The 141262-nt window shown below is 46.8% G+C and overlaps 4 protein-coding genes and 3 long non-coding RNA genes across 8 annotated transcripts; 4 read left to right on the top strand and 3 right to left on the bottom strand.

The window, feature by feature from the left end:
* The first annotated feature begins 12197 nt into the window (after nt 1–12197).
* Nucleotides 12198–13006, top strand: LOC149912385 (rho GTPase-activating protein 33-like). The gene is made up of 3 exons (XM_090130725.1): nt 12198–12296; nt 12462–12544; nt 12682–13006. The coding sequence occupies exons 1-3, from the start codon at nt 12237–12239 to the stop codon at nt 12791–12793; spliced, it is 255 nt and encodes an 84-aa protein (XP_089986851.1). The 5' UTR covers nt 12198–12236; the 3' UTR covers nt 12794–13006.
* An 11392-nt stretch (nt 13007–24398) lies between these two features.
* Nucleotides 24399–55852, top strand: LOC149912386 (uncharacterized). Of its 2 annotated transcripts, XR_016461871.1 has the most exons (6): nt 24399–27792; nt 28659–30532; nt 43306–43411; nt 45157–45393; nt 47052–47235; nt 55790–55852. It is a non-coding gene; the product is annotated as an uncharacterized LOC149912386 (long non-coding RNA). The 2 variants fall into 2 exon arrangements; XR_016461870.1 differs by lacking the exon at nt 55790–55852 and having other exon boundaries at nt 47052–48047.
* A 14314-nt stretch (nt 55853–70166) lies between these two features.
* On the bottom strand, nt 70167–72723 carry LOC149912387 (maestro heat-like repeat-containing protein family member 2B). The gene is made up of 7 exons (XM_090131211.1): nt 72652–72723; nt 72444–72536; nt 71964–72059; nt 71667–71790; nt 71357–71466; nt 70743–70895; nt 70167–70484 (listed from the first exon to the last, which is right to left on the bottom strand). Exons 1-7 carry the CDS (start codon nt 72697–72699, stop codon nt 70167–70169), a joined length of 942 nt encoding a protein of 313 aa, XP_089987337.1. The 5' UTR covers nt 72700–72723.
* Nucleotides 72724–79164: 6441 nt separating this feature from the next.
* Nucleotides 79165–80257, bottom strand: LOC149912388 (uncharacterized). Its single transcript, XM_090130798.1, has 4 exons — nt 80078–80257; nt 79797–79919; nt 79497–79662; nt 79165–79361 (listed from the first exon to the last, which is right to left on the bottom strand). Exons 1-4 carry the CDS (start codon nt 80255–80257, stop codon nt 79165–79167), a joined length of 666 nt encoding a protein of 221 aa, XP_089986924.1.
* Nucleotides 80258–103988: 23731 nt separating this feature from the next.
* On the top strand, nt 103989–104630 carry LOC149912389 (uncharacterized). The gene is made up of 2 exons (XR_016462245.1): nt 103989–104225; nt 104345–104630. It is a non-coding gene; the product is annotated as an uncharacterized LOC149912389 (long non-coding RNA).
* A 7206-nt stretch (nt 104631–111836) lies between these two features.
* On the top strand, nt 111837–112465 carry LOC149912390 (uncharacterized). Its single transcript, XR_016462253.1, has 2 exons — nt 111837–112060; nt 112180–112465. It is a non-coding gene; the product is annotated as an uncharacterized LOC149912390 (long non-coding RNA).
* Nucleotides 112466–114538: 2073 nt separating this feature from the next.
* LOC149912391 (rho GTPase-activating protein 32-like) lies at nt 114539–120347 on the bottom strand. Its single transcript, XM_090130799.1, has 5 exons — nt 120245–120347; nt 119738–119883; nt 119046–119250; nt 118593–118870; nt 114539–114552 (listed from the first exon to the last, which is right to left on the bottom strand). Exons 1-5 carry the CDS (start codon nt 120334–120336, stop codon nt 114539–114541), a joined length of 735 nt encoding a protein of 244 aa, XP_089986925.1. The 5' UTR covers nt 120337–120347.
* Nucleotides 120348–141262: the final 20915 nt, after the last annotated feature.

Genomic DNA, 141262 nt, shown 5'->3' on the forward strand with positions numbered 1-141262 from the left:
GCAATGCAGATGCCAGCAGCTGATGCCCACAAGGACAGCCAGCCTGGACTTATTTTCATTACATATCTTTGTCCTGATGTCCTTCTAGAAGCTTGGACATTTCTCCCTCTGAGCAGCCGAGGGCAGGAGAGTTCCAAGGTGAGGGCACACTCTCCTCTATTTACCTAGCACTGAAAGATTTAGAGAACAAGAAAATAGATGTTTTTCCCAGCCCATGGCAAACACCAGCCTTTCCATCCTTACAGTCCTTCCTGACATCAGCAGAAATGGAAAGAACATTTCACTCAAGTTAGCCATGTCTGGCAGAGGTTGCAGCTCTTTCTACTGCATCCCTCTAGCTTTCAAGTCAAGAGCTCCTGTGTCACACAAGGACAAGCAATCTTTTACCTGCTGTGCCATGCTCATGGCAGCAGCAATGCAGATGCCAGCAGCTGATGCCCACAAGGACAGCCAGCCTGGACTTATTTCCATTACATATCTTTGTCCTGATGTCCTTCAACAAGCTGGAACATTTCTCCATCTCAGCAGAAGAGGGCAGGATGGGTCCAAGGTGAGGGCACACTCTCCCCTGTTTATCTGGCACTCAAAGAGAAAGAGAAAATGAAAACCAGATGTGTTTCCCTGCCCATGGCAAACACCAGCCTTTCCATCCTTACAGTCCTTCCTGCCATCAGCACTAAGTGAAACAACATCCCACTCACCTTTGCCTAATCTGGCAGGGAGGTGATGCTCTTTCTAATATACCCCTCTGGCTTTGAATTCACCAGTGCTTTTGTCACACAAGGAAATGCAACATTCCAGCTGTTCTGCCATTCCCATAGCAACAACTATGCAGATGTCAGCAGCTGATGCCCACAAGGACATCCAACCTGGACTAATTTTCATTACATATCTTTGTCCTGAAGTCCTTCTAGAAGGTTGAACACTTCTCCATCTCTGCTGCAATGGTCAAAAAGGGTCCAAGTTTAGGGCACACTCTCCTCATGGCCTCTTGCACTCAAACACAAAGGGATCATGAAAACAGAAGTGTTTCTTTGCCCATGGAGACACTAGCCTTTCCATCCTGACAGTCCTTCCTACAATCACCTGGAATTGAAACAACATCCCCCACATCTCTTTTTTGAACTTATTCATGCATGAATAATAATAATGAGAATTTTTCTGTAAATCTTATTTCTGTATGGCAATGATCAGATAACTGGAGCTTTTTTCTCTAGAACTATCCAGGAAATTTGCACTGCTTATCTATGTACGCAAAATGTTTTTGCCATTCATCTCAAATATCAATACATCTGGCCAAATAATATAGAAAATATTATTTACAGACATTTTTGGACATTGATTACTTCTGGTCAAGTGGGAAAGAATCCCTAAGCTGCAATCATGAAATTCTTTTATCACTTTCTCTGATTTAGCCAGTGTTACTAAAAGGGAAATAAGACACAGGCTTTTGATAGCAGCTGCCAATTTAAGAACGATAATAACTTGTATTATTCTTGGCTAAGATCAAAGTCCTGCATTTCAGGATTATCTCCAGCTCATCAAGTATAATTAACAGTTTTGGATAGCCACATTATTGTATAGCAATATTGTCTTCCTGCAAGAATTGTTTTGACACGTGCCACAGGTTGTTAATTGATTGCCTGATTACCATTTATTTTTTTTATTGGCTTATGATGACTACAGAAAATTATACAGCAGCACCATAAAAACTTTAAATCCTATCCCATGTATCTGCACTCATACGAAAATCATATTGGAAAGCATTGCTGAAACTAAGATTACAAAATAAAGCAGAGGACAATTTCAGTGAAAGCCTGCAGGTTTCACAGCTCTGCCCATTTCAAACCCCTGAAGACATCCACGGGTTTCCTGCTGTGGGACACAGGCACTCACCTGCAGCTCAGCACTGCCTGCTCATGCCTGCGCACACCTTCAGGCTGGAACCAAGGAAATCCTCAGCAAAGACATCAGTACACTTTTGTTAGGATGACTTTCCTAAAGAAGCATCAAATATTTCTTCACGAGAAATACTGCAAGTCCCTTTGACACTAGCCCTTATTTTAAATGTTTAGATTTGTGCTTCATTCAGGCGTGCTGTCACTCACAAAAAGATTTTTATTCCTTTTCATTCTGAGGAACACAGTGATTTCTGCCTTGTTTACTGACTGTAGGCACAGCAATACTCCTGCACCTTCAGGGAAACAGCAAATCCATCTCCTTCACACCCTGATTCTATCAAGCTCATTCACCTTACAAGGTATTTATTGCAAGCAGCTCTTCCAAAAATGGAGATTAACAGAACCTGCAACCCAGGACACCTCAGTAAGCCAGTACTTTTCATCTCCTGAAGGTGTAGGTAGACACAGAGCTGGAACATCTTTTCCAGAGCTGTGTGATGCTGTCTCATCTATGTTCCTTTACTGTTGACTCAGTGTCACTTCTTATCTAACCTGGTTGCATCCCAGGATTTCTGGTGCCAAAAATAAACTGAAAGCTTTCATCACTAGTTAAAAGGAAACTGCAATAGGAAAAGCAATTTTTCTGATTTCTCTGCTGATCAAAGATGCTTCATGCAAGCCTGATGCAGAAGAAACAATATCAGCTTTAGAATGACAGTCATGACAGCAGCATTTTCCAGAGTACTTCAGAAAGAACTGAGCACTGCCCCAAGAGCTTCAGAGCGGCAGGCTGTCACAGTGTGCCAACCAGCTCAGCTGTGAGTTGGCACTGAAGCTGCACCACAGGGAGAACAAAGCCCCCTGTGCACCCTTGGAGAGCCAAGGGTTGGAGATTCATGAACCTTGAGCTCCTTTCCAACCCGGGCCATGCTGTGATTCTGGGATTCTCACCTTTGCCTCATCTGGCAGAGGGAGGCAGCTCTTTCTCTTGTCTCCCTATGGCTGTCAGGTCACCAGGGCCAGTGTCACACAGGGAACTGCAAACACTGTGTGTGCTGTGCCCTGCCCATGGCAGCACAGAGGCAGCTGCCAGCAGCTGATGCCCACAAGGACAGCCAGCCTGGACTTCCTTTGATTCCTTCCCTTTGGATCAGCGTCCTTCAGGAAGGCGGAACATCTCTCCAGCTGAGCAGCAGAGGACAGCAGGGCTTCGTTGTCTGGGCATGTTCTCTTCTGGCCCTCTGGCCCTCACAGACACAGGAGGAGGACACAGAGGCTGCTGTCACACAGCCAGCCCTGCCTCTCAGGTCAGCTCTCAGGCCATCCTCTCTCCCCTCAGCAGCAGCTCACTGTTCTGCACTCCTCTGGCCTGGGCTGGCAGAGGTGTGCAGCAGTTCTGCTGATCTCCCAGTGCTGGCCATGTCTGCAGTGCCTGTGTGAAAGACACAGGAAGCTGCCAGCATTGCACTGCTCTGCTGTGCCCCTGCCATCACCGAGTTTGCTGTCAGCAGCTGCTGCTACACGTCCATTCAGGCACAGGCCTTTCCTTCCTGGCCCTCTTTCCCCCCCTCTCTCCTCTGCTCTCTCTCGTGCTCCCCTTTGGCCTGGGCTGGCTGAGCAGTGCAGGCCTTGTTGTTGCTCCCTGGGCCAACTACGTCACGGTTCCCCGTGACTCTGCCAGCTGCTCTGACACAGCGACTGCGTCCTCAGTGTGGATTCCAGAATGCGACAGACGTCCAGAGAAGACTTCCAGGGCTGATTGGAACATGCTGCCATCAAGAACTGCCATGGCTCAGGCCCCCTGGGAATCTGCTCACAGCGAAAGCTGCTGTCACTCTGTGTGGGCACAGCCTTGTCTGTGTAGGCCTGCTCACACTGCAGCCCCTGTCTGCACCAGAACCGTGCCGATCCACCTTCTCTTGGCCTCCTTGCCTGCATGGAAAAGGGCAGCTTGGGCTGAAGTCCCTCAACTTTCAGATGGCCGAGTGAAGTCTCTGAGCCCTGGTGACCCACTCAGCTCTTCAGCCTGCTGACCTGGTCTGCTGGGGCTGTCTTAAAAGGCAGAGGGCACGTTATCCTCATGTCCCCACATCCATCCCTCTTAGCATACTGTAGGCCAGTTCCTAAAAGGACACCTGCACAATCTCTCTGAATGTTAATCAACATGTAGTTGGTCTGTGCACTGCAGAAATTGCACCTAGGTTTTCAGTGGTGATTAGCTATGTGTTTAGTCAGAGGTGCAATGGTTCTAATGGTGAGAGAAAGACATTCCCAGTTGTCACCAGGTGGAACACACTTCAGACTGGAATCCTCAAGCAGACTGCAGTCAAGCTTTCTTAATTACTCGTTGTTGTTATCAATTCAGACGCATCTCTCAATTCCTGCTTGAATGAACATTCTGTAATAATCTGCTGAGACAGTGCAAGGCTTGACAAGGAGACTATAGTTTATGAAAGCAGCACTTTTTACTTCCTTTACAAGTTCTTATCTGAATGCTAAATGCAACATCAATTCACTTCTCACTGGGTTGAACGTTTTAAATATTTGGTAAACATAATGGTTCTAATTCTGACATTTAATATGAAAATATTAAAATTCCTTGTAACTACTTTTTTGTTAGAATGCCAGATGCTAAAGGGATGAAGTGGCACAAGAAAGCAAAATGTCTCTGCTGATGGCAGGAAGGACTGTAAGGATGGAAAGGCTGGTGTTTGCCATGGGCAGGGAAACACTGCTGGTTTTCTTGTTCCCTTTGTCTTTGAGTGCCAGAAAAACAGAGGAGAGCGTGCCCTCACCTTGGACCCCTCCTGCCCTCTGCTGCTGAGATGGAGAAATGTCCCACCTCCTACAAGGACATCAGGACAAAGATAAGTAATCAAAATATTTCCAGGCTGGCTGTACTTGTGGGCATCTGTTGCTGGAAAATTTAATGTCAGTAAACTGCCTAGATAATGACAGAATGAGGGTGACAATAGAATGGTACGTAATCACAGTGCAATGAAAAAAGTATGCAGGGTGCAGGAAGGGAGGTGTGGACATTCTGAGTTGCAACTCTTTATTTGCTCCAGAAAGCTCTATCAGAATGGAAGACTGAAGGAAATACTTTGAGTGTTTTCTAATGTGACTGGATGAAAGATCCATGTGGCAAATTGAATAACTGAGTGGTAAAGGGACATAGATACCTCACTGTTTCATGGAACCTCTCAGTTAAGCACCTGAGCACTGTGTACAGGACTTGGGAATATAAGTATTAGAGGATCATGGAATATCTGTATTTGGAAGGGACCTCGAGGATCATGTATTCCACCTCCTGGTTCCACACCGGACCTCCTATGGGTCAAGCCCTGTGTCTGAGAGCATTGTGCAAATGCTCTTTGGCCTTTGTCAGCTCAGTGCCAAACCACTGCCCTGGGGAGCCAGTGCCAAATTCCATGTATCTAGTTCATCCTCCAGAATGATGCCAAGAACAGTTATAGAGATCGACTTACAAACAAAATTCTTGTCTTGAATTAATGGTACACTCACCATTAAAAAAAAAAAAAAATGAAAGCCACATTCTTACGCTGGCATTTTACAGTATTGTCAGATTTTTGTAATTCTGTTTTGTCATATAAGATTCTCTCATCGTGAAATAATGACCAAATTCTCATTTCATATCTAAACATACAAATGCTGAAGGCAGCAGTGCTGTTCAAGAGTACATTACCAGCTCAAACACTGCTTTGGCTATAAAACTGAAGGTAGTAAGGAATTTTATCAAGGAGTTAGAAGAAAACATGTAAGTGTAGATTTAAAAGCAACCTGTATTGTTACTTAGAGTTTGATATAGTGTAATCCAATGCACAGTACTTGTAACGTGTGTTTTACAAAATGCTTTGCAATGTAGGCATCTATTAAGATAAATGCTGCAAGTTCTAATATGTCCATGACCTTTTCAAACTGTTCCTTACTCCTACACATCACTACGAGTAGTTCTTCTGTCAGGAAGGATCACCTGAGTAATTAACCTGTGACCTTAAGTTTGGAATTAAATGCATACAGTGGAAGTAAGAGCTGTGGGTTATTTTGCTCTTTCAGTGTTGAACAGCCGAGGTGTTTTGTTTTGGAGGGTGGATAGTGATGGGACAAGTGGGGAATGGCTTTAAACTGAGACGGGGGCTGTTGAGGTTTAGGTTGGATGTGAGGAGGAAGTTTTTCAGCCAGAGGGTGGTGAGGCACTGGAACAGGTTGCCCAGGGAGGCTGTGGATGCCCCATCCCTGCAGGCATCCAAGGCCAGGCTGGATGTGGCTCTGGGCAGCCTGGGCTGCTGGTGGGCAGGTTAGAAAGCCCACAGGACTTTATTGCAGCCCTGGGTGCAGGGGGATCACTGCTCCTAGCATGCACACAGAAGAGCTGGAGCACACAGGTGATGTACATTCCACTTGTGAGCATTCCTGCAATTGCAGAGAGCGTGCGCCTGTTCCAATCACTGCTGCACAGATTAAAAACTGATTGCAGATGAGCTGTTTTGGTATGGGGTTCTTGCCAACGGTCTGCAGTGGCTGTGTGATTCCTCGGGGAGTTGCTCTCCAGCCCAAAGGTCATGTCCTAAGTCGACCAGATCCCGTTTGTGTCCAGAAATGGCTGACAACAGATCAGCTGCTGGTCAAGTTTCTAACATCACACTGGCCTTGCTCCAGTGTCTGTGTCATCAGCCCCAGCACATACGGTGCACCTCTTCAAGGCTTTGGAACACTGAGACTCTGCACTTGGGCTCCAGACATCCTGCTGCACCAAGAGGTTATTCTAGCTTTGGTATCTTGCAACTTTGTATATAACTACATCACTGTAATCATAAATGTCTAGGAGCATGGAGGTGGAGAAATTAATCTCCCTGTAATTCTCTGTACTGCAGCCCCGTGGTTGTCAACACCTAATGCAATATTGAAATTTCAGTTGAGAAATTGAAAGCTGCCCTTAACAAAAAAGCATCTGGATTTGTTACTGAAATCACACTGAGGATCAATAAATCCAAATGCTTCTAGCATAACCACGATTATAGGCAGTGTTTAGACAAGCTCTTACAGGAAAACCATGAACACAAGGCTAAAGAGAGACTAAGTGATGCACTCTGCAGGAATACTCATGGAAGTCTTCACAGTGCAGGAGTCTGATCTGATTACAGATGCTGTGCTTTAAGTACCCCTTATCATATCTTTTTTTTCACTGTTGTGCAGGGGTTGGACTCAGTGATCTCTGGAGGCTGGAGATGCTGTTTGCTAATGGAAGATGGAGATAGGAAAAGCAAGTGAAAGGCATGCTGTGCATAGCCACCACATGGCATCTGCACCATTTCCCCCTGCACCAAGGAGGAGCAGCTCACAAGCTTGGCCTGGGCCAGGGAAGGGAGCAGACAAACATCTGGACCGACCCCAAACGAGCTGGTTCTGCAGGTTGGGTGTCTTCTGCTGCTTGTCTCACATCCTGCTGCTCAGCGGTAGATTTGTTCCTGCTCAGTGCTAACAGGAAACTCACACAGCATTTCTGTTTCAGCTGTGCCAACGCTTTGATCCCTTGCTGCTTGGATGGGGCGTTTGAAGAAGGATGCCTGTGCTGATGTCCAGCCAGGCTTTGGGGATGAGTCTCCACACCAGGGTACGACTGACAGGACTGAGGGTTGGGGATCCAGCCAGGTCGAGTCCAGTGTGCTTTGCTCTTGTTCTTAGTGCTTGTTTTTGCTCAGGAGGGCAGGAGGTGAACCTCGTGAACCAATGCCTGCAGACGGGGTTTGCAGAGAAAGAGGTCCTGCAGGCCTTGTGTGACAGCCACGGAGCTGCAGCGAGGCTGCATCAGTGTAAAACACCAGAGATCCACGGAGGTGTGAAGGGGAGCTGTGGGCTGCAGTCACGCAGGAAGGGATGTGCATGCTCGGGGTTTGGTTGTTGTGTGTGTGTTAAGTGACTGTGATACCACTGCTGGGTCAGTGTGAGTGTACGGAACAAGTGTGACAGCCTTTTTGATGGAGTCCTGTGAAAGGATTCCTATGGATTTGAGATCCAACTATCAGCCCGTGGGCATCATCCAGGAGTTGGGGTAGGGGATGAGGCAAGGGAAGGTGGTGTAAGAAGGTGATAAAGCAGTCTGGCAGTAGTTCTGTGTTTCTCCCATCTCCTGCTTTATTTCCTTCCAGGTGAAATAGATGGGTGCTGCAACATGCCCTTGAATGTAACAAAACCCACTCTAGTGTGGATTTGACATGGGCCCAGCACTGCAAGGTACGCTGCTGGGAGGAAGCGTCCATCTGGCTGAGGGCAGGAAGGCCCTCCAGAGGGATGCACTGAGGCCAGTTGTGCGAGGCTCAACAAGAGCAAGCGCCAGGTCCTGCGCTTTGGTCATGACGACCCCGTGCCAGCTTCTCCAGGATTTGGCTGGGGTAGAATTCCAAGCAGCCCCTGATTCCAGAACGTTGGGCTGGGCTGTTGGAATCTTCTGCCCTTGTGACTGGTCTTGCCTCCCCACCCTGTCCGTCGTGGTGGAGCAGCCTGGTGGCCCTCAGTGATGTCATAAGGGCTAGAATGAGGGGAGGAGCAGTGCGTGCTGCGTCCCTTCATTGGAGCGCTGGAGCTCTGACTGAGCAGCTCGCTTGTTGCACTTGTGCACCGACTGCGTCCCTTTGTCTTCACACCGTCCTGTGCAGCACCTTGTAGGTAAGCTGAGACAGTGTGGGAGAGACGGGGGGACAGTGAGTGCTGAGAACTGCTGGCTGGCGGAGCTCATAGGATCACATTATCTCCATCAGCAGAGGGGTGGCCATGAGGGACAGGGAGGTGATCGTCCCCCCCTGCTCTGCTCTTGTGAGGCCCCAGCTGCAGTACAGTGTCCAGAAAGACAGGGAGCTGTTGGAGAGGGTCCAGAGGCGAGCCACAGAGATGATCAGGGGACAGGAGCACCTCCCCTGCAGAGACAGGCTGGGGGAGCTGGGCTTGTTCAGCCTGGAGAAATGAAGGCTGTGTGGTGACCTCATGGCAGCCTTCAGTACCTAAAGGGAGCCTAAAAAGAGGAGGGGAATCACCTCTTCGAAAGGGTAGATAACAGCAGGACAAGGGGAAATGGTTTTAAGTTGAAAACTTAAGTTTTTAAGTTGAGGGAGGGCAGATTTTGGATTTTCCCTCGTAGTCTTTGCTAAACCGTGGAAGCAAACTGACCTGCTCTTTCTCTCTCCTCTCTCCACCCTCTGCCTGCTTCCCTGCTGCAGCTTTTGCTCGTGGAAGATCAGAGCAAAGTGACAAGGACCGGCTGCGGATTCGTGAGATTTCTCTCCCTCGTTCTGATCTCTTGCCAGGTACCTGCCATGGTTTGTCCCCCCACATGCTTTAGCAGCCCGTGACGCCCCGTGTTTAGTAACACAGCCTCATCCAGCTTTGATGGGACACTGGTCACGTGTGGGTTTTCTCCACGTGCTCTGCAGCTCAGCCCTCAGAAGGATGCTGTCTGTGGTGCTGTGACCAGCTGGTTTTATGGAAAGCAATCCCTTAGGCAAAGAGTCCCAGCCCCAGCTTGTGCAGAGCTGCACAGCATCACCAGGGACACCAGCAGGCGTGCTTGGGCTGTGTGAGTGTGCCCGACAGCTGTAGGGAGCACAGCAGAGATGTGAACAGAGAAAATAAAAGTGTGTTTCTTTTCAGTTCCAGCTTGTCACACCTACGCTGATGGCTGTGGCGTGCAGCGAGATCAGCTGTGGGCCTGACCTGGCATGGACAGAGGTAGAGTATGAAGCTCTGATTGGTCTTTGTTCCCTGACTGCAGCCAGCAGAGTGAGCCGCAGATGTGCTCTCCTGCTTTCCAAGAGAGCTCCTCTGTGGCAAGACAGTAGTGCAAGCGTGGCAAGTTTATAAAAGTACCAGAGCCATCTCGGCTGTTGTGTTTGTCCTCTACTGAATTTTCCCTTGAAATGGCTGCAGAAACAACAATCATTCTCTGCTCTGTTTGGCCTCGCTGTTGGTTGGACTGCTCAAGAGAGCTGCTTGGTGCTTGCAATGGCACTGTTTGCACCTTGTAACTGCAGCCGTAGCTTTGGTTTCCCTCTTCACAGTCTCCTAGCATCTTAAACAGCCAGCCTTCCTGCACAAAGAGCGCAGGAAAGGAGGGGGCAAAATGGACAAGGCCACCTGTCTGCGTCAATGCCATTGCTGATTAGTCTGGGTGGGGAGAGATGCATCTTTGCTGGCGTGTGCCTGCTGCACACCAGGGAGAGAAACAGCCGTTATTAGACTTGCAGTTCCTTCTGAAGTGCCCATGATAAGGACCGAGTGCATTTCCTGCAGCTTTCTCTGCAGATGTGCTCCTCACCTTGAAATCCGCCTTGTTGGTTCCCAGCTCCTCACCGTGGCCTGTGCTCTCTGTTTCAGACTGAGAACAAGGGGAAGCCCCTGCTAGACCATGAGGTGGCACCTGTGAATGTTCCAGCTATTGCTGCTGCCCATGCTATTAAGAGATACGTTGCCCAGGCAGCGGATGAACTCTCCTTTGAGGTAAGCAGTTCAAGGCGTTCCTTGTTGCTCAATTTTACAATGGCAAATGCCTTCAGAGCTGCACTGGTGCAAGTGCTCTCAAGCTCGGCGATGTTTGGCAGTGCAGAAGAATGCAGTCATTTGAGCTGTGCTTTCCTCCCAGCCGTGCTGAAGCTGGGATTGACGTTGCAATCTCTTGCAGGTGGGAGACATCATCTGTGTCATCGACATGCCACCAAAGGAGCTGACCCCCTGGTGGAGAGGCAAGCTTGGCTTCCAGGTAGGCACAAGCTTCAGACTGGAGAGTGCAACTTCAGTAAAGGCAGGAATCTCAGCTTAGAGCTGCTCTGCCTGCACAGGATGCCTAGTGGACATAAACAGTTTCCCTGTGTCGGTGTCAGAGGACCTTGCCTTTGGCTGCAAATGCTGAAAACTTATTACCTTTATGCTGTGAACTATGGCCATTTTCTGCTGGATAGTCTTAGAAAGTGTCAGGCAAGCACGTTCCGAGGGAAATGTTATGTGGCTTTTGGTTTAACAGTTCAGATCTGAGAAGTGCTGCATGCAATATTTGGCTTCTCTTCTTGTTACAGGTTGGATTTTTCCCAGGGGAGTGTGTGGAACTCATTAATAAGAACATTCCTGAGGCACTCATCAACTCTGTGCCAAAGCCAGGTACGGATGTTACATTTCATGGTGTGGGGAAGCAAAAGGGAGTCTTTTTTGGGGTGTGTTCCATGTTTAGTACCTCATTTATCCATCCCACATTGTCCTCTGGGTTGATGATTCTTCATGCACACCATGGGGCAGAGATTTGGCCCAATCCTCCTGTGTTTATGATTGGACTTAGCGAAACTATAGAATCTTCATAGAATGGCTTGGGATGGAAGGGACCTCAGGGATCATCATGCTCCAACCCTCCTGCCTCAGGATGGTCTCCCAGCCCCCACAGTTAATGTGAGACTAGATCAGTCTGCCCAGGGCCCCATCCAACCTGGCCTTGGGCTCCTCCAGAGATGGGGAAAACCCCTTTTTGTATGTACTGGTTGGTAATGTTCTTCCCGTTCTGACGTGCTCTGTAGAATGTGCTGTGCTCGGCCTCGTCCAACGGAGCCAGACCTGAAATGACCTGGTTTCTTCCTTTTGTTGTGCAGTGCCCAAGAAACGCAGCAAGATCCTCACCTTCCTTCGTTCCTTGGTGAAGGCCCGCCCAAAGAAACCGACCGAGCGGGAGGTAGAGAAGGAAAGGGTGTTTGGCGGTGACCTGGGAGAGCATCTTCTCCACTCCGGTCGTGATGGTAAGGAGCTGCCCATTCCTGAGATCTTCCTCTGCTGGGCATCTAAAGAAGATGAAAGGGAGCTCATATCTAGCAGGGGGCAGGCTGATAGCAGTGGAGACACGTGTAAAGGGAGTTGATGGCTGAAGGATAAAGTGAGGCGGATGTTCCTAAGAGACAAGCACATCTGTATTTGCTTCAGCCAAGCCTGGCTGGGCTTAGTGGATGGGATGTGAAGCACAGCCTGCAGCACGATTGAATCAGGAGCTCCACTGACGGCTGGCACGTGTTCTTCAGTCCCCCAGGTCCTCCAGAGCTGCGCTGAGTTCATTGAGCAGCACGGCGTGGTGCAGGGGATATACCGCCTGTCCGGCGTCGCGTCCAACATCCAGAGGCTGCGGTAAGAGTGCTGCGACTGACACAGCCTGAGTGCATCTGGTGTGGCTTTGGGCTTGCCTTCCTCTCGCTCAACCGGGTTTGCGTCCCTCTCTCCAGGCAGGAATTTGAGTCGGAGCAGATTCCTGAGCTCACCGTCCGGGACATTCACAGCGTGAGCTCCCTCTGCAAGATGTACTTCAGGGAGCTCCCGAACCCTCTGCTCACCCACCAGCTGTACGGCAAGTTCTCGGTAAGCACAAGGCCACATCTTTCATTTCCCTCTTCCTGGGCCTCTTGGCAGATGGCTGCAGCAGTGCCCCAGCTCGGAGGCCCTTTTGCTGTCAGCCCCACGAGGTTTACTCGCAGTGGTGTACTAGCCTGATTGGTGTCTCGCTCCCTTTCTGCACTACTCCAGGATGCTGTTGGTGCCGCTACAGAGGAGGAGCGGCTGCTCAGAATGCAGGACGTCATCCAGCAGCTGCCCGCTCCTCACTACAGGTCAGTGCTGCCCTCAGCCTGCTGAGCTCAGCCCTGCTGCATTGCAGGGGGCAACGATGTGGTTCCAGACTTTGTCTTTCTGAATTGCAGCACGGCATGCTTGTTGGTGCTGAACGTTTGCCTCTCTTGTTTTCCAGGACACTGGAGTTCCTGATGAGACACTTGGCGTGTCTGGCTGGGAGCTCCACCATCACAAACATGCATGCCAAGAACCTAGCCATTGTGTGGGCTCCAAACCTCTTAAGGTAAACTTCTGCTTCTGTTTCAACACAACACTGACATCTGTTCTCCAGTAAAAAAAAAAAAACAGTCCTCTCTTTTTCTCCATCAAATGTGCTCTTCTCCTGTAAAATCTGTGGCTGACAGAAGAGCGGGATCCTGGGCTGTTCTCCAACCCCACGGGCACAATGTCCAGGTGACAATTTCTGCAGTCTTGTTGAGATGGGACTGACGTGTCCTTGATCATCCAGGGGAATTTCTGCAGTGGCATCACTGATTGCCCACTGCGGAAGTCTCCAGAGCCTCAGCTGACAGCTTTTGGCTGCAACAATTCAGACTCGGGGAAACGGTCTTGGAGAAATGACTTCTAAAATCTGCCTTTTCTACAGATCACAGCAGAACGAGTCTGCCTGCGCCAGCGGAAGAGCTGCCTGCATGGAGCTGCAGACGCAGTCGGATGTGGTGGAATTTCTCATCAACCACACAGACGTCCTCTTCTGCTCCAAATCCAGAGCAGACATCGCAGATGCAGCAGGTGAGTGTCTTCTTCCATTAGCTTGATCTTGACCTGACACCTTGATCAAATGCAGGCCTTCTCCAGGACCTTTGAGATTCTCTTTTACCTTCAAGGGGACAGCAGACCTCTGGGCTTCCATTAGGGTGTGGCATCCTGTTGCTGGATGCTTAGAATGTCCAAGCCCAAATTTCACAAGGAGGAAACTGTCATTATTATGTTTGCACGCAGGAAAAGCTTGATGCAAGTGTGGCAGCGAAGCTTTCTCAGTTCCCTGCCCCTTTTATCTAGGGGTGAGCTCTCTTAATGATGACCATGTCCTTTGCCATAAACAGACTTCTGCCCACATGGTTATTTTGAGCTCCTCTTCTTCCAGTGGCTGGGATAAGCAAGCCTGAGAAAAATACAGCACCTCCCCCAGAACTGTGGTGGCTGTGCTGCTGCTTTCTGATCCTCGCTCTTACCTGTGGTTTTCCCTGACAGGGCACAATTCTCTCCCAGGGCCCAAGTCTGTGGGGGTCTCTTCTGCTGCCACAAAGCTGCTCAGCCTGGAGGAGGCACAGGCACAGAGGCGAGGCCACAGCAGCTCTCCCCCTGTGACAGAGAGCAGCCACGACATTGAAGTGGAAGAAAGCCCTGCAGCTGGGCAGGGCAAATTCCACACAATCATCGACTTTCCATCTGACAGGTAAAGAGGACTTTCTTTTCCAGCACCTAGCATCATTGTTTGGGTGGGTTTTTGTGTTTTCCTGCAGAAACCAGGCAGTGCTAGGAACAAGCAACTGCTGCCAAGAGCTCAGTGCTGCTCTTCCCTCACCCTGCACCACGCACGACTCACAGCATTGGCTGTTTTCTCTCTCCAGACAAAATCCACCCAGCAAGAGTGAGGAATCACCAGCTAGCAGTTGGTGTTGCTGCTTCAGCCTCAGGAAGCCATCCTCTGGCAGCAAACGCCAACTGCAGCGCAATGCCAGGCAGCCCTCAGAAACAGCAGTGGTAGTCCTGGCAGGTAAGGGTGCAAATGCAGCTTCCAAATCCCTGCTTTTCAGGAACATACAATTCAAGCTTGCTCTGCACTTGTATCTCCTTCTGGCATTCCAGCCCCTGCCTAGCATTTTCAGTTCACCCCTGATCAAGAACCACTGTCGTAATTCAGCTTCTGAAAGTTTGACACTAACCCCTGTGTATCCTTTCTAGGTGAATCGAGCCCTTGCCAAGCCATAAGATCCAGGGCAAGCAGCGAGGATGCTCTGTGTGCTTCCATCAGTGGAGAGCTCATAGGAAGCACAGATTGCTGCAGTTCCAACAGCAGCCTTCCATCTAACAACATGAATGGAGAGAAGGAGCTCATCGAAGTTCAAGCTCTCATTACACCTGGCTCTGCTGAAGTTGGTGACCTGAGCCTCCCAGACACCACAGTCACAAGTGTGGTCTGTCACCCAGAGTCTCTGCAGTGCAGCCCATCCCAAGAGCAGTGTGAGTGCCCCGACAGCAGCACCTCCATGCAGGAGCAGTTCAGTGTCAGTGAGGAGGAGCAGAGCCTCTTGCAGGGGGACTTTCAATCAGGCCTCCAGTCCCAGGCACCGGACAGCAGCACTGAGAGCTCTGAGCCACTCTCTCCATGACAAGACAGGATGAGTCCCATCTTCACCATCGACCTCTCACTCTCCTGTCTTTTATACAATAATAAAAGCACACTCGTGCTCAATCAACGCCTTGACTGCCTCCAGAGTCTTCATTCACACGGACTGGGATGAATGCAGCACACAGCAAGGCACCCCAGCTTGCAATGCTGTGGCTGTGGGGTGTGTGCAGCACAGCTTCGGGTTTGTTCCTGTTTTGTCTGGCTTTGGGATGTCTGCAGGGGGAGCTCTGCTACCATTTGGCATGGTAGCAAATAATCTCTCGCATCCTGGATGCTGCTCATGATACTCCCAAGCTTCCTGGCTGTGGCTTTGTGATGCTTTTCAGGGCTTTCTGATGCATTTTGATGCCTTGGCTGTTGCTTAACACCTCCCTCCTCCCATCATGTCCTTTCCTGGCTCCCATCTACGAGCTGGCCGTGCAGATCATCTCCAGACCTGTCATCAGCACACTGCGGCAGGAGAAGCTCCCCCTGGCCAACGTCAGGCAGTACTGCTTGGTCTGCAGCTCAGTGGCCATTTCCCTTTTAGGCGGCTCCTGCAGAAGAATCAAGCAGCAGAACCTTTTGCTCACCCTGCAGCACACAAATGCTACGAAAGCAGAAACAACCTGGGAACCTCTGGGTCTGCAAGACTTCACAGACACTCACCGGCTGTGTCTGATGGCTCCCTCCCATCCTTGATTTCCTTCTCCCCTTCTCCTTGTCTGATCCCACTGCTGAGCCATGATCAAGCTGCCCAGTGTGGGAGAGCATCGTGCAGAGCCGTGCTGGCACCTCCTCCCCTTCCTCTCCTGCAGCTCAGCGTGCAACCTGAGCAAGTTTTTTTCTGAGAAAGTGACCAGCTCTTTTCCATCCCTTTGCCCCTACAAACAGTTGTCCAGAGGATCTCGTCCAAGAATTCCCGGAACAGCCTGCAGCTGGCTCTCCTGAAGTTCAGGCTCCTGCCTTTGCTTCCTGCCAGGCCCGCATTCCTTGAGATCACCAACTCAAGGAGGGCATGGTCACTGCAGCCCTGACCGCCTCCTGTCGTAACCCCTGGTGTGCACCATGTCCAGCAATGCTTCCCTTCTGCTTGCTGTGCCCAATGCCTGCACCACAGAGTGATTCTCACTGCACTCCAGGAGTCTGTCAGATTGCTTGCAGCCAGCCATGCTGATTTCCCAGACTGACTGGAATCCCCCATCAGGATGAGAGTCAGTGAGTGCGATGCTTCTGCTGGCTGCAGTAAGCAGCTCCCACCAACAGGCTCTCTTTCCAGGCGGCTGTAGCAGACCCTCACCTCCAGAAGCCCTGCACTGCTGCAGTTCCTGATTTTACCCACAAGTTCACAACCTGCTCATGGCTCTTCTGAGTTCTTTGCACTCAACTTCTCATCATAGAGGGCAAATCCCTTGCCTTCCAGAATTCCATGGTATCAATTGTGTCTGCTTTATGTCGGGATTTTTTTTCTTTCTTTTCTTTTCCTATTTTCTAGGTAGGAAAATGAATTTCTGAGCCAGGAGAAGCAGAAGTGAAACAGTCTTCCTGGCACTGCTCAGGTTGCAGGAGTTGCCAAGTGCTCCTCAGGTAATGTGTGCTGAAGAGCTGACCTTGGTGGCAGGGGCTGTGGCTGCATTTTGTGCCTATTCAGAGCAGGAGCTGCAGAGCGAGATAAACATCACGAGAAGGTAAGGCTGAGAAGCAAGGCCACCTCCAGAAAGAAGAGAAAAACTGAGTCAAGTGAGCTGCGTGACGGCCGTGTGATGCTGACCATGATTGGAGGAAGAGCGCATGGCTGGGAATGACTGATGGCTCTGGTTGGATGGGTGCCTGTGTGCACAGAGTTAAGGAGTGTTTGTGGGATGTTTTGCTGGCATCTAACGGCTGTAAGGGGAAGTCAAGAGAGAAAACTTGTGAATGCATAGAAGGGATGTTAAAATCTGGAACAGACTGTTTGGATCAGTCACAGCTGAGTCCATGCCAGATTGCCACACTGTCAGAACCTGGGGCCTAGGATTTTCCTTTAAGAGTGCCAACTGCTCATTTTAAATGATAAAAAGTAACATTGAAAAAAGCTTCCCTCCTTGCATTAGAATTACGTATTGATATTTGATGTTTCTGTCTTTCCATTCCTTTAGCAGCCTGGGTGTTGATGCAGCTGCATGCATCTGCTGCCCTCCCCTTCTGTTTTGTGTAAAAGAACAGTAAAATATGCAATCAGTGTGAGATCTTTCTGAAGTATTTTACTTTATTTGCCCCTAGGCTGCAATGGCTGGGAAATGGCAGTGTCACCCAGGAGCCCACACGGCGACCTGATGTCTCATTGTTGGGGTCTATTGGAAACCACCACGATGACAAAAGAATGCCTGGGATTCCTCCGGCCCAAATGCCAAACCTTGCACTTGGCTGTGCTGAACCTCATGAGGTTCACCCAGGCCCACCTCTCAAGCCTGCTGAGCTCAAACAGATGTCATTTTTCTCGTGTCCTTCCATTCCGAGTCCATCTGTTCCCCAAAGCAAAAGAATTTGGAGGGAACCACCGACAGTTATGTGAGCGATTTCAGCGTCTACTTCTGATCATGGCAACAGCTTCAGAGGTCACACTTAATTTACGGTGCCCGTTGTAATTCTGACCAAGGCTGCAGTTGCAGCTGACTTCCCAAGGCTGCAAGACGTGGTGGTGACACAGCCTTGTGCTTCTGCATTGGTGCTCATCCCACGTTTCCTTTCTCTGTCTCGCAGGTCAGCTCCTGCTGGAAGCAGATGGTATCCCAGTGTGAATGAAGGTCAGTGCAGGAGCAGCTGCTGATGGGAGGAAGGAAGTCCATGCTGAAGAGCTCTGAAGCATCTGCAGGTATGGTTCTGGAGGAGGCAGCAGTGATGTCGGAGGGCTCCCCAGCAGGAAGCTGTCTCATCCAAATGCTTGCTGAGTGGTTGGATGGGAGCTTTCTGCATGACAGCAGCACCAGCTGCTTGCTTCAAATGCTGCAAAGACAAGGATTAGCACGAGTTCCAGTATCTACAGTATCATCACGAATCACGATAGGATTACAATGTGTCCTCATACAAACGCAGCCATTTCTCTCTGAGTCCAAAGGCTGTCCGGAAAGCATCTTTGAGGTCTCTCACACCAAACCACTGCTGTCCGTGTGGGATCTGACTCATTAGGGTATAGGGGTTAGGAACCACAGGCTGTCTTTTGAGAACGGGTTCAGTCATTTCCTTACATCTTGCACCAGCCGATACGTGCCGTCTGCCTTCCGTGCCGACAGGATTGGGGTGTTATAAGGCCACAGACAAGGTTCCAGAAGACCATCCTTAAGCACTGTCTGTGTTACAGCTTTTAGACCCACTCTCCCTTCTAAGGCTATGGGATATTGTTGCTGTTTCACAGCTCCACTCCCTCCTTGGGCAGTTCTTTGTAAGGGAAAATTGTGAGTCCACCCCGATTTCCTTCCCCTGCCCACACCTTTGGATTCATTTCTTCTTCATCACAGGTGTTAACGCATTGATACCTGATATCTGTTTCACAGACTTTCAGCTGTAATCCTCATTTACCTGTTAAATCTCTCCCCCCTAAATCGGTCCCTGCTTCAGGCACAGAGAACAATTGCCCTGCAACTATTTTATCTTTCCATTTTAGTTCTGTGGTCTCCAAGAGTGGAGCTGTCATTTCTGATCCCTCAGCCCCCCTCCCAAGCCTGCTCATGGCTGTAACACTCCAGCAGGGACAGCCTCGGGACCCTGAGGATGCATTTTCTGCCATTCCTGCATGGCAGCTTGTCGAATCATTCCTCTTTCCTCCCTGTTAATCAACATACTCAGGATGGACATGATCTCGTCCCATGGGTAAAAATCTGGCCCCAAGAATTGATCACACTGCCCTGCTAATCCAAGAGGATCTTCCACTGAAGATTTCATTTCCCTTTTAACGTCTCTCCCCTCTCCACTATGAGTGGGGCATTGACATGCCCTATTCCTGTTAACCCTGGAATGGCACTGACAGCTTAGAGCAAAGAGATGCTCTTTCTGCGGTGTCCTGCTTGCCTGCTCCTCCCTGGAGGACCAAATGCCACAGATGTGCACCGTGCCATGGAAGTAGCAGGAAAAGAGCACGAGAAGGCACTCCTCACCGTGCCATGGGGGAAGGAACAGTGCTTTGTCGTGTGTGTGTCCTTTTCTGCATGTGTGCAGCAGTAGAACACCACGTTTCCTGCAGTGCTCTGGAACACAACTTTCCTTTCACCTGGCTGCTGCTGGGTGTCCAGGAAGTTATGCACAACAGCCACATACATCCAGATACACGTCTGGTACCTCTGAACTAGCTAATGCTGTAGGATGGAATGTTGTTTCTGCACTGGCTATCAAATGTGGGACTGGTCAGAAGCAGTACAGCACAATGTGTTTTGTAATTTGCCCTTAGAAACAGTTTGAAACAGTTTGAAAAAGTAGAAAGACTTTATTAGTATTAGAAAAAAGAAGTTATTTCATAACATATTTTAGAAATACAGTTGTTCAATCATGTGATCAATTCTCACTTACAGAACTGTAATAGTTACAAATTGCATGGGTATAGCATTGAGGACCAGAAAGCATGTTGTAAGGCCATTCTGTTTGGATAGGAGAAGCTCAGCAAAAGAAAAACAGACTCCAAAGAAGCCAGGGCCTCCACACAAGGCCGTATTGACTCACTCTGTGGGCAGGTTGGGATGCAACAGGCAGGCATCAAGAGACTCCCCTCTGTCCTCCTTCCAAACTTCTCTCTCTTCAGGGATGAGCAGGTGTCCAGAAATAGTGGCCAAGTGTTGATAAGCAGCTGTCAGACGTTCAATAATTAGCAGTATACCTGCTGAGCTAGCAACAATTGGTGTTTAGCCAGTCACACACACACACACAGAATGGCCCGGGTTGGAAGGGACCTCAAGGATCAGGAATCTCCAACTCCCTGCCACAGGCAGGGCCACCAACCTCTGTACCACTGCACATATGCACATTGCTGGATAGAAACAGCAGTGTGGGAAAAAACTGTATGCTGTGGATGCAAAGGGTGAATCAGAATGGCTTAACAGCTCAAATTATGAATGTATTTTCACCTTCACATTACCCATACAATGTCTGAGAAGGAGCTGTCAGATTTTTTTGTAGCCAAAACTTACTCTGCTAGTTGAAAAGATGTGGCAAGAAAATGAGATCAAAAGGGGAGGCAAGAGCAGCAAAGGCAGCAGCCAGATGTTGGAAAAAACACCCAAGAAGACTGAAACAAAGCAGACATCATCTCTCCAGAGCGACTGTTGCCAAAGATCAAGCTGTGGCACGTAGCTCACAACAGGTCAAAAGGCTGCAGACCTTCTAACGATGGCTCTCTCTGTCTCTCAGCTTTCTGCATTTGGGCCTTATGCTCCCTTTCTTTCACCAGCCTTCATGTGAAGTGCCTAGCTGATGGCAGCCCTGCTCAGCCTCAGAGAAAGGTGACCCCAGCCAGCATTTCTGTGCTTTGTGTCCTGTGTCAGCAATAACTCTGAGTAACTAATGCATTCAGGAAAATCAGGGTCTGTTCGTGGACCATTTGCAAACATAAAGAGATGCCAAAACCGAATGGATAACTGACCTGTTATGAATGATTATCCCCACCTCTTCTGTTTGCAGCTCAGAGACTGTGGGCAGCCAGTCGAGCTAATGCACACCCCAGAAACATCAGACAAGGCACTTCTGACCTCGTTCTTCCTGTGACCTTACAGCACTGCCCTGCAGAATGAATGTGTGCCTGCAGAGATCTCTCTTGGCATGACTTCAAGAGCAGCTCAGTCAGTAGTTCACAACTTCACACCCATCTGGCTGTTAGATCTACGAGGGAACTGTTAATGTCAGAGCTAGAACATTGCCAAGCTGCAACAAAAGCTGCATGGCAACGCAGTGTTGATGATCTCCACATCTTTCCAGCAGTGAAATTTATTTTTAATTCTCTGCAGGAAAAGGTTTGTGCCAAATGACAAAGGAAAGAACCCTTCCTGCAAAACGTCTGTTAGAAAGCAGCACGTTGTCAGCTGGAATCATGAGTTATTTCAGCCCTCACTGGGCTGATCTGGAGAAGGGCTGTGCCAAGGTATTTACAGATGTCTTCTGATGGGTTTGAAGCATTTCTGGCTTGCGGGGTAGGCATAATTCTGCAAAGCTGGTGGATTGCTTGATCAATCTGAAATACAAGAAAGATCAATAAATGACCAAAAAAAAAAAAAAAAAAAAGCACCCAGATATATTGATAGCTGCATTACGTACTACATGATTCCTTTCAGCTGTATGTTTTTTTTTAAATAAGAAAGTGTAGAGCTGCCAATTCCCTTATCCATCCTTTCAAGCTCCAGGCTAAGTAAGAAATGTTATTCCTCTCAACTGGAAAATGTATTCTGGGAAGAATGGTCTTCAAACTATTTGCGTTTCTTTAAGACATTCAGTTATGGGAAAATAAAACAAACCAAAACAAAACAACAAAAAAACCCACCAACAACCTCTATATTCTGAAAATGAAAAAAAACCCTTTTGACTTTCTCTTGACTGACTGAAAAGTATAACACATCACATACGAATGTTTAAGGAACAAAGAGCTGTCACGGAAAAGGAGGGAGCTGCACTTTTACCTATCAAACCTTCCACATCTTTGAGTGTCTGCCAACAACCAGAATGTGTGGAGGCACCTTCAGTAAACGGAGGGCAATGATGGCACTACACTTACATTAATCCTTGATGAAATAGTACAGCACTGATAGAAACTTCCCAACAGTCTGTGCTGATCTGAAATGCTCTGGCAACTCTTTGCAAAAGGCACTTCATGCTGAGTATTTTTATGTCATTGCTTGCTTGCTGGTATCACCTGTGCTGAGCTAGCTGGACAAACCCAGATTGGCAGCTCCTCAGATGTGTTACCAGCTAATTTCTCACTGATCATTAGAAACAGAAAGTTAATTCTGCTGGGAATTTTGACTCAGCACGAAAAGGAGAGCAAAAGGAAGGGCAAAATGAATGAAATAGCAACACAAGTTACCCAGCTGTCATGTTGAGAAGACCATTTTTAAGCCAAAAGAACTTTTTTAAGCAGAAAGAAGGAATGGATGGATTTCCTGGAGCATCTAGTTCTCCAGATGCCTACAAGAGACTGCCTTTCTGCATGTGGGACACAGAGCAGATCCCCTCTGATGTTTGGCACAGGGATGGATGGTGCTAAAAGCAGGTTTGTGTTTACCTGCAGGGCCCATTTGTTGCTTTGTTTCCATGTACAGAGAGCCCATAGGAGGTATCAAAACCATCTCACAGTTTGTGCTTGTAGGTTCAGTGTTTGGGAGCACTGACCTTCTGAACAGCTGAAACCAAAATCTGCAATTCAAAACCTGTAAGTAATATTCACATAATAATTAATTAAGAAATGCAATAGATAAACCTTTCACACCTGGAGCTCAGCTGCCATCACAGACCATTGCAGTGACTGCCCATGCATTCATTCTGTGTTGATAGTATCACTGGTGTCTCTCTTCTAGAGATGGATCCAAGCTGAAATGTGACTGCTGGTCGAGTTTCCACCTTAGCAGCTCCTCTACTGCTGCTGTCACGACTGCATTGTCCACCTGAACTGCGGGGTTGGATGTGACCTTGTGAGCAGCAGCCTGCTGGCAGACTTGTGAGTATTTTCCAGTATGTAGTTATCCCTGGTCAGTAGAAGGAGGAGAGAATTAATGCATATATGCATATATTACAAATACATTAATTATATAATTGTATAAATTACACTTAATTACATAAATTATATGTAATTATATATTATAAATCCATGAAATAGACGTGAATATATACAATTAAAAATCCATAAATATTTTTGTGCATATTTAAATACAGGAATGCATTCTATCAGAGGCATTGATAAGCAGGCATTTAAGCACACCTTGCTTTGCTGTTTAAGCAGGTCTGCACCAGAATCCTGACTGTAAGTGACATCTGTGAATGTCTTGAAAAGGACAGCTCAAATCTCAGGTCATGCACGAGCATGGAGAAGCTGATTTCCTCTTGGTTAAGTCTTGATTGTTCAGTGCATAGTGGTCAGATGGAAGACAAAACGTAGTCCAAATGTACTGATTTGAGAAAACAGCTGCTCTGGGTACTAGGAAACGGAGAGAAAATGAAGAAACAGACACTGCCAGAACTCTGCTGTGAGCACTTGTCTCATGAAGGATGTATCATAACAAGCCCAAAACTAATGGAGGAAGAAATAGGCTTTCCAGCTGTGTATTCATCCTTGGCATAACTAATTCTGTCTTTAGACATGTTTTTGAAACACTCACATGTTTTACCAACAGATAAGTAGATAAGAGACCAAAATGCTGAATGGGAATGAAAAAAAAAGCCATGTCAAAACAACAACAACAACAAAAATAGAAGAATTAAAAGTGTTCCAAAAGGTTAAAGATGTGGACTGAAAAAGTCTCAGCCAAAAATATTTCTGAGGAATTTTAAAATTTATTTCTGTATTTCTTCTACTTGCCAAGAAAGCACGATCTTACTTCTCCAGCAAAATTGGTGTGCCCTTATCTTACTAGAGAAAGGGCCTCTCACCATGGCACAAAGCTGCTAGAGTTTCCCAGGACACAGGAACAAGATTTTCTCCACTTTTCCACTCCTCCACTGTAGCATTTTGCAGTCAATGCTTTGGGGTTTTGGCAGAACTCACGGGTTACCCTAGTGTAGGATACTGGCTTCTACATTGCCAAGATATCTCACGGTAATTTTGGTCGCCCAGATTTCAGCTCTGTTGGGGATGAAAAAAGAGGCTGAATTTCCCACCGTCAGTCCCACAGATTCCTTCTCTCCCATTGGAAACGTCTGGGACATTACTGAGAAAAACACTGCAGTCTTTTGTTCAGGGGTTGGCAAAGGCAATGCTCCCTGCATTCCTTGCAGGGGGCTTTTTCCATGACTTTTTCACTGCTGTACACAAGTGCATACGGATACTTGGACACTCCGATGTAGGTCGCTCCAAAAGTAATGCCTGCTGTTGATTTCGATGGCAACTGCAGCTCTGCTGCCATCTGCTGGCACGACAACAAAACGTAATGGAGCATTTGTAGGAAGGTTCAGCCTCTGCTGCCGTACCACCAACAGTCACCTCTGATATCACGGGCATTCATCATTATCTGTCATCACAACACCTGAACGTACGGCCACTGACACAGATTGCTGACAAGGCCTACGATTAACCTGCAGCAATGAGGAAACCCATGAAGTCTACGTGGAAATGATAAAAGCTGACCAGGATAACTGCCAGCCAAGTTTCATGTTACAGATCGGTGCATCATTTCTGTATTTGGCAGGGTTGAGCAGTCGGCAGTTGGAAAACAAAGCACTGGATTTTGCAGTGTTAGTGACAGAGTGAGATGTGAACAAATGAACCACTTGTCACGTACTGCCTTCTTCTGTAGCGACATTAAACTCTGCATAAATACATTTTTCCTGTGTTTGCCTGCATTTGTGAGGAACCGGGGCAGAAAGAGAGCAGCGTCGGGCAGAGGGGATGAAAGATGGAACCCTGCTTTCTCGGGCTCTCCTGCTTGCAGGAGGCCGCCACCGCAACCGCGAAGAACGTCTGCTTTATCCGAGACGCCGTCCCAGAGCGTTATGTGGAGACTTCCCACACTGCGGCACGTCCTCCGGCATCACCGCGAAGTGCGGACGCCTCGACCGCCGAGGTTCGCCGCTTCGGAGCCGTTCCCGCCAGAAGCGCAGCGACGGCCCGCGAGGCGCGGCGCGGTTCCGGCCGCTTCCCTCACTCACGGCTCCCCGAGGCGACGGAGCGGCCGCGCGGCTCTCGGCCGGGCGGCTCTCGCGAGAGCGGCCGACGCGGCGGGGACGTCGCCGGGGCTCGCCTGGAAAAAGCCTCGGGGGCGGAGCGGAGGCGGCGGGGCGCGAGGATCGCCCGGGCCGCTTTAACGAGGAGAAGCCGCGAGCCGCTCGGACGCGGGACCGCGCGGCGAGGGCGGCCGTCGGCGCCGCCGGGCGAGCGGTGAGTGCGCGGCTCCCGTTGACGGCCCGGCGGCCGCAGCTCCGGAGGCGCCGAGTGGCCGCGGCCGCGCCCGGCGGAAGGCTGACGCCGCAGCTGCGGAGCCCCGGGTGCTGCTGGGCTGATGTTCTTTTGTGTCCGTGAGATTGGCAGTGGGGCTGAGTGTTCCCTCAGCAGGTCTGTAGATGACACCGAGCTGTGGGCTGTGGTCAGCACACCGGAGGGATGGGGTGCCACCAAATGGACCTGGACGGGCTTGAGCACTCGGCCTGGGAGAGCCTCAGCAAATTCAAGTGCAAGGTCTTGCACCTGGGCTGAGGCAGCACCCATTAGCAGTACAGACTGGGGGATGAAAGGATTGAGCGCAGCCCTGCTGAAAAAGACCCGGGAGTGCTGGTGGATGGGAAGCTGGACATGAGTCAGCCCGGAAAGCCAACCGTGTGCTGGGCTGCACCCAAAGCAGTGTGGCCAGCAGGGTGAAGGAGGGGATCCTTCCTCTCTACTTTGTGCTGGTGAGACCTTACCTGGAGTCCTGTGTCCATATGTGGAGTCCTCAGTACAGGAGAGACGTAGACCTGTTGGATTGTATTGAGTGGAGGGCCATAAGAATTATCCAAGGGGTGAAGCACTTCTCCTATGAGGACAGGCTGAAAGAGCTGGGGCTGCTCAGCCTGGAGAAGAGAAGGCTCTGAGGTGATTGTGGCATTTCAGTATCTCAATGGGAGCTACAGGAACAAAGGTGATAGACTCTCTATCAGGGTCTGTTGTGATAGGACCAGGGGAAATGGTTTCAAGCTTAAAAAGGATGGATTTAGGTTAGATATAAGGAAAAAGTTTTTTTACAGTGAAGGTGGTAAGGCAGTGGAACAGATTGCCCAGAGATGTGGTGGATGCTGTGTCCCTAGTGACTTTCAAGGCAGTGTGCTGGATTAAACCATGGGGAACCTGATGTAGATGTAAATGTCCCTGTTCATTGCAGAGGAGTTGGACTAGATGACTTCTAAAGGTCTGTTCCAACCCTAAGGATTTTATGATAAAAGACACTATACACACTCTCTTGGTGTTGATTTCTGTCTCTTGCCACTTACTCTTCCTTTCCTCCTGTCACTAATACAAACATCTCATTTGCTTTTCTCTATTTTGTTTCCATGTAATCTTCTAGTGTCTTCAGATGCCTTTCTTGCACTCAGTTTCTTTGTTTCCTACACAAAGGAAACCCACCTGTGACCCCTCCCTCCCCCCACTCCTCTAACTTCTTTCCAGGCATTCCATTCCTAAACTTATAGGTATTCTGAACTCTCCTCTGATTTCATCATGGCAACAATCCATCCTCCATCCTTGACATCTCTCTAGAATTTCTCTCACTAAAGCCTTTGATGACTGCAGCTGAATCTCAGATCCACATCAGTATGCTTATCTTTTTCAAATGATCAGACACCTGCCTCACATTTAACCAGGCTTTTCTTACTGAATTCCTGCCCTTCCTCAGGGACTGTATCCTCTCTGAGCTTCTCTCATTATTCTCCAATTTTTTTTTTTTCCAGTTTCATTTTGGGGGGAGAGGGGTAGGAACCAGACAATTCTTTAACTTCCTATGGGTTTTGGATAAATTTTTTGTCTCTATCCACACTGTCTGTGGATAATTTTGTCAGAAAACAAAGTAATTTCCAAATTCTGAGACAGAGAAGCAGATTAAAACTTGGTTTTCTCTCTTCGGTGCTCTCTTCCAAACATTCAGCAATCCACTCTATTTAGCTGTGACTAGAGGAAAACTCATTTTCTCTAGGCCACCTGGCAGCTTTGTGTCCTGTTTGTTCAGTCCTTAGTCACTGAGGTTATGGCCTGTGACTAGAGTGCTGCAGCAGTGTGACAACCAGAATAACAAATAGCCACAGAGTTGAATTAGGTAGAAACAAGTCAGTTTTGAAACGAGTGTCACAGTACCTTGAAGAACACCTACATGAAGATTTACTGTCATTAAGAACTAAGTATTTGACTCGGTTGTTCAGCATTTGCGTGCGTGCTGCATGGCCTGAATTCAGTGCTCTACAAAAGTTTCTGTTGTTTGGCATAAAAGAGGTCTGGGTCCTGTACTTTGCTACCCTAGTATCTCTGGTTCTGCTGGTACATCTCTTGTGCCTGGAGCTGGCTCTGCATCTAACTGAGGCATCATCTTTAACACTTAAAAAAACAAGCTCAAGGAAAAAAGGTTTCGGTGATGTGACATGAAAATAGACAGCACAAATACAGACCTGCAGTAACAGAAGATATACGTGCTAGGTGTTGAATATAATTTGGAAACCAAGCCACAGATGAGAGGTCTTACTTGATTTGGTTTATTTTTGCTAATCAGAAAGTCAGTAGATGTAAACTACAGATGCATCATAGGGATATTCAGTCAGGTGATGCAACATGTATCTAATTGTTTTTTTGTAATTACAATGATTAATAGATATTAGCATGATGATGACTCTCTTCCTAGCTTAAAATATGTTATCACTAAATTTGAAAATGGCACACTAATAAATAGGGCTTCTAAAAGAGATGTGTTGGTAAAACCTTGTTTTATCTACTTGTTTTTCACTGTAATATCAATATATTGAAACCATTTGCACAGGGCCAAGTAATTGTGAGGGAATAAAACAGCATATGAGGTTATAATTACTATGTTAGGTAAAACAGAGCATTATCAGTCTTCATTGTTGTTGTTTTTTTTTTTCCCTTCCAATTACTTGATAGTCCAGGAAACTTTTCACAGCTGAGCCATTGTGTTTTCTTCAGAAGTTAGAAAGAAGATTGGCAGCCATGCAGCAAAGTGCTCGAAGAACTGCACTATTTCATCCTACTCTTCTGTGAGTTTCTATTATTTACCACGTAAGAACAACTTCTTTGTAATGTCTCCCTTGTAGAAAAGTGACATGTATTTATCTTCAGTGCCAGCCCTTGATTTCCAGTGCATGTTCAAAATAGTTAATAGGTAAAGGAATGCTGGCTGGTTTTATGCTAAGAAAAAAAGCCTCCACAAGTTCACAGTTAGTAAAGTACACTTTTTTTTTTTTTTTTGCCAGATGGTCTGCTGGTTTCTCAAGTCTTCTTATGTAACACGAGGGAACATTTTGTTGTTTGAATTGTTATAACTGCCTATTTTCTGTGTTCAAAGGAATAGATTCCCTTACATGTGGGGTATTTTTAACTGGATAATGTAACTCAGAGTGATAATATATAAAAACAGACTTCTGTGTTGGTTGTTGGAAAGAAAGTTGCTTGTTCATTAGAAATAGTAGAAATGTAATAGTCCCATTTAGTAGTTAGTTTTTCATCTGAATATTAAGTTCTGAGTAGAAAAGAAAATAGCACCAAGTTTAATTGCATGCTTTGAACAAGGTTTAATAACCTATAAACTTTCTTAAATATCCCTCAGTAGTGTATGCTATTATTGTCCTTAGAACCTCTGGATGTCCTTGTTTTAATGGTTCAAAGCATGTGAAAAATCTTTGTCTGGAAGAATATAACAACTGGGATTTTTTATTTGTACATGATAACACACTAAATTATATCACCTTTAATTAATTTGATTAATTATAATTTAATAATTTAATAATTTAACTCTATATAAAAATATATAGCCATAATTCACTGCTGCAGATCTGAATACAAAGATTGCTGGGGCAATGCTTTCAGGGCCAAAACTTCAGCTAGACTGTTGTGTCTTTTGAAGGAATTATGCAGATCCTTCCTATTTGAGGGTCTAGCTTTTGGCTGTCACCTTATGAAGTCACTGCTTTCCATGGACTTCCTGGCATTCGCCTTAATCAAGAGTTGGTGAGGGATAAAAGCCCCTGGCTGATCTCATATCTGCACTTCTTGCATAACCATTGTAGTAAGTATCATCCTTAATCTAACATTGTGAAATGGTTTAATTTATAGTGATTAAAAAGGTGCAAAAACATGTCAACCTTCACATACCTTTGGAAGATCATAGAATCATATAATGGCTTAGATTGGAAAGGACCTTACAGGCCCCCCCAGCCCCAACCCCTGCCATGTGCAGGGCTGCCCCCCACCAGCTCAGCTGCCCAGGGCCCCATCCAGCCTGGCCTCGAGCGCCTCCAGGGATGGGGCACCACAGCTTCTCTGGGCAGCTGTGCCAGCGCCTCACCAACCTCTGGGTACAGCATTTCCTCCTAACATCTAACTTAAATTGCCCCCTTTTTAATTTAAAATCATTTCCCCCTGTCCTATTACTAGCAGACTGTGTAAAAACTTGTAAGCTCCCTTCAAGTACTGGGAGGCTGCAATCAGGCCTGCCCAGAGCCTTCTCTTCTCCAAGCTACACAAGCCCAGCTCCCTCAGCCTTTCTTCACAGGAAATGTTCTCCAGCCCTCTCATCATCTCCAAGGCCACCTCTGGACCTGCTTCAGCAGCTCCACATCCTTACTGTACTGGGATGCAGTACTCCAGATGGGGCCTCACAAGGCCAGAGTAGAGGGGAGCAATAGCTCAGGTTGGGTAAAACCCAGCATCCAGGCCGAGAAGCAAGGATGTGTAAGCAGTGTGCTTACATGTGTTTCTGAAGCTGTAGTTTGATTTTTATGGTGTATATATGTATGGGAAGAATGGCCTGAACCTCTGATTGATCACCTGAGGCGAGCAATGAGTCAGCCCTGGGAGCACAGGTGAAGGCAATTCAGCTGTGCTGCTGGGAGGAGTGGAGGCTGGCTGCACCTCTCCTAGTCCCATTTAAGAGCTGACTACCAGTGGGGAAGGATCTTTTTCTGGAGATCCCTTCTTTGGAGTTTTACAGCAAGCCCAGGTAAGCGTAAGCAAGAAAGATCTATTCTTTCTTTGGTGTATGTAATAATCTGCTTAGCCAAACTCTCTTGTGTTTCGTAATTATAATGTCTGCGTATTCATTGGTTATACAGTATAACTAAGGTTTTCTAGCATGTGTTCACTGCAGTTGGGAATTATCTAGGGCAAACACGAAAACCTGGCAAACTGTAGTATTGTGGAGTAAAGAGAAATCCTGCAGTAGAACAATTTGCAAGCAGAGGCATCTAAGCAGAGAACTAATCGCTTAATAGTATTGTTTTATCGTTTGTTTTCTTGGAAGCAAGAAGGCAAAATGGAAGTCAAGAAGTAAGAATGGACATCATGAAAACATCAGTAAGAATTTCTGTTCTAAAAGTAAGCTGGAGAAGGAGTCTGTAAATACTTAAAATGCCACATTAATCATAAATTATTTTTCTTGAGTTCCTATATTCAAGTTTATTTAAATAAGAGGTTGACATAATCTCTGTTTATGCTTGTGTGTGCATAGCAGTATATTTGGAGATGCTCAGGTAGTAGAAAATGGTGGGCCAGTAACTCAGTCACTCTGTTATAGCAAGAAAGAATTTAAAACATCCCTATAATATTATAGAAATAGTTGCTAGTCAAAAATGGATTTTTTTGGTTCCCAGTCCTTACCAATACATTTCTCTGGTCTTGAGTCAACAGGTGAGTTGTTCATTACAAGATGAAGAAAATCCAGCAAAACTGTGTGGAGCACTGAGGGCATAGCAAAATAATGGATCGTCAGTACCAGATGATGTATGTATTTCTTAAAATTCCCATGTTTCTATGTAGCAATATAGATGGCTCTACTTATCTTGTCCTTAGTACACTTCAAATACTTTGATTCCAGCCTGTTCTGACTTCCTTGTCAGTACCAACTGGGGTACAAATCATCTCACTTGACATCAAACCTGTAACCGTTGGGTGTGAAGTTAAGCTGGCTGAAGATCAGATTTGGCTGCTATGGATGTTCTAAGTGCATCTACAGAGGAAGCTTAATCTTTCCCATCCCAGATGGCTGTCTTGAAAGGGTATGGATTGCTATCCTTAATCACTCCTTTCTCTTTGCTGAATATATAGAGACTGTAAATACTAACTTAAGATAATATGTCTTAATTTTTGGATGGCTGATTCTAGAGAACAGAAATTCTATTTTAAGGAGGCAGACAAATCCTTCCATGCAGTACTGTTCTTTCTGGGATGTGGTGTTTTATGTACTTTGAGGAAGATAACAATTTAACTGCTCTGTCCTGTACTCCTGGTGTATTTGTTTGGTGCTGGGGGAGTACTGGTCCATTAGGATCCTGGTATGAAAGGCACTCAGAGTCTGTAAGAGACCATTTGACCTGCTGTTTATTAGATCGAATGCTATAAGGACAGAATAATAAATAACTGATGTCCCTTTAGATGCTAAGAACCCCAAGTTATGCAGCACCGAAGAAGCATCTGATCCCTGCACAACACTATGCACACCCCTTATTTGAAGGGATACTCCCCTTTGGATAATTTCCCAATATGCCAGCTTTTTGCTGTACTTCTAGACAAAGGCAGGATAACCCAGGTGGCATAATCACTGGTACTAAATGGGAGCTGGAGTTCTTGTGAAGGAAACTTAAAACTTGATTGCAGTACTGAATCAACAGGTGAAAATGATGCCTAGAGCAGAGATCCACGGCACTTCTAGCCATTCGGTCCTGTTCACTTGTAGCCTTTAATGTCAGGAAAGGAGTTGAGCACTGAGCTGTGTATGCTCTGTGTTGCTGAGAGTTGCAGCGTGACTTATTGAGTCAAACTGCCATCTCTTCCTGGAAGGCAGGTTCCATTTAAGACACTTTTGTGGCTCACACACTCCAGATTATGCAGATGCACGTTTAAAGGTTGTGAATGACTGGCTCTGGGTCTTCTGAAATGCTCCTTTCCTACCTATCTACTTCAACAAGTAAATAGTTTTGTGTCAAGTTAAAGATCAGAGGGCATTATTCTACCTGATCGTATTTGTGGCTTGGAGACAATCATTATGGCAGATTTCCTGCTTTGAAGAGTACTGCTATGGCATTTAGCTAAGAAACAGAAATTCTATTGAAAAGACAGACCTCTTCTGTTACTGAGGCTTACTGTCTAGAAGTACTTTTTTTGGGAGAGCAATTTGAAGGAAATTGTCCTGGGAGCTTGAGACATGTCTAACTGTAGACAGAGCTGTTCAGATCTGTTTCCAACCACCACAGAGCTGACAAGAAAGCTGCCCCAGCTCCTCTGAAGAGGTCTTATGTGACTGATGATGGGGCAAGGCCAGGGCCTCCTTCTGTCACCTATCCTCCTGTCAAGGAAGAAGCATTGCTGCACTTGTGTTTTCCAGAAGAGGTGACAGGCCTTGGCAGTGTGATGTCTGTGATGCTAGCAAGGAAGTCAAGCTGGCCCTAAGAAAAAGTGAAAAAGCATCTGGATGTAAATATTGCCTTCATAACCTGGGATTCCCCTATTGCATCTATTTGCAGAGGGACTGGGCTTTTTCTTGGTGATGGACTGACAAATTAATGAAGAAGATTCAGTGTGGATCAGATAGATAGAATTGGAGCTGGAGGTCTCTGCAGCAGTATGAGATGCCTAAACAGTGTCATCCTATGAACTCAGAAGGCTCAGGGTGCATTACAGTCATACATGAATTCATGGAGTTCAGTAAAAGACTCACAGTAGAGGTCGCATGGTCAAGGCATCTGGCTTTTGATCTGAAATATGCTGCATTTAACACACGACTCAAACTGATGGTGTGGGGCCAGAGCAATGGAAATCTGTGTCTTAATATGCAATTAAGTCACATTATGGGCCTTGCAGACAAATTTAATGTCAGATTATTATTATTTGGAAGAGAATATCAGTGTACAGCATGGCAAACGCAGCTGAATGAAAGGATTTTCATTTGCAATTGGCTTGAAGCTAATTTCTTTTCTATTAGGATCTCCTCTACCAAGATTTAATAGCAATCAGAGGGCTGCGGAGGCTTCCCATGCTCTTCAGTTGCAGTAGCATGTGCAGTGTCAATTTACTGGATCTGTAGGTGAAGTCTGTGCCCTTTATCTCAAATCGCTGGGCACTGCCTGCCTTTTAACTACATTTCTGGCTTTTCATCTGATGTTCCTCCCCTTGTTTACAGATTCTTGATTTTACCTTGGTAATCCAGCTTGGCTTGAAACTTTATTCTGGACGATGAGCTTTAATCTCTTACTAAGTTAACAAGAAAGCAGGCATGGTTTTAGGTTTGCTCAAAGAAAGCTTAGCAGTGATTATGTGGGGACGTTTTAGAAGTCAAAGGTCTAGTTTCATTTGATTCTGTTTTCTGTATTGTTTGCCATCTCTATCTTAATGTCTGGTGGCATAGCTGACTTCATCTCCCCAGCATCACCGATTCATTCGTAAGTTTGTTGCTTGGATGAATCTCAGCTGTATTCACTCCTCTCTGTGCCTTATTCTCAGATTTAGTTGTTTCCTCTTTTTTTTTTTTTTTTCCCAGGCATTTATTGAAGTGCAACCTTTTCCATGTAGTCCTCTTTTTCCTTTGGTGTCCAGACAGTACTACCTCCTCTTCATCCTGAGCTGATGAGATTTATTGCCACCCTGCTTCAATCTGATCAGGCAGTCAGGAACAGTCTTGCTGTTGATGGAATTGTTAAAACTTTCCCAACGGTGCTTTTTAAGAGTTTCCAGTCTCTTGAGTTTACTGTGGCAAGATCAAGGTTCTCAGAATTCTTGTATGCCTATTCATTATGAGTAAAAACAATGTTTTTCATCTGTCAACTGAAGACATGCTCAGAGTGCGAAGTAAACATGCTACAACAAACAGCCAGAAGGCTAAGCCTTTAAAATCCCCTTCATTTGCTGTGATTTGTGACTGTTGTCTTTCATTTTTTGAGTTTTGTAGGACTTGTATCTAACCCGCTTACCCTGTGGCATTCATTCAGATGTTGTACAGGTCAGAGCAGAAGTGATGTGACTGTTAAACTGCAGTAGATAGAGACCTTGACCACAGCTTGCCCAGCCTTGAACTTGGCCGTCATGATCACTTGGGCACTCCTCCTGGAAAGCTGCTGAGTATAAACTTAGCCTGTGAAGATGAATCTGTTTAAATTATCTAATTTTTAACAGATGGACTTCCTTAGACGCAGAAGTCTCTGTTATTCTATGGAAAATGCCTTTCAGAATTGAGGAAGAATGTATGAAAAGGAAAAATATGCAAAACTTGCATTTTCTTTGGCTATGGGATACTCAGAACAACTTAACAGTTACGGTTGGCATGTAAGTAATGTGAGATGAGATGAAGCTTCTTTTTGAATCTGAAGTTTTCAAAACTTCAGAGATGACGTAGATGCTATTGCAAAATAGCATAGTGGTTACAAGTCACGTGCTTTTTTACCCATATAACAAGCAGAAAAAATTGTGTATTATTTAGAATAATTTAGAATAATTCAAATAGAATTAGAAAAAATCCTTTATGTAAGCAAGAATGAATTTGGTATTCCAAGCACTGTCGTTCATGGAAACTTGTCAGTGCTCATGTATCATAGATATCTACTGGGATACTTACAAATACATGCACTTAGGTACAAGACCTAATATTTGCAAACTAATGAACATCATTTAGTTCAGACACTGAAACTAGCAAAAAAGAATAACCTTAATGAAATAAAATAACCCCACAATTATCAACTGTTAGGATTCTAATAGGCTTTTGTAACAAGTCTTTGTCTCAGATACTAAAAATACCTTTGGAAAAGACAGATGGGGAGCTTTCTGACTGGTTTTGTGAGAACAGTCAAAATGTGCTCTGAAAAGGCATTTCCTCCTGTATGACCTGATGCACTGATGTGTGTCCAAGCTGCAGCTCATTTCACAAGTGTTGCTGGGCTTGTTAATGGTGCGTTGAGAGAGCTTTTCCTCATCTGAAACTGCTCATTAATGACACAAAGGATCTAAATAACCTTAATTGGTTTCAAATACCTATATGCTGAACAAACTCAATTACATAAATTTGATTTCTCTTCATTCTTTGGAGATAATTTGATCGGAATATCTTCATCTTAGCTAAAATGATCCCATTTGCTCCTGCTAGTATAGGTATTGCTGTCCAGACTTCTTAAATAATCACAGATTTCTGTAAATTGCATAGTTAGTCAGGATAAGACAGCTGTTAAGTTCCCCAGACTGGCTCATATTGCATTGTATACATTACTGTTTTTGAAACATTGCATATGCCTCTGCTGACAGCACTTTCATATCTTCAAGATTAACCTTCTATTGAGTACAGTGATACCATGGTTTTCTTACTGCTTTACCCCAGCCTATGCACATCTGATTTCTTTTTTGGGTTCTTCCTTGTATAGGTTTGATTTCAGACATCATGACAGTATTGACCTGTATTAAATTGTATAAAACCTTTTGCTTAGAGAGTAATAAGTGACTTTACCCCGGAAAGAACAGAAAATTTCCTTCCCTCCTTCCTTCCTCCCTCACTTACTGCTTTGGCTTATTATTGGAAATGCAAAACTCCTAGAGATCTCATTTCAAGTGTTTCACATATTCTCTACAATACTTGTCATTAATTTCTGTTATTGCTTTTTTGCCCACATTCTATTTATTATATGGAGCTGGCCTCAGTATGAACCTTGAGAGGTTACCATCCATGAGCACTAAAGAGATTTAGATCCCTTAATGTTCAATGCATTAAAAACTATTTTATGATATGGCAATTAAAAATGACATGCTGTAGAAAGTAAGAGGATCCCATAGAGTATGTTACAGGTATGGCTCATCAGAAAATGAGCAGTATGTTCAACTTCTCCCCTTGGTCTCTTCTTATCTCATAAAAACTTTCAAAACATAAAGGAAACAGTACAGATCTCTACTGGGTTGAAGGATGATGTTTTGTTGCAGGATGGAAAGTTGCAAGTTATTAGAAAGAAATGACCATTGAAAGTGGTCAATTTATGGTGCAGGAAATCTAATTTCTGGAGCTGTGTGTGCATGTATGTTCTCACTTCATCACTGTTTCCAGATGATGGGGCTACAAACTCAGGCAGTAACCATCGTCAGTCATCATTAGTCTCAAAGTTCAGATCTTCTTTCTGACTTTTTAGAGATCATTTGAGATGTTTGTAGCAATGGTCATGGCATTCTCTGTTTGGCTGCAGCTCTGACTAAATGGAATAGAATTATGAAGGAGAACATAGAAGCTGATATTCCCTGGGCAAACCTGCATGCCAAATGTACCTTTCGCAGAAAAAGATGTAATGTTTTAGAGCTCAGGAGAGCTGTAGCCATACACTACAGGCATATTTGATGAGCTTGCATTCCCCTTCTGTTGAATCAGAAATCTGGGCTAAGCAGGAACTTTGTAGGGAAGAGAAGATAGAATGTGTTCCTTTCCAGGCTCACTTGGGAAATGTCAGGTCTTTCTAAAGGCACCATTCAGCCACCGGCATTTTTGCCAAAAAGATAACAAGACAGCCAGCACTGCAGAACTGAGTATTCTCCATGTATTTACTCATAGCCTGAAATAGAGTATGGCAGTTGTCTTTAAGATCATCAGTATACAGTTAAGAAGTGAGCAGCTGACAAAGGTAAGGGCATACCAATGAGTCTTTCCATTTTGAAAGATTTTCATGTAGACCTTAACTCTAAGTATTACAGATTGATCACAGTCACAAATCCCATCTTTCATCCCAAACCTATTAAGCTATTGCAAATTGACCTTATCTGAGCCCTGTTCTTTTTTCTTTTTTTAACTTAACTGCTTATTATGTATTCATTTTATGTATCTCTTATTTTTGCCTTGCCTCGAGCTGGCAGTCACTTTAAGAAAGCCATCTAAAAAACTCTCTATATCTCTATTTAGTATGTAAGTAAATCTTGTTGTGAATTGTAGTGTATGCGTATCTTTGGTTCATCTCCTGTACTACATAATGTGGCAGTATGGCTTTACTCTTTCCAAAGCAGTATGCCTTCTCAGAAAGCACTTCACTGACAGCTGAAGCTGTTCCTGTGTTTTTGAAATGTCAGGGGGATAAGAAATGCCATGTGGCAGCAGCAGCTGTGCTGGCTGCATCTCCTCTGTTGTCTGGGGGAACATCTGATAAGGTGCCCATCTTGCACCTTATCTGTGGCTGCAGTGGAATGTGTAGCAAGGCAGAAGCAAAAGACTTGAGCTTTGCAGCTGTGAAGAAAACCTACAAAATAAGACAGTTACTCACAGCTTGAGATAAAAGTGACAGATGTGAATAATGAAGAAGTCCGTGTAATATCTAACCTTCTTCCTCATCTTCCTCAAAGCAGAGATTCACTGTCAGACAGGCTGCTTCAGACATTGATCTCGTATTATCACACATCTGGAGCAATGACAGCCTTTGCTTACTGCTTACAGGGAGACCTCTAGGGTAAATGCACACACAAGTGTACAAGGAGAGTTAGCAGTTGTCACTCTTCCCAGATGCACTGTGACATGGGATGTGTTCAAGGTAACAGACTTGCTGGAGGGGCAGATTTCCTTGCAGCTTTATAGGAAACCTGAGAGCTCAGTGCAGAACTCTATGATAAAACACCCGTAGTAAAATCTATTTAAGAGGTGAATCCTCCTGGTTTCCATGAAGTTCGTGACTCCCTAATAATGAAATTAAAATTTGCACGATTGGAAATTATATGTTTGGTTCTTTTGATCCCACTGGACTTTAGTTTTAATATTTACCTTCCTGCCTATTGGGGTACTTGAGTAATTTTAATCTGCCACAATATTATGCAGCTCCTCTCTTTAACAGAGTGGTGTAGGCTGTTACCAACTTGGCTGAGGGAGCTGGCATTGTTCAATCTGCTGGAGAGGAAGCTCAGGAGAGACGTTATAGCTCTCTCTACCTACCTGAAAGGAAGTTGTAGCCAGCTGGTCTCGGCCTCTTCTCCCATGTAACTAGTGACACGACTGGAGGAAATGGCCTCGAGTTGCACCAGGGGAGCTTCAGGTTGGACATTAGGAAATAGTACTTCTCTGAAAGAGTGGGCAGGCACTGGAATGGGCTGCCCAGGGAGGTGGTGGAGTCACCGACCCAGGAGGCATTCAAGGAACGTTCAGATGTTGTGTTGAGGGACGTGGTTTAGTGAGAAATATTGGTGATGATCTTGCAGGTCTTTTCCAACCTCGGTGATTCTATGATAGCAGGAGAAATAGTTATTGCATATCCTATTTTTTCTATTCTATATACGTCACTTTGTATTTGGGCTGCTGCTTGGGATCTGCTCAGGATCACAGATTATCTTAAATACTTTTGATCTATAAAGATGAAATTAAGAATGAAGATGGGGTGGATTTTAATAGTAGCTTTTGGGTGAATACCAAGGGTGTAGAAAGGGATTTGAAGTATTTTGATGGAGAGAGAGAAAAAAAGATCTAGTGGAGATTGTAGAGATTGAATTGTCTTTCCTTCTTCATGTATCAAATTTGTTAATAGAGAAAGTGCTCTTTAAGATCAAGCGAAGGTGACAAATTTTAATTAAATCATGTCTTTACGGATTTTTTTTCTGTTCTTATACAGTCATCTAAAAATGTTGTGAAGAAGACTGCAACATTTCAGAGGAAGAGTGAGATTCAGTTTCCAGTTAATTGCTTTCCTGAACATAGGTGTCCTCATGTCGGTGTGCACATGGAGCTAGGAACTTGGCTCAGTTCCCCACATGCAGGCACTGATGAAAGTTGAGGTGCTCTAGGGTGCTCCTTGTTTCCTGCTGCTGGCTCAGACGAGTCTGGGTGTCTCTGAAGCTGCCTGTCACGTTCAGCAGTCCTGTATGTGCTGAACTGCAGCACAGTTCTGTGCACTTTTAAGGCCATGCTGTTGGATAAGGTGATGAGAGCACTTGACCAGTATAGGGCAGTGCAGGAGCACAGGATTCAGTATTGTCTTGAGACTTTGGAGAGGAGAAATAAGATTCAGCTACAAACAGGCCCAGGACTGGGAAAGGGTCTTCCATCCCAGACAGATCCTGCTGATGAACTTCTCAGCATAGAGTTGCCTCCTGCTCCCCAGTGAGGAAACATCAACAAGAGCAGAGCTGAAAGCCTCGTGATCAGGGACTTTGCCTGAAAGAGAGTTAAATGTGGCTCTAATTCTTAGTCTGAAAACCATATCAACAATTTATTCAATTACTGTTTATAGTAGAAGTAGCTACACAGGCTTACAATCTATACAGGTTCCCAGAATGCCTTCTATTTATGTGCAGTTTTTGTTTGTTTTCCCCTTGATCTCCAGATGGGTTCTTCATTTGTTCACATGAGAAAAAAATGAACAGAAGTAGAGAGGTGTGAATTGAGTGTGTGTATATACTTTTACATCTGTTCCTTGTGCTTCGCATGCTCTATAGGAACGTAGGTGACCTGGATGCAAACTCCATAAGGCTGTGGGGGAAACTTAAATACATTCCTACTCCCTGGATGGCAGTTAAGTATTTGTTATCTTACAGAAGGAGGCTGTGTATGAACTGAGATGCCTGTCAATTTCTAATGACATTTCTGTAAGTCTTGTGGTGAAAGTGGTGAAGACAGATGAAAGGCAAGTAGGTTGGTTTATTAAATGATCATTCTTCACACTGAATAGCAATTTCATGCACTCTGAATCCAATTATTAGAGCCTCTTGTTGTTTTGTAACTTGATCTCGGCACAGTAACTCCTAAGCTAATTTCTTAAAGGCTCATCTGTAGTCTCAGCTGATTATGCTCCGACAGTGAAATGTTTGGGATGGAGAACAGCAGCAAACGTAGATCACTGATTTATTTTATTGCAGCCATTATGTCTACCCTTGGAGGCCTTATAAGCAAATTCTGTTTTCCATGTATTCAAGCTAGAGTAAACCTTTGCTCCAACAGTATTAAATGTAACTATCTGAAATGTTTTGTAGTGTATCAGTAGTTAAGAGTGAGCACCCTATTCAGAGGCACTGAAGTCCAAGACTTGCAGGTAGCTGTCAGAGCTGAAGACAAGTGGCTCTGTGGGCATGTTGCATAGCCACGGTCCCGCATGCATCCCTACTGGTGGACGGGCTGTCGAAGTGCCCTGTGGTTCCCTTTCAGCCTCTGCACTTTCCTTCTCAGGGAATCAGAGTAAGAGATCAAAGGCAGAGAGAAGGTGCACAGTGTTTTGCCCACCTGTATTTTCTGGAGAAGTGCCTTCAGATGTCTTGGCACAAGTTTTTCCCTAATGATTTCGTAGGGCTTTGCACATGGCTGCAGACTAGCACTGTCTGAACACACAACATAAAGGTAATGTAGATGCCCTGCTCACAAAGAAGCAAAATTGTTTCTGACAGATTCTTGGAGATACCAGGCAAAGTATTCACAGGTAGACCAGTAATCATAGCAAGAAAAACTGTGCTCCCCCAACTGGTGAAGGGGCTCTATGGCTACACAGCACTCCTTCCCAGGAAGCAGCCTAGCTCCAAGAGGTACTCTCTTGTTGTGGTCTTATGATTTTTGGTCAGTATTCCACATCATAACATCACACTGTACTGGGAGTTAAAGGGTTAGTACTGCAGCTCAGTGGCTTGTCAGCATTTCTGGTTTCCTGATCTCAGAAGAAAAGAGTGAGCTACAACTCCCAGAAGACTTCATTGTTCCATTTCCATTCGAACAAAAAGATAAAACTGGCGGAGTCTCAAGACTGCCTCTCTTTGCTGTCTGTGCTCCTGGCTGTCTCTCCTATAGCATTAGAGTAAGGAATGCAGTTTTGTAAACTCTTTCCTATTTTATTTGAGTTGTTAACTCCAAATCCCATCGTATTCTATTATCTCACATTCCGCCACTGTATTTTTTAAATGAAGTTTTTCCCTTAGTTCACTGCTGCTGGTTTTCTTGCCTCTTCCCCCACCCTTTTCTCTTCCCAGTCCATAGATCCCTTAGCTCCCTGTCACCAAACCTGGCCAAGCTACGACAACTTCCTTCAGTGACTGGCCCTTACATGAGCCCAGGCTAACAGAAGGGGACTTATTTTCTGGAGAACATTTTTGTCCTTTTGTTTTTCTTCTAAAACTGTGCAAGCTTTGGGTAGCAGTGTCATGGTAGGGAAAGGAGAACGTGTGGACTTAGCAACAGGTAGGACATACTGCCACCTGCAGAGCCTGAGTTGACTTCAGACAGAGCACAGAGGGCACCTGAAGAATGGGGGATAGGGCATAATGGATATACCTCATCTTACTAGAGGATCATTAGATGAGGTAACTGGAGGTAAAAGGTAAAGGAGTTTACACTAGACAGCAGGGATTTATCTGAGCATCAGCTTAGTAAGGGCTGTGCAGAATATCTCATCGTGCCAACCTAGCTTCTCCCCATCTCACTTTTGAGCACTGCACAGACTTTTTGACGTGCTGTACTTTCTGACGTGGTGGGACTCAATAGTCAGGAACGAGAGGAGATAAACCATACCCTCTCAGCCCACCTGGAGGGTTTGGTTTGGAAATGTCTTGGGCTGATGCAAGCGAACAAATCAGGAAATAATTTTTGCTGCTGTATTTTCAGTTAGTGAGCAGGTGTAGCTTGTGAGCTCTCAGGGCCAAATCAGAGAGTATTCAGGAAAAGCAGCATTACCTTTAGAGTGAGGGTGGAACCACTGATGTGATGAAGTTCTGAAGTGTGGTCTAAACTACTTAAGTAAACTCCAGATTGAATGAATATAGCTTCACATGAAAAATGAAGCCGTGTAAATGCTTACAACACGACAGTCTTGAAAAATGCAGCTCTCTAGGTGTTAGATTCTTATATCCTATTAGGGAAAGAAGTTGTGTGATTCCTAATGATTTCATCTGGGAGCACCCAAAGGTACAAAAAGAGTAATTTCAGAGAATTTCAATTGGAATCACAGATTCTGGAAGGGCACCTTTGGAGATGTTCTAGTCCACTGCTTGCTCAGGCAGGGTGTTGCTCGCAGACGTGTCCAATTGGGCTTGAGCATCTCCAGAAATTCCATCACCTCTCTGGGCAATCTGTTCCAGTGTTTGACTTCTCCTGGAGTAAAACTGTTGTTTTTTTGTTTTGTTTTTCCTATTTATACAGACTTTCACAGGTGTTCACTTTGTGTTCATCACTTGTTATCCTGTCACTTGGCAGAATCTGGCTCCCTCTTCTTCATTCCTTCCTATCAAGAATTTGTATCATCAACAAGATCCCCCTAAGCCTCTTCTTTTCCAGGCTGAACAGTCTCAGTTCTTTCAGCTTCTCTTCATGTCAGATTATCCTCTTCCTTTGTTATTTTTGTGCCCCTTCACTGCACCTGCTGCAGTAGCTTCCTGTCTCATACCAGTAAGCCCAGAGCTCCAGATGTATCGCACCAGAACTGAGTACAGGAGAGGGAATTCCTCTGCTGACCTGCTGTCAATGCCTTGCCTAACGTGACTCTGGAGGTCGCTGACTTCCTCTGCTGTGAAGGCACAGTGTTGGCTTGTGGTCAGCTTTTTGTCCTGCAGAACCCAGATTCCTCTCTGTAGTGCTTCTCCTCATCCTGTCGTTATGTACTGGGGAGTCATTCCTTGACAGACACAGGACTTTGCATTTCTTCTTGTTGAATATCACATGATTCTTTTCAGCCTAATACTGCAGCCAATCCAGCTCTCTTTGAATGGCAGCACACTCAACTAGTGCCTCAGCAGCAATGTTGTACCATCTACAAACTTGATGAGAGTGCACTTTGTCCGGACGTTTAGGTCATTAATGAAGATAGACAATGTTGGCCCTGATGTTGTCCCCTGGCATACTTGTTGTGGTTTCAAGATTTCTGCTATTGGTATTCCACATCGTAGCATCAGGTAATGCACGGGGAGTTAAAGAGTTAAGGCCTCAGTTCCATGGATTGTTGATAGTTCCAGGTACATTTCACAGAAGAGAAAGAATGAACTGTATCTCCCAGAATACTTCACTGTTCCATTTCCATTTTCTGCTTAAAGGGAAAGAGAAAACTGGGAGTCATGAGACTTCTTTTTCTGCTAGGCTCTGCAGTGTATGCTCCCTAGCTGTCTCACCTTCAACATTAGAGTAAGGCCTTTGGTTTTGGACAATCTCTTGTTTATTTAATGTATTAGCTACAATTCCAATTGTATTGTATTATATTGCATTCTCTCACACTGTGCTCTAATACTTAGTGAATTAATTTTCTCCCTTAGCTCGTTGCTGCTGTTTTGTTTTTAGACCCATCACAGGGTCCCCCTGTGCCATTTAGTCAGGGAACCAGGTTGAACCAGGCCAGAACTGTGACAGTGCTGTATCTGAATAACTGGGTAAAAGGCACGAGGTGCACTGAGTAGGACTTCTGCTCCACCATACGTTTTTGTTGAGTTTGTAATATAGAGCTGGTTGTATGGAAGTGGAGCTTAATTGTAACTTTCCTAAAATCAGAACGCTGTAATGTTGTAATTCCAAAGATGTTCACTATATGTTTCCCATTTACGAGTATTTATAGCTGACCTACTGTTACTGAATCCTCACTAATTTTGTATTTACTTTTATTCTTTAAAAGATATAATTGTTAGGTGAGAAGATGAAAAATTCATTGTACTCTGCGGAGAAGAAAGACAGTTTTCTTTGTATGAATGGCAGAACAGCCCCATGGCAAGATTTGTAGGGTGAGTTAATACCTTTTTCTGGACTAACTGAAAAACTATAGAGAAGACATGAAAGCTGCTTGCAGTTCTGAAATGGGGGATGTATGGAGAATAATTAGTATTGACCTCCAAAGGTAAATCCAGACTGAGAACAGTTGTAATGACTGCAACTGCACAATGTTGCTCAGTTAAGGAAAAATTAAATGTAACGCAGTGGAGAAAAGGAGAAAGAAATGAAGAGTTTAGTGTTCAGATCACATACACTGAGCCAAAAATTTCCATATATCACATGTGAGATGCCTCTGCTAAGTGAAAAAGCATCATTGATTTTTACCCCTACAGACTAAAGCACCATGAATTTCTACCAAACACTGTGAGTATGCTTGCTTCATCACATTTTTTCCACTCTCTGTCAAGACTAATGGGGTAAGAATCCTCCACAAGGGAAACACTGGGGCAAAAGTACTAAGAGAATCTGATGGGAAAAGGTGAAAAGGAGTTGGGGGGTGTTGTCTGTAAGAGTGGATGTGATGATGCCCCAAATTGCAGGTGTATTTTGGATGTTGGCAGCAGTGTTTTCTTTGTGTAACTGCTTCATGGTATGAGTGGTGAGAGGCAGTCAGAAAGCTCACCTGGCTGTCTGCTCAACAGGGATCACACTGAACCTCTATTTCAGTAGCGAAAAAATGGTGAATATATGATGTCTGACTGTCTGCTGGCAGTCAGTTTGGGTATGCAATTTTTGTGGGAAGAATGGTGGAACTGAGCAGACAGCTGGCCTTCTAGTTGTCCCTGAAAAGCAGCTTATGCTACCATGGCTTGGAATCACAGAATATGGAATCATAGAATGGCCCGGGTTGGAAGGGGCCTCAAGGATCATGAAGCTCCAACCCTCATGCCACGGGCAGGGCCACCATCCTCCAAATTTAGTACTAGTCCAGGCTGCCCAGGGCCCCATCCAGCCTGGCCTTGAACACCTCCAGGGATGGGGCATCCACAACCTGGAAGATCTTCCTGGAAGATCTGGGCATTCACTTAGGGACTACCTGAGTTCAGTAACTCCTCTGCTGTCCATAGAAGTACATGGAAATTGTGAGTAAATGATACTACAGCACATCAACCAATATTAATACTGCTGCTAATGCTGATGGAGGTAAATGAATAGATGTAAGAAAATATGGGAAGTTAGAAGAGACAAAGTTGTCCTAAAACATTTGCTGAGAGTTTTACTCACGTGTTTCCATGTGTTAAAGTGGGACTGTTCATGTACATGAATACATCTTTGAAGGATTCACTCGTTAGCAACGTCATCTTTTTCACTTTAGAAGATTTTAATGTGACTGTTGTACTTTCTTGAAAAGACAAACAGATATTTTACTGTAGTATTCTTTTCTTCTACATCTTTTTAGTTGTTTTACATAAACTGCTTTACATATGTGATTTTTTGAGACCTTTTATGCTTCTCTTACTGTATGATTGTCAATTTCTATAATGACTTTTTAATTTGTAATACATTCTATTGGTTATATTGCAATGAGTCACAAATATGTCTCATGCTCAGTTTCCTCTCATTCCCTTTGATCACTCTGTATGACTGATTTCTCAATACTGGTGTGCTGTCTTTCATGGTTTTTGTCTTTTCCTTTTGCGGAAATTGCTGACCTTCACACAATCGCCATTCATCCATACTCTGTTCTCATCAAAGTTAGTATAACCACAAGCTTTAGGCTTCTTTTTTTAGCTTTACTCTTTCTCATTTATCATAGATGAGCTGCATTTAAGCTACAGCCAACAGTACCTCCTTGCAGGTCCACGCACTGGAGATAACGGAGGTCCTTGCTGTGAAGAAAGGGGAATAGAGATGCAAGGGAATGATGGAGCTGAAAAGAAGTACAATAAGAGACTTTGGCAAACTTTTTTCACAGGACAATGATTAATCAGTTTGCTCTCTTCTATTTATGAATCATCTGGAAGTGGGCTTTGCCACAGTGTATGCTCGATCTGTGAGTTGCTTTTGAGTTAATTACTATGACTATCAGCCTTTCTATTAATTTGTAAAGTGTAATAATCCAAATCACCTGTGTGATATCTTTTCCTTGGTTCAAAGATTCATTAATCCCACAAATGGCTTTCACTATAAATGTGAGTACGTTGATATAACTTTCTGTTCACAAATCTATGTTCAGAGAATAGAAGTAGTCCTATCTTAATTTTTTTTCCGCTTACAAACTGCCATAGAGTGCACTTTCAAATTTACATGAAAAGAACATGAACAATGTGTTGAAGGAGAATATACAGACATAGAGATGTCATTGTGCAATATTTGCCCACGTTTAAAGTGTTTGTATAAGTATCAAACGTGAGGAAGAATCAGAAACTCATTAACAGAATTTCATGTACATTTAATGTAAACACTATCTACTAAAGTCTCCAATTAGGAAAGCATAACATGGTTAATGTATGTGACTCAGCTGAATCCCAGTGTTAAACATGCTGTGATTAAGTAATGGATGGCTTTTGGGAAATGAATTCATGGTCTCAGGCTTGTTCCTGCTGGACAGTTATCACTGTCATACAAATGAATTTGTTATCCTGTTGCTTTACGAGCTAAGGAGAAGGATAATGAACAGAATAGATAAAGCAGCAGAACTATTCCTTGTCCTTAAAACATTTAAGTGGCATTTAATCATCTGGATGATATGGTAGTAACTTATATTGCCACTGGCCTCGCTGAAATCTTTGTGGCAAAAAAAATAACTTCCAAGGTCTCTAACTCTTTCTTATCAGTGACATCTCAGATGTAAATGTTCACGCAGGTTCCTACATCAGGTTGCTTTTTACTGTCAGAATTTTACACAGAAAGTTTTCTAGAAGCTTTACTACTTACTGGGAAATGAGTCCTCACGTGGAAGGAACCCAACCCTTGAAAACCAAAATGTTGGTTAAAATAAAGCAAAACAACAATATGCAGTAATGCAACATTAATTAAATAACTTTTCTCGGGGAAAAAGTTCATAAGGTATTTTTCATCAGCTCTCAAATGTTTGAGAGGAGTCCATTCTGTTAAAAAGAGCTCAGATACTTCCAGTACTTAAAGCTGAAGATACATGTTATGAAGTATGAAATGTCAGGAGATGCCTTAAGGTACCGTCTACTCCATCAGTGCCTAGAAAGACAGGATCAACCACAGATGTATGTCATTCTTTACCACTGTCTAACTTGTTATTGAAGCTGTCAGATGACGTAGATCCTGTTTGTTGAACCAACAGTACATCTCATTGTTTAATTAGCTCTGTTTATTCTTCCTCATGTCTGCTAGGATTCTTCTGTACTTCAGTTTAAGCCATGCTTTGTCTTACTGTCAATGGATTTATGTAATCCATACGTAATATGTAGGTATGATGCCATGGGCTTCTCCTGCCCTATTCCCTACAAGGCTTTCTCCTCTCTATTGTGTAAGCCAGTTGTGAAGATTCTCTTTAAATCCTAATGATTAATATTTTTCATCTTTATTATTTAGTCGGTCTTCAAGGAATTGAGAAAATGACAACATGGCATAGAACTGTGGCTTAAACTCTCTTCTAACAGCTGTCACTAAACCAGCCATCTGTACAGTATCTGTAAGGATTCCTAAATATTCATTTTTCTCTGTTTTTTTTAGAAAAGATGATGGCTGTACCACGAGACATGAAGGACCTGAGAAAAGATGAAACGAAGGTCACTCATCTCTGGGCCCTGCAAACAGTGCAAGGCAAAAAACTCTTACCATCCCGAAGGCCCGTTGTTGTGCACACCACTGATGAATCATCAAATATCCAGTGTGGAACCCTGCAGATACCAGTAAGGTGTGCCAATTAACAGAATGATGATGTAGATTGCTCTTACTCATAATAGGCCATTAATTTTCTGGTAACTCATAATACAAATAAGACGGTAGCTATCCAAGCATCCCAGTCACCTCAATTTCATATAGTAGCTATTGTTGCTAAGAATCGTATTGCCCCTGTGGGTTTTGGATCAGCTGTATCCTTGAGAAGTCTCCTAAAGTCTCTCTGCTCTGAAGCAGACACTCATGCAAAGAATAGGAGTGCTAGAGATGGAATACCACACGTGCTTCAGAGTTTACACACTGCGTAGTGCTACAGGCAGAGGCATAAAGGAGGAAATATGCAGAGCAAATGTGGAAGTTTCATGTGAGATTATCTTCTCCTCTTTTACCAGACCACCACTAGATTAATTCTGATGTCTTTTGCTGACAGGTTTACAAATTATTTCATTAGTTCCTGTGAGTGTACATTCTTCCACTCAGTGAACAAATAAGCAAAGACAAAAGCAAAACCAAAAATCACAGCAGGCTGGAATTCCTACACTAAGTACAGGTCAGGCAACACAGCTATATGATAAAAGGAATTCACACAACAAATCTGAACCAAATCAAACCAAAAACATCTTGGTGAAGGCTTTTAGTTAGAGGTATCTGGTTCAGCTTGTTATTGAAGTAATATATTGATCAGCATTATTGTCACATTTTCCTGGACCACATAGGCATTCTGCATTGCCACTAATTGCTACTGAAATATTTCCTATTTTTCTGTAATTTTCTATGTTTCTCTAATTTTCTTTCAGAATTATGTTCCTACTAAAAAATCCAGCTTTATACAAGCCCTGTTGTTAAGTACTATATATTAAAAATATAGGTACATAAATATATTTAAAATTTAAAACAAAGGGTATAATTATACCCTTTTTCAAAGTGATAAAATAAACCCTTTTCATTTATAGCAATATTTGAATACTGTCTATTTATTGACTACTTACAAATCATCTTATTTCTAGATGAGCAAAACTATTTTTGGAGTGTGATGTTGCATGTGTCCTTTTTAAAAGCTAGAAACTATACAATGCTTCATAAAGTCTTACAGGTCTTACAGTCCATGCTTGCAGTATTTAGTTTTGAGGCATATGGCTTTTAAAGCTCATCTCCTTAATGTCATTTGTGTGCCAAGTTTACAGCTTGGCTTCCAGACTGGGATTCTCTTCTTTGTTCTAACAACTGTGAATGCCTAAAGCCCTAGCAAAGTGACTGAAGAATTTGTTTCCAATAGCTGCTCATATGGAAATAATAGTCAGCTGCTCATATGGAAATTACTGAGCTACTTTGACACTTGTGAAATACACGGATCACTTCTTAGAGCTTAAACGTGGCTTTTTTTTTGTTGTTGTTTTTTTGAGGAATTGAAGTTGAATAAGATAAAGTGGGATAAAGATTAAAAAAGACTGTGGACAGCTTAGAAAGTAGGTGGAAGGGAAATTTTCAGGACTCTAACAACAGTGCACAAATCACATAGGAATGACAGAGAACAGAGGCTCATGGAACAGAGGCTGAATAAATTACAGAAAATATCAGATATTATAACTGAAGTAAGATGCCTGTAGGTGGAAATTCCATACCTAAGTAGGTAAGCAGAGCATGAAAGCCATGCAACTGCCTGCCTCTCTTTATCCAGGTGATGCCAGTGACTGTGGAGAGCAAGTGACCATGGGATGCTACTACCTCACAGTAATCTGATTGGAAAGGGGCTTCAGGAAGTCTCTGTCCCACCGTAGGACAAGCTTTGGGGTCAGACCAAGTTGCTCAGGGCTTTGTTCATTTGAGTATCTAAAGCCATCATAGCCATATCATTTGCATAGTGATGCCAACACATGTCAGGGCAACCTGCTCCACTTTTCCAGGATAATTAAGAGGCCTTACCATGAGCAGCTCCCTTCACTAGGTGCATCCCATCAGGTTCCTTGGGCTCACGTCCTGTTTTATTGAAATGCATCCTAACCTGATTGTCCTCTGCTCAGGATAGGTCTTTATTTGGCTTCTGAACTTCCCTCTTTTTCTCAAGGGTCAGGAATTCCTAAAGGCCAGTCTTACCAGGAAAGACTGAGGTAAGAAAGGCACTGAATACCTCATTCTTTTCAGTGTTCTGCAAAGGGTTCCTTCTTCATTCAGCATTGAGCCCTTATTTTCCCTCGTTTTCATATTCCTGCCTGTGTACCTGTAGAAGTCTTTCCTGTTGCCTTTTATGTCCCTCACCAGATTCACCTCCAGATGGACTTTGGTTGGAATAATGACTCTGTGTTTGTCCTGGGTCATCTGTTGCTGCTTATGTTTGAGTTTAGTCAGGATATCTACACTTGATCTTTTGGTCACCTGTGTCAGGATCATCAGTGCACTCCAGAAATCTGGATTGTTTCCGATTGTGCTGGACTGCGTTGTCTCTTTTGCATTTATTAGGCTGTGCAAACAAGAGGTTTCTTCCAGTTATCTAATAGGCTCTAATTATGTGAGCTATCCCACTGCATTCTGATGAAGTCATAGCCCTTTCCCTGCATACAGGCCTCCATTTCATGCTTTTGTTCCCATGACGTGGGCATTAGTGTAGAGCACTTCAGCGAGTCACAGAGATGTGCTGGTTTTCCAGAAAGAGTGTGGAAGCCTTCCCCACGTGCTGAGGAGACCTTTTCAGGAGACTGAGGCAAAACAGAAAACAGATGAATTATGTCAGATATTTGTAACTTCACTAGACCACTTTTGATTCAGAAAAGTTATATTACTAGGATGTACTTGTTATGTATTCAAATAACATTACCTCTGCTCCTTAGAGCACGTTGTCCTGCAGGCAAAAAACAGCTCATGACTTAATTATAGAATCAGAGAATTGTTTGAGTAGGAAGAAACCTTTCAAGGTCATCTTGTCCAACACTCCTGCAATGATCTGGTGCTCAGTGCCCCATCCAGCCTGACTTTGAGTGTCTGCAGGGATGGGGCAGCCACCTCCTCTCTGGACAACATGTTCCAGTGACTCACTACTGTTATTGTAAAAATCTTTTTCCTTATGCGCAATCTAAATCTCTCCTTTTAGTTTAAAACTCCCCCTGTCCTATCACAGCAGGTACTGCTAAGGAGTCTGTCCTCTTCTTTCTTATAGTCCTTGTTTAGATACTGATAAGAATGGCAGTAAGTGCCATTATCAGTTTCGTCACGCTAATTATTCTCCTAGATAATTTATCTCGACGTAAAATGAAAGATGAGTCAGACTGAGCATTATAGATCTTTCTGTGTTCCCTACCTGTCTCGTGTTAGCACTTTTACTCAGTGGAGCAGTGTGGGAATCAACCAAGAAAAGAATATTTTCTTTCTTTCCAGTATCTACATCTAAAAGATCAATTTGTTTTGCTCATATATATATACACATATTCTTGGGATATCTGTTCCCAAATTAGAAGATAGTTATTTGATGGATATGTTTGATTTTTATTTGGGTTGTTTCTTTTTTTCCCCCCTGAAAGCATCAGTTGGTGAGCTCTTCTCTGTGAATTTTCCCTTCTTGTAGCAAGCTGGGGAGAATTTTCTTGCCTTTCTCAAAACTCACTGGCCCTGAAGTGTGATGCCTGTGGGCTGGAGTATCATCTGGTCTGCTTGGGTTAGCATGCATTCTACTTTGCTGAGCATAAATGTTAGCATCTTTGATAAAGCAAGAAGGTGCCTGCCTGGAGGCAAGTACTGATACAAATAGGGAAAACCTCACTCTTACAAAACTTTTGACAGCACTGATAACCTGAAAATGGCTTTCATTGCTAGCTGAGAGCAACATATTAAAAAAACATAGACTTGATGTTCATGGAGAATGAAAAAATCAGGTACAGTTCTTGTTCATAACACCCAAACATTCCTGAGTCTTTTCCTTTAGGAGCGACAAAATTGGTTTAGCTTATTCACATCAGCAGAAAGCTTCATTAGGTAAGTTTAATAATTTTTAATAATGTCATGGCATAATATTATTAAACTGTATCTCACGTATTAGAGTCTTTCAGTCAAAATAAAATACAATAAACTATTTCTTTTGTAAGTCTAATGACTAGTAACAAGGTTACTGATTACCTTTCCTACACAAAGGGAGACTTGTCTCTGTGAAGAACTGATTGTCTTCAGATGCTTGTTGGCAGCAGGCGACGTAGGGTGTTCAGGTATTCAGCAAGTATTCTTGTCCAAAAAAACCTCATGGCCTTGCTATGTTCTGCCCTCAGAATGAATCTGTACCTGTCTGCAAAGTGGAAGGCTGCACTGGAGTTCTCAAACAACTTCACACGTGCAATTTGTCAAGGACAAAAGCCACCAGTCCCCAAGAAGCTGATAAAGGAGTGGGAAGTTCATTCTATTGCTTTGTCTCTGTCTGAATTGCACCTGTTCTGTTTATATCCAAAACTGTGCTGAATCTTACAGATATTGCTGTCTTATACAGGGTATGAGGACTCTGGGGAGCCAGATTTGCTATGTTATGATCCCACAGATGGAAAAAATTCTGTCAATTTATTTAAATAAGAGGCATAATTTACTACATCTTTATTCTAGGAAACCAAACATTGTGTGATAGTAAGTTTTCAAAAGCACTAAAAATATATTTCAGCTATTTTTTATGTCACAGTTGTGTAGGCTTCCTATTTATTGTTTCTTTTGATACTCTTGGGAAGGAACCAGTCTTTATCTCTTGGTTGTCCTGAACTTTGAGCTGCAGGGAGCCAGGGCAGTACCTTCTTAATTTGTATATACACATTCCAGTCCATGGGTCCATGTAACAGTCAGAACAATTACTAAAGGGAACAGAAGTGATTTCTGTCACACAGAATACAGTCTGACATTGCTGACTTAGTGTCTTTCAGAAGTGGTGTCTACAGAGTCTTTCCTGACCAGTGACTAGGATCCCTGCCTCTTTTGTAATGTTATCCTTGCTTCTTATATGCCAATACTGTGGGGATTTGGAGATGCAGAAATGTTATTTAGTCATGCACCACCAGACTAAACTCAAGTCACCATAAAGTGACCCAGCCCAGATCCATAGAGTGGTGTCTAAATTTGTCATTTAATAGCAGGTGTTTGGACGTGGTAGGAGTAATAAGGGTATCTGACAATCTGGGCAGTTTTGGTAGGGTTTCCTTCTCCAGAGAGACTTCTCCTATCTTTTTGTATCTTCTCTGGGAATGAGCTCTGCATAAGCCTCAATGGAGTTGGTCTGGTTCCAAAGGGGAAATAGAAAAATGTTGCCTTTTATCCATAGTCTAGCTCTTAATACATGTAAGAGTACAGGAAGAATTTCTAAGTATTTCAGGAATCCATGAAGGAAAAGGACAAGATTGGATGGGGCCCTGGGCAGCCTGGTCTAGCATTAGGTGGGATGGTTAGTGGCCCTGCATGTGGCAGGGGGGTTGGAGATTAATGATCCTTGAGGTCCCTTCCAACCCTGGCAATTCTGTGATTCTGTGAAAAGGAAGCAATCCAAATTTATCTGCTGTCAGAATATCAGCAAATAACAGAAAGTCCCTATGCCTACATTTTCCTACCTCTGAGTCTCTAACCTATAGAGAAGAGTAGTGATACGGCTTGAAACATCACCTGAGGAACAAGGTCTAACTGGAGGTTGAACTGAGGATGTTATCAAGATGAAATGATTTCTTTTAGCATTGTGCTGAATTCAACCTGATAGCAGTGAGAGCCCTAGGCAGAAAATACCAATTTTATGATTGCTTGGTAGGCTTACGACACCTGAGTAAAATTTCTTAATTTGCTATTGCTAGTGTCATACACTGCTACAACTGAGCAAAAGTACTTTAGATGCTCATTGTGCATTCTTATTAATAAGACTTTCTTGCCTCTGAGCCCTTGCAAATCCAAAGTTGATCAGTAGGAGATAAAAGGAAATATCAGAAAGGGATATTCTTAGGCAAGTTCTACGAGATTATAGGAATTTTTCTCACTAGGAAAACAGACCATACATTTGGCATATTACTAGGTTTTTTTCCCTATGTTCAAAAGTTTTTATGAAAAATAATCAAAATAAGCTGAAGACAAACAGCAAGAAGAGTACTCTTCTTTTCCAGTGGAGATAGTTCAGCTTTTGATTTTCACTTTTCAAATACTGTTAGCCATGAGAAAGCTATGGAAAAAACAGAGTCTGATGACTACGTGCAGTGATTAATGTAATTGCCTGCAGGACTAGGCCCCAGATATGTCTCCTATTTTCATCTCGTGGGCACTGTTGGTTTAGGAAAGCTATCAGATGTGTGGGTTTCTCCTCCAGGTGTCTATTGGAATTACAAAATTATATAGGATGTAAAGGACCTCTGGAGGTCATTTAATCTAATGTCCTGTTCAAAATCAGGTACAGGCTAGATCTGGGTGCTGAAGGCTTAACGAGTCAAGCTGTGAGTATCTTCAAGGATGGAGGTCTCACAACCTTTATGAAAGAACCTGTTCTAGATTTTGACTACAATTTTTGTTACAAGATTTTTTTTCTAACATCCAATCGTAATTCCTCTTCTTGCAAGCAGTGTCTCTTGTCCTTTGTCTTTTTCTCTATGAATCTTCAAGAAGTGATGAGTCTTGTTCTGCTAGCCTCCCACTAGCCAGTTGAAGATATGGTCTGGCCCCCTTCCACATCCCAACCCTGAACAAACACAGTTCTGTCAACCTTTCCCACATGTTTCTGTAGACAATGGCATAAAAAATAAAAGAAAGGGATTTTGGAAATATGCGGTAGAAGGGAGAAAGGTCATTGATGGGCTGCCCAATATTAGATCAGATATATCCTTAACATATATTAACTTATATAGTATCCTTGACACTAAAAATGTCAATATGTGTTGAGTGCAGGTTTAATTTTTCATTTGTTAAAAGTCTGTAGGAAAGAGAAGGGCTCTTCAGCCACAGTGCAGCCCAATGGAATACAGATTTTCATGTCTCCTGGTATGTGTTCATATCTTCCAGGTTCCCACAGTCACAGTGCTTTATGTATCAATGTTGCACTGCAAGCAGATAGCTATTTTGATCTTCAGGCACAAATTGGAATATTTTTACCCTACATATTTTAAAATATTCCAAACAATAATATTTATGTTTTGAGTTATTCTCCCCACAGACATCAGTCTACATATTTAAAATCTAACCTCTTTTTTTTTTTCCATTTCTCAATCTTCTGGATTCCTTTTCCCTCTATTTCATTAGAGACTACAATCTTTTCTATTTGAATAGAACTTGCAGCACACTATTGACTCTTTCATCGAGTTGTGGAAGAAGTCAATTGGGCAATCTTTCCTGTACTCAACAAGAACATCCCTCTGCACTGTGCTGGTCTATCGTGACATCCTGCCAGCATTGCTCCTCTCTGCTTATAGCCCTTCACTGAGTTCATTACTGCTCTAACCTGCCATTCCATGCAAAACAAACTGCAGTACATTTCACTCTTCAAATAAACTATTAACCTGTATTCTTAGAGAGGGAAACTTTTCGAGCTGTGTCCTACAATAGAGATTGAGAATATCAGTAGAAATGAGCTCAAAGAAGTGTAAGGAAATATTACCAAGAAGTTAGGAATTAATGTTAAAGCATTACATGTCCTCTCCAGATTGATGCAGCTATATCCCACTTAAAATGTCAGTGCATATGCAGACACCATCTTCAAAGAACTTCTACTATATGCATACACATATATATAAAACTATGTTAATAAGATCAGCCATTTCTGTCTTTGCTCTGAATACTTTTGAGAAAGTGTAGGTGGTTTTCTGTAGTATGATGAATACCTTTTCAGATTAAGAGACTGTAAAAAGAGTTGATTCATCAAAGATGTGCCATCAAATGATATCCAGACAAAACAGTGAATGACTGCATTTCTTTGTGCATGGTTACTTCTTTTCCCTGTTTTTCAAGATACCTTGCTGTTTGTTTAAAAATCCCACTAGAAGAGTTTTTCTGTTGAACAGACAGAAACAGCCATACTGGATTGGACAGAAGATGCCTTAGGGTTAAGTCTTTATTGTCTTTTGAGATAAGCCTTAAAGCAACCTTACAGCCAGTGTGCTATGCCACATGGACTCACTCACGCTCAGCCACAGGCACATCAATCACACATCAGTCTTTCAGGGACATGCAGGCAAACTCTGTGCATGCCTCTGGGTCCTGCTCTGCTCACTCATTTAGAACAGGCTTTGGGATCTAAAGATGTGTAAAGCAGTTGGTATCCCATCTCTTATGCAGTTGGGTGTTAGATGCTTCAAAGGAAGATTCCTGGCTATACTAATGGTGAAGAATTTTGAAATCAATTAGAATCATAGAATCATTGAATTATTTAGGTTGAAGGAGACCTCTGGATGCTATCTAATCCAATCTGTTGCTCAGAGAGGGAGTGATTATATCAGTTTGCTCAGGGAGGTTTCTAATTGAGTGTTCAACAACTCCAAGGCTGGAGATCCCAAAAGCTGTCTGAACACGTTCCAGTGTTTGACTATCCTTATAATGAAAATATTTTCCTTATATCTAATTGGAATTTCCTGTGTTCCAAACTCTGCCCACAGCCTTTTTTCCCCCTGCTGTTCTGCACATCTGTTAAGAATTTTGCTCAGCCTGGCTCCACCTGCTCTGAGTCTTCAGTTCAGGTACCAACTTGGTTGTTCCTCCTAATCTAGTGTTGTCTGCAGACTTGCTGAGAATGCATATTGTCCTGCCATTGGGGTTAATAATGAAGACATTAAACAGTATGAACTTCAGTGTCAGCCCCTGAAGGGTGCTGTAGTTTCTGGCTGCCAGTTGGACTTTGCACCGCTGATCACAACATTTTGCTATGTTGTTTTCGCAGGGACTGAACTGAGACTGACCAGCCTTTAAGTGACCTGGATCCTTACGCCTGCAATTCCTGAAGCTGGATGAAGACCTGCTGAAATGTTCTTGCCCTGAGGCTCCTGTGGTTAACCATTATTTTATTCTTTATACATAAGAACTTACAAACCTCATAGATAGTGTATCTAGACTTCCATTAAATAAAAAATGCTGCAGATTTCGTGGCTCTAAGAGTAAACTGGGTTAGCAAATTCATGGGTCTGAAACTGTTCCTGTCGATTGTTGTTCCTGAATATGAGCCAGTACCAATTTTTAGAAGTTCTACTTCTCACTAACACATCTTTATTAGGTTCCTTCAGAATCCCTTGCAATCTTCTCTGATCTTGCCAAATGAAATAATTTTCAACCATCTGCAAAATTAATTGACTGACTCACTGTTCACATTTTTTTTTCTCAGTGATTGTACTCATACAAAACACATGGGGTTCTATCAGACGTTGGTCCTATCATGTTCCCTGAGATGTTTTAAAAGACTATTTTTATTTAAATTTTACAAGATTAACTTACATTGAAATAAAACTCTATGATCTGCGTTTCTCCAGTTCCCTACCTTTTCTTTTTTCCTTTCTTTTTTTTTAATAGCTGGAACGGTTGTTACCCTGCAGGTCTCCAGTGGAGCTGCTGATTTTAACCAGAGATTGAATATTTTGATAGCTGTTAAATCCTTTCTGTCTTCAGCATCTGCAGAGCTTTGGAGAGGTACCAGCTAGTCCTAGGGAGTTGTTGTTTGCCAGTTTGTGCCAGCCTCGTTTGCTGTGACATGGTGGGAAGGGATTATTCAAAGAATTCTTTAAGTTTATTTGCATTTTTGTTGTCTTTTAGTTCGTGGTCACCTTGGGCTTGGAGATAACTAATTCACTTCTGACTTCCTGCTTCTGTAATACCTAGAAAGTTTCATTGGGTTTGTTGTATCCCGTGCAGTTCTTCTCCATATTCCTGCTTTGCTCTTCTATCTTCTTTTCTGCACACTGTCACTAATGATTTTCCCTTTCCTGTTGACTTCTCTTCTCTTGGGTCAGATTTCTTTCTTCTCAGTGAGATTAAGTGCACGGCAGTAGATTTTTAACTTTTTTTACTTATCTAGCTAACTTCCTCAGCTACTGCCTTATATTTCATGTTAGTCTTTCTTACGTATATATGTATACATGAGATTCATTGTATCATTTTTCCCACAGAGTAAAACTTCTAAGATACTTCTGTTACTGCACAAAAAAATCCAGCTTTAAATAATGTTTTGTGGAAAACCCAGCTAATCATGAAATCTTTAGCTGTCAAGAAACGTGTTGCTCAGTCCAGTAAAGCTACTTCTGTTAATTCAGGATTCCGTTAATTAAGCATTCACTTCATCAATGGAGACCACAGTGGAAATGTCAGGAGATGAGGAAGTGGGAGATTTTCCAGCAAGAAACGTTTAAAGCAGTAACCCTGAAGTCAGCTTTAACAGTAACCAGAGAACAAAAATTTCAAAGTGCTTGACAGTGGCCTTTAAGTGAAGGATGAATACTGAGGGAGGAAGAAAGAAGCCACAGTCGTGTAAAAACAGGTTTTGGATTTATAGGTTGCTACAGGCTACTGAAGATGCTTATGTTCTTCAGTTTCTATAAATCTTTCTGTGTGAACTTGTTCATCCAGATGGAGACTCAGTGATGGTACTGATACTGCAACCTGCAGAGTGGAGTTGTAGATTACTTTCTTAAAGATTACTTGTGAACTTTTGTTATAATTTCACAGAGATCTACATATATTCATGATTTTTAAGAGTGAAGAAACTTTTATTTATAGCTAGAAGATAATACTTTCTCAGCACCAACCCTCACGTACCAGATTTATTTCTCTAGCTTTGTTATTCTTGGCAGCAACTGAAACCCACAAGAACTTCCTCTTCATAATCTGCAGCTTTCACTACCCTGCAGCAGTTCTGATTACTTAACAAGTACATTTCTAAACCAGACATAGAAAGGAGATGTATTTACGATAAAAAGAAATTGCCAAAGGAATTCTGAAAGCTAAGCAAGCTATCACTTTCTTTCTTTCCCCAGCTCCGTCACAGTATGATGAATCATAGATCGAGTTATCTTTTATTCTCTTGGAAAAGCTTTTGTAGCTACAAAAGCTAGTGGCTATAACACAAAGACAGCTCATCCCTCCTACTAGCCTTCAGTTCAGTTGACACCTGTGCCACTGGGTCTACCCTGAGGTCAAGTTGAGTTCAGGCTGGGTTTTCACCCTTCTAATTTTCTCCCTGCATATCCTAAGAACTTCTCTGTACTCTCCCTGAATTTCCCATCCCTTCTTCCACAGGAATAAGGTTCTTCTTTTCTCTTGGAGCCTCAGGAAAAGCTCCCTGTTCATCCACGCCGGTGCTCTTCCCCACAGGCTCATCTTGCAGCTCAGGGGGATGGGCTGCTTTTGCACCTTCCAGACTTCCTTCTTGAGGAGGGACCAGCTTTTCTGGACCCCTTTACCTTTCAGGAAATAATCCAGGTATGTATGGGGAGGCCTCTCAAACTATGCGAAACACAGTTTGATTTCACTGCAAAGGAAAGCGTGCAGCATGCTTCACAGCTGGAAGGATCGCATTTCCTTCCTCAGTGAGTGAAGCATTCAGAATTAGATGTGGTGCCAAGGACAGCATCCGGACAGGGAGAGCTGGGTGAGGAGTCTTACAAAACGCATGCAGTGCTGCTTGTAATGATGCTGAGTTTGGTCTGTGGTGCAGCTCAAAGTGGTGGCTGCGAATTAATGGGGAATTTAAGCAAGAATTCTCAAATCAGAAATGAATAATTCCAGACAGCTGATGAAAGAGGGTTTCATACACACAGTTCACCTCATTTCTTGCTTAATGGTTGGGCTTTGATGTTAGTGTATTTTTTCCTCCTTTGCCTAACAATTATTTATATTAATACTGAGATGATACTGCAGTCGTGTTTCTGAATCTTCCAACCAAATCCTTGTTTAATGTCATAGGCAGTGTTTCAGCCAGGTTTTCTCAAGAGAGTAGCTCTATTTCATGAAACAATTAAATTTAGATTTGCTTGGTGACCTAAAAGTCCTCAACTGGATTTCAAGCTTGTAAACACAGTGGGAGGTAAATGATTCCTGAGAAATGAGAACGGAGTCAAGCTGGGGATAAATACTCTGAATGGTAATCTCAGCCACAAATCCTGTTTCAGGAGCAGAGAGAATGCAGGCAAGGTGGTGATCCAGACTGAGAAGACATGAAACTGCAGTACTGGTTTATTAAGTCTAGCACAAGCATGTTAATCAAAGTCAGTGAAAGAAAAAAGGAGTTGCTGGACTGAAGTGATAAAATCAGATACAAAATCTGATCTGCTAAAACAATCTGCAAGAGGCAAAATTTCATTGTAGGGAGCACGGTCACAAAAAGGTAGAGAGTGCTGTGCTCACTTACACTGAAGCAAAAAGCTGTGTAACAGTGAGGGAGAAAATCAGTATCATATAGGAATAAACAAAAAGAGTATGTGCCAGCAGTAAGTCCTTTCATTCTGTTTGAACTCTAGGAAGCTGTGGGGACTGCACTGGGATCTGAATGCTAACTGCATTGCAACTCTTCTCAGGTTAAAGGTAAGGATCACCCCCAGACTGTCTGATTTTCCACTACATTCACATCAGTGCATATAAAAGTAGTTGTGCAAGATAAGAGCTATGCCTGAATCATAGAAACATATAATCGTTAAAAGGTTGGAAAAGACCACTAAGATCATCTGGTCCAACCATTCACCTACCACCAGTTAAACTATTCTTGGATATTCTATTTTAGGAGAGCCTCAGTCAATGTCTTGCTAGTTCATACTTGCCTTCTGCAACACTTTTTGAACAAACAGTTTAGTAATACATTCTGATGGGGGGACATAGCTCTGGTCTTTGGCACTATGTCTGACATTTTCCTTAACTTGCTAGCAGTACCTTACTCCCCTCCCATATACTTACTCTACCAAGCTTTCTCCCTGCTCTGATCCAAAGGATCACTGCATTTTCTGTTGTACGTGGCCCAAATCTTGGTCTTCAGCAAAATAAATATTTCTGTGTAGATGTTCACTGTTCCAATTGGTCTTTTCCATGGAAAGGATGACTAGGTTCAAGTGAAAACAGATTGTTGTAAAGTTTTTTTCCATGCCATATTTTGTCCCATGGAAAGGATGGAATAATGCTGCTCCACTGCCACACTTGTGCTGCTTTTGAGTTGTGTCAGGGAAGATATGCTGCCACAGTGAGACCCGGTGTGAAGGGCTCTTGCCAGTGCAGTGGCTGTTTCCTGAATGCAGTCCCTGTAAAGATGGGAAACAGATCTGACTGTCAATTCTTTTTCTGCTATTTTGTGACTGCTGGAACTTTTACTATTTGATGCAGATGCTCTTACTAAAACCTCTGTCAGTTGCCATCCCTAGGGAAGTGGTGATACTTGGCTGAGAGTAGAAAAGGGAAACCTCAGTTAGAGAAAGCGAGAAGCCTGGGGCAGGGAGCAGGGGGAGCACCCACCTTAGATTTTCCTGCTGGAACTAGCAGGGAAAGGCTTCATGCACTTCTCTTTCTGCTCCCTCTTTGCTGAGTGGGAGGCAGAACACTTCTCCCCAGACATCCCCTGGTGCCTTCTGACGTGTCCTGTGCGGCACCTCTGAAGCACACAGCAGTCCCTGCAGATGAGAGAGCTGTCCTTCCATGCTTTCCTGGGGACGTTCGAGCAGATTGCATTCTTCAGGGTGGTTACTTTTTGTCCTAATTACCAAGAACAGCTTTACAAGGTTACTCAAACAGTGGTCTATCCAGAGGAAGTTGTGTAACTTGTGACCTGATGGCACTGTGACTGACTCAGATGGGTTTTGAACGTTCAGATCTGGTGTTATTGGCTTTTGTTGTCCAATACAGTTTCTTTTCAACATGGGCAGAGTGTTGAAATATTTCTTCAGTACACTGCATCTTTAACATCACACAGGCAAACAAGAGCCTCACAGCTCCTCCCTTCAAATTCATGACAATTATTGAAATACCAAAAGAAACATCACCAGAAGGATTGTATTTTTCTTTCTTTTTTTTTTTTTTTTAATATATATATTTTTTCTCTGTTTACAGCCTTTAAATTTGTGGCTATAATGGGTTGACTCCAAGTGGCAGCTAAGTCCCCACTCAGTTTCTCACTCCTTACCTGCAGTACTTGGGAGAAAAAATTGGAAGAGCAAGAGTAAGAACAGGTTATGGTTCAAGACAAAGACAGTGCATGTATCCCCAGCTTTTATGGTTGAGCATGACGTCATATGATATGGAATTTTGTTCAGCTGGAGTCAGCTGTCCCTCCCAGCTTCTTTTGCAGCCACAGCATCCTCACTGGCAGGGCAGTATGGGAAGCTGAAAGTCCATGACTTGGTGTATGCACTGCTCAGCAGCAGTCAAAACACTGCTGTGCTATCAACATTATTTTCACCCCAAATTCAGAACACAGAACCACCCCAACTGCTATAATAACTCTGTGCTACCTGAGACCAGGACACCTCCCAACCCTTCCCTTCTCTCCAGCCTACTTTCAGTGGGGCCAGAAAGGGAAAAAAAGACAAGGCCTATATACCGTGCAAGCGCTGCTCAGCAAAAGCTGGAACACCAGTTTGTTATCACCACTCTCTTGGCCACCAATCTAAAGTAAAGCCCCAGAGGAGCTATTACGAACTCCAGCCTAGCTGGACTCAGTTCAGTCTCTGCCCCTTTTTCCATGCCATTTACATCATGGTCAGGAATGCCCCACTATCTAATGCCTCTTTGTCAGCCACACCTCTCAACCTCACCTTCAGCACATCTACCCATTCCCTGTGTAACATCTGTAAAATGTACAGCAAATATCCACCAGGTTCATTCAACTCTGCCTGTCCATGCCCACCCCTGGGCCTTCCCTTGCCCAAGCCCAGGCCCCCACACCATCCTGGGGCTGTGGTCCCTTTCCCAGCAAGACAACAGCAGGCTGGGCTTCGGCCCTTCACAGCCCTGCCAGGTCAGCCCTTTGCCCAGCTGAGCCCACCTGTGGCCCAAACCCACCCCAACTTGTGTGCCTGTCCCCCCCCAAGGAGACTCCACACCCAAGGTCTGCACCACTGTCCCTGACCGCCTTCCTGTGCTTGGGAACACAGGATGGGATCAGGTTGCCAGGGCCTGCCCTGAACTGCCCATGGGGACCCCCAACACTCTTGTCTTACAGGGTGCCCCTGGCCCATCTTCCCATGCTGTGTCATGAGTGGCAGAGAACTCTTCCATCCTTTTAAAAAAATTGTTGCTGTTTTCAGCTTTTGTTTGTTTCTTACTTTCTGCATCCAAGCTGTGTTTCTTGCCCAAGCGTGAACCTTAGAGATGAATCTTTCAAAACAACAGAAAATAAAACCATACTTCACAGCAAAGTTGTGTTTGCACTTGTGAATATGTTGACAGAAAGGCCAACTTTCAAGACAGAAAGAAATTCAAGGGAACACAAGAGACACAGGAATAGTCTGTAGACAGAAATATGGCCTGCCCTTACGTATGAATGGGAAAATACTTCTTCTAATGTAATATGTAAATAATTGTAGATGACAACCCCTAAGAAATATCTTAGAAACAGTTGCTTTTTCCAACACCTTCTATTTGGTTTGGTTCAGGTTGTTGTATTTTATTCAGTTTTTGTGTCTCCTGGGCTGGATCTTATTGCCTTCTCTGGGCTGAACATTTGAAACCTATCATTAAAATATTCCTTCTGCTAGATCTTTGAGAGCGAGCACTCAACCTCTGCAAATCCCCATTAGTTCTGTATTTTAAGTTGCTGTGGAAGTTTGTTCTGCCGTGTCACATGCACAGTGTGCAAAGTGCAGTGTGAAGGGTCAGGCTGTGTCAGGTGGAATTCCCAGTCCGAACTGAACGTTGCTCAATTTTCCCACTGCCCAGAAGCATTTTGAGAAATGACCTTTCAGTCATGCCTTTAAGCAGGAATCTTCAGACTGTCCGACTTGATCCACCAGCCCTCACAACATGGGTATATGAAAGTTGGGGCCAGGACTTTATTCCAGACTACAGGATATTTTAGTACTGCTCATCAAAGCCCCTGGTTACTCTTACCAGTGTAGTGCACACCATGTTCTTAGAGAACATACTTCTAAACAACTTAGCTGGCCTTTCAGCATGTTCTGCTTCTCACCTGAGTTAACCATTAAAGAAGGCTGAACAAAGGACATTATTTTCCTACTGATGGCAAACAAATCCAAAGAGAATGGTATGGTAGAATTGACAAAGCAGCATGAAATAGAAAGAAGGAGAGCTCTGACACTGATGACTCAAAACCAGCAAATACTCCAAATTTCAAAGCCAGCGTAATTTGAAAACTGTGATGAAATCATAGGAGTATGTTTAGCAAAAAACACTGTGATTACCTCTTTCTTGACAGTCTGCTGCTTCATGGATACTTGATGGATATTATGTGCATTCATAGCAGTACATAGGTTGAGCAAGTGAGTTTCAAAGTACAAAGCTAAATGTTTTCGTAATTCAGTATTTTAGGATGAACATAGTGCAGGTGTGACCTAGAAAATCAGTTCTCTAGAAACATAGTCCATTTCTTTTGTTACATTTTGGCTTATTGAAGGATACAGGTAAGATTGCATGTTACAGTTATCATTGAAGCACATATTTTACATAGCATGTCTATTTAAGTTTAAAAAACATTTTACTTTTTTTTTTTTTTCAATATTGAAAAGATATTATGCTGATTTGTGGATTCTGGGCTATCATTTATTCACACTTTTATGTACCTCTGACTGCAATTCCTGCATATATTAATTCTCTCTTTAGCAGCTTCATCTGCAGGAAGAAAAATGGCAGCACAAGAGTTGTCCGATCTGCAGATTTTGCTCCTTGCAAACTCTGAAAAACATTTCAATACAGTTTTCCTTGTGCGACATCTAATACTGCTAAAAGCTGTGTTTTGTTCCCATTTCTAGAGATTTATTTACAGTATAAGGGAACCATCAGCTGCACTTCCTATCTCTTGTAATTTTTACTCCTTGATTGAAGTTGCTGTTACATGGCTTCTCCTGGAAGCTGTTGGCACTGTCTGTGGTCTCTACCAGCACCATGATTTGGAAGGTACGACATTTCTGGCTCAATGGAAAGAAAGTACATGTAGTAGATGTAGAAAGTCATGCTTCCATGTTCTGACAGCACTTGGGTACAGGACGGCAGCCCTTTGGCACTGTGCAGCTGGGGGTGATTTAGAAAGAAGTTTGCCGAGGCATCTCCAGACAGTGTGGGAAATTCAGTTCACAAAGGGCTTAGAAATGAAGGATGTATATTCCTGTGCCCTTTTTCTGTTGCTGTGCTTTTTCTTGGCAGTGTGAAAGTAGGAAACAGTAACGGAAGGAACAGAAACCTGCAGATGATGTTCTTGCAAACAAAGTACGCTCATGTTACTCTTGAGATTTTCTCCTTGCAGATCGCTGAGTAGAATTCAGGTGCTTATGCATGAATGGCTAGAACTGTTTTAGATGCCTTGGGACACCTGAAACATTCAGAAGCCTGCAGACATGCCATGGATCCTACAGAAGATCTGTATCCTTTTGGAGAGAAAGTTACAGGCCAAGAGAAAAGCTGGGGAGGCTTAATTGGTGTTAGATGTCCTGTGCTTATTTGAAAGATTCCTGTCTACACTGTGTCTCAGGTGAGTGTCCTGTGTCTGAAAGGAGAGGGCAAAGAGTAGAGAAGGGAGGTTCACATGGATGTGTTGGTAGAAATGTTCCGTAGATTGTAGGTAAGTTGGCTCTTATCTTCACCATCACTGTTAGTAAGAAAACTATTTTGCATTGTATAGCACTGTATGAGTGTGCCTTTCAGTGCATGGATTGTTCTTACCGTGTTTGCTCTGAGAACTTGCCCCTTGCTCTACAGCACTGGTGACGTGAAAGAGGGGAAGGTTGAGCTCATCACAGCACCAGTGCTTTTTGTGAGAGCACTTATATAGTGTATGTTAGCCTCCAGAACTGCTGGATGTTCTTTCCCCAGGTCAGGAGGTACTGCTTAAAATGGAGATTGCTTATGTTACCTGAAAGCAAGTAAACTGTGTTACAAATACTGATGAAATGATTTAATCTTCTTCATTCATACAAATACAATTAAATCACTTTTCTCCACTCTTCCCTCTAATCCTCACATTGACACAGAGTCAGTGGGACAGTTGTTATTCTGGGGTTTGCTATCTGATAGAACAAAAAAATAAAGGACTTATTCATTACAGAATGGTTTATGGTCAGTGAAGCTCTGACTACCTGTTCTCTTTAGCTGTGCTGTATTCTCATGTCAGGAATGAGAAAATACAAACTTGTCCATTTCATTTCTCTTTTGGGAACAAAAAAAGTTGTACCAATTTTTGTTTGGACACGTGCTAATTTTTCTTCCTGCCCTAGGACAGAATGGTTTGGAAATGGCTTTAACAGAGTGCTTTGGAAACTGTTCCCAGCTAATGAAAGCTATTAAGCAGCCAGATCTAGCTGAAGGAGGATGGCTTTGGTAACCTGTGCAGAGCAACATGCTGGTTTTGCTTTGCAGTATAATTAGTCCCTGGATGAGGCACCCTGCTTTTATTTTAAAAGTAAAATATACGTGTGGTTTATGAAAACCAAGCATCTGCCACAGAGACACTAAAATATGTACCCTAAAATATCTTCTGCTAATACACTGCTAAGTACATTAAACAAATTAACAACGATCCAAACGGACATTTTAACACTGAAATTATGGTTACCTGTCACTTAACTCATGTATCTTCCCATTAACTATACTTCTGATATACAAAAATATATCTTCCATGTTTCTGAATCATCTTTTCATCTACTGACCACAAGACTTGCTTCATTCCCAGAATGAGCAGATCTCATACCTTTTTCTTCTCAATTCTTTTCTTCTTAATTTCTTCTTAATTTCCTCCTTAATTGTATAGGATTGCTTCCTCTTTATCATTGCTCAGTGATGTCTACCCTAGAAAAACAGAAGACCAGTTTGTCACCTGTCAGATGCTGGCAGAATAAGAGACGCTGATTGATGGAACGATGACTTGAATCTCCCCACATATGCCGAAACTGCCCTAAATATTCCTTTGGCCGTGGTATTTACAGGAAAAAATGCTGGAATGTGGCAATAAAGGAAATGAATATGAAGGGCAGACTGACTTTTCTGCTGGTGGTTTTCGCTACACAAAAACTTAACTCCCAGGCGGTGACACCTTGTACTAATGAGAAGCACCGTTATCCAGGGTCTTTCTTAACAGCACAGGAAGCTTACTTGAAGTTTCAGCTTTCTCTCCCCTACTAATAGAAACTAGAAAACACAACTAATGCATTTGATAATTAAACTGCCAAGTTACTTCATGGGAAACCGCTCACACCACTTCAGCTTGTGTTCAAATCAGCAACCGGCTGGAGAAACGTGGTGTCTTTTCATCATTCTGTTGTCAAAGGGCAAGCTTGGAAAACAAACTGAAACATGCATGCTGGCTTTCTGTCACTGAATAGGCGGTAGCAAAAAGTGAATGCTGACACGGACTTAAAGATTGGAGATCCTGAAAGTGAGGGAGGCAAGTTTTCCTAAGATTTCATTAGAACTCTCTGATAAGGTAAGGCAAGGCTGCACTTACAGGCACTGAAATTGTTGAGAACAGAAATAATTTCTGTTGAGAGTCAGCGTTGTAGTTCATGGGAGGAACTACTCTTAAAATCACCTCGTCTGAATGCAGTTTGATAGCTGGATAAGCTAATGGTGTGAATTAAGTTTCTGTCTGTACATTCCCTTTTATTTATTTGTTGATTTGTTTAGTTTGCTTTTCAGGGAGGAAGAGGCAGTAGGACAAGACCAGCTGTTTTAACATCAGGCTGTGAAAAACAGCCACCAAATAATGCAATAAATTATTCCTCTTGTCCAGTGAGCAGCACTATGGAACCACCTTCAGTGAGAAAATAGAGATTCGTAAATACAGAACATTTCAGCAGGATTGTATTAAGAAATCTTTGAAATTAATTTGTTTCAACTTCATTTAGAATAAAAAATGTGTGCATTTTTTATGCTGCATGTTGGTGGTAAACTTGAGACACACACAAAATGAACATACTTCTAGATGTATAATAAGCCATGGTGCAAATGAGAAATCTTTTTTAAAAGAAATAGGTTGTTTTTCACTGAGGGCATTCTGAGTCTTCATTCTGGAAAACTATGGCTCTCATTTCAGTACGATTTTAATTGCAAAGTCTCTTTCAGCAGAAAAACAATGAACTGCTGGACAGGTAGATGAAGGTACGTGATTAATGGAGTTGTTACCTGGAAAGGGAAATATTCGGCCACATTAGAAGTCTAGCCTGTTTCTGTTTGCATATTTGGCAGCCTTAAAAAAAAGACATTAACTAGTACTGCTGTGTCAGTGGGGTTATGTCATATTGTGTGGGGACACCAGTGGTTCTTCCCTATATGATATTCTAAGGTTAAAAAGGAGAGGGAGAGAAAAAAAAAATGAAAATAAAAAGAAATCAAAATCAAAACCAAGTTGTTCATTTTTGCTGTTGTAGTGTTTCTTTTAGTGCATAAATTAAAACATAGTTTTATGATGCTTTAAGACATGCGACCTTTGTCTGTGAATAAAATGTATCAGAGAATCATAGAATCACAGAATAGCCTGGGTTGAAAGGAACAATGATCACACAGTTTCAACGCCCCTGCTGTGTGCAGGGCACCAAGCACTCAACCAGGCTGCCCAGAGCCACATCCAGCCTGGCCTCGAATACCTCCAGGGATGGGCATCCACAGCCTCCTTACTCTTCTCCAGTGTGAGAAATGCTATTGCTGAGCTACCTTTGAGTTTGTTCTGTGTCCTCACGATGTTCTAGTGAGGCCAAACATCTGCCAACCTGTCTAATTGAGCGTGGCTGACAGCTGCTTTTGCTTCTGGAAGTCTGTAAACCCGCTGAATCTAACTAGGAGCACAGCGTAGTTGTGAGAGATGTGTGAACTTGCAGCCTAATTCCACCCTTAGCTGTGCAGCCCATCTGCCACTGCTGAGAGTGGCTTCTATTACTGTTGGTTCACATTTCGTGCTGTTGCCAAAATAATGCAAATTATTGTGTGAATATTTCCAGATTTGCTGCCAAGATAAGCAGAGCTAGCAGATAAATACCTCTTTGGCATCTGAGTTGCCAAGAGACATTGCTGAGCTTTGAACGAGCGTCAGCCACTCAGTGAGGAACCACCCACAGCTCCAACATGGACCAGATTCTCTCAGTGGTACTCATGTCTGACTGCACAACTGAGGAGCCTCCAAATTTAAGGCGTCTGCAGCAACTACATTTGAGTGTCTAAATGTAAGTGTCTGAATCTAGAGCTGAGCTACACAGCTTCTGGTCTGAAAGACTGTTAAAATTAAAGCCTGCCACCAAGCACTGTCTGCCAACATATTATGACACACTTTGTCATAGATGCTAGGGATGTGAGGAATTTAAGGGGGAAAAAGAGACGTGTAGATGTGTCCTAGTTTCATGAGAGACACATGCACTTAGACTGCTGAGGTAAACTTGTACAGTTCATAGCTCAACTAGTTTTTCAATTCTGAAGGCCATTCAGACTTTCAGACCCTTCAGTAAGGGTGATGGAGCACTGGAGCAGGTTGCCCAGAGAGGCTGTGGGGTCTCCTTCTCTGGAGACATTACTCAAAACCTGCCTGGATGCGTTCCTGAGTGACCTAATCTAGGAGTTCTGCTAAGGCAGGGGATTGCACTCGATGAGCTTCCCAGGTTCCTTCAGCTATAAATAGGAAGACTGCTAAAAAAATACCCTTTTCACATCTCAGCCAGGATTCTCGCATTTATTTATTTATAATAAATGATACAATCTTCTCCTCTTCTCTTCTCTTCTCTTCTCTTCTCTTCTCTTCTCTTCTCTTCTCTTCTCTTCTCTTCTCTTCTCTTCTCTTCTCTTCTCTTCTCTTCTCTTCTCTTCTCTTCTCTTCTCTTCTCTTCTCTTCTTTCTCCTCTCTTCTTTCTCCTCTCTTCTCTTCTTTCTCCTCTCTTCTCCTCTCTTCTCTTTCTTTCTCCTCTCTTCTCCTCTCTTCTCCTTTCCCCTCCTTCCCTTTTTCCTTCCCTTTTCCTTTCCCTTTCTCCTTCCATTTTCCCTTCCCTTTTTCTTCTACTCCTCTCATTTTAAATTTCTTTTTCATTCCCTTTTTCCTTCCCTCTCTGTTTCCTCCTCATTCCCTCTCCTTTCCCTTTTCCCTCCTCTCCCTTCTCCTCCCCTTCTCTCTTTTCATTTTCTTTCCTCTCCTCTCTTCCCCTCCCCACTCCTCCCCACTCCTCCCCACTCCTCCCCTCTCCTCCCCTCTCCTCCCCTCTCCTCCCCTCTCCTCCCTTCTCTTCTCTTCTCTTCTCTTCTCTTCTCTTCTCTTCTCTTCTCTTCTCTTCTCTTCTCTTCTCTTCTCTTCTCTTCTCTTCTCTTCTCTTCTCTTCTCTTCTCTTCTCTTCTCTTTTCTCTTCTCTTCTCTTCTCTTCATTTCTATTTTTTCTCTTCTCTCCTCCTTTCCCCTCCTTCTCTTTTTCCTTCCCTTTTTCCTCTCCTCTCCTCTCCTCTTTTCTCTCCTCCTTTCCCCTCCTTCCCTTTTTCCTTCCCTTTTTCCTTCCCTTTTTCCTCTCCTCTCCTCTCCTCTCCTCTCCTCTCCTCTCCTCTCCTCTCCTCTCCTCTCCTCTCCTCTCCTCTCTTCTCCTCTCCTCTCCTCTCCTCTCCTCTCCTCTCCTCTCCTCTCCTCTCCTCTCCTCTCCTCTCCTCTCCTCTCCTCTGCTCATTTTAAATTTCTCTTTTTCATTCCCTTTTTCTTCCCTCCCCTTTCCTCTCATTCCTCCTCATTCCCTCTCCTTTCCCTTTTCCCTCCTCTCCCTTCTACTCCCCTTCTCATCTTCTTCTCTTTTTTTCTTTTTTCTCTTCTTTCATTTTCTCTTTTTCCTTTCGTTTCCTTTTCTTTTTCTTCCTTTTTCTTCTACTGGCTCCACCGTTGAAGGCAAAACTCTCTTATTCTCTTCCACGTCTCACTAGAAAATGGAGAGTCTCAAGTTGTGACTGAGTAATTTCCACCTCACACAGACTTTGAGAGGAAAAAAGAAAAGCTGCCTCCTCCCTGGATCCCTCTGGCAGAGGCAAGCTACAACAACAGCAAAGGCAGGAGTGCCAGTACCTGTCTGTGGGTCCAGGCGGCCGGGAGAAGTTGTTCATCACGGCCTCAGTGTGACAGCGGGTGAGGATGACCACGGCCTGGCACAGGAAGGGCACGAACGTGCTCTGCTGCGTAGATGACGCGCAGCTGCGCAGGATGTAGAGGATGGGTGGCACCTGGAAGAAGAAGGGGAGAAGGAATGACTTGCTGCATCCTGGACTCTGCAGGGCCTGACCATGGACATTCAGCGCGTGAGCAGTGCCTGCTCCCTTGACATGCTGCAACGCCTAAGCCTAAATTTCAAACCAGCCCCCCTGTCCAAGCCCTGGCTCTGCGCTCAGGCTGTGCTGCTTTAGTACCAGAGCAGACGGCACAGGGCATGGTGCAACAGCCAGAAACAAACCAAGACACGTGGAAGAAAGAAAGTCTCTTACGTTCCAACAGATGTCCTTCCCATGCATCTGCAGAAAGGTGGTCACCCACTTCCCAGCAGCACGCACGCGCACTCCTGTGGCTTTCCGGATGGTCTCCTTGGTGGCCATCATGAAGTCGACGGTGCGTTCGACGGGGAAGTTTCTGCACACGATCTGCAGAGAGATGAGAAGCAGGAGAGATCCCATCACTGCTCTGCGCAGCTCTTCAGAGCACAAAGCAGGCTGGAGGGCATTCTTAGCTCAGTGGCTTGCCGGCCATTCACAACGCTCCTGCTGTCCGTACCCTGCTATTTACACGGAAGGCGGCTGAGCCTTCGCTCAGCTTCTGCACCCATGGTGTCTGCTGACATGCAAAGCCTACCTCCCAGCAGCCACAGTCACACATGCACACAAGTGCGCACACACACACACACACACACACACATCATGGAGTCAGCCCCTTGCACTGCGTGCCTGAAGGCCAGCCATAGCTCAGAGCCTCCTGCTGCTTGCTGAGAACAGCGGTCTTAGGGTGACAGCTCATTTTGGAAACGGTGTGAAAGGCTGGGAGCAGCACAGAGTCGTGCAGAAGCCTCCGCACAGAGATCCCACCACCCCTTTCTGGGTCCACTTACCATGGCCATTTTGGACGTGGTCTGGAGCTGAGAGACAGTGCTGCAGGCATGCAGTCCCTCAGACAGGCTCCCGATGTCTCCTGGCTCCATGACTCCATTGGCTGCTTTGGCTGGAAAGAGCCCAGGGAGAAAAGGGAAGTCATGCTTCTGGAAATGGAACCGCTCTCCACGGGGGAGAGACAGAGGACAGGGTGGGGACGAGAAGAGAGCTGTGCACGGTGCCTCTCCCTCCTGTAAACAGGGCCCAGCCCATGGGCTCTGGCAGTGCTACGGAGGAGGGCAGAGGGCTGGTGCAACCTGCTCTGCTCACCTTGGATTCGGAGAAGGGAGCTCAGACAGGAGACAGCCAACTGGCGGGATGCAGGCATGGGGTCGCACGTCAGAGGCGCCAGCAATCCCACCAGGGAGCCAAAGTGCTCGCAGGCATCTGCTCTCTGCAGGGGTGAGAGGCAGGAAGAAAGCTGTAGGCAGCCCCGGCTCTCCCTGGCTTCTCCGCCTGTGCCTTCCTCACGCCGTGGCACAGCATGCACAGCTGGGCGGAGCTCGCCTTCCAGCTCAGGGGCTCTGGGGAGGGAGCAGGGGGCATGCGGTGGGGCTCTTTACTCACTCGAAGCTCTTCGCAAACAGCCAGAAGCTGGGAGCAGGTCTGCAGGGCCCTCTTGCGCTCCCACACGTTCTGCGACACCAAGGATTTCTGCAGGACCTGGGGTAGAGCATCTGTCTCACTGAGGACATCTTTGCTTTCCCTCCTGCCACCCCTCTCCCTGTCCCTCCTTCCCCAGCACTTTCCCCCAAGGCTGCCCTGTGGCTCCACGTGGCCTCCAGCCTCACTGAGCGCCGGCACTGCTGCCCCCGCTCTCTGCAGTCATCCTGCCTGCTAACCCGGGAGCTTTTCCTCGGCTGTGGCCTGCCAGGGGCTGGCTCCTGCCTTTCCCCTGCAGGGCCCATCGCTCTGCCCATTTCTGAGCTCGCAGTGAGCTGGCACGTCAGCAGGAGATTGCTCCCCTCTGATCACCCTCTCAGTCCCCAGATCTGCCCCCACTGCCGACAGGCACCATGCTTTCTCCCTTGCCCCACACATACTCACATGCACTATGTTCTGAAAGAAGCTGCCGGTGGGTTCTGTCTCGAGCAGAACCGCCATGAGCCGGCCCAGAGCTTTCAGGGACGTTTGCTGAAGCTGAAAGCAGAAGAGGGCAGTGAGGTTTAGCATCACAGCTGCTGCCAAAACATAGGCTGTGTGTGCTGAGGTCGGGTTTGACCGAGAGGTGGCCGGGAAAGTTACGGCAGGTTACCTGCAGGTACTGCGCTGCGTGCTGTGACTTCCTGATCTTCAGCATCATCTCTGCTGAAGGGTGCGTCACGATGTTCTTGCAGCACAGGACCAACATCTCCCGCATGTCCTTGCTTTCAAAACAGGGCTTCAGCTTGCTGACAGGAGGAAGAAAGGAAGAGAAATCAGAAAGGGCCTTTAGCAGTGCTCTCCAGTCTGGTTCAGACAGCATCTGACTTTCTCCTAATCGACAGCTACCAAGCCAATACCCCCAGCTCCTGCTGCTGAGCACTGTCTTCAGTTCCAGCAGCGCCCACCTCCTCCCCGGCAGCAGTGAACCAGCTCCCTCTCTGAAGGGAAGGAGACCCCAACTCTCCCTTCTCTTCCCTGCCAGGGGACAGGAGCACCAGGGCCTTTCTCCCTGCCCAGAACCTCAGCTCTGCTGGGCACAACAGCCCAGTCTTCACTCCTATAGATGCGGCTCCTCGCCCCCTACCCCCTCCAGACCTTCAGGAGCTACCCAAAATGGGGACCTTACCTCAACTGCTCCAGGGCCAGGACCACCTTGAGGGGCACTGGGGAGACAGGGATGCCCGAATAATATTTCTTCAGCAGGTCCTGCAAGTCCAGAGAGACACTGTCAAGGTGGGCAGGGGGCACATGAGAGCTTTTCCACCCGGCTCCGAGACAGGCACAACTGCCACACACCAGCCCCATCACTCCCATGTTTCCCATGGAAGCACTGCAGGATGCAGCAGCTCGACAGCTGGTGCACCTAGCCCGCTGCCCAGCAGCTGCATCCAGCACCCAAAGTCCCCACCAGCTGGAGACGTGTGGCTGATGGAGACCTGTGTGCCCCCAGGGAAGTGGGCTGCGTGGCACAGCCCAGAACTCCGCTGCAGACAGCCCTGCCTCTAGGCACTCACCATCAGGATCTCCAGAAGCTTTCCCTTCAAGGAGGGGTTAAAGGATGCAGAATCACCCACGACTGCTTGGAAGGCAGAGCTGAAGTCGGTGATGCTCTGCACCAGCGCGAGGTTATTCTGCAGGTCCTGAGGCCCAAGAGAGAAGAACATTCTTTGAACTGCAGGATGGGACAAGGGCTGCAAGGGGGACAGGGCAACGCTAAGGGAAGGGCTTGGGTCTTCATCTGGGCACAAACCATTCCCCGGGGGACCGTTGGAAAGGGAAGGCCCCTCTCAGCATCCCCCCTTGTGAAGGGGCTGCAGCTGGGCGCTCAGACACCCTGGCACGCTTTGAGCTCTCACCCGGCAGCTGCAGCTGTAGAGCATCAGGATGTTGCCCACGATGTCTCCCTCCAGGTGGGCGAGCAGCTGTTCCTTGGAGGCACGCAGTGCCAAGCTGCCGTGGGCGAGCACGAGAGCGCTGCGTGTGGCCTGAGCTCTCGTGCTGTCCAGCTCCATCTGTGTGGGAAGAAATGCCTTGAGACACTCGCTCAACGGCCCCCAGTGCCCCGCGATGCACCTGGGCTCCAGGGCAGAAAAAAAGGCAGAAGAATGCCAAGATGGAAACCCGTAACGCTTTACCTTCTTGCGCCTGGAAATCCTCGCGTTGCGGCCTTTGCACAGCCTGGACGCAAACGTGGTGAGCGTGGCCAGGACTGCTTGGAAGTTACTCTCAGCCGCGTGGCTGAGAAGAGAGACCATTCCCTGCACAAAGGAACAAGGGGCAGTTGGCACAGGCCTGAATCTACAGATCCTCTCCTGAGGAAAAGGGCAGCAGGGAGGAGATGGAAAGGCGCGGAGCAGGGCCAGGAGAAGCCCTCTGCCCCAGGGACGGAGCGGGGATGCTCGCAGGAGCTGGAGGAGAGCAGGGCTCACCTGGGCCTCACATGGGTCCTCCGCGTTTGCTTCCTCCAGGTGCTGCAGCAGCTTCTCCTGGACGTGGAGGACTCCCTTACAGGCTCCCAGCACTGTGCCCAGAGCCTTGTACAGGAAAGACTGCAGGGGAAGGGAAGGAAGAAGCTGAGATGTGGCAGCAGCTTAACCTGTTGGGGGAGGGCCAGGTGGAAGGAGCCACGCTCCCCAGGAGTCGCTGAGAGCAGCTGCAGGGCCGAGCTTTATCCATCCCTGGGCAGCTTGCAGGGAAAGGCCCTCTGGGGGCACAGACTGGGGAAGCAGCACCAGCATCCCGCGTGGGCAGAGCACCAGCCGCAGCCCCAGCCCCAGTTGGACACCTGCAGCTGCACCGCTGCGTGGAGCCGGGGGGAACTCACCTTTTCTGCAGAGCTGCTGGCAGAGCTGCTCAGCCACCGGCTCAGCTCACAGCTCAGGGCCTCGATCCAGGCCTCATCCCGTATGGTGTCCATTGACGCCCCGAGGAACTGTTGGAGAACAGGAGAAGATGATGTTCCCTTGCCCTTTGCCTCTTCCCTCACTCCCAATTGCTGCAGCCCTCTGGGGAGAGGTGTCTGGAAGAACAGTTCCTCTCCCAGCTCCCCCAGCATTCCCTCCCTTAAAGTGCCTGCCGCTCTTCTCCTAAGACCCCCCTTGGGCTTGGGACAGAGCGGAAGAGGCAGCGCCTCAAAGGCTCCCCAGCAGCACTGGAGAGGCTGTTCCTGTCCCATGGTGGCTCATATGGGAGCGGGGCTACTTGGGGCAGGCAAGCACTTCTCTGCACCCAGCAGTGCTGTACCTTCAGCAGACGGCGCTCCCACCCTGCAGTGTCCAGGAAGCTCTCATCTTTCCCTGCACAGCAACAGGAAGAAAAAGACCCTTACTTGGGATCAAGGCACAGAAGAAGAGCTGCTGCAAACCTGGCTTGGCCTGGGCACTTGACACTGCCAAGCTGGGACCCGCACCCCCTCCACCATGACCTGTCCCTCCCCACAAACACTGTCCCTGCAGGAACACAGAACTAACTGAGGGGACGTGAAGGGCCCATCCGTGTCCTGGAAGGGGCAGATCCCTGCGGGGAAAGATCCCCGGGCCTCAGCGCTGTCTCCCTGGAATGGGAACAGCAGCAGAGCAAGCACTGGGCTGCAGGCAATGCTTCCCCTCTGCCACCCTGCAGAGAGAGCTGCATTTTCACTCCCGCCCTTCCCTGCCTCCGCCTCTCCCTCCCCACCAGCACTTTACCTTGGAGACACTGCAGCAGCAGGGGGATCTCAGCGGCCCACATGGCCCCCACAGCTCTGTGGAACCTGCTGTGGAGGTTTTGCATCAGCTGTAAGGCAGCGGCCTGGAGTTCGCTGCCTGCAACAGGGCTCCCTGCCACCACCTGAGCGAGAGCAAGGAGAAGCAGGGTCACTTCTGCAGCAAGAGCAGCGGCTTCCCCCCAGGATGGAAGAGCTTGGCTCTGCCCTGGCGGGCAAGGAGCAGCCAACAGCTCTGCCCGTGGCCGTGCTGCTTCCTCCCGGGGGCTGGTGGCACTGGGCTCTGGAGCATCTACTCACCAGCAGGCGCGCCAGCAGTGTCTGGGGAGTCAGTCGTGGGCCTGTGAGGAGAAAAAAGTGCTGAGTCAGACTCCAAGACGCTCCGTGCCCAGCCACGCGCAGCTCCGCTGTCCCTTCTGGGTGGTAGCACAGGTCAGCAGAGCTCACTGGCAGAGTTTCTGCTCCTACCTTGAAACATGGAGCTGAGGAAATGGGGATCCAGCTCCTCTACTCGCCGTCCTGTCAGATCCTCTCTCTCGGCCAGGGCTCGGACACAGCGCGAGACCGGGATCAGCATGCCGGTGTGCTGGGCTGGCACCACGAACAGCAGCAGCCGTGGCCACAGGAGCTGTCGGGAACGAGGCAGTTGAGCGTGTCAGCATTCCTGCCTCCGCTCAGAGACGAAGAGGACTCTGCGAATTTCCCTGAGTCCTGCGTGCTTCAGAGCACGCTGGAGGAGAGACCTGGGGTGGTGGGATGAGGAACAGGTGGTGCGAAGGCAAGGAGCAGCAGCAGGGCAGATGTGACTTACTTTGGACATCCCTGTCGCAGAGACGTCCAGAGACCCCAGGATGTCCATGCACAGCTCCTGCAGAGCTCCTTCTTCCTGGGCTTCCCGGGCAGAAAGGTCTCCAGCTGCCTGCACAACAACGGTGTTGAAACCCGGTTACCTCAGTTCTCAGGAGCCTCTCAGGAGGCTCAGGTGCGGCCCCAGCGGTGCTTCTGTGCCACCCTCTGAGCAGCACAGGTCTTCCCAAAGAAGATGCTGCCCACTGTCCTTACCCTTCTTCCAGCGGTGCGGCTGAACTCAGTGAAGATGTGCCCCACCACATCCCAGGCTGAGCAGCTCCGGGTGTTCGAACTGAGCAGGTCCTTGATGAAGTGCAGAACTGCTGTCCTCACCTGCCAGGGGTCAATTGTGGGTGTGATTTTTCAGGTCAGAAGGCAAAGGGAAGCCACCTGCTCATCGGGGCAGCCTTTGGGCACGAGCAGAGACAACAGGAGCAGAGGAGAAGCCTTGGCTCCTGAGGTGAGGGCCAGGCCGTAGCACCAGGCTGTGCACTTTCCAAGCACAGCACAGGGACCTGCCCGCTCCACTCTGCCTGCTCTCCCACAGGAGCCATCGCGACCGTGTGGTCAATGCCCCAGCACCTCTCTAGTCACCCCAGCCCTGCCCGTGTTGGCAGCAGCATCACCACCCCAAAAGAGCTTTCTTTTCCCAAAGCAGCTCACCCGGATCCTGAGGTCGCTGCACAGACACTGCACAGCCTCAACCACCTGGGGCAGCTTCTCCATCATCACGGGCTCTGCAAGAGATGCACAGAAGCATGAGCGGAGCCACAACCCCGATGGCAGAGGGGATCCCTGGAAGTCCCAGCCTGTGGTACTGACCATCAGAGCGAGCCAGAGCACCGAGCAGACCCAGTGCTGCCACGCGTCCAGCCTCCCAGTCCTCGCCCAGCTGTGACTGCAGAAACAGGACCATTTCCTCTGGGCAGATCTGGGCTGCAGGGAGGAAATCCCAGGCTATGTTAGCAAGAAACTCACGCCTATTCCTGAGGTTTATGAGAGGGGTTTTGGCCAGGGCACTGCAAGCATTGCCAAAGCTCCTCTCCTTACCCTGCAGCAGGATGCAGTGGGTCAGCTGTGCACGATCAGCCTCGCTGTGCTGCTTGGTGTTGTCATAGAGCTGTGGGAACAAAGTCCATATGAGAAAATCACATCAGCACTGAGGACGGAAAAGACGCTGTGCTGCTGCTCTCGTCTCCCTGGGCACTCTCAGGAAGAGGACAGGCAGACAAAACCCAGCCTGCCTCACAGCATCCCCGGGGGGACAGGCACAGCTCTGGAACAGCCATGAGCATGCAGGAGCCAAGGCTCAGCTGCATTAGTCAGGGGCTCAGACCTGTGCACTCCTCCTGAGACTTAGGCAAGAGGGAAACTGCTGTGGGCACAGGGATAGGCTCCCCTTACCTGGTAGAACACGGCACTCGTGACGTCCAGAAACCTGTCCTTCTGGATGACAGACTCAATGCCCTCTAAGGCCTCCAGGAAGACAATGAGGCTCTGCAAGAGACCAGGAGAGGAAGAAAGGGATGAAGCCACATCTAGCCACTTGGGAGTGGAAAAACTCCCAATTGTTTCTTGCAGGGAGAAGCTCCTGCACAGGCTTTTTATCCCCCACCTCCCAGCAGCCCCGTGAGTCTCTCTGCTCTCAGTCGAGCCGTGTTTGGGCATCATTTGCAGGCATTTCCCACCCAGCAGCCCTCTTCTCCCCCATCAGATGCAACTGGATGTGGTCCCCCCAGTTGCTAGCACAGAGCTCCTCAGGCTCTCAGGCACCCATTCCTCCTTTCTCCAAGGGCTCCCCACCTCCTCCCTGCACCCCCCGACCCCTCGTGGCACTTGCACTGGCCCCACGTCCACCCTGAGCCCTGCACAGCGTCTCACCTTGGCCACCCTGCAGGTGTCTTGGATCTCCTGACACGGGTGCACGAGCCAGAGGAGCTGCTCCCAGACGTGCTCTTGGTGCAGCTCCTCTTGCAGGAGAACATCCAGCATGGCAGCCACGGCCCCGAGGACGGCCTGTTTGTCCTGGAGAGGGATGGCAGAGGCCCGGCATCAAAGACCGAAGGTCTGCCCTTCCTACAGAGAAGGCTTTCTCTTTCCCTTCCCCTTCCCCAACCCCCACGCCCAGCAGGAGATGAGCTCGCTCTGGAGGGCAGGCAGGTTTTCCCCAGACCCTCATCCCCAGCTCTTCCTGCCACATGCTGTGACATGCAGCTGCTCCCTGCCACAGAGCCACTTCGGGGCCCTTTGCAGAGCCAGCCCACTCCCTCCCATCACTGCTCAGCTGCCAGCCCACTGGGCACAGACAGAGCTGCCACATGGGTGCCCCCACTGCCACCCTGGGCTGGGGGCGCAGCAAGGCTCACCTCCTCCTCCTGGCAGTCCTGCCAGTTCCTCAGCACAGAGAAGAGCAGCTCCTGAAGGTTCTCATAGATCCGCTCTTTCTCCATGGCAGGCCAGGGGCATTGGGATCCAGAGGACAAGTTAGACTTCACTCCATCCAGCCACTGTTTCAAAACTGAAAACAAACAAACAAACAAAAATAATGAATAATATATATATATATTTTTTCTAAAACAGAGTGAGAGAAAAGGGAGCCTGTGAGAGCCTGCAGCAGGGCGAGGTGCAAGGGCTGTCCCGAGGCCCCCTGCTCTGGAGCCAGCACTCACCAGCACAAGCGAGGCGCAGGGTCCGGCCGCTCCTCACCTGGCCCACCACACTGCGCAGGCCAGCCAGCATCAGCCACGTGAAGGGGATGCACTGTGGAGCTGCAGAGGAGAAGGAGAGGTCCACAGTCAGAGCCCTGGCAGCAACAGAGGAGGGGGCGAAGCCCTGCATCCCCCAGAGAGGAAAGACCCCTTTCCCCAGTTGTCATAGGTGTAAGGTGGCTGAGAGCACTCTACCGTAGATGCTGAACAGTTTGCTGAGGGTGATGAGCACGAAATCCTTGGGTCTCTCCCCGATGGCCTTCAGATGGCCCTGGAGCTCAGCCATCACCAAGCTGAAATGCATCCGGGCCAGAGCCACCAGGACGTTGCTGGCAGCCATCCTCACGTTGTCCCTGACACCCTGAAAAGGAGTCACTGGTGACACACCGTCCAGGAGACTGCCTGAGACCCCGGGAAGGGCTGAGTCACCGCCGTCCACCAGCACAACACCAGCACGGGCAGCGGCTCCCTTTGCCTTTGGCTGTAACCCCTCACCTGGGCTGCCGTCAGGTCCCGGGACACCTCTGCCAGCAGCCGGTTCACCACTCCGCACGGCGGGCGGCTGTCGTCTTCCCACAGGGCGCCCTCCAGCTCGCGGTACACCTGTGCTCGATCACCCTGGGGACAGGGACCAGTCATGCTTTGCTTTGCCCTTGCTCTCGGGGAGCCGCCCACTGCCACCCATCACCGTGCCGGTGTGGTGCCGCGGCCCGACACCCACAGGACCACGGCACTGCGCCACGGCAAGGATTCACGGCCGGACGTCCCCAGCTCACCTCCCGGTCTTGCAGGCGCTGTTGCAGCACAGTCACAGCGGAGACAGGGACAGGGCTCGGCACCCTGCTTCTCTCCCTGCGACGCGTACGTCTGGGCACGCAGCCCACACAGGCAAAGAGACCTGGAAGCAAAGAGCGGAGCAGCTGCCGCCGGTGTCGCTCGGAGCCAGGGCCGAGCATCCGGCCGGCTCTGGGAGGAACGCTCCTCCAGCCCCACGGTTGGCGGGGACGGGGGAGGGAGCTTTCCCCTTGCTGGGGTGCCGGGGAAACCACGGCGGGCAGCTGCGCTCAGCAGAGCGAGGACGGTGCTGCCGGCGCGGCCTGAACTGACTCTGGAGGCACACGTGCGCTCGGGCGGCGTCACGGCGTGCGGAGAGGTGGAGGGACTCACCTCGAAGGGCTCTCAGCCGCTCCATGACAGCAGGAAATCTCCAGGTAGACGCAACGCTCTCTCTGGTTCCGCTTCCTGCGGGTCCCACAAGCGGACTGAGCCACCGCTCCCACCGCTGCCACGAGGGCGCACGAGGTACCACTGTGACATCACAGCGCAGTGTCACCTCACAGGGAATGGCTGGGGACCAGGCAGCACGCAGGGCAGCCCTGCAGGCCCCCAAACGCAGCATGTTCTGTGATGCACTCGGCTCTGGGGTTCCGGTTCCATGCGGAATTCCAAGCAGGGAATGACCTCAGCTGAGGGAGAGCCCCTGCCAGGGAGCAGCTGCTGGGCACCGCTGCCCGGCACTGTCTCAGTGACTGGGGACTCCATGCTGGGAGGTCCCTCTGGATCGCATCCCTCCCTTCTACTCTGCCAGCTGTACCACCTCACTGGGTATCATCAGCAAATTTGCTGAGGGTACACTTGTGTCATGGAATCATAGAATCATGGAATGGCCTGGGTTGAAAAGGACACCATGATCACGTAGTTTTAATCCCCCTGCTGTGTGCAGTCACAACCAGCAGACCAGGCTGCCCAGAGCCACATCCAGCCTGGCCTTGGATGCCTTCAGGGATGGGGCATCCACAGCCTCCTTGGGCAACCTGTTCCAGTGCCTCACCACCCTCCGTGTGTTGTTTCCACTGCCTGTGACATTGATGAAAATGCTGAAGAGCACCAGTCCCAGGATGGACCCTTAGGGGACACCACTCACGACTGGCCTCCACCCGGACTCAGAACCGGTGATAACAACCTCTGGCTGTGACCATCAGACCAATTATTTACCCACAGAATGATTCAGCCTTCAAATCCATCTCTCTCCAACTCAGAGAGAAGGACGCAATGTGGGAACATGTCAAAAGCCTTCCACAAGTACAGGGAGATGACAGCAGTTGCCCAATGCCCACTGATGTCGTCACTCCAGGAAGGCTTCAAAATACATCACTAGAATTTCAAACTGTGCATTCAGCTGGTTTTATTGAAATGAAAATAAAGTGATAAATACATAGGAAAATAAAGAAAACACACCTCTTGAAAGTACTGCAAATCTTATTGTACCAATTTCAATAGGCTAGTTAGGAGTAGAGAGAATAACTTTAAAATAATGGAATTTGAATTGCTTAAGCATTTCTTCACTAAATGCTGGCTTAAATATTAAATCTCTGTCACTTACAGGTATTTGTATTGAGCTCAAGCGTTTGGCTTATTAAAGGAAAAAAAATCTGAGACATTACCATCTCAGTTTTTGTACTAATACGATTTGACAGCAGCAGTAAAACGGAGCCATTGCTAATTGCTTCTACATAGAGATTATTAAGGGATTTCTATCTGAACAGCAGAATACTTGCATTTCTAATAAAACCTCCAGAAGAGAAATCACGCTTTGGTTCTGCTGATGTGTTCTTATCAGTTATTGCAGCTTTCAGGTAACTCTTAGTTTGCCCTTATCAAACTTTCTGTTTAGGGGAGCAACTCATGTGAGAAAGGAGGAAAGATGATACGTGGAAAGTATTATACACACTAATCTCTATTGTAGAAAATGCTGGCATACAAAATAATCTCCTTTATTAAAAAGTGTACAGTTAAGAGTCCAGCCCACATGAAGATAGAAGCTTCACTTCTTTTGGTGTCTATCTGGAGCTCTGCTGCTACATTTCTAATAACATTAGAAACATGACAAACCTAGCTAGCAACACTAACCTTAGAGTCTAAACCATGAAAAAGAAAAGGGAAGGCAGCAATTTCACATTTCCACTGCTGTCACCGTCCCAGGAGGTGACTAGGCTGCATTATTTTCAACAGCTGAAGTCATCAGGGCCCAAACTGTTTAACTGTAACTCTGAAAGTCACAATTAATACAGTACAAATACAAGTACTCTGCTATGCAGTGTGTCCTGACTCAGACTGAAATTAAAACATGATTGCTTATCTCTGTGGCTGAAAGGAAAAACTGAAATCCTCCATTGAGTGCAGCAGTCAGCTCCTCCAGCTGACACAAGGCCAAATGTTCTATTGCACTCACTCATAAATAAAGCATGGGGCAGATCTGCTAGGTTTACAAATTGCTGGAGGAGATGGTGTCTGCAGATTGCCTTTCCTTTGCCCTCTTCTACTGCATGTGAGAGGAATCCAAACTGAGTTCTTCCTCTGCCTGGGGCATTTGGAACCCACACAGTCAGATCCGATACTAGGAGAAAAATTCTAAGAGTGGTGAGGTGCTGAACACCTCAATAGAAAGCAGAAAACTCTCCAAATCCTGTCCTTATTGCTTGTGTCCCACACTGAAGTTAGCTTTTCCCTTCCCACCAAGGGCCGCAGTCTTTGATTCTCTCCATCTTCCCCCATCTTGCTCCCTTGCCCGTCACAGGAAAGCTCTACTTTCTAAAGTGCACACGATGCCTTGTTTACCTGCTGCCATGCTGCTCAGTACCGTCTCTTCTCCTTCTCTGTGCTGGAATACATTCAGACACAGCCTGATTTTCCAAGAAATCAAGCTCACAGTTCTGTTCCGACCATTACTGGATTGTGGAAGGATGCTCCCAGCAATATGCCATTCAGCAGGTAGAGCTTGTTGCTGGGAGGATGGTAAGATTTGACTCAGAAAGAAGGCTGTCACTGCAGCCAAAACCTTGTCAGAAGAGAGACGTGAGCTTGTCATTTGTCCATTGCATTCCTTGCAGGTTTGATATAGCACATGAAGATTTCGGTACATCAGCAGTGAGCTTTCACCATTCTCATCTTCACTTGTGATTGCTTGGGTGATTTACATACCAGCAGCACAAGGAGCCTTTATACTTCTTCTTCCTTTGTTTTCTTATTGGAAAATCACTGTGAGACAGGTAAAATGGTTTACAAGTGTCAGTGCAATATATTTGCTTCTAGTAATGCAGATGTATTGATGCCTTGTTTTTCATCTGGCGAATGTACTTTGTAAGTTATGTACTTCTTTGTAAGCAGTAAGCAAGTACTTTTAATTACTGATACAAATTATTTTACCTGGACTTGAGCAAGGCCTTTGACATGGTCCCCCACCACATCCTTCTCTCCAAAATGGAGGGATGTGGATTTGATGGGTGGACCACTCGATGGATAAGAAACTGGTTGAAAGGCCGCAGACAGAGGGTGGCCATCAATGGCTCCATGTCCAGGTGGAGGCTGGTAACGAGCGGCGTCCCCCAGGGGTCTGTCTTGGGACCGGTGCTCTTTAACATCTTTATCAATGACATCGATGACGGAATCGAGTGCACCCTCAGCAATTTGCTGACGACACCAAGCTGAGTGGTGTGGTTGACACGGTTGAAGGACGGGATGCCATTCAGAGGGACCTCGAGAGGCTAGAAAGGTGGGCCCGGGTGAACCTGATGAGGTTCAACACGGCAAAGTGCAGAGTTTTGCACTTGGGCCGGAGGAATCCCAAGCATCCCTACAGACTGGAAGGAGAAGTCCTTGAGAGCAGCCCTGTGGAGAAGGACCTGGGGGTCTTGGTAGACGAAAAACTTAACATGACCCAGCAGTGTGCCCTTGCGGCTCGGAAGGCAAATGGGATCCTGGGCTCCATCAGAAGAGGGGTGGCCAGCAGGGACAGGGAGGTGATTGTTCCCCTCTACTCTGCTCTTGTGAGGCCCCATCTGGAGTACTGCGTCCAGGTCTGGAGCCCCCAGTACAAGAAAGACAGGGAGCTGTTGGAGAGGGTCCAGAGGAGGGCCACGAAGATGATCAGGGGACTGGAGCACCTCCCCTATGAGGACAGGCTGAAAGAGCTGGGCTTGTTCAGCCTGGAGAAAAGAAGGCTGCGGGGTGACCTCATGGCAGCCTTTCAGTACCTAAAGGGAGCCTACAAACAGGAGGGGAATCAACTCTTTGAAAGGGTGAGTGACAGCAGGACAAGGGGAAATGGTTTTAAGCTGAGGGAAGGGAGATTTAGGTTGGACGTCAGGGGGAAATTCTTTACGGAGAGAGTGGTGAGGTACTGGAACAGCTGCCCAGGGAGGTTGTGGATGCCCCGTCCCTGGAGGTGTTCAAGGCCAGATTGGATGGGGCCCTGGGCAGTCTGGTCTAGCATTAGGTGGGATGGTTTGTGGCCCTGCGTGTGGCAGGGGGGGTGGAGATTCATGATCCTTGAGGTCCCTTCCAACCCTGGCAGTTCTGTGATTCTGTGATTCCTTGATAAAATTCCTTACTACCTTCAGTTTTATAGTCAAAGCAGTGTTTGAGCTGGTAATGTATTCTTGAACAGCACTGCTGCCTTTAGCATTTGTATGTTTAGATATGAAAAGAGAACTTGGTCATTATTTCACGATGAGAGAACCTTGATTTCACACAACAGAATTACAATACTGTAAAATGCCACTGTAAGAATGTGGCTTTTCTTCTTTCTTTTTTTTTTCTTTCTTTCTTTTTTTTTTTTTTTTTAATTGCAATGGTGAGTGTATGATTGATTCAAGATAAACATTTTTTTATAAGTCAATCTCTATACCTGTTTTGAAAAATATGTGTTTTTATTTCTCATTATTTAAAAATTGTCAGGCATGAAGAATCAGGAGGTCACTCATGATACAAGATCAGTAAATGTCTCATATCAAGGGTAGAGAACATTCTCTCTGTACATTTTAACAGAGGAGCTGCATCTGTACATAACTGTAGCTACACACGATGAGCTTTTCTTGAAGGTAGGCAGGAAATTTGGTCTGCGCTGGAACAAAAATCCAGTCCTGTTTTGACTGCTATACTTTTCACTGAGATAAAAAAATGGCATCATTCTGCAGGATGAACTAGATATACGGAATTTGGCACTGCCCTTAAATTTTGTGTAGTGAACTGAGGGACATCAGAGCTTTACAGATTTCTACATATTCTCATGGAGAAATCTAGAGAGATCACAGGACGTAACACTGAGCTTCCAAATGAATAACAAAACACTGATGTTTTTCAGAAGACCAGAAGCTGTAGAGGACCAAGTAGCCTGGCTAGAAAAAGAGTGCACTGAATAACTGGCTGGATTAAATGAACTGCAGTGTATTTGCAGTGTTTATTCTGGAGTACTGCAGGACTTGACTGATTTTTGGCATCCTATGAGGAGATACTACAGCATTTACATTCTGATTAAATCATAGAATCACAGAATGGCCTGGGTTGAAAAGGACCACAACGATCATCTAGTTTCAACCCCCTGCTATGTGCAGGGCAGCCAACCACTAGACCAGGCTGCCCAGAGCCAAATCCAGCCTGGCCTTGAATGCATACAGGAGTGGGGCATCCACAACTTACTTGGGTTTTCACTTTCTGGTAATAATCCAGAGATGTCATGCAGCTCGGAGGAGAGGACCAAAGTGACACCTGATGAGGACCTTCTGAAAACTGAGAGATTCTTCAGTCTGTGTTTGTCTAGTCTGAACTATGGGCAAATTGTCAGGTGGATCCACAGGGTCCAGAAGAATGTGTGATTGCCAAAGTGAAAGACAATTTGATGATAGTCCATGGAAACAGGAATCCTCCTGGCCTCTGGCACTCAAAGACAAACAGAAGATGAAAACCAGATCTGTTTCCCTGCCCATGGCAAACAACAGACTTTCCATCCTTACAGTCCTTCCTGACATCAGCACTAATTGAAACAACATCCCACTCACCCTTGCCATGCCTGGCAGAGGTTGCAGCTCTTTCCATTGCATCACTCTAGCTTTCAAGTCAAGAGCTCCTGTGTCACACAAGGAAAAGCAATCTTTTACCTGCTGTGCCATGCTCATGGCAGCAGCAATGCAGATGCCAGCAGCTGATGCCCACAAGGACAGCCAGCCTGGACTTATTTTCATTACAAATCTTTGTCCTGATGTCCTTCTAGAAGCTGGAACATTTCTCCATCTCAGCAGCAGAGGGCAGGAGGGGTCCAAGGTGAGGGCACGCTCTCCTCTATTTTTCTGGCACTCAAAGAGAAAGAGAACATGAAAACCAGATGTGTTTCCCTGCCCATGGCTAACACCGGCCTTTCCATCCTTACAGTCCTTCCTGCCATCAGCAGAGATATTTTGCTTTCTTGTGCCACTTCATCCCTTTAGCACCTGGCATTCAAACAAAAAAGTACTTGCAAAGAATTTTAATATTTTCATATTAAATGTCAGAATTAGAACCATTATGTTTACCAAATATTTAAAACGTTCAACCCAGTGAGAAGTGAATTGATGTTGCATTTAGCATTCAGATAAGAACTTGTAAAGGAAGTAAAAAGTGCTGCTTTCATAAACTATAGTCTCATTGTCAAGCCTTGCGCTGTCTCAGCAGATTATTACAGAATGTTCATTCAAGCAGGAATTAAGAGATGCGTCTGAATTGATAAGAACAACGAGTAATTAAGAAAGCTTGACTGCAGTCTGCTTGAGGATTCCAGTCTGAAGTGTGTTCCACCTGATGACAACTGGGAATGTCTTTCTCTCACCATTAGAACCATTGCACCTCTGACTAAACACATAGCTAATCACCACTGAAAACTAACTACATGTTGATTAACATTCAGAGAGATTGTGCAGGTGTCCTTTTAGGAACTGGCCTACAGTATGCCAATAGGGATGTATGTGGGGACATTAGGATAACGTGCCCTCTGCCTTTTAAGACAGCCCCAGCAGAGCAGGTCAGCAGGCTGAAGAGCTGAGTGGGTCACCAGGGCTCAGAGACTTCACTCGGCCATCTGCAAGTTGAGGGACTTCAGCCCAAGCTGCCCTTTTCCATGCAGGCAAGGAGGCCAAGAGAAGGTGGATCGGCACGGTTCTGGTGCAGACAGGGGCTGCAGTGTGAGCAGGCCTACACAGACAAGGCTGTGCCCACACAGAGTGACAGCAGCTTTCGCTGTGAGCAGATTCCCAGGGGGCCTGAGCCATGGCAGTTCTTGATGGCAGCATGTTCCAATCAGCCCTGGAAGTCTTCTCTGGACGTCTGTCGCATTCTGGAATCCACACTGAGGACGCAGTCGCTGTGTCAGAGCAGCTGGCAGAGTCACGGGGAACCGTGACGTAGTTGGCCCAGGGAGCAACAACAAGGCCTGCACTGCTCAGCCAGCCCAGGCCAAAGGGGAGCACGAGAGAGAGCAGAGGAGAGAGGGGGGAAAGAGGGCCAGGAAGGAAAGGCCTGTGCCTGAATGGACGTGTAGCAGCAGCTGCTGACAGCAAACTCGGTGATGGCAGGGGCACAGCAGAGCAGTGCAATGCTGGCAGCTTCCTGTGTCTTTCACACAGGCACTGCAGACATGGCCAGCACTGGGAGATCAGCAGAACTGCTGCACACCTCTGCCAGCCCAGGCCAGAGGAGTGCAGAACAGTGAGCTGCTGCTGAGGGGAGAGAGGATGGCCTGAGAGCTGACCTGAGAGGCAGGGCTGGCTGTGTTACAGCAGCCTCTGTGTCCTCCTCCTGTGTCTGTGAGGGCCAGAGGGCCAGAAGAGAACATGCCCAGACAACGAAGCCCTGCTGTCCTCTGCTGCTCAGCTGGAGAGATGTTCCGCCTTCCTGAAGGACGCTGATCCAAAGGGAAGGAATCAAAGGAAGTCCAGGCTGGCTGTCCTTGTGGGCATCAGCTGCTGGCAGCTGCCTCTGTGCTGCCATGGGCAGGGCACAGCACACACAGTGTTTGCAGTTCCCTGTGTGACACTGGCCCTGGTGACCTGACAGCCATAGGGAGACAAGAGAAAGAGCTGCCTCCCTCTGCCAGATGAGGCAAAGGTGAGAATCCCAGAATCACAGCATGGCCCGGCTTGGAAAGGAGCTCAAGGTTCATGAATCTCCAACCCTTGGCTCTCCAAGGGTGCACAGGGGGCTTTGTTCTCCCTGTGGTGCAGCTTCAGTGCCAACTCACAGCTGAGCTGGTTGGCACACTGTGACAGCCTGCCGCTCTGAAGCTCTTGGGGCAGTGCTCAGTTCTTTCTGAAGTACTCTGGAAAATGCTGCTTCTCCTTCACCAAGTCTGTTTCCAGACAGACGTCTTTTTCTCCTCTGTACACACAAACAGTATCTTGTAACTCCCTGGCACAGTGCTCAGAAGTGATACTTCTGGAAGCACGTCAGAGAAAAGTGGCCTTGTCCCAGTGGACTTTCAGAGCAGATGACAACAAGTCTTGGTTGACGGCTTTCTTCTGCTTCTGGAACTGCACAGGCAGGTTGTGTGTTGTCATACTTTATGCCAGAGTGCCAAACTGAAGCAGTTTCTGCCACTTCTTTTTTTCATACTTGTCACTCTTTGCTGAGACCTTAACTTAGTCATTTTTAATGCGCTCTCATCTAAACTACTGTGTCCTCCAGTGTCAGTGTTGTATGAATCAGGACTGTGGGATTTCATCAGTGAAAGGATTCTGCTCTAATGACTGTCATTCTAAAGCTGATATTGTTTCTACCGCATCAGGCTTGCAGGAAGCATCTTTGATCAACAGAGAAATCAGAAAAATTGCTTTTCCTATTGCAGTTTCCTTTTAACTAGTGATGAAAGCTGTCAGTTTATTTTTGGCACCAGAAATCCTGGGATGCAACCAGGTTAGATAAGAAGTGAAACTGAGTCAACAGTAAGGGAACACAGATGAGATAGCATCACACAGCTCTGGAAAAGATGTTCCAGCTCTGTGTCTACCTACACCTTCAGGAGATGAAAAGTACTGGCTTACTGAGGTGTCCTGGGTTGCAGGTTCTGTTAATCTCCATTTTTGGAAGAGCTGCTTGCAATAAATACCTTGTAAGGTGAATGAGCTTGATAGAAGTAGGGTGTGAAAGAGATGGATTTGCTGTTTCCCTGAAGGTGCAGGAGTATTGCTGTGCCTACAGTCAGTAAACAAGGCAGAAATCACTGTGTTCCTCAGAATGAAAAGGAATAAAAATCTTTTTGGGAGTGACAGCACGCCTGAATGAAGCATAAATCTAAACATTTAAAATAAGGGCTAGTGTCAAAGGGACTTGCAGTATTTCTCGTGAGGAAATATTTAATGCTTCTTTAGGAAAGTCATCATAACAAAAGTGTGGAAGACAATATTGCTATATAATATTGTGGCTATCCAAAACTGTTAATTATACTTGATGAGCTGGAGATAATCCTGAAATGCAGGACTTTGATCTTAGCCAAGAATAATAAAACTTATTATCATTCTTAAATTGGCAGCTGCTATCAAAAGCCTGTGTCTTATTTCCCTTTTAGTAACACTGGCTAAATCAGAGAAACTGATAAAAGAATTTCATGATTGCAGCTTAGGGATTAATTCCCACTTGAGAAGAAGTAATCAATGTCCAAAAATGTCTGTAAATACTTTTTCTATCTTATTTTGCCAGATGAATTGATATTTGAGATGAATGGCAAAAACATTTTGCGTACATAGATAAGCAGTGCAAATTTGCAGGATTGTTTTAGAGAAAAAAGCTCCGGTTATCAGATCGTTTCCATGCAGAAATAAGATTTACAGAAAAATTCTCCTTATTATTATTCACGCATGAATAAGTTCAAAAAAGAGATGTGGGGGATGTTGCTTCAATTCCAGCTGATTGTAGGAAGGACTGTCAGGATGGAAAGGCTAGTGTCTGCCATGGGCAAAGAAACACTTCTGGTTTTCATCTTCCCTTTGCCTTTGAGTGCAAGAGACCATGAGGAGAGTGTGCCCTAAACTTGGACCCTTTTTGAGCATTGCAGCAGAGATGTAGAAGTGTTCAACCTTCTAGAAGGACTTCAGGACAAAGATATGTAATGAAAATAAGTCCAGGCTGGCTGTCCTTGTGGGCATCAGCTGCTGACATCTGCATAGTTGTTGCTATGGGAATGGCAGAACAGCTGGAATATTGCATTTCCTGGTGTGACACAAGCACTGGTGAATTCAAAGCCAGAGGGGTATAATAGAAAGAGAATCACCTCCCTTCCAGATTAGGCAAAGGTGAGTGGGATGTTGTTTCAATTAGTGCTGATGTCAGGAAGACTGTAAGGATGGAAAGGCTGGTGTTTGCCATGGGCAGGGAAACACATCTGGTTTTCATTTTCTCTTTCTCTTTGAGTGCCAGATAAACAGGGGAGAGTGTGCCCTCACCTTGGAACTCTCCTGCCCTCTGATGCTCAGAGGGAGAAATGTTAGAGCTTCTAGAAGGACATCAGGACAAAGATATGTAATGAAAATAAGTCCAGGCTGGCTACCCTTGTGTGCATCAGCTGCTGGCATCTGCATTGCTGCTGCCATGAGCATGGCAAAGCAGGTAAAAGGTTGCTTTTGCTTGTGTGACACAGGAGCTCTTGACTTGAAAGCTAGAGGGATGCAATAGAAAGAGCTGCAACCTCTGCCAGACATGGCAAAGGTGAGTGGGATATTGTTTCAGTTGCTGCTGATGTCAGGAAGGACTGTAAGGATGGAAAGGCTGGTGTTTGCCATGGACAGAGAAACACATCTGGTTTTCATCTTCTCCTTGTCTTTGTGTGCCAGAAAAAGAGGAGAGTGTGCCCTCACCTTGGACCCCTCCTGCCCTCTTCTGCTGAGATGGAGAAATGTTACAGCTTGTAGAAGGACATCAGGACAAAGATATTAAATGAAAATAAGTCCAGGCTGGCTGTCCTTGTGGGCATCAGCTGCAGGCATCTGCATTGCTGCTGCCATGAGCATGGCACAGCAGGTAAAAGATTGCTTTTCCTTGTGTGACACAGGAGCTCTTGACTTGAAAGCTAGAGGGATGCAATAGAAAGAGCTGCAACCTCTGCCAGACATGGCAAAGGTGAGTGGGATGTTGTTTCAGTTGCTGCTGATGTCATGTAGGACTGTAAGGATGGAAAGGCTGGTGTTTGCCATGGGAAGGGAAACACATCTGGTTTTCATCTTCTCTTTGTCTTTGTGTGCCAGATACAGAGGAGAGTGTGCCCTAACCTTGGACCCCTCCTGCCCTCTTCTGCTGAGATGGAAAAATGTTCCAGCTTGTAGAAGGACATCAGGACAAAGATATATAATGACAATAAGTCCAGGCTGGCTGTCCTTGTGGGCATCAGTTGCTGGCATCTGCATTGCTGCTGCCATGAGCATGGCACAGCAGGTAAAAGATAGCTTTTCCCTGTGTGACACAGGAGCTCTTGACTTCAAAGCAAGAAGGATGTAATAGAAAGAGCTGCAACCTCTGCCAGACATGGCAAAGGTGAGTGGGATGTTGTTTCAGTTGCTGCTGATGTCAGGAAGGACTGTAAGGATGGAAAGGCTGGTGTTTGCCATGGGCAGGGAAACACATCTGGTTTTCATTTTCTCTTTCTCTTTGAGTAACAGGTAAACAGGGGAGAGTGTGCCCTCACCTTGGAAATCTCCTGCCCTCTGCTGCTCAGAGGGAGAAATGTTCCAGCTTGTAGAAGGACATCAGGACAAATATATGTAATGACAATAAGTACAGGCTGGCTGTCCCTGTAGGCATCAGCTGCTGGCATCTGCATTGCTGCTGCCATGAGCATGGCACAGCAGGTAAAAGATTGCTTTTCCTTGTGTGACACAGGAGCTCTTGACTTGAAAGCTAGAGCGATGCAATAGAAAGAGCTGCAACCTCTGCCAGACATGGCAAACTTGAGTCGGATGTTGTTTCAGTTGCTGCTGATGTCAGGAAGGACTGTAAGGATGGAAAGACTGGTGTTTGCCATGGGCAGGGAAACACATCTGGTTTTCATCTTCTCTTTGTGTGCCAGAAAAAGAGGAGAGTGTGCCCTCACCTTGGACCCCTCCTGCCCTCTGCTGCTGAGATGGAGAAATGTCCCAGCTTATAGAAGGACATCAGGACAAAGATATGTAATGAAAATAAGTCCAGGCTGGCTGTCCTCGTGGGCATCAGCTGCTGGCAGCTGGACTGCTGCTGCCATGAGCATGGCAAAGCAGGTAAAAGATTGCTTTTCCTTGTGTGACACAGGAGCTCTTGACTTGAAAGCTAGAGCGATGCAATAGAAAGAGCTGCAACCTCTGCCAGACATGGCAAAGGTGAGTGGGATGTTGTTTCAGTTGCTGCTGATGTCAGGAAGGACTGTAAGGATGGAAAGGCTGGTGTTTGCCATGGGCAGGGAAACACATCTGGTTTTCATCTTCTCTTTCTCTTTGAGTGCCATATTAACAGGGGAGAGTGTGCCCACACCTTGGAACTCTCCTGCCCTCTTCTGCTGAGAGGGAGAAATGTTCCAGCTTGTAGAAGGACATCAGGACAAAGATATGTAATGAAAATAAGTCCAGGCTGGCTGTCCTTGTGGGCATCAGCTGCTGGCATCTGCATGGCTGCTGCCATGAGCATGGCAAAGCAGGTAAAAGATTGCTTTTCCTTGTGTGACACAGGAGCTCTTGACTTGAAAGCTAGAGCGATGCAATAGAAAGAGCTGCAACCTCTGCCAGACATGGCAAAGGTGAGTGGGATGTTGTTTCAGTTGCTGCTGATGTCAGGAAGGACTGTAAGGATGGAAAGGCTGGTGTTTGCCATGGGCAGGGAAACACATCTGGTTTTCATCTTCTCTTTGTCTGCCAGAAAAAGAGGAGAGTGTGCCTGCTACTTGGACCCCTCCTGCCCTCTTCTGCTGAGATGGAGAAATGTTCCAGCTTGTAGAAGGACATCAGGACAAAGATATGTAATGAAAATAAGTCCAGGCTGGCTGTCCTTGTGGGCATCAGCTGCTGGCATCTGCATTGCTGCTGCCATGAGCATGGCACAGCAGGTAAGAGATTGCTTTTTCTTGTGTGACACAGGAGCTCTTGACTTTAAAGCTGAGGTATGCAATAGAAAGAGCTGCAACCTCTGCCAGACATGGCATACTTCAGTGGGATGTTGTTTCAGTTGCTGCTGATGTCAGGAAGGACTGTAAGGATGGAAAGGCTGGTGTTTGCCATGGGCAGGGAAACACATCTGGTTTTCATCTTCTCTTTGTGTGCCAGAAAAAGAGGAGAGTGTGCCCTAACCTTGGACTTCTCCTGCCCTCTGCTGCTGAGATGGAGAAATGTCCCAGCTTATAGAAGGACATCAGGACAAAGATATGTAATGAAAATAAGTCCAGGCTGGCTGTCCTTGTGGGCATCAGCTGCTGGCATCTGCACTGCTGCTGCCATGAGCATGGCAAAGCAGGTAAAAGATTGCTTTTCCTTGTGTGACACAGGAGCTCTTGACTTGAAAGCTAGAGCGATGCAATAGAAAGAGCTGCAACCTCTGCCAGACATGGCATACTTCAGTGGGATGTTGTTTCAGTTGCTGCTGATGTCATGTAGGACTGTAAGGATGGAAAGGCTGGTGTTTGCCATGGGAAGGGAAACACATCTGGTTTTCATCTTCTCTTTGTCTTTGTGTGCCAGATACAGAGGAGAGTGTGCCTGCTACTTGGACCCCTCCTGTCCTCTTCTGCTGAGATGGAAAAATGTTCCAGCTTGTAGAAGGACATCAGGACAAAGATATATAATGACAATAAGTCCAGGCTGGCTGTCCTTGTGGGCATCAGCTGCTGGCATCTGCAGTGCTGCTGCCGTGAGCATGGCAAAGCAGGTAAAAGATTGCTTTTCCTTGTGTGACACAGGAGCTCTTGACTTGAAAGCTAGAGGGATGCAATAGAAAGAGCTGCAACCTCTGCCAGACATGGCAAAGGTGAGTGGGATGTTGTTTCAGTTGCTGCTGATGTCAGGAAGGACTGTAAGGATGGAAAGGCTGGTGTTTGCCATGGGCAGGGAAACACATCTGGTTTTCATTTTCTCTTTCTCTTTGAGTGCCAGATAAACGGGGGAGAGTGTGCCCTCACCTTGGAACTCTCCTGCCCTCTTCTGCTGAGAGGGAGAAATGTTCCAGCTTGTAGAAGGACATCAGGACCAAGATATATAATGACAATAAGTCCAGGCTGGCTGTCCTTGTGGGCATCAGCTGCTGGCATCTGCACTGCTGCTGCCATGAGCATGGCAAAGCAGGTAAAAGATTGCTTTTCCTTGTGTGACACAGGAGCTCTTGACTTGAAAGCTAGAGGGATGCAATAGAAAGAGCTGCAACCTCTGCCAGACATGGCAAAGGTGAGTGGGATGTTGTTTCAATTAGTGCTGATGTCAGGAAGGACTGTAAGGATGGAAAGTCTGGTGTTTGCCATGGGCAGGGAAACACATCTGGTTTTCATTTTCTCTTTCTCTTTGAGTAACAGGTAAACAGGGGAGAGTGTGCCCTCACCTTGGAAATCTCCTGCCCTCTGCTGCTCAGAGGGAGAAATGTCCAAGCTTCTAGAAGGACATCAGGACAAATATATGTAATGACAATAAGTACAGGCTGGCTGTCCCTGTAGGCATCAGCTGCTGGCATCTGCATTGCTGCTGCCATGAGCATGGCACAGCAGGTAAAAGATTGCTTTTCCTTGTGTGACACAGGAGCTCTTGAGTTGAAAGCTAGAGGGATGCAATAGAAAGAGCTGCAACCTCTGCCAGACATGGCAAACTTGAGTCGGATGTTGTTTCAGTTGCTGCTGATGTCAGGAAGGACTGTAAGGATGGAAAGGCTGGTGTTTGCCATGGGCAGGGAAACACATCTGGTTTTCATCTTCTCTTTGTGTGCCAGAAAAAGAGGAGAGTGTGCCTGCTACTTGGACCCCTCCTGCCCTCTTCTGCTCAGAGGGAGAAATGTTCCAGCTTGTAGAAGGACATCAGGACAAAGATATGCAATGAAAATAAGTCCAGGCTGGCTGTCCTTGTGGGCATCAGCTGCAGGCATCTGCATTGCTGCTGCCATGAGCATGGCACAGCAGGTAAAAGATTGCTTTTCCTTGTGTGACACAGGAGCTCTTGAGTTGAAAGCTAGAGGGATGCAATAGAAAGAGCTGCAACCTCTGCCAGACATGGCAAGGTGAGTGGGATGTTGTTTCAATTAGTGCTGATGTCAGGAAGGACTGTAAGGATGGAAAGGCTGGTGTTTGCCATGGGAAGGGAAACACATCTGGTTTTCATCTTCTCTTTGTCTTTGTGTGCCAGATACAGAGGAGAGTGTGCCTGCTACTTGGACCCATCCTGCCCTCTTCTGCTGAGATGGAAAAATGTTCCAGCTTGTAGAAGGACATCAGGACCAAGATATATAATGACAATAAGTCCAGGCTGGCTGTCCTTGTGGGCATCAGCTGCTGGCAGCTGCATTGCTGCTGCCATGAGCATGGCAAAGCAGGTAAAAGATTGCTTTTCCTTGTGTGACACAGGAGCTCTTGACTTGAAAGCTAGAGGGATGCAATAGAAAGAGCTGCAACCTCTGCCAGACATGGCAAAGGTGAGTGGGATGTTGTTTCAATTAGTGCTGAAGTCAGGAAGACTGTATGGATGGAATGTCTAGTGTTTGCCATGGGCTGGGAAACACATCTGGTTTTCATTTTCTCTTTGTGTGCCAGAAAAAGAGCAGAGTGTGCACTCACCTTGGACCCATCCTGCCCTCTTCTATTGAGATAGAGAAATGTTCCAGCTTCTAGAAGGACATCAGGACAAAGATATGTAATGAAAATAAGTCTAGGCTGGCTGTCCTTGTGGGCATCAGCTGCTGGCATCTGCATTGCTGCTGCCATGAGCATGGCAAAGCAGGTAAAAGATTGCTTTTCCTTGTGTGACACAGGAGCTCTTGACTTGAAAGCTAGAGGGATGCAATAGAAAGAGCTGCAACCTCTGCCAGACATGGCAAAGGTGAGTGGGATGTTGTTTCCATTGCTGCTGATGTCAGGAAGGACTGTAAGGATGGAAAGGCTGGTGTTTGCCATGGGCTGGGAAACACATCTGGTTTTCATCTTCCCTTTGGGTGGCAGAAAAAGAGGAGAGTGTGCCTGCAACTTCTAACTCTCCTGCCCTCTGCTGCTCAGAGGGAGAAATGTTCCATCTTCTAGAAGGACATCAGGGCAAAGATATGTAATGAAAATAAGTCCAGGCTGGCTGTCCTTGTGGGCATCAGCTGCTGGCATCTGCATTGCTGCTGCCATGAGCATGGCACAGCAGGTAAAAGATAGCTTTTCCCTGTGTGACACAGGAGCTCTTGACTTCAAAGCAAGAAGGATGTAATAGAAAGAGCTGCAACCTCTGCCAGACATGGCAAAGGTGAGTGGGATGTTGTTTCAGTTGCTGCTGATGTCAGGAGGACTGTAAGGATGCAAAGTCTGGTGTTTGCCATCGGCAGGGAAACACATCTGGTTTTCATTTTCTCTTTGTGTGGCAGAAAAAGAGGAGAGTGTGCCTGCAACTTCTAACTCTCCTGCCCTCTGCTGATCAGAGGGAGAAATGTTCCAGCTTCTAGAAGGACATCAGGACAAAGATATGTAATGAAAATAAGTCCAGGCTGGCTGTCCTTGTGGGCATCAGCTGCTGGAAACTGCATTGCTTATGCCATGAGCATGGCAAAGCAGGTAAAAGATTGCTTTTCCTTGTGTGACACAGGAGCTCTTGACTTGAAAGCTAGAGGGATGCAATAGAAAGAGCTGCAACCTCTGCCAGACATGGCAAAGGTGAGTGGGATGTTGTTTCAGTTGCTGCTGATGTCAGGAGGACTGTAAGGATGCAAAGTCTGGTGTTTGCCATGGGCAGGGAAACACATCTTGTTTTCATTTTCTCTTTGTGTGGCAGAAAAAGAGGAGAGTGTGCCTGCAACTTCTAACTCTCCTGCCCTCTGCTGATCAGAGCGAGAAATGTTCCAGCTTCTAGAAGGACATCAGGACAAAGATACGTAATGAAAATAAGTCCAGGCTGGCTGTCCTTGTGGGCATCAGCTGCTGGCATCTGCATTGCTGCTGCCATGAGCATGGCACAGCAGGTAAAAGATTGCTTTTCCTTGTGTGACACAGGAGCTCTTGACTTGACAGCTAGAGGGATGCAATAGAAAGAGCTGCAACCTCTGCCAGACATGGCAAAGGTGAGTGGGATGTTGTTTCAATAGTGCTGAAGTCAGGAAGACTGTAAGGATGGAAAGGCTGGTGTTTGCCATGGGCTGGGAAACACATCTGGTTTTCATCTTCCCTTTGGGTGGCAGAAAAAGAGGAGAGTGTGCCTGCAACTTCTAACTCTCCTGCCCTCTGCTGCTCAGAGGGAGAAATGTTCCAGCTTCTAGAAGGACATCAGGGCAAAGATATGTAATGAAAATAAGTCCAGGCTGGCTGTCCTTGTGGGCATCAGCTGCTGGCATCTGCATTGCTGCTGCCATGAGCATGGCACAGCAGGTAAAAGATAGCTTTTCCCTGTGTGACACAGGAGCTCTTGACTTGAAAGCTAGAGGGATGCAATAGAAAGAGCTGCAACCTCTGCCAGACATGGCAAAGGGGAGTGGGATGTTGTTTCAATTAGTGCTGATGTCAGGAGGACTGTAAGGATGGAAAGGCTGGTGTTTGCCATGGGCAGGGAAACACATCTGGTTTTCATTTTCTCTTTGTGTGCCAGAAAAAGAGGAGAGTGTGCCTGCAACTTCTAACTCTCCTGCCCTCTTCTGCTGAGATGGTGAAATGTTCCAGCTTGTAGAAGGACATCAGGACAAAGATATGTAATGTAAATAAGTCCAGGCTGCCTGTCCTTGTGGGCATCAGCTGCTGCCATCTGCATTGCTGCTGCCATGAGCATGGCAAAGCAGGTAAAAGATTGCTTTTCCTTGTGTGACACAGGAGCTCTTGACTTGAAAGCTAGAGGGATGCAATAGAAAGAGCTGCAACCTCTGCCAGACATGGCAAAGGTGAGTGGGATGTTGTTTCAGTTGCTGCTGATGTCAGGAGGACTGTAAGGATGCAAAGTCTGGTGTTTGCCATCGGCAGGGAAACACATCTGGTTTTCATTTTCTCTTTGTGTGGCAGAAAAAGAGGAGAGTGTGCCTGCAACTTCTAACTCTCCTGCCCTCTGCTGATCAGAGGGAGAAATGTTCCAGCTTCTAGAAGGACATCAGGACAAAGATATGTAATGAAAATAAGTCCAGGCTGGCTGTCCTTGTGGGCATCAGCTGCTGGAAACTGCATTGCTTATGCCATGAGCATGGCAAAGCAGGTAAAAGATTGCTTTTCCTTGTGTGACACAGGAGCTCTTGACTTGAAAGCTAGAGGGATGCAATAGAAAGAGCTGCAACCTCTGCCAGACATGGCAAAGGTGAGTGGGATGTTGTTTCAGTTGCTGCTGATGTCAGGAGGACTGTAAGGATGCAAAGTCTGGTGTTTGCCATGGGCAGGGAAACACATCTTGTTTTCATTTTCTCTTTGTGTGGCAGAAAAAGAGGAGAGTGTGCCTGCAACTTCTAACTCTCCTGCCCTCTGCTGATCACAGAGAGAAATGTTCCAGCTTCTAGAAGGACATCAGGACAAAGGTATGTAATGAAAATAAGTCCAGGCTGGCTGTCCTTGTGGGCATCAGCTGCTGGAAACTGCATTGCTTATGCCATGAGCATGGCAAAGCAGGTAAAAGATTGCTTTTCCTTGTGTGACACAGGAGCTCTTGACTTGAAAGCAAGAGGGATGCAATAGAAAGAGCTGCAACCTCTGCCAGACATGGCAAAGGTGAGTGGGATGTTGTTTCAGTTGCTGCTGATGTCAGGAGGACTGTAAGGATGCAAAGTCTGGTGTTTGCCATGGGCAGGGAAACACATCTTGTTTTCATTTTCTCTTTGTGTGGCAGAAAAAGAGGAGAGTGTGCCTGCAACTTCTAACTCTCCTGCCCTCTGCTGATCAGAGCGAGAAATGTTCCAGCTTCTAGAAGGACATCAGGACAAAGATACGTAATGAAAATAAGTCCAGGCTGGCTGTCCTTGTGGGCATCAGCTGCTGGCATCTGCATTGCTGCTGCCATGAGCATGGCACAGCAGGTAAAAGATTGCTTTTCCTTGTGTGACACAGGAGCTCTTGACTTGACAGCTAGAGGGATGCAATAGAAAGAGCTGCAACCTCTGCCAGACATGGCAAAGGTGAGTGGGATGTTGTTTCAATAGTGCTGAAGTCAGGAAGACTGTAAGGATGGAAAGGCTGGTGTTTGCCATGGGCTGGGAAACACATCTGGTTTTCATCTTCCCTTTGGGTGGCAGAAAAAGAGGAGAGTGTGCCTGCAACTTCTAACTCTCCTGCCCTCTTCTGCTGAGATGGTGAAATGTTCCAGCTTGTAGAAGGACATCAGGACAAAGATATGTAATGTAAATAAGTCCAGGCTGGCTGTCCTTGTGGGCATCAGCTGCTGCCATCTGCATTGCTGCTGCCATGAGCATGGCAAAGCAGGTAAAAGATTGCTTTTCCTTGTGTGACACAGGAGCTCTTGACTTGAAAGCTAGAGGGATGCAATAGAAAGAGCTGCAACCTCAGCCAGACATGGCAAAGGTGAGTGGGATGTTGTTTCCATTGCTGCTGAAGTCAGGAAGGACTGTAAGGATGGAAAGGCTGGTGTTTGCCATGGGCAGGGAAACACATCTGGTTTTCATTTTCTCTTTGTGTGCCAGAAAAAGAGCAGAGTGTGCCCTAACCTTGGACCCATCCTGCCCTCTGCTGCTCAGAGGGAGAAATGTTCCAGCTTCTAGAAGGACATCAGGACAAAGATATGTAATGAAAATAAGTCCAGGCTGGCTGTCCTTGTGGGCATCAGCTGCTGGAAACTGCATTGCTGCTGCCATGAGCATGGCAAAGCAGGTAAAAGATTGCTTTTCCTTGTGTGACACAGGAGCTCTTGACTTGAAAGCTAGAGGGATGCAATAGAAAGAGCTGCAACCTCTGCCAGACATGGCAAAGGTGAGTGGGATGTTGTTTCAATTAGTGCTGATTTCAGGAAGGACTGTAAGGATGGAAAGGCTGGTGTTTGCCATGGGCTGGGAAACACATCTGGTTTTCATTTTCTCTTTGTGTGCCAGAAAAAGAGCAGAGTGTGCCCTCACCTTGGAAGCATCCTGCCCTCTGCTGCTCAGAGGGAGAAATGTTCCAGCTTCTAGAAGGACATCAGGACAAAGATATGTAATGAAAATAAGTCCAGGTTGGCTGTCCTTGTGGGCATCAGCTGCTGGCATCTGCATTGCTGCTGCCATGAGCATGGCAGTGCAGGTAAAAGGTTGCTTTTCCTTGTGTGACACAGGAGCTCTTGACTTGAAAGCAAGAGGGATGCAATAGAAAAAGCTGCAACCTCTGGCAGACATGGGAAAGGTGAGTGGGATGCTTTTTCAGTTGCTGCTGATGTGAGGAGGACTGTAAGGATGGAAAGGCTGGTGTTTGCCATGGGCTGGGAAACACATCTGGTTTTCATCTTCTCTTTGTGTGCCAGAAAAAGAGGAGAGTTTGCCTGCAACTTGGACTCCTGCTGCCCTCTTCTGCTGAGAGGGTGAAATGTTCCAGCTTCTAGAAGGACATCAGGACAAAGATATGCAATGAAAATAAGTCCAGGCTGGCTGTCCTTGTAAGCATCAGCTGTTGGCATCTGCATTCCTGCTGCCATGAGCATGGCAGTGCAGGTAAAAGATTGCTTTTCCTTGTGTGACACAGGAGCTCTTGACTTGACAGCTAGAGGGATGCAATAGAAAGAGCTGCAACCTCTGGCAGACATGGCAAAGGTGAGTGGGATGTTGTTTCCATTGTTGCTGATGTCAGGAAGGACTGTAAGGATGGAAAGGCTGGTATTTGCCATGGGCAGGGAAACACATCTGGTTTTCATCTTCTCTTTGTGTGCCAGAAAAAGAGGAGAGTTTGCCTGCAACTTGGACTCCTGCTGCCCTCTTCTGCTGAGATGGTGAAATGTTCCAGCTTCTAGAAGGACATCAGGACAAAGATATGTAATGAAAATAAGCCCAGGCTGGCTGTCCTTGTAAGCATCAGCTGCTGGCATCTGCATTGCTGCTGCCATGAGCATGGCACAGCAGGTAAAAGATTGCTTTTCCTTGTGTGACACAGGAGCTCTTGACTTGAAAGCTTGAGGGATGCAATAGAAAGAGCTGCAACCTCTGGCAGACATGGCAAAGGTGAGTGGGATGCTTTTTCAGTTGCTGCTGATGTGAGGAGGACTGTAAGGATGGAAAGGCTGGTGTTTGCCATGGGCAGGGAAACACATCTGGTTTTCATGTTCTCTTTGTCTTTGTGTGCAGAAAAAGAGGAGTGTGTGCTTGCAACTTGGACCCTTCCTGCCCTCTTCTGCTGAGATGGTGAAATGTCCCAGCTTCTAGAAGGACATCAGGACAAAGATATGTAATGAAAATAAGCCCAGGCTGGCTGTCCTTGTAAGCATCAGCTGCTGGCATCTGCATTGCTGCTGCCATGAGCATGGCACAGCAGGTAAAAGATTGCTTTTCCTTGTGTGATAGAGGAGCTCTTCACTTGACAGCTAGAGGGATGTAATAGAGCTGCAACCTCTGGCAGACATGGCAAAGGTGAGTGGGATGTTGTTTCAATTAGTTCTGATGTCAGGAAGGAGTGTAAGGATGGAAAGGCTGGTGTTTGCCATGGGCAGGGAAACACATCTGGTTTTCATCTTCTCTTTGTGTGCCAGAAAAAGAGGAGAGTTTGCCTGCAACTTGGACTCCTGCTGCCCTCTTCTGCTGAGATGGTGAAATGTTCCAGCTTCTAGAAGGACATCAGGACAAAGATATGTAATGAAAATAAGCCCAGGCTGGCTGTCCTTGTAAGCATCAGCTGCTGGCATCTGCATTGCTGCTGCCATGAGCATGGCACAGCAGGTAAAAGATTGCTTTTCCTTGTGTGACACAGGAGCTCTTGACTTGAAAGCTAGAGGGATGTAATAGAAAGAGCTGCAACCTCTGCCAGACATGGCAAAGGTGAGTGGGATGTTGTTTCAATTAGTTCTGATGTCAGGAAGGAGTGTAAGGATGGAAAGGCTGGTGTTTGCCATGGGCAGGGAAACACATCTGGTTTTCATCTTCTCTTTGTGTGCCAGAAAAAGAGGAGAGTTTGCCTGCAACTTGGACTCCTGTTGCCCTCTTCTGCTGAGATGGTGAAATGTTCCAGCTTGTAGAAGGACATCAGGACAAAGATATGTAATGAAAATAAGTCCAGGCTGGCTGTCCTTGTGGGCATCAGCTGCTGGCATCTGCATTGCTGCTACCATGAGCATGGCACAGCAGGTAAAAGATTGCTTTTCCTTGTGTGACACAGGAGCTCTTGACAGCTAGAGGAATGCAATAGAAAGAGCTGCAACCTCTGCCAGTCATGGCAAAAGTGAGTGGGATGTTGTTTCAATTAGTGCTGATGTCAGGAAGGACTGTAAGGATGGAAAGGCTGGTGTTTACCATGGGCTGGGAAACACATCTGGTTTTCATGTTCTCTTTGTCTTTGTGTGCAGAAAAAGAGGAGTGTGTGCCTGCAACTTGGACCCCTCCTGCCCTCTGCTGCTCAGAGGGAGAAATGTCCCAGCTTCTGGAAGGACATTAGGACAAAGGTATGTAATGAAAATAAGTCCAGGCTGGCTGTCCTTGTGGGCATCAGCTGCTGGCATCTGCATTGCTGCTGACATGAGCATGGCACAGCAGGTATCAGATTGCTTTTCCTGGTGTGTCACAGGAGCTCTTGACTTGAAAGCTAGAGGGATGCAATAGACAGAGCTGCAACCTCTGCCAGACATGGCAAAGGTGAGTGGGATGTTGTTTCAATTAGTGCTGATGTCAGGAAGGACTGTAAGGATGGAAAGGCTGGTGTTTGCCATGGGCAGGGAAACACATCTGGTTTTCATTTTCTCTTTCTCTTTGAGTGCCAGATAAACAGGGGAGAGTGTGCCCTCACCTTGTAACTCCCCTGCCTTCTTCTGCTGAGATGGTGAAATGTTCCAGCTTCTAGAAGGTCATCAGGACAAAGATATGTAATGAAAATAAGTCCAGGTTGGCTGTCCTTGTGGGCATCAGCTGCTGGCATCTGCATTGCTGCTGCCATGAGCATGGCAGTGCAGGTAAAAGATTGCTTTTCCTTGTGTGACACAGGAGCTCTTGACTTGAAAGCAAGAGGGATGCAATAGAAAAAGCTGCAACCTCTGGCAGACATGGGAAAGGTGAGTGGGGTGCTTTTTCAGTTGCTGCTGATGTGAGGAGGACTGTAAGGAAGGAAAGGCTGGTGTTTGCCATGGGCAGGGAAACACATCTTGTTTTCATCTTCTCTTTGTGTACCAGAAAAAGAGGAGAGTTTGCCTGCAACTTGGACCCCTCCTGCCCTCTGCTGCTCAGAGGGAGAAATGTCCAAGCTTCTAGAAGGACATCAGGACAAAGATATGAAATGAAAATAAGTCGAGGTTGGCTGTCCTTGTGGGCATCAGCTGCTGGCATCTGCATTGCTGCTGCCATGAGCATGGCAAAGCTGGTAAAAGATTGCTTTTCCTTGTGTGACACAGGAGCTCTTGACTTGACAGCTAGAGGGATGTAATAGAAAGAGCTGCAACCTCTGCCAGTCATGGCAAAGGTGAGTGGGATGTTGTTTCAATTAGTGCTGATGTCAGGAAGGACTGTAAGGATGGAAAGGCTGGTGTTTGCCATGGGCAGGGAAACACATCTGGTTTTCATGTTCTCTTTGTCTTTGTGTGCAGAAAAAGAAGAGTGTGTGCCTGCAACTTGGACCCCTCCTGCCCTCTTCTGCTGATATGGTGAAATGTCCCAGCTTCTAGAAGGACATCAGGACAAAGATATGTAATGAAAATAAGTCCAGGCTGGCTGTCCTTGTGGGCATCAGCTGCTGGCATCTGCATTGCTGCTGCCATGAGCATGGCAAAGCAGGTAAAAGATTGCTTTTCCTTGTGTGACACAGGAGCTCTTGACTTGACAGCTAGAGGGATGTAATAGAAAGAGGTGCAACCTCTGCCAGACATGGCAAAGGTGAGTGGGATGTGGTTTCAATTAGTGCTGATGTCAGGAAGGACTGTAAGGATGGAAAGGCTGGTGTTTGCCATGGGCAGGGAAACACATCTGGTTGTCATCTTCTCTTTGTGTGCCAGAAAAAGAGGAGAGTTTGCCTGCAACTAGGACCTCTCCTGGCTTCTGATGCTCATAGGGAGAAATGTCCAAGCTTCCAGAAGGACATCAGGAGAAAGATATGTAATGAAAATAAGTCCAGGCTGGTAGTCGTTGTGGGCATCAGCTGCTGGCATCTGCATTGCTGCTACCATGAGCATGGCACAGCAGGTATAAGATTGCTTTTCCTATTGTGACAGAGGAGCTCTTGACTTGACAGCTAGAGGGATGTAATAGAAAGAGCTGCAACCTCTGCCAGACATGGCAAAGGTGAGTGGGATGTTGTTTCAATTAGTGGTGATGTCAGGAAGGACTGTAAGGAAGGAAAGGCTGGTGTTTGCCTTGGGCAGGGAAACACATCTGGTTTTCATCTTCTCTTTGTGTGCCAGAAAAAGAGGAGTGTGTGCCTGCAACTTGGACCCCTCCTGCCCTCTTCTGCTGAGATGGTGAAATGTCCCAGCTTCTAGAAGGACATCAGGACAAAGATATGTAATGAAAATAAGTCGAGGTTGGCTGTCCTTGTAAGCATCAGCTGCTGGCATCTGCATTGCTGCTGCCATGAGCATGGCACAGCAGGTAAAAGATTGCTTTTCCTTGTGTGACACAGGAGCTCTTGACTTGAAAGCAAGAGGGATGCAATAGAAAAAGCTGCAACCTCTGCCAGACATGGCAAAGGTGAGTGGGATGCTTTTTCACTTGCTGCTGATGTGAGGAGGACTGTAAGGATGGAAAGGCTGGTGTTTGCCATGGGCAGGGAAACACATCTGGTTTTCATCTTCTCTTTGTGTGCCAGAAAAAGAGGAGAGTTTGCCTGCAACTTGTACCCCTCCTGCCCTCTTCTGCTGAGATGGAGAAATGTCCCAGCTTCTAGAAGGACATCAGGACAAATATATGTAATGAAAATAAGTCCAGGCTGGCTGTCCTTGTAAGCATCAGCTGCTGGCATCTGCATTGCTGCTGCCATGAGCATGGCAAAGCAGGTAAAAGATTGCTTTTCCTTGTGTGACACAGGAGCTCTTGACAGCTAGAGGAATGCAATAGAAAGAGCTGCAACCTCTGCCAGTCATGGCAAAGGTGAGTGGGATGTTGTTTCAATTAGTGCTGATGTCAGGAAGGACTGTAAGGATGGAAAGGCTGGTGTTTGCCATGGGCAGGGAAACACATCTGGTTTTCATGTTCTCTTTGTCTTTGTGTGCAGAAAAAGAAGAGTGTGTGCCTGCAACTTGGACCCCTCCTGCCCTCTTCTGCTGATATGGTGAAATGTTCCAGCTTGTAGAAGGACATCAGGACAAAGGTATGTAATGAAAATAAGTCCAGGCTGGCTGTCCTTGTGGGCATCAGCTGCTGGCATCTGCATTTCTGCTGCCATGAGCATGGCACAGCAGGTAAGGGATTGCTTTTCCTTGTGGGACAGCTGTTAAGCCATTCTGATTCACCCTTTTCATCCACAGCATACAGATTTTTCCCACACTGCTGTTTCTGTCCAGCAATGTTCATATGTGGAATGGTACAGAGGTTGGTGGCCCTGCCTGTGGCAGGGAGTTGGAGATTCCTGATCCTTGAGGTCCCTTCCAACCCGGGCCATTCTGTGTGTGTGTGTGTGACTGGCTAAACACCAATTGTTGCTAGCTCAGCAGGTATACTGCTAATTATTGAACGTCTGACAGCTGCTTATCAACACTTGGCCACTATTTCTGGACAGCTGCTCATCCCTGAAAAGAGAGAAGTTTGGAAGGAGGACAGAGGGGAGTCTCTTGATGCCTGCCTGTTGCATCCCAACCTGCCCACAGAGTGAGTCACTTCGGCCTTGTGTGGAGGCCCTGGCTTCTTTGGAGTCTGTTTTTCTTTTGCTGAGCTTCTCCTATCCAAACAGAATGGCCTTACAACATGCTTTCTGGTCCTTAATACTATACCCATGCAATTTTTAACTATTACAGTTCTGTAAGTGAGAATTGATCACATGATTGAACAACTGTATTTCTAAAACATGTTATGAAATAGCTTCATTTTACTAATACTAATAAAGTCTTTCTACTTTTTCAAACTGTTTCTAAGGGCAAATTACAAAACACATTGTGCTGTACTGCTTCAGAGCAATCCCACATTTGATAGCCAGTGCAGAAACAACATTCCATCCTACAGCATTAGCTAGTTCAGAGGTACCAGACATGTATCTGGATGTGTCTGTTGTGCGTAACTGGGGCTGAGGGATCAGAAATGACAGCTCCACTCTTGGAGACCACAGAACTAAAATGGAAAGATAAAATAGTTGCAGGGCAATTGTTCTCTGTGCCTGAAGCAGGGACCGATTTATGGGGGAGAGATTTAACAGTTAAATGAGGATTACAGCTGCAAGTCTGTTAAACACATATCAGGGGTCAATGAATGTGTTAACAGCTGGTGATGAGAAGAAATGAATCCAAAGGTGTGGGCAGGGGAAGGAAATCGGGGTGGACTCACAATTTTCTTTTACAAAGAACTGCCCAAGGAGGGAGTGGAGCTGTGAAACAGCAACAATATCCCATAGCCTTAGAAGGGAGTGTGGGTCTAAAAGCTGTAACACAGACACTGGTTAAGGATGTCTTCTGGAACCTTGTCTGTTGCCTTATAACACCCCAGTCCTGTCGGCACGGAAGGCAGACGGCACGTATCGGCTGGTGCAAGATGTAAGGAAATGACTGAACCCGTTCTCAAAAGACAGCCTGTGGTTCCTAACCCCTATACCCAAGATACCTAAGATAGCTTTTCCCTGTGTGACACAGGAGCTCTTGACTTGAAAGCTAGAGGGATGCAATAGAAAGAGCTGCAACCTCTGCCAGACATGGCAAAGGGGAGTGGGATGTTGTTTCAATTAGTGCTGATGTCAGGAGGACTGTAAGGATGGAAAGGCTGGTGTTTGCCATGGGCAGGGAAACACATCTGGTTTTCATTTTCTCTTTGTGTGCCAGAAAAAGAGGAGAGTGTGCCTGCAACTTCTAACTCTCCTGCCCTCTTCTGCTGAGATGGTGAAATGTTCCAGCTTGTAGAAGGACATCAGGACAAAGATATGTAATGTAAATAAGTCCAGGCTGGCTGTCCTTGTGGGCATCAGCTGCTGCCATCTGCATTGCTGCTGCCATGAGCATGGCAAAGCAGGTAAAAGATTGCTTTTCCTTGTGTGACACAGGAGCTCTTGACTTGAAAGCTAGAGGGATGCAATAGAAAGAGCTGCAACCTCAGCCAGACATGGCAAAGGTGAGTGGGATGTTGTTTCCATTGCTGCTGAAGTCAGGAAGGACTGTAAGGATGGAAAGGCTGGTGTTTGCCATGGGCAGGGAAACACATCTGGTTTTCATTTTCTCTTTGTGTGCCAGAAAAAGAGCAGAGTGTGCCCTAACCTTGGACCCATCCTGCCCTCTGCTGCTCAGAGGGAGAAATGTTCCAGCTTCTAGAAGGACATCAGGACAAAGATATGTAATGAAAATAAGTCCAGGCTGGCTGTCCTTGTGGGCATCAGCTGCTGGAAACTGCATTGCTGCTGCCATGAGCATGGCAAAGCAGGTAAAAGATTGCTTTTCCTTGTGTGACACAGGAGCTCTTGACTTGAAAGCTAGAGGGATGCAATAGAAAGAGCTGCAACCTCTGCCAGACATGGCAAAGGTGAGTGGGATGTTGTTTCAATTAGTGCTGATTTCAGGAAGGACTGTAAGGATGGAAAGGCTGGTGTTTGCCATGGGCTGGGAAACACATCTGGTTTTCATTTTCTCTTTGTGTGCCAGAAAAAGAGCAGAGTGTGCCCTCACCTTGGAAGCATCCTGCCCTCTGCTGCTCAGAGGGAGAAATGTTCCAGCTTCTAGAAGGACATCAGGACAAAGATATGTAATGAAAATAAGTCCAGGTTGGCTGTCCTTGTGGGCATCAGCTGCTGGCATCTGCATTGCTGCTGCCATGAGCATGGCAGTGCAGGTAAAAGGTTGCTTTTCCTTGTGTGACACAGGAGCTCTTGACTTGAAAGCAAGAGGGATGCAATAGAAAAAGCTGCAACCTCTGGCAGACATGGGAAAGGTGAGTGGGATGCTTTTTCAGTTGCTGCTGATGTGAGGAGGACTGTAAGGATGGAAAGGCTGGTGTTTGCCATGGGCTGGGAAACACATCTGGTTTTCATCTTCTCTTTGTGTGCCAGAAAAAGAGGAGAGTTTGCCTGCAACTTGGACTCCTGCTGCCCTCTTCTGCTGAGAGGGTGAAATGTTCCAGCTTCTAGAAGGACATCAGGACAAAGATATGCAATGAAAATAAGTCCAGGCTGGCTGTCCTTGTAAGCATCAGCTGTTGGCATCTGCATTCCTGCTGCCATGAGCATGGCAGTGCAGGTAAAAGATTGCTTTTCCTTGTGTGACACAGGAGCTCTTGACTTGACAGCTAGAGGGATGCAATAGAAAGAGCTGCAACCTCTGGCAGACATGGCAAAGGTGAGTGGGATGTTGTTTCCATTGTTGCTGATGTCAGGAAGGACTGTAAGGATGGAAAGGCTGGTATTTGCCATGGGCAGGGAAACACATCTGGTTTTCATCTTCTCTTTGTGTGCCAGAAAAAGAGGAGAGTTTGCCTGCAACTTGGACTCCTGCTGCCCTCTTCTGCTGAGATGGTGAAATGTTCCAGCTTCTAGAAGGACATCAGGACAAAGATATGTAATGAAAATAAGCCCAGGCTGGCTGTCCTTGTAAGCATCAGCTGCTGGCATCTGCATTGCTGCTGCCATGAGCATGGCACAGCAGGTAAAAGATTGCTTTTCCTTGTGTGACACAGGAGCTCTTGACTTGAAAGCTTGAGGGATGCAATAGAAAGAGCTGCAACCTCTGGCAGACATGGCAAAGGTGAGTGGGATGCTTTTTCAGTTGCTGCTGATGTGAGGAGGACTGTAAGGATGGAAAGGCTGGTGTTTGCCATGGGCAGGGAAACACATCTGGTTTTCATGTTCTCTTTGTCTTTGTGTGCAGAAAAAGAGGAGTGTGTGCTTGCAACTTGGACCCTTCCTGCCCTCTTCTGCTGAGATGGTGAAATGTCCCAGCTTCTAGAAGGACATCAGGACAAAGATATGTAATGAAAATAAGCCCAGGCTGGCTGTCCTTGTAAGCATCAGCTGCTGGCATCTGCATTGCTGCTGCCATGAGCATGGCACAGCAGGTAAAAGATTGCTTTTCCTTGTGTGATAGAGGAGCTCTTCACTTGACAGCTAGAGGGATGTAATAGAGCTGCAACCTCTGGCAGACATGGCAAAGGTGAGTGGGATGTTGTTTCAATTAGTTCTGATGTCAGGAAGGAGTGTAAGGATGGAAAGGCTGGTGTTTGCCATGGGCAGGGAAACACATCTGGTTTTCATCTTCTCTTTGTGTGCCAGAAAAAGAGGAGAGTTTGCCTGCAACTTGGACTCCTGCTGCCCTCTTCTGCTGAGATGGTGAAATGTTCCAGCTTCTAGAAGGACATCAGGACAAAGATATGTAATGAAAATAAGCCCAGGCTGGCTGTCCTTGTAAGCATCAGCTGCTGGCATCTGCATTGCTGCTGCCATGAGCATGGCACAGCAGGTAAAAGATTGCTTTTCCTTGTGTGACACAGGAGCTCTTGACTTGAAAGCTAGAGGGATGTAATAGAAAGAGCTGCAACCTCTGCCAGACATGGCAAAGGTGAGTGGGATGTTGTTTCAATTAGTTCTGATGTCAGGAAGGAGTGTAAGGATGGAAAGGCTGGTGTTTGCCATGGGCAGGGAAACACATCTGGTTTTCATCTTCTCTTTGTGTGCCAGAAAAAGAGGAGAGTTTGCCTGCAACTTGGACTCCTGTTGCCCTCTTCTGCTGAGATGGTGAAATGTTCCAGCTTGTAGAAGGACATCAGGACAAAGATATGTAATGAAAATAAGTCCAGGCTGGCTGTCCTTGTGGGCATCAGCTGCTGGCATCTGCATTGCTGCTACCATGAGCATGGCACAGCAGGTAAAAGATTGCTTTTCCTTGTGTGACACAGGAGCTCTTGACAGCTAGAGGAATGCAATAGAAAGAGCTGCAACCTCTGCCAGTCATGGCAAAAGTGAGTGGGATGTTGTTTCAATTAGTGCTGATGTCAGGAAGGACTGTAAGGATGGAAAGGCTGGTGTTTACCATGGGCTGGGAAACACATCTGGTTTTCATGTTCTCTTTGTCTTTGTGTGCAGAAAAAGAGGAGTGTGTGCCTGCAACTTGGACCCCTCCTGCCCTCTGCTGCTCAGAGGGAGAAATGTCCCAGCTTCTGGAAGGACATTAGGACAAAGGTATGTAATGAAAATAAGTCCAGGCTGGCTGTCCTTGTGGGCATCAGCTGCTGGCATCTGCATTGCTGCTGACATGAGCATGGCACAGCAGGTATCAGATTGCTTTTCCTGGTGTGTCACAGGAGCTCTTGACTTGAAAGCTAGAGGGATGCAATAGACAGAGCTGCAACCTCTGCCAGACATGGCAAAGGTGAGTGGGATGTTGTTTCAATTAGTGCTGATGTCAGGAAGGACTGTAAGGATGGAAAGGCTGGTGTTTGCCATGGGCAGGGAAACACATCTGGTTTTCATTTTCTCTTTCTCTTTGAGTGCCAGATAAACAGGGGAGAGTGTGCCCTCACCTTGTAACTCCCCTGCCTTCTTCTGCTGAGATGGTGAAATGTTCCAGCTTCTAGAAGGTCATCAGGACAAAGATATGTAATGAAAATAAGTCCAGGTTGGCTGTCCTTGTGGGCATCAGCTGCTGGCATCTGCATTGCTGCTGCCATGAGCATGGCAGTGCAGGTAAAAGATTGCTTTTCCTTGTGTGACACAGGAGCTCTTGACTTGAAAGCAAGAGGGATGCAATAGAAAAAGCTGCAACCTCTGGCAGACATGGGAAAGGTGAGTGGGGTGCTTTTTCAGTTGCTGCTGATGTGAGGAGGACTGTAAGGAAGGAAAGGCTGGTGTTTGCCATGGGCAGGGAAACACATCTTGTTTTCATCTTCTCTTTGTGTACCAGAAAAAGAGGAGAGTTTGCCTGCAACTTGGACCCCTCCTGCCCTCTGCTGCTCAGAGGGAGAAATGTCCAAGCTTCTAGAAGGACATCAGGACAAAGATATGAAATGAAAATAAGTCGAGGTTGGCTGTCCTTGTGGGCATCAGCTGCTGGCATCTGCATTGCTGCTGCCATGAGCATGGCAAAGCTGGTAAAAGATTGCTTTTCCTTGTGTGACACAGGAGCTCTTGACTTGACAGCTAGAGGGATGTAATAGAAAGAGCTGCAACCTCTGCCAGTCATGGCAAAGGTGAGTGGGATGTTGTTTCAATTAGTGCTGATGTCAGGAAGGACTGTAAGGATGGAAAGGCTGGTGTTTGCCATGGGCAGGGAAACACATCTGGTTTTCATGTTCTCTTTGTCTTTGTGTGCAGAAAAAGAAGAGTGTGTGCCTGCAACTTGGACCCCTCCTGCCCTCTTCTGCTGATATGGTGAAATGTCCCAGCTTCTAGAAGGACATCAGGACAAAGATATGTAATGAAAATAAGTCCAGGCTGGCTGTCCTTGTGGGCATCAGCTGCTGGCATCTGCATTGCTGCTGCCATGAGCATGGCAAAGCAGGTAAAAGATTGCTTTTCCTTGTGTGACACAGGAGCTCTTGACTTGACAGCTAGAGGGATGTAATAGAAAGAGGTGCAACCTCTGCCAGACATGGCAAAGGTGAGTGGGATGTGGTTTCAATTAGTGCTGATGTCAGGAAGGACTGTAAGGATGGAAAGGCTGGTGTTTGCCATGGGCAGGGAAACACATCTGGTTGTCATCTTCTCTTTGTGTGCCAGAAAAAGAGGAGAGTTTGCCTGCAACTAGGACCTCTCCTGGCTTCTGATGCTCATAGGGAGAAATGTCCAAGCTTCCAGAAGGACATCAGGAGAAAGATATGTAATGAAAATAAGTCCAGGCTGGTAGTCGTTGTGGGCATCAGCTGCTGGCATCTGCATTGCTGCTACCATGAGCATGGCACAGCAGGTATAAGATTGCTTTTCCTATTGTGACAGAGGAGCTCTTGACTTGACAGCTAGAGGGATGTAATAGAAAGAGCTGCAACCTCTGCCAGACATGGCAAAGGTGAGTGGGATGTTGTTTCAATTAGTGGTGATGTCAGGAAGGACTGTAAGGAAGGAAAGGCTGGTGTTTGCCTTGGGCAGGGAAACACATCTGGTTTTCATCTTCTCTTTGTGTGCCAGAAAAAGAGGAGTGTGTGCCTGCAACTTGGACCCCTCCTGCCCTCTTCTGCTGAGATGGTGAAATGTCCCAGCTTCTAGAAGGACATCAGGACAAAGATATGTAATGAAAATAAGTCGAGGTTGGCTGTCCTTGTAAGCATCAGCTGCTGGCATCTGCATTGCTGCTGCCATGAGCATGGCACAGCAGGTAAAAGATTGCTTTTCCTTGTGTGACACAGGAGCTCTTGACTTGAAAGCAAGAGGGATGCAATAGAAAAAGCTGCAACCTCTGCCAGACATGGCAAAGGTGAGTGGGATGCTTTTTCACTTGCTGCTGATGTGAGGAGGACTGTAAGGATGGAAAGGCTGGTGTTTGCCATGGGCAGGGAAACACATCTGGTTTTCATCTTCTCTTTGTGTGCCAGAAAAAGAGGAGAGTTTGCCTGCAACTTGTACCCCTCCTGCCCTCTTCTGCTGAGATGGAGAAATGTCCCAGCTTCTAGAAGGACATCAGGACAAATATATGTAATGAAAATAAGTCCAGGCTGGCTGTCCTTGTAAGCATCAGCTGCTGGCATCTGCATTGCTGCTGCCATGAGCATGGCAAAGCAGGTAAAAGATTGCTTTTCCTTGTGTGACACAGGAGCTCTTGACAGCTAGAGGAATGCAATAGAAAGAGCTGCAACCTCTGCCAGTCATGGCAAAGGTGAGTGGGATGTTGTTTCAATTAGTGCTGATGTCAGGAAGGACTGTAAGGATGGAAAGGCTGGTGTTTGCCATGGGCAGGGAAACACATCTGGTTTTCATGTTCTCTTTGTCTTTGTGTGCAGAAAAAGAAGAGTGTGTGCCTGCAACTTGGACCCCTCCTGCCCTCTTCTGCTGATATGGTGAAATGTTCCAGCTTGTAGAAGGACATCAGGACAAAGGTATGTAATGAAAATAAGTCCAGGCTGGCTGTCCTTGTGGGCATCAGCTGCTGGCATCTGCATTTCTGCTGCCATGAGCATGGCACAGCAGGTAAGGGATTGCTTTTCCTTGTGGGACAGCTGTTAAGCCATTCTGATTCACCCTTTTCATCCACAGCATACAGATTTTTCCCACACTGCTGTTTCTGTCCAGCAATGTTCATATGTGGAATGGTACAGAGGTTGGTGGCCCTGCCTGTGGCAGGGAGTTGGAGATTCCTGATCCTTGAGGTCCCTTCCAACCCGGGCCATTCTGTGTGTGTGTGTGTGACTGGCTAAACACCAATTGTTGCTAGCTCAGCAGGTATACTGCTAATTATTGAACGTCTGACAGCTGCTTATCAACACTTGGCCACTATTTCTGGACAGCTGCTCATCCCTGAAAAGAGAGAAGTTTGGAAGGAGGACAGAGGGGAGTCTCTTGATGCCTGCCTGTTGCATCCCAACCTGCCCACAGAGTGAGTCACTTCGGCCTTGTGTGGAGGCCCTGGCTTCTTTGGAGTCTGTTTTTCTTTTGCTGAGCTTCTCCTATCCAAACAGAATGGCCTTACAACATGCTTTCTGGTCCTTAATACTATACCCATGCAATTTTTAACTATTACAGTTCTGTAAGTGAGAATTGATCACATGATTGAACAACTGTATTTCTAAAACATGTTATGAAATAGCTTCATTTTACTAATACTAATAAAGTCTTTCTACTTTTTCAAACTGTTTCTAAGGGCAAATTACAAAACACATTGTGCTGTACTGCTTCAGAGCAATCCCACATTTGATAGCCAGTGCAGAAACAACATTCCATCCTACAGCATTAGCTAGTTCAGAGGTACCAGACATGTATCTGGATGTGTCTGTTGTGCGTAACTGGGGCTGAGGGATCAGAAATGACAGCTCCACTCTTGGAGACCACAGAACTAAAATGGAAAGATAAAATAGTTGCAGGGCAATTGTTCTCTGTGCCTGAAGCAGGGACCGATTTATGGGGGAGAGATTTAACAGTTAAATGAGGATTACAGCTGCAAGTCTGTTAAACACATATCAGGGGTCAATGAATGTGTTAACAGCTGGTGATGAGAAGAAATGAATCCAAAGGTGTGGGCAGGGGAAGGAAATCGGGGTGGACTCACAATTTTCTTTTACAAAGAACTGCCCAAGGAGGGAGTGGAGCTGTGAAACAGCAACAATATCCCATAGCCTTAGAAGGGAGTGTGGGTCTAAAAGCTGTAACACAGACACTGGTTAAGGATGTCTTCTGGAACCTTGTCTGTTGCCTTATAACACCCCAGTCCTGTCGGCACGGAAGGCAGACGGCACGTATCGGCTGGTGCAAGATGTAAGGAAATGACTGAACCCGTTCTCAAAAGACAGCCTGTGGTTCCTAACCCCTATACCCTAATGAGTCAGATCCCACACGGGCAGCAGTGGTTTGGTGTGAGAGACCTCAAAGATGCTTTCTGGACAGCCTTTGGACTCAGAGAGAAGTGGCTGCGTTTGTATGAGGACACATTGTAATCCTATCGTGATTCATGATGATACTGTAGATACTGGAACTCGTGCTAATCCTTGTCTTTGCAGCATGTGAAGCAAGCAGCTGGTGCTGCTGTCATGCAGAAAGCTCCCTTCCAACCACTCAGCAAGCATTTGGATGAGACAGCTTCCTGCTGGGGAGCCCTCCGACATCACTGCTGCCTCCTCCAGAACCATACCTGCAGATGCTTCAGAGCTCTTCAGCATGGACTTCCTTCCTCCCATCAGCAGCTGCTCCTGCACTGACCTTCATTCACACTGGGATACCATCTGCTTCCAGCAGGAGCTGACCTGCGAGACAGAGAAAGGAAACGTGGGATGAGCACCAATGCAGAAGCACAAGGCTGTGTCACCACCACGTCTTGCAGCCTTGGGAAGTCAGCTGCAACTGCAGCCTTGGTCAGAATTACAACGGGCACCGTAAATTAAGTGTGACCTCTGAAGTTGTTGCCATGATCAGAAATAGACGCTGAAATCGCTCACATAACTGTCGGTGGTTCCCTCCAAATTCTTTTGCTTTGGGGAACAGATGGACTCGGAATGGAAGGACACGAGAAAAATGACATCTGTTTGAGCTCAGCAGACTTGAGAGGTGGGCCTGGGTGAACCTCATGAGGTTCAGCACAGCCAAGTGCAAGGTTTGGCATTTGGGCCGGAGGAATCCCAGGCATTCTTTTGTCATCGTGGTGGTTTCCAATAGACCCCAACAATGAGACATCAGGTCGCCGTGTGGGCTCCTGGGTGACACTGCCATTTCCCAGCCATTGCAGCCTAGGGGCAAATAAAGTAAAATACTTCAGAAAGATCTCACACTGATTGCATATTTTACTGTTCTTTTACACAAAACAGAAGGGGAGGGCAGCAGATGCATGCAGCTGCATCAACACCCAGGCTGCTAAAGGAATGGAAAGACAGAAACATCAAATATCAATGCCTTATTCTAATGCAAGGAGGGAAGCTTTTTTCAATGTTACTTTTTATCATTTAAAATAAGCAGTTGGCACTCTTACAGGAAAATCCTAGGCCCCAGGTTCTGACAGTGTGGCAATCTGGCACAGACTCAGCTGTGAATGATCCAAACAGTCTATTCCAGATTTTAACATCCCTTCTATGCATTCACAAGTTTTCTCTCTTGACTTCCCCTTACAGCCGTTAGATGCCAGCAAAACATCCCACAAACACTCCTTACCTCTGTGCACACAGGCACCCATCCAACCAGAGCCATCAGTCATTCCCAGCCATGCGCTCTTCCTCCAATCATGGTCAGCATCACACGGCCGTCACGCAGCTCACTTGACTCAGTTTTTCTCTTCTTTCTGGAGGTGTCCTTGCTTCTCAGCCTTACCTTCTCGTGATGTTTATCTCGCTCTGCAGCTCCTGCTCTGAATAGGCTTTCTTGGATTCCCGCATGACAGGCACAAAATGCAGCCACAGCCCCTGCCACCAAGGTCAGCTCTTCAGCACACATTACCTGAGGAGCACTTGGCAACTCATGCAACCTGAGCAGTGCCAGGAAGACTGTTTCACTTCTGCTTCTCCTGGCTCAGAAATTCATTTTCCTACCTAGACAATGGGAAAAGAAAAGAAAGAAAAAAAATCCTGACATGAAGCAGACACAAGGGTTACTATGGAATTCTGGAAGGCAAGGGATTTGCCCCCTATGATGAGAAGTTGACTGCAAAGAACTAAGAAGAGCCATGAGCAGGTTGTGAACTTGTGGGTAAAATCAGGAAGTGCAGCAGTGCAGGGCTTCTGGAGGTGAGGGTCTGCTACAGCCGCCTGGAAAGAGAGCCTGTTGGTGGGAGCTGCTTACTGCAGCCAGCAGAAGCATCGCACTCACTGACTCTCATCCTGATGGGGGATTCCAGTCAGTCTGGGAAATCAGCATGGCTGGCTGCAAGCAATCTGACAGACTCCTGGAGTGCAGTGAGAATCACTCTGTGGTGCAGGCATTGGGCACAGCAAGCAGAAGGGAAGCATTGCTGGACATGGTGCACACCAGGGGTTACGACAGGAGGCGGTCAGGGCTGCAGTGACCATGCCCTCCTTGAGTTGGTGATCTCAAGGAATGCGGGCCTGGCAGGAAGCAAAGGCAGGAGCCTGAACTTCAGGAGAGCCAGCTGCAGGCTGTTCCAGGAATTCTTGGACGAGATCCTCTGGACAACTCTTTGTAGGGGCAAAGGGATGGCAAAGAGCTGGTCACTTTCTCAGAAAAAAACTTGCTCAGGTTGCAGGCTGAGCTGCAGGAGAGGAAGGGGAGGAGGTGCCAGCACGGCTCTGCACGATGCTCTGCCACACTGGGCAGCTTGATCATGGCTCAGCAGTGGGATCAGACGAGGAGAAGGGGAGAAGGAAATCAAGGATGGGAGGGAGCCATCAGACACAGTCGGTGAGTGTCTGTGAAGTCTTGCAGACCCAGAGATTCCCAGGTTGTTTCTACTTTCGTAGCATTTGTGTGCTGCAGGGTGAGCAAAACGTTCTGCTGCTTGATTCTTCTGCAGGAGCCGCCTAAAAGGGAAATGGCCACTGAGCTGCAGACCAAGCAGTACTGCCTGACGTTGGCCAGGGGGAGCTTCTCCTGCCGCAGTGTGCTGATGACAGGTCTGGAGATGATCTGCACGGCCAGCTCGTAGATGGGAGTCAGGAAAGGACATGATGGGAGGAGGGAGGTGTTAAGCAACATCCAAGGCATCAAAATGCATCAGAAGGCCCTGAAAAGCATCACAAAGCCACAGCCAGGAAGCTTGGGAGTATCATGAGCAGCATCCAGGATGCGAGAGATTATTTGCTACCATGCCAAATGGTAGCAGAGCTCCCCCTGCAGACATCCCAAAGCCAGACAAAACAGGAACAAACCCGGAGCTGTGCTGCACACACCCCACAGCCACAGCATTGCAAGCTGGGGTGCCTTGCTGTGTGCTGCATTCATCCCAATCTGTGTGAATGAAGACTCTGGAGGCAGTCAAGGCGTTGATTGAGCACGAGTGTGCTTTTATTATTATATAAAGGACAGGAGGGTGTGAGAGGTCGATGGTGAAGTAGGGACTCATCCTGTTTTGTCATGGAGAGAGTGGCTCAGAGCTCTCAGTGCTGCTGTCCGGTGCCTGGGACTGGAGGCCTGATTGAAAGTTCCCCTGCAAGAGGCTCTGCTCCTCCTCACTGATGCTGACCTGCTCCTGCATGGAGGTGCTGCTGTCGGGGCACTCACACTGCTCTTGGGATGGGCTGCACTGCAGAGACTCTGGGTTAAAATCCACACTTGTGACTGTGGTGTCTGGGAGGCTCAGGTCAGCAACTTCAGCAGAGCCAGGTGTAATGAGAGCTTGAACTTCGATGAGCTCCTTCTCTCCATCACTGTTGTCATGTGTAAGGCTGCTGTTGGAACTGCAGTGATTCATGCTCCCTATGAGCTCTCCACTGATGGAAGCAGAGAGAGCATCCTCGCTACTTGCCCTGGATCTTATGGCTTGGCAAGGGCTCGATTCACCTAGAAAGGATACGCAAGGGTTAGTGTCAAACTTTCACAAGCTGAATTACGACAGTGGTTCTTGATCAGGGGTGAAGATTTAGGCAGGGGACTGAATGCTAGAAGGAGATAGAAGTGCACTGCAAGCTTGAATTCGATGTTCCTGAAAAGCAGGGATTTGGAAGCTGCATTTGCACCCTTACCTGCCAGGACTACCACTGCTGTTTCTGAGGGCTGCCTGGCATTGCGCTGCAGTTGGCGTTTGCTGCCAGAGGATGGCTTCCTGAGGCTGAAGCAGCAACACCAACTGCTAGCTGGTGATTCCTCATTCTTGCTGGGTGGATTTTGCCTGGAGAGAGAAAACAGCCAATGCTGTGAGTCGTGCGTGGTGCAGGGTGAGGGAAGAGCTGCACTGAGCTCTTGGCAGCAGTTGCTTGTTCCTAGCACTGCCTGGTTTCTGCAGAAAAACACAAAAACCCACCCAAACAATGATGCTAGGTGCTGGAAAAGAAAGTCCTCTTTACCTGTCAGATGGAAAGTCGACGACTGTGTGGAATTTGCCCTGCCCAGCTGCAGGGCTTTCTTCCACTTCAATGTCCCTGCTGCTTTCTGTCACAACAGGAGAGCTGCTGTGGCCTCGCCTCTGTGCCTGTGCCTCCTCCAGGCTGAGCAGCTTTGTGGCAGCAGAAGAGACCCCCACAGACTTGGGCCCTGGGAGAGAATTGTGCCCTGTAAGGGAAAACCACAGGTAAGAGCGAGGATCAAAAGCAGCAGCACAGCCACCACAGTTCTGGGGGAGGTGCTGTATTTTTCTCAGGCTTGCTTATCCGAGCCACTGGAAGAAGAGGAGCCCAAAATAACCATGTGGGCAGAGGTGTGTTTATGGCAAAGGACACGGTCATCATTAAGAGCAGCTTACTGTATCAAAATAGGCAAGGAAAAACCCAAGGAAATGGGGGCAGGGAACTGAGAAAGCTTCGCTGCCACACTTGCATCAAGCTTTTCCTGCGTGCAAAGCATAATAATGACGGTTTCCTCCTTGTGAAGTTTGGGCTTGGACATTCTCAGCATCCAGCAACAGGATGCCATACACTAATGGAAGTCGAGAGGTCTGCTGTCCCCTTGATGGTAAAAGAGTATCTCAAACATCCTGGAGAAGGCCTGCATTTGGTCAAGGTGTCAGGTCAAGATCAAGCTAATGGAGGAAGACACTCACCTGCTGCATCTGCAATGTCTGCTCTGGATTTGGAGCAGAAGAGGACGTCGGTGTGGTTGATGATGAATTCCACCACATCCGACTGCGTCTGCAGCTCCATGCAGGCAGCTCTTCCGCTGGCGCAGGCAGACTCGTTCTGCTGTGATCTGTAGAAAAGGCAGATTTTAGAAGTCATTTCTCCAAGACCGTTTCCCCGAGTCTGAATTGTTGCAGCCAAAAGCTGTCAGCTGAGGCTCTGGAGACTTCCGCAGTGGGCAATCAGTGATGCCACTGCAGAAATTCCCCTGGATGATCAAGGACACGTCAGTCCCATCTCAACAAGACTGCAGAAACTGTCACCTAGACATTGTGCCCGTGGGGTTGGAGAACAGCCCAGGCTCCTGCTCTTCTGTCAGCCACAGATTTTACAGGAGAAGAGCACATTTGATGGAGAAAAAGAGAGGACTGTTTTTTTTTTTTACTGGAGAACAGATGAAGCGTTGTGTTGAAACAGAACCAGAAGTTTACCTTAAGAGGTTTGGAGCCCACACAATGGCTAGGTTCTTGGCATGCATGTTTGTTATACTGGAGCTCCCAGCCAGACACGCCAAGTGTCTCATCAGGAACTCCAGTGTCCTGGAAAACAAGAGAGGCAAATGTTCAGCACCAACAAGCATGCCGTGCTGCAATTCAGAAAGCAAACCTCCATTCATGCTACTTCTTGTGATTGCTACTGTCACCGAAGGTGAAGTAGATCCAACTTGACTGAGTGCCACGCTGCAGCACCAAGCCCCAGCACAGCACAGCCGCAGCCATCAGCTGCACCAAGCGTGCCCCTGTGCCCAGGAACTGACCCCATAGAGTAAGCCCATGGAGCCTTCAACCCTTCAGCATACACAGGCATCGTGTTGCCGGCGTGAGACAGAGCCTGGAACCGCATCGTTGCCCTCTGCAATGCAGCAGGGCTGAGCTCAGCAGGCTGAGGGCAGCACTAACCTGTAGTGAGGAGCGGGCAGCTGCTGGATGACGTCCTGCATTCTGAGCAGCCGCTCCTCCTCTGTAGCGGCACCAACAGCATCCTGGAGTAGTGCAGAAAGGGAGCGAGACACCAATCAGGCTAGTACACCACTGCGAGTAAACCTCGTGGGGCTGACAGCAAAAGGGCCTCCGAGCTGGGGCACTGCTGCAGCCATCTGCCAAGAGGCCCAGGAAGAGGGAAATGAAAGACGTGGCCTTGTGCTTACCGAGAACTTGCCGTACAGCTGGTGGGTGAGCAGAGGGTTCGGGAGCTCCCTGAAGTACATCTTGCAGAGGGAGCTCACGCTGTGAATGTCACGGACGGTGAGCTCAGGAATCTGCTCCGACTCAAATTCCTGCCTGGAGAGAGGGACGCAAACCCGGTTGAGCGAGAGGAAGGCAAGCCCAAAGCCACACCAGATGCACTCAGGCTGTGTCAGTCGCAGCACTCTTACCGCAGTCTCTGGATGTTGGACGCGACGCCGGACAGGCGGTATATCCCCTGCACCACGCCGTGCTGCTCAATGAACTCAGCGCAGCTCTGGAGGACCTGGGGGACTGAAGAACACGTGCCAGCCGTCAGTGGAGCTCCTGATTCAGTCGTGCTGCAGGCTGTGCTTCACATCCCATCCACTAAGCCCAGCCAGGCTTGGCTGAAGCAAATACAGATGTGCTTGTCTCTTAGGAGCATCCGCCTCACTTTATCCTTCAGCCATCAACTCCCATTACACGTGTCTCCACTGCTGTCAGCCTGCCCCCTGCTAGATACGAGCTCCCTTTCATCTTCTTTAGATGCCCAGCAGAGGAAGATCTCAGGAATGGGCAGCTCCTTACCATCACGACCCGAGCGGAGAAGATGCTCTCCCAGGTCACCGCCAAACACCCTTTCCTTCTCCACCTCCCGCTCGGTTGGTTTCTTTGGGCGGGCCTTCACCAAGGAACGAAGGAAGGTGAGGATCTTGCTGCGTTTCTTGGGCACTGCACAACAAAAGGAAGAAACCAGGTCATTTCAGGTCTGGCTCCGTTGGACGAGGCCGAGCACAGCACATTCTACAGAGCACGTCAGAACGGGAAGAACATTACCAACCAGTACATACAAAAAGGGATTTTCCCCATCTCTGGAGGAGCCCAAGGCCAGGTGGGATGGGGCCCTGGGCAGCCTGGTCTAATCTGACATTAAATGTGGGGGCTGGGAGACCATCCTGAGGCAGGAGGGTTGGAGCATGATGATCCCTGAGGTCCCTTCCATCCCAAGCCATTCTATGAAGATTCTATAGTTTTGCCAAGTCCAATCATAAAATCAGGAGGATTGGGCCAAATCTCTGACCCATGGTGTGCATGAAGAATCATCAACCCAGAGGACAATGTGGCATCGATAAAGGAGGTACTAAACATGGAACGCACCCCAAAAAAGACTTCATTTTGCTTCCCCACACCATGAAATGTAACATCCGTACCTGGCTTTGGCACAGAGTTGATGAGTGCCTCAGGAATGTTCTTATTAATGAGTTCCACACACTCCCCTGGGAAAAATCCCACCTGTAACAAGAAGAAAAGAGAGGCCAACTATTGCATGCAGCACTTCTCAGATCTGAACTGTTAAACCTAAAGCCACATAACATTTCCCTCGGAACGTGCTTGCCTGACGTTCCATAAGACTATCCAGCAGAAAATGGCCATAGTTCACAGCATAAAGGTAATAATTTTTCAACATTTGCAGCCAAAGACAAGGTCCTCTGACACCGACACAGGGAAACTGTTTATGTCCACTAGGCATCCTATGCAGGCAGAGCAGCTCTAAGCTGAGATTCCTGCCTCTACTGAAGTTGCACTCTCCAGTCTGAAGCTTGTGCCTACCTGGAAGCCGAGCTTGCCTCTCCACCAGGGGGTCAGCTCCTTTGGTGGCATGTCGATGACACAGATGATGTCTCCCACCTGCAAGAGATTGCAACGTCAATCCCAGCTTCAGCACAGCTGGGAGGAAAGCACAGCTCAAATGTCTGCATTCTTCTGCACTGCCAAACATCGCCGAGCATGAGAGCACTTGCACCAGTGCAGCTCTGAAGGCATTTGCCATTGTAAAACTGAACAACAAGGAACGCCTTGAACTGCTTACCTCAAAGGAGAGTTCATCCGCTGCCTGGGCAACGTATCTCTTAATAGCATGGGCAGCAGCAATAGCTGGAACATTCACAGGTGCCACCTCATGGTCCAGCAGGGGCTTCCCCTTGTTCTCAGCCTGAAACAGAGAGCACAGGCCACGGTGAGGAGCTGGGAACCAACAAGGAGGATTTCAAGGTGAGGAGCACATCTGCAGAGAAAGCTGCAGGAAATGCACTCGGTCCTTATCATGGGCACTTCAGAAGGAACTGCAAGTCTAATAACGGCTGTTTCTCTCCCTGGTGTGCAGCAGCCACACGCCAGGCAATGCTGCATCTCTCCCCATCCAGACTAATCAGCAATGGCACTGACGCAGACAGGTGGCCTTGTCCATTTTGCCCCCTCCTTTCCTGCGCTCTTTGTGCAGGAAGGCTGACTGTTTCAGGTGCTAGGAGACCGTGAAGAGGGAAACCAAAGCTACGGCTGCAGTTACAAGGTGCAAACAGTGCCATTGCAAGCACCAAGCAGCTCTCTTGAGCAGTCCAACCAACAGCGAGGCCAAACAGAGCAGAGAATGATTGTTGTTTCTGCAGCCATTTCAAGGGAAAAGTCAGTAGAGGACAAACACAACACCCGAGATGGCTCTGGTACTTTTATAAACTTGCCACTCTTGCACTACTGTCTTGCCACAGAGGAGCTCTCTTGGAAAGCAGGAGAGCACATCTGCGGCTCACTCTGCTGGCTGCAGTCAGGGAACAAAGACCAATCAGAGCTTCATACTCTACCTCTGTCCATGCCAGGTCAGGCCCACAGCTGATCTCGCTGCACGCCACAGCCATCAGCGTAGGTGTGACAAGCTGGAACTGAAAAGAAACACACTTTTATTTTCTCTGTTCACATCTCTGCTGTGCTCCCTACAGCTGTCGGGCACACTCACACAGCCCAAGCACGCCTGCTGGTGTCCCTGGTGATGCTGTGCAGCTCTGCACAAGCTGGGGCTGGGACTCTTTGCCTAAGGGATTGCTTTCCATAAAACCAGCTGGTCACAGCACCACAGACAGCATCCTTCTGAGGGCTGAGCTGCAGAGCACGTGGAGAAAACCCACACGTGACCAGTGTCCCATCAAAGCTGGATGAGGCTGTGTTACTAAACATGGGGCGTCACGGGCTGCTAAAGCATGTGGGGGGACAAAGCATGGCAGGTACCTGGCAAGAGATCAGAACAAGGAAGAGAAATCTCACAAATCCGCAGCCGTTCCTTGTCACTTTGCTCTGATCTTCCACGAGCAAAAGCTGCAGCAGGGAAGCAGGCAGAGGGTGGAGAGAGGAGAGAGAAAGAGCAGGTCAGTTTGCTTCCACGGTTTAGCAAAGAATACGAGGGAAAATCCAAAATCTGCCCTCCCTCAACTTAAAAACTTAAGTTTTCAACTTAAAACCATTTCCCCTTGTTCTGCTGTTATCTACCCTTTCAAAGAGTTGATTCCCCTCCTGTTTTTAGGCTCCCTTTAGGTACTGAAGGCTGCCATGAGGTCACCCCACAGCCTTCATTTCTCCAGGCTGAACAAGCCCAGCTCCCTCAGCCTGTCTTTGCAGGGGAGGTGCTCCAGTCCCCTGATCATCTCTGTGGCTCGCCTCTGGACCCTCTCCAACAGCTCCCTGTCTTTCTGGACACTGTACTGCAGCTGGGGCCTCACAAGAGCAGAGCAGGGGGGGACGATCACCTCCCTGTCCCTCATGGCCACCCCTCTGCTGATGGAGATAATGTGATCCTATGAGCTCCGCCAGCCAGCAGTTCTCAGCACTCACTGTCCCCCCGTCTCTCCCACACTGTGTCAGCTTACCTACAAGGTGCTGTACAGGACGGTGTGAAGACAAAGGGACGCAGTCGGTGCACAAGTGCAACAAGCGAGCTGCTCAGTCAGAGCTCCAGCGCTCCAATGAAGGGACGCAGCACGCACTGCTCCTCCCCTCATTCTAGCCCTTATGACATCACTGAGGGCCACCAGGCTGCTCCACCACGACGCACAGGGTGGGGAGGCAAGACCAGTCACAAGGGCAGAAGATTCCAACAGCCCAGCCCAACGTTCTGGAATCAGGGGCTGCTTGGAATTCTACCCCAGCCAAATCCTGGAGAAGCTGGCACGGGGTCGTCATGACCAAAGCGCAGGACCTGGCGCTTGCTCTTGTTGAGCCTCGCACAACTGGCCTCAGTGCATCCCTCTGGAGGGCCTTCCTGCCCTCAGCCAGATGGACGCTTCCTCCCAGCAGCGTACCTTGCAGTGCTGGGCCCATGTCAAATCCACACTAGAGTGGGTTTTGTTACATTCAAGGGCATGTTGCAGCACCAAGCTATTTCACCTGGAAGGAAATAAAGCAGGAGATGGGAGAAACACAGAACTACTGCCAGACTGCTTTATCCCTTTCTCAGCCCAACTTCCCTTGCCTCATCCCCTACCCCAACTCCTAAATGATGCCCACAGGCTGATAGTTGGATCTCAAGTCCATAGGACTCCTTTCACAGGGCTCCATCAAAAAGGCTGTCACACTTGTTCCGTACGCTCACACTGACCCAGCAGTGGTATCACAGTCACTTAACACACACACAACAACCAAACCCCGAGCATGCACATCCCTTCCTGCGTGACTGCAGCCCACAGCTCCCCTTCACACCTCCGTGGATTTCTGGTGTTTTACACTGATGCAGCCTTGCTGCAGCTCCGTGGCTGTCACACAAGGCCTGCAGGACCTCTTTCTCTGCAAACCCCGTCTGCAGGCATTGCTGCACGAGGTTCACCTCCTGCCCTCCTGAGCAAAAACAAGCACTAAGAACAAGAGCAAAGCACACTGGACTCGACCTGGCTGGATCCCCAACCCTCAGTCCTGTCAGACGGACCCTGGTGTGGAGACTCATCCCCAAAGCCTGGCTGGACATCAGCACAGGCATCATTCTTCAAACGCCCCATCCAAGCAGCAAGGGATCAAAGTGTTGGCACAGCTGAAACAGAAATGCTGTGTGAGTTTCCTGTTAGCACTGAGCAGCAACAAATCTACCGCTGAGCAGCAGGATGTGAGACAAGCAGCAGAAGACACCCAACCTACAGAACCAGCTCGTTTGGGGTCGGTCCAGATGTTTGTCTGCTCCCTTCCCTGGCCCAGGCCAAGCTTGTGAGCTGCTCCTCCTTGGTGCAGGGGGAAATGGTGCAGATGCCATGTGGTGGCTATGCACAGCATGCCTTGGACTTGCTTTTCCTCTCTCCATCTGCCATTAGCAAACAGCATCTCCAGCCTGCAGAGATCACTGAGTCCAACCCCTGCACAACAGTGAAAAAAAAGATATGATAAGGGGTACTTAAAGCACAGCATCTGTAATCAGATCAGACTCCTGCACTGTGAATACTTCCATGAGTATTCCTGCAGAGTGCATCACTTAGTCTCTCTTTAGCCTTGTGTTCATGGTTTTCCTGTAAGAGCTTGTCTAAACACTGCCTATAATCGTGGTTATGCTGGAAGCATTTGGATTTATTGATCCTTACTGTGATTTCAATAACAAATGCAGATGTTTTTTTGTTAGGGACAGCTTTCAATTTCTCAACTGAAATTTCAATATTCCATTAGTTGTTGACAACCACGGGGCTGCAGTACAGAGAATTACAGGAAGATGAATTTCTCCATCTCCATGCTCCTAGACATTTATGATTACAGTGATGTAGTTATATACAAAGTTGCAAGATACCAAAGCTAGAATAACCTCTTGGTGCAGCAGGATGTCTGGAGCCCAAGTGCAGAGTCTCAGTGTTGCAAAGCCTTGAAGAGGTGCACCGTATGTGCTGGGGCTGATGACACAGACACTGGAGCAAGGCCAGTGTGATGTTAGAAACTTGACCAGCAGCTGATCTGCTGTCAGCCATTTCTGGACACAAACGGGATCTGGTCGACTTAGGACATGACCTTTGGGCTGGAGAGCAACTCCCCGAGGAATCACACAGCCACTGCAGACCGTCTGCAAGAACCCCATACCAAAACAGCTCATCTGCAATCAGTTTTTAATCTGTGCAGCAGTGATTGGAACAGGCGCACGCTCTCTGGAATTGCAGGAATGTTCACAAGTGGAATGTACATCACCTGTGTGCTCCAGCTCTTCTGTGTGCATGCTAGGAGCAGTGATCCCCCTGCACCCAGGGCTGCAATAAAGTCCTGTGGGCTTTCTAACCTGCCAACCAGCAGCCCAGGCTGCCCAGAGCCACATCCAGCCTGGCCTTGGATGCCTGCAGTGATGGGGCATCCACAGCCTCCTTGGGCAACCTGTTCCAGTGCCTCACCACCCTCTGGCTGAAAAACTTCCTCCTCACATCCAACCTAAACCTCAGCACCCCCCCGTCTCAGTTTAAAGCCACTCCCCACTTGTCCCATCACTGTCCACCCTCCAAAACAAAACACCTCGGCTGTTCAACACTGAAAGAGCAAAATAACCCACAGCTCTTACTTCCACTGTATGCATTTAATTCCAAACTTAAGGTCACAGGTTAATTACTCAGGTGATCCTTCCTGACAGAAGAACTACTCGTAGTGATGTGTAGGAGTAAGGAACAGTTTGAAAAGGTCATGGACATATTAGAACTTGCAGCATTTTTCTTAATAGATGCCTACATTGCAAAGCATTTTGTAAAACACACGTTACAAGTACTGTGCATTGGATTACACTATATCAAACTCTAAGTAACAATACAGGTTGCTTTTAAATCTACACTTACATGTTTTCTTCTAACTCCTTGATAAAATTCCTTACTACCTTCAGTTTTACAGCCAAAGCAGTGTTTGAGCTGGTAATGTACTCTTGAACAGCACTGCTGCCTTTAGCATTTGTATGTTTAGATCTGAAAAGAGAAATTGGTCATTATTTCATGATGAGAGAATCTTATATGACAAAACAGAATTACAAAAATCTGACAATACTGTAAAATGCCAGCGTAAGAATGTGGCTTTGATTTTTTATTTATTTATTTATTTATTTTTGAAATGGTGAGTGTACCATTAATTCAAGACAAGAATTTTGTTTGTAAGTCGATCTCTATAACTGTTCTTGGCATCATTCTGTAGGATGAACTAGATACATGGAATTTGGCACTGGCTCCCCAGGGCAGTGGTTTGGCACTGAGCTGACAAAGGCCAAAGAGCATTTGCACAATGCTCTCAGACACAGGGCTTGACCCATAGGAGGTCCGGTGTGGAACCAGGAGGTGGAATACATGATCCTCGAGGTCCCTTCCAAATAAAGATATTCCATGATCCTCTAATACTTATATTCCCAAGTCCTGTACGCAGTGCTCAGATGCTTAATTGAAAGGTTCCATGAAACAGTGAGGTATCTATGTCCCTTTACCACCCAGTTATTCAATTTGCCACATGGATCTTTTATCCAGTCACATTAAAAAAACCCTCAAAGTATTTCCTTCAGTCTTCCATTCTGATAGAGCTTTCTGGAGCAAATAAAGAGTTGCAACTCAGAATGTCCACACCTCCCTTCCTGCACCTGCATACTTTTTTCATTGCACTGTGATTACGTACCATTCTATTGTCACCCTCATTCTGTCATTATCTAGGCAGTTTACTGACATTAAATTTTCCAGCAACAGATGCCCACAAGTACAGCCAGCCTGGACTTATTTCCAATACTTACCTTTGTCCTGATGTCCTTGTAGGAGGTGGGACGTTTCTCCATCTCAGCAGCAGAGGGCAGGAGGGGTCCAAGGTGAGGGCACGCTCTTTTCTATTTTTCTGGCACTCAAAGACAAAGGGAACAAGAAAACCAGATGTGTTTCCCTGCCCATGGCTAACACCGGCCTTTCCATCCTTACAGTCCTTCCTGCCATCAGCAGAGATATTTTGCTTTCTTGTGCCACTTCATCCCTTTAGCATCTGGCATTCTAACAAAAAAGTACTTACAAGGAGTTTTAATATTTTCATATTAAATGTCAGAATTAGAACCATTATGTTTACCAAATATTTAAAACGTTCAACCCAGTGAGAAGTGAATTGATGTTGTATTTAGCATTCAGATAAGAACTTGTAAAGGAAGTAAACACAGCTGCTTTAATAAACTACAGTCTCATTGTCAAGCCTTGCACTCTCTCAGCAGATTATTACAGAATGTTCATTCAAGCAGGAATTCAGAGATGCGTCTGAATTGATAACAACAACGAGTAATTAAGAAAGCTTGACTGCAGTCTGCTTGAGGATTCCAGTCTGAAGTGTGTTCCACCTGGTGACAACTGGGAATGTCTTTCTCTCACCATTAGAACCATTGCACCTCTGACTAAACACATAGCTAATCACCACTGAAAACTAACTACATGTTGATTAACATTCAGAGAGATTGTGCAGGTGTCCTTTTAGGAACTGGCCTACAGTATGCCAATAGGGATGTATGTGGGGACATTAGGATAACGTGCCCTCTGCCTTTTAAGACAGCCCCAGCAGAGCAGGTCAGCAGGCTGAAGAGCTGAGTGGGTCACCAGGGCTCAGAGACTTCACTCGGCCATCTGCAAGTTGAGGGACTTCAGCCCAAGCTGCCCTTTTCCATGCAGGCAAGGAGGCCAAGAGAAGGTGGATCGGCACGGTTCTGGTGCAGACAGGGGCTGCAGTGTGAGCAGGCCTACACAGACAAGGCTGTGCCCACACAGAGTGACAGCAGCTTTCGCTGTGAGCAGATTCCCAGGGGGCCTGAGCCATGGCAGTTCTTGATGGCAGCATGTTCCAATCAGCCCTGGAAGTCTTCTCTGGACGTCTGTCGCATTCTGGAATCCACACTGAGGACGCAGTCGCTGTGTCAGAGCAGCTGGCAGAGTCACGGGGAACCGTGACGTAGTTGGCCCAGGGAGCAACAACAAGGCCTGCACTGCTCAGCCAGCCCAGGCCAAAGGGGAGCACGAGAGAGAGCAGAGGAGAGAGGGGGGGAAAGAGGGCCAGGAAGGAAAGGCCTGTGCCTGAATGGACGTGTAGCAGCAGCTGCTGACAGCAAACTCGGTGATGGCAGGGGCACAGCAGAGCAGTGCAATGCTGGCAGCTTCCTGTGTCTTTCACACAGGCACTGCAGACATGGCCAGCACTGGGAGATCAGCAGAACTGCTGCACACCTCTGCCAGCCCAGGCCAGAGGAGTGCAGAACAGTGAGCTGCTGCTGAGGGGAGAGAGGATGGCCTGAGAGCTGACCTGAGAGGCAGGGCTGGCTGTGTGACAGCAGCCTCTGTGTCCTCCTCCTGTGTCTGTGAGGGCCAGAGGGCCAGAAGAGAACATGCCCAGACAACGAAGCCCTGCTGTCCTCTGCTGCTCAGCTGGAGAGATGTTCCGCCTTCCTGAAGGACGCTGATCCAAAGGGAAGGAATCAAAGGAAGTCCAGGCTGGCTGTCCTTGTGGGCATCAGCTGCTGGCAGCTGCCTCTGTGCTGCCATGGGCAGGGCACAGCACACACAGTGTTTGCAGTTCCCTGTGTGACACTGGCCCTGGTGACCTGACAGCCATAGGGAGACAAGAGAAAGAGCTGCCTCCCTCTGCCAGATGAGGCAAAGGTGAGAATCCCAGAATCACAGCATGGCCCGGGTTGGAAAGGAGCTCAAGGTTCATCAATCTCCAACCCTTGGCTCTCCAAGGGTGCACAGGGGGCTTTGTTCTCCCTGTGGTGCAGCTTCAGTGCCAACTCACAGCTGAGCTGGTTGGCACACTGTGACAGCCTGCCGCTCTGAAGCTCTTGGGGCAGTGCTCAGTTCTTTCTGAAGTACTCTGGAAAATGCTGCTTCTCCTTCACCAAGTCTGTTTCCAGACAGACGTCTTTTTCTCCTCTGTACACACAAACAGTATCTTGTAACTCCCTGGCACAGTGCTCAGAAGTGATACTTCTGGAAGCACGTCAGAGAAAAGTGGCCTTGTCCCAGTGGACTTTCAGAGCAGATGAGAACAAGTCTTGGTTGACGGCTTTCTTCTGCTTCTGGAACTGCACAGGCAGGTTGTGTGTTGTCATACTTTATGCCAAAGTGCCAAACTGAAGCAGTTTCTGCAACTTCTTTTTTTCATACTTGTCACTCTTTGCTGAGACCTTAACTTAGTCATTTTTAATGCGCTCTCATCTAAACTCCTGTGTCCTCCAGTGTCAGTGTTGTATGAATCAGGACTGTGGGATTTCATCAGTGAAAGGATTCTGCTCTAATGACTGTCATTCTAAAGCTGATATTGTTTCTACCGCATCAGGCTTGCAGGAAGCATCTTTGATCAACAGAGAAATCAGAAAAATTGCTTTTCCTATTGCAGTTTCCTTTTAACTAGTGATGAAAGCTGTCAGTTTATTTTTGGCACCAGAAATCCTGGGATGCAACCAGGTTAGATAAGAAGTGAAACTGAGTGCACAGTAAAAGAACATAGATGAGACAGCATCACACAGCTCTGGGAAAGATGTTCCAGCTCTGTGTCTACCTACACCTTCAGGAGATGAAAAGTACTGGCTTACTGAGGTGTCCTGGGTTGCAGGTTCTGTTAATCTCCATTTTTGGAAGAGCTGCTTGCAATAAATACCTTGTAAGGTGAATGAGCTTGATAGAAGTAGGGTGTGAAAGAGATGGATTTGCTGTTTCCCTGAAGGTGCAGGAGTATTGCTGTGCCTACAGTCAGTAAACAAGGCAGAAATCACTGTGTTCCTCAGAATGAAAAGCAAAAGAATAAAAATCTTTTTGGGAGTGACAGCACGCCTGAATGAAGCATAAATCTAAACATTTAAAATAAGGGCTAGTGTCAAAGGGACTTGCAGTATTTCTCGTGAAGAAATATTTGATGCTTCTTTATGAAAGTCATCATAACAAAAGTGTACTGATGTCTTTGCTGAGGATTTCCTTGGTTCCAGCCTGAAGGTGTGTGCAGGCATGAGCAGGCAGTGCTGAGCTGCAGGTGAGTGCCTGTGTCCCACAGCAGGAAACCCGTGGATGTCTTCAGGGGGTTGAAATGGGCAGAGCTGTGAAACCTGCAGGCTTTCACTGAAATTGTCCCCTGCTTTATTTTGTAATCTTAGTTTCACCAATGCTTTCCAATATAATTTTCGTATGAATGCAGATACATGGGATAGGATTTAAAGTTTTTATGGTGCTGCTGTATAGTTTTCTGTGGTCATCATAAGCCAATAAAAAAAATAAATGGTAATCAGGCAATCTATTAACAACCTGTGGCACGTGTAAAACAATGAAATTCCTTGCAGGAAGACAATATTGCCATATAATAATGTGGCTATCCAAAACTGTTAATTATACTTGATGAAATGGAGATAAACCTGAAATGCAGGACTTTGATCTTAGCCAAGAATAATAAAACTTATTATCATTCTTAAATTGGCAGCTGCTATCAAAAGCCTGTGTCTTATTTCCCTTTTAGTAACACTGGCTAAGTCAGAGAAAGTGATAAAAGAATTTCATGATTGCAGCTTAGGGATTCTTTCCCACTTTACCAGAAGTAATCTATGTCCAAAAATGTCTGTAAATACTTTTTCTATCTTATTTTGCCAGATGAATTGATATTTGAGATGAATGGCAAAAACATTTTGCGTACATAGATAAGCAATGCAAATTCGCTGGATTGTTTTAGAGAAAAAAGCTCCGGTTATCAGATCGTTTCCATGCAGAAATAAGATTTCCAGAAAAATTCTCCTTATTATTATTCACGCATGAATAAGTACAAAAAAGAGATGTGGGGGATGTTGTTTCAATTCAAGCTGATTGTAGGAAGGACTGTCAGGATGGAAAGGCTAGTGTCTGCCACGGGCAAAGAAACACTTCTGGTTTTCATGTTCCCTTTGTCTTTGAGTGTAAGAGGCCATGAGGAGAGTGTGCCCTAAACTTGGACCCTTTTTGACAATTGCAGCAGAGATGGAGAAGTGTTCAACCTTCTAGAAGGACTTCAGGACAAAGATATATAATGAAAATAAGTCCAGGTTGGCTGTCCTTGTGGGCATCAGCTGCTGACATCTGCATAGTTGTTGCTATGGGAATGGCAGAACAACTGGAATGTTGCATTTCCTTGTGTGACACAAGCACTGGTGAATTCAAAGCCAGAGGGGTATAATAGAAAGAGCATCACCTCCCTTCCAGATTAGGCAAAGGTGAGTGGGATGTTGTTTCAATTAGTGCTGATGTCAGGAAGACTGTAAGGATGGAAAGGCTGGTGTTTGCCATGGGCAGGGAAACACATATTGTTTTCATTTTCTCTTTCTCTTTGAGAGCCAGATAAACAGGGGAGAGTGTGCCCTCACCTTGGAACTCTCGTGCCCCCTGCTCCTCAGAGGGAGAATGGCCAAGCTTGTAGAAGAACATCAGGACAAAGATATGTAATGAAAATAAGTCCAGGCTGGCTGTCCTTGTGGGCATCTGCTGCTGGCATCTGCATTGCTGCTGCCATGAGCATGGCAAAGCAGGTAAAAGATTGCTTTTCCTTGTGTGACACAGGAGCTCTTGACTTGAAAGCTAGAGGGATGCAATAGAAAGAGCTGCAACCTCTGCCAGACATGGCAAAGGTGAGTGGGATGTTGTTTCAATTAGTGCTGGTGTCAGGAAGGACTGTAAGGATGGAAAGGCTGGTGTTTGTCATGGGGAGGGAAACACATCTTGTTTTCATTTCCTATTTCTCTTTGAGTGCCAGATAAAGAGCAGAGTGTGCCCTCACCTTGGACCCCTCATGCCCTCTTCTGCTGAGATGGAGAAATGTTCCAGCTTGTAGAAGGACATCAGGACAAAGATGTGTAATGAACATAAGTTCAGGCTGGCTTTCCTTGTGGGCATCAGCTGCTGGCATCTGCATTGCTGCTGCCATGAGCATGGCAAAGCAGGTAAAAGGTTGCTTTTCCTTGTGTGACACAGGAGCTCTTGACTTGAAAGCTAGAGGGATGCAATAGAAAGAGCTGCAACCTCTGCCAGACATGGCAAAGGTGAGTGGAATGTTGTTTCAATTATTGCTGAAGTCAGGAAGACTGTAAGGATGGAAAGGCTGGTGTTTGCCATGGGCTGGGAAAGACATCTGTTTATCATCTTCTCTTTCTCTTTGTGTGCCAGATAAAGAGCAGAGTGTGCCCTCACCTTGGACCCATCCAGCTCTCTGCTGCTCAGAGGGAGAAATGTCCAAGCTTCTAGAAGGACATCAGGACATAGATATGTAATGAAAATAAGTCCAGGCTGGCTGTCCTTGTGGGCATCAGCTGCTGGCATCTGAACCTCTGCTGCCATGAGCATGGCAAAGCAGGTAAAAGATTGCATTTCCTTGTGTGACACAGGAGCTCTTGACTTGAAAGCTAGAGGGATGCAATAGAAAGAGCTGCAACCTCTGCCAGACATGGCAAAGGTGAGTGGGATGTTGTTTCAATTAGTGCTGATGTCAGGAAGGACTGTAAGGATGGAAAGTCTGGTGTTTGCCATGGGCAGGGAAACACATCTGGTTTTCATTTTCTCTTTCTCTTTGAGGGCCATATAAAGAGCAGAGTGTGCCCTCACCTTGGACCCATCCTGCCCTCTGCTGCTCAGAGGGAGAAATGTCCAAGCTTCTAGAAGGAAATCAGGACAAAGATATGTAATGAAAATAAGTCCAGGCTGGCTGTCCTTGTGGGCATCAGCTGCTGGCATCTGCATTGCTGCTGCCATGAGCATGGCACAGCAGGTAAAAGATTGCTTTTCCTTGTGTGACACAGGAGCTCTTGACTTGACAGCTAGAGGGATGCAATAGAAAGAGCTGCAACCTCTGCCAGACATGGCAAAGGTGAGTGGGATGTTGTTTCAGTTGCTGCTGATGTCAGGAAGGACTGTAAGGATGGAAAGTCTGGTGTTTGCCATGTGCTGGGAAACACATCTTGTTTTCATCTTCTCTTTGTCTTTGTGTGCCAGAAAAAGAGGAGAGTGTGCCCTCACCTTGGAACTCTCCTGCCCTCTTCTGCTGAGATGGAGAAATGTACCAGCTTGTAGAAGGTCATCAGGACAAGGATATGTAATGAAAATAAGTCGAGGCTGGCTGTCCTTGTGGGCATCAGCTGCTGGCATCTGCATTGCTGCTGCCATGAGCATGGCACAGCAGGTAAAAGATTGCTTTTCCTTGTGTGACACAGGAGCTCTTGACTTGACAGCTAGAGGGATGCAATAGAAAGAGCTGCAACCTCTGCCAGACATGGCAAAGGTGAGTGGGATGTTGTTTCAATTATTGCAGATGTCAGGAAGATTGTAAGGATGGAAAGGCTGGTATTTGCCATGGGCTGGGAAACACATCTGGATTTCATTTTCTCTTTCTCTTTGAGTGCCAGATAAAGAGCAGAGTGTGCCCTCACCTTGGATCCCTCCTGCCCTCTTCTACTGAGATTCAGAAATGTTCCAGCTTGTAGAAGGACATCAGGACAAGGATATGTAATGAAAATAAGTCCAGCCTGGCTGTCCTTGTGGGCATCAGCTGCTGGCATCTGCATTGCTGCTGCCATGAGCATGGCACAGCAGGTAAAAGATTGCTTTTCCTTGTGTGACACAGGAGCTCTTGACTTGACAGCTAGAGGGATGCAATAGAAAGAGCTGCAACCTCTGCCAGACATGGCAAAGGTGAGTGGGATGTTGTTTCCATTGCTGATGATTGAAGGAAGGACTGGAAGGATGGAAAGTCTGGTGTTTGCCATGGGCAGGGAAACACATCTGGTTTTCATTTTCTCTTTCTCTTTGAGTGCCAGATAAAGAGCAGAGTGTGCCCTCACCTTGGACCCATCCTGCCCTCTGCTGCTCAGAGGGAGAAATGTTCCAGCTTGTAGAAGGACATCAGGACAAGGATATGTAATGAAAATAAGTCCAGGCTGGCTGTCCTTGTGGGCATCAGCTGCTGGCATCTGCATTGCTGCTGCCATGAGCATGGCACAGCAGGTAAAAGATTGCTTTTCCTTGTGTGACACAGGAGCTCTTGACTTGAAAGCTAGAGGGATGCAATAGAAAGAGCTGCAACCTCTGCCAGACATGGCAAAGGTGAGTGGGATGTTGTTTCAGTTGCTGCTGATGTCAGGAGGACTGTAAGGATGCAAAGTCCGGTGTTTCAAATGGGCAGGGAAACACATCTGGTTTTCATTTTCTCTTTGTGTGGCAGAAAAAGAGGAGAGTGTGCCTGCAACTTCTAACTCTCCTGCCCTCTGCTGCTCAGAGTGAGAAATGTCCCAGCTTCTAGAAGGACATCAGGACAAAGATATGTAATGAAAATAAGTCCAGGCTGGCTGTCCTTGTGGGCATCCGCTGCTGGCATCTGCATTGCTGCTGCCATGAGCATGGCACAGCAGGTAAAAGATTGCTTTTCCTTGTGTGACACAGGAGCTCTTGACTTGACAGCTAGAGGGATGCAATAGAAAGAGCTGCAACCTCTGCCAGACATGGCAAAGGTGAGTGGGATGTTGTTTCAATTAGTGTTGATGTCAGGAAGGACTTTAAGGATGGAAAGGCTGGTGTTTGCCATGGGCTGGGAAACACATCTTGTTTTTATTTTCTCTTTGTGTGCCAGAAAAAGAGCAGAGTGTGCCCTCAACTTGGACCCCTCCTGCCCTCTTCTGCTGAGATGGAAAAATGTTCCATCTTCTAGAAGGACATCAGGACAAAGATATGTAATGAAAATAAGTCACGGCTGGCTGTCCTTGTGGGCATCCGCTGCTGGCATCTGGACTTCTGCTGCCATGAGCATGGCAAAGCAGGTAAAAGATTGCGTTTCCTTGTGTGACACAGGAGCTCTTGACTTGAAAGCTAGAGGGATGCAATAGAAAGAGCTGCAACCTCTGCCAGACATGGCAAAGGTGAGTGGGATGTTGTTTCAATTAGTGTTGATGTCAGGAAGGACTTTAAGGATGGAAAGGCTGGTGTTTGCCATGGGCTGGGAAACACATCTTGTTTTTATTTTCTCTTTGTGTGCCAGAAAAAGAGCAGAGTGTGCCCTCACCTTGGACCCCTCCTGCCCTCTTCTGCTGAGATGGAAAAATGTTCCAGCTTCTAGAAGGACATCAGGACAAAGATATGTAATGAAAATAAGTCCAGGCTGGCTGTCCTTGTGGGCATCAGCTGCTGGCATCTGCATTGCTGCTGCCATGAGCATGGCAAAGCAGGTAAAAGGTTGCTTTTCCTTGTGTGACACAGGAGCTCTTGACTTGAAAGCTAGAGGGATGTAATAGAAAGAGCTGCAACCTCTGCCAGACATGGCAAAGGTAAGTGGGATGTTGTTTCAATTAGTGCTGGTGTCAGGAAGGACTGTAAGGATGGAAAGTCTGGTGTTTGCCATGTGCTGGGAAACACATCTTGTTTTCATCTTCTCTTTGTCTTTGTGTGCCAGAAAAAGAGGAGAGTGTGCCCTCACCTTGGAACTCTCCTGCCCTCTTCTGCTGAGATGGAGAAATGTACCAGCTTGTAGAAGGTCATCAGGACAAGGATATGTAATGAAAATAAGTCGAGGCTGGCTGTCCTTGTGGGCATCAGCTGCTGGCATCTGCATTGCTGCTGCCATGAGCATGGCACAGCAGGTAAAAGATTGCTTTTCCTTGTGTGACACAGGAGCTCTTGACTTGACAGCTAGAGGGATGTAATAGAAAGAGCTGCAACCTCTGCCAGACATGGCAAAGGTGAGTGGGATGTTGTTTCAATTGCTGCTGATGTCAGGAAGGACTGGAAGGATGGAAAGGCTGGTGTTTGCCATGGGGAGGGAAACACATCTGCTTTTCATTTTCTCTTTGTGTGCCAGAAAAAGAGCAGAGTGTGCCCTCAACTTGGACCCCTCCTGCCCTCTTCTGCTGAGATGGAAAAATGTTCCAGCTTCTAGAAGGACATCAGGACAAAGATATGTAATGAAAATAAGTCCAGGCTGGCTGTCCTTGTGGGCATCCGCTGCTGGCATCTGGACTTCTGCTGCCATGAGAATGGCAAAGCAGGTAAAAGATTGCTTTTCCTTGTGTGACACAGGAGCTCTTGAGTTGAAAGCTAAAGGGATGCAATAGAAAGAGCTGCAACCTCTGCCAGACATGGCAAAGGTGAGTGTGATGTTGTTTCAATTACTGCTGATGTCAGGAAGGACTGTAAGGATGGAAAGGCTGGTGTTTGCCATGGGCAGGGAAACACATCTGGTTTTCATTTTCTCTTTCTCTTTGTGTGCCAGATAAAGAGCAGAGTGTGCCCTCACCTTGGACCCATCCTGCCCTCTGCTGCTCAGAGGGAGAAATGTTCCAGCTTGTAGAAGGACATCAGGACAAGGATATGTAATGAAAATAAGTCCAGGCTGGCTGTACTTGTGGGCATCAGCTGCTGGCATCTGCATTGCTGCTGCCATGAGCATGGCAAAGCAGGTAAAAGATTGCTTTTCCTTGTGTGACACAGGAGCTCTTGACTTGAAAGCTAGAGGGATGCAATGGAAAGGGCTGCAACCTCTGCCAGCCATGGCAAAGGTGAGTGGGATGTTGTTTCAATTATTGCTGAAGTCAGGAAGACTGTAAGGATGGAAAGTCTGGTGTTTGCCATAGGCAGGGAAACACATCTGGTTTTCATTTTCTCTTTGTGTGCCAGAAAAAGAGCAGAGTGTGCCCTCACTTTGGACCCATCCTGCCCTCTTCTTCTGAGATGGAGATATGTTCCAGCTTCTAGAAGGACATCAGTACAAAGATGTGTAATGAAAATAAGTCCAGGCTGGCTGTCCTTGTGGGCATCAGCTGCTGGCATCTGCATTGCTGCTGCCATGAGCATGGCACAGGAGGTAAAAGATTGCTTTTCCTTGTGTGACACAGGAGCTCTTGACTTGAAAGCTAGAGGGATGCAATAGAAAGAGCTGCAACCTCTGCCAGACATGGCAAAGGTGAGTGGGATGTTGTTTCAATTAGTGCTGATGTCAGGAAGGACTGTAAGGATGGAAAGGCTGGTGTTTGCCATGGGCTGGGAAACACATCTGGTTTTCATTTTCTCTTTCTCTTTGAGTGCCAGATAAAGAGCAGAGTGTGCCCTCACCTTTGAGCCCTCCTGCCCTCTTCTGCTGAGATGGAGAAATGTTCCAGCTTGTAGAAGGACATCAGGACAAGGATATGTAATGAAAATAAGTCCAGGCTGGCTGTCCTTGTGGGCATCAGCTGCTGGCATCTGCATTGCTGCTGCCATGAGCATGGCACAGCAGGTAAAAGATTGCTTTTCCTTGTGTGACACAGGAGCTCCTGACTTGAAAGCTAAAGGGATGCAATAGAAAGAGCTGCAACCTCTGCCAGACATGGCAAAGGTGAGTGGGATGTTGTTTCCATTGCTGATGATGGCAGGAAGGACTGTAAGGATGGAAAGGCTGGTGTTTGCCATGGGGAGGGAAACACATCTGGTTGTCATTTTCTCTTTCTCATTGAGTGCCAGATAAAGAGCAGAGTGTGCCCTCACCTTGGACCCCTCCTGCCCTCTTCTGCTGAGATGGAGAAATGTTCCAGCTTGTAGAAGGACATCAGGACAAGGATATGTAATGAAAATAAGTCCAGGCTGGCTGTCCTTGTGGGCATCAGCTGCTGGCATCTGGACTTCTGCTGCCATGAGCATGGCAAAGCAGGTAAAAGATTGCTTTTCCTTGTGTGACACAGGAGCTCTTGACTTGAAAGCTAGAGGGATGCAATGGAAAGGGCTGCAACCTCTGCCAGACATGGCAAAGGTGAGTGGGATCTTGTTTCAATTAGTGCTGATGTCAAAAAGGACTGTAAGGATGGAAAGGCTGGTGTTTGCCATGGGCTGGGAAACACATCTTGTTTTCATTGTCTATTTCTCTTTGAGTGCCAGATAAAGAGCAGAGTGTGCCCTCACCTTGGACCCCTCCGGCCCTCCTCTGCTGCTGCTGAGAAATGTTAGAGCTTCTAGAAGGACATCAGGACAAAGATATGTAATGAAAATAAGTCCAGGCTGGCTGTCCTTGTGGGCATCAGCTGCTGGCATCTGCATTGCTGCTGCCATGAGCGTGGCACAGCAGGTAAAAGATTGCTTTTCCTTGTGTGACACAGGAGCTCTTGACTTGAAAGCTAGAGGGATGCAATAGAAAGAGCTGCAACCTCTGCCAGACATGGCAAAGGTGAGTGGGATGTTGTTTCAATTAGTGCTGATGTCAGGAAGGACTGTAAGGATGGAAAGGCTGGTGTTTGCCATGGGCAGGGAAACACAGCTGATTTTCATTTTCTCTTCCTCTTTGAGTGCCAGATAAAGAGCAGAGTGTGCCCTCACCTTGGACCCATCCTGCCCTCTGCTGCTCAGAGGAGAAATGTCCCAGCTTCTAGAAGGACATCAGGACAAAGATATGTAATGAAAATAAGTCCAGGCTGGCTGTCCTTGTGGGCATCAGCTGCTGGCATCTGGACTTCTGCTGCCATGAGCATGGCACAGCAGGTAAAAGTTGCTTTTCCTTAGGTGACACAGGCTCTGTTGACTTGAAAGCTAGAGGGATGCAATAGAAAGAGCTGCAACCTCTGGCAGACAAGGCAAAGGTGAGTGGGATGTTGTTTCAATTAGTGCTGATGTCAGGAAGACTGTAAGGATGGAAAGGCTGGTGTTTGCCATGGGCAGGGAAACACATCTGGTTTTCATCTTCTCTTTCTCTTTGAGTGCCAGAAAAATAGAGGAGAGTGTGCATGCTTTCTACCCCTCTTGCCCTCTTCTGCTGAGATGGAGAAATGTCCCAGGTTCTACAAGGACATCAGGACAAAGATATGTAGTGAAAATAAGTCCAGGCTGGCTGTCCTTGTGGGCATCAGCTGCTGGCTTCTGCATTGGTGTTGCCATGAGCATGGCACAGCACGTAAGGGATTGCTTTTCCTTGTGGGACAGCTGTTAAGCCATTCTGATTCACCCTTTGCATCCACAGCATACAGTTTTTTCCCACACTGCTGTTTCTATCCAGCAGTGTGCATATGTGCAGTGCTACAGATGTTGGTGGTCCTGCCTGTGGCAGGGGGTTGGAGATTCCTGATCCTTGAGGTCCCTTCCAACCCGGGCCATTCTGTGTGTGTGTGTGTGTCTGGCTAAACACCAATTGTTGCTAGCTCAGCAGGTATACTGCTAATTATTGAACGTCTGACAGCTGCTTATCAACACTTGGCCACTATTTCTGGACAGCTGCTCATCCCTGAAGAGAGAGAAGTTTGGAAGGAGGACAGAGGGGAGTCTCTTGATGCCTGCCTGTTGCATCCCAACCTGCCCACAGAGTGAGTCACTTCGGCCTTGTGTGGAGGCCCTGGCTTCTTTGGAGTCTGTTTTTCTTTTGCTGAGCTTCTCCTATCCAAACAGAATGGCCTTACAACATGCTTTCTGGTCCTTAATGCTATACCCATGCAGTTTGTAACTATTACAGTTCTGTAAGTGAGAATTGATCACATGATTGAACAACTGTATTTCTAAAATATGTTATGAAATAACTTCTTTT

The sequence above is a fragment of the Phasianus colchicus genome, chromosome Z, assembly GCF_987193195.1.
Source record: "Phasianus colchicus chromosome Z, bPhaCol1.hap1.1, whole genome shotgun sequence".
Classification (NCBI taxonomy): Eukaryota; Metazoa; Chordata; class Aves; order Galliformes; family Phasianidae; genus Phasianus; species Phasianus colchicus.

Excerpts from the sequence above, each read along its gene's own strand:
- LOC149912385 (XM_090130725.1), top strand. The coding sequence starts at position 12,237 with ATGTACTTCAGGGAGCTCCCGAACCCTCTGCTCACCCACCAGCTGTAC. Across the intron at positions 12,297-12,461 it reads AGCTGTACGGCAAGTTCTCG|GATGCTGTTGGTGCCGCTAC; the intron begins GTAAGCACAAGG and ends GCACTACTCCAG. Across the intron at positions 12,545-12,681 it reads CTGCCCGCTCCTCACTACAG|GACACTGGAGTTCCTGATGA; the intron begins GTCAGTGCTGCC and ends CTTGTTTTCCAG.
- LOC149912387 (XM_090131211.1), bottom strand. The coding sequence starts at position 72,699 with ATGATGCTGAAGATCAGGAAGTCACAGCACGCAGCGCAGTACCTGCAG. Across the intron at positions 71,467-71,666 it reads CTCCCTTCTCCGAATCCAAG|CCAAAGCAGCCAATGGAGTC; the intron begins GTGAGCAGAGCA and ends GGCTCTTTCCAG. Across the intron at positions 70,896-71,356 it reads CCACGTCCAAAATGGCCATG|ATCGTGTGCAGAAACTTCCC; the intron begins GTAAGTGGACCC and ends ATCTCTCTGCAG.
- LOC149912388 (XM_090130798.1), bottom strand. The coding sequence starts at position 80,257 with ATGCTCGGCCCTGGCTCCGAGCGACACCGGCGGCAGCTGCTCCGCTCT. Across the intron at positions 79,663-79,796 it reads GGGACCTGACGGCAGCCCAG|GGTGTCAGGGACAACGTGAG; the intron begins GTGAGGGGTTAC and ends ACTCCTTTTCAG. Across the intron at positions 79,362-79,496 it reads CAAACTGTTCAGCATCTACG|CTCCACAGTGCATCCCCTTC; the intron begins GTAGAGTGCTCT and ends TCTCCTCTGCAG.
- LOC149912391 (XM_090130799.1), bottom strand. The coding sequence starts at position 120,336 with ATGAGACACTTGGCGTGTCTGGCTGGGAGCTCCAGTATAACAAACATG. Across the intron at positions 119,884-120,244 it reads TGGGCTCCAAACCTCTTAAG|ATCACAGCAGAACGAGTCTG; the intron begins GTAAACTTCTGG and ends CCTTTTCTACAG. Across the intron at positions 119,251-119,737 it reads AGACATTGCAGATGCAGCAG|GGCACAATTCTCTCCCAGGG; the intron begins GTGAGTGTCTTC and ends TTTCCCTTACAG.